Raw genomic sequence first — 144,179 nt, forward strand, 5'->3', positions numbered from 1 at the left:
CTGCCACAGCAGCAAGGGATGCCCCGGCCCTCCGCTGCGAGGCGGGGCTGGCTTCGGCCCGGGCCCCCTCCAGGGAGGAACGATGAGTGCCTCCCGCTTGGCAGCTTGGTGGCGGCCCTGTGGCCGTTTCTTGCTCGCACCCACGAAGCACACCTGTGTTGGATTTACCTGCTCCCTCCTGAGGCAGGAAGGCTGCCTTCTTCGGTTTTCAGCGGAGGACCTGCCGCAGGGCCAGTTGCTGCTGGGAGGGGCTGAGAAGGAATCGGGAGGCAGGGTCAAGGACAGTGCGGGCCGTCCCTGGGCCAGCACGCCCCGGGCATGGCCATGGCGGGGAGCAGTGCTTCCTCCTCCCAGGATGGCAAACAGGAGCAGACCAGGATGGGGCCCCGGCCCAAGAGGACACAGGGCCCCCACGGCCGCCAGAGTGGGGACCTCGCCAAATGGAGCAACGGGAAGGAGCTAGTTCAGCAGAGATCGCCTCAGAAGGGTTTACTGTTCGAGTCCCCTAAGCACCATGCTCCGTGTGAAAGCAGAAGGGCCGACAGGGCACCATCGGACGGAACTCCCGCCCTCAGAGACTCTCCGGGGGGGGTGGGAGGGCGGGCAGCCCTGGCGGAGGAGCCAGAGGAGCCCCGATTGGCAGCGTTTGCCCATTTCTGTGGTGTAAACACTTGAAAAGAGACACACAGAGTCCCGTCACGTTATTTCCAACGTACAGACTATATGTGTATATATATCGATAACCTCCAGAAGCACAATGATAAACTGTCATCAGGAAGTAACTGCCTTTGCTTCCAGGGCCAGTGGCAGTCGGATCTAGCACCCAGACCGTGCCCAGGCCAAGGACGATGGCACGACCGGCCCTTGCAAAGCAGACGATCCCACCTGCCCGCACCCGGCAGCTCCGAGGCTACTCGCACCGCCTCCTGAGCAAGGTGCGTCTTAGGCTTTTTTTTTTTTTGCTCTGGACTCAGCGGCAACAATGCGTTTGGCAGCAGACCCCGTCCTGCCCCGCCCTGCAGGGCAGCTCCTGAAGAACACTGCGCAGCTGAGGTCACTGCTGGGGGGCTGTCGCCGCCGGCCACCTGGGTAGGTGCACCTGCTGTGCGTGGGGCTCGGGTCGGCTCCGGCCCGGTGGGCTCCAGTCCCACGGGTGAGCGCTGCATGGACAGCGCAGGAGCAGCCCATCCGGGAGCTCCGAGGGACCGTCACCATCGCCGCGCCTCCCGGACCCAGGCCCCTTTTTGGCTTCTGTCATTTTAGTTTTATTGAAAACCAACTGCAAACAAGTACACACATTTTAAATGTACAGCTCCATGAACCTTTCACGTGGCACGTTCAGGTAAGCATCACTCAGCAGAAGAAACAGAACCCCCTTCCTGAGCCCCGGGGACGCCTCGACCCCCTTCCAGCTGCGGCATCGCCTCAGGGCAGCCGCGACCCTCCTCTCTTGAAAGGGAAACAGGAAGAGGAGAGTGACTGAGAACAGCTCTCACCTGGGATGGCGCTCCTGCCCCACGAGGACTGGCCTTGCCCAGGACCCTCCAGTGCGAACCCCCGAGTGAGCCAACCACAGAACCCTGGCCCTAAACCCAAATGGACTGGAAAGGCTCTTTCAAAACTACTCACCCCAGTCTCTGTGGAAGCCACAGATAAAATCCTCTGCTGTAGAATCAGGGTCTCCAGTCGACTCAGGGGGACTTCAGGAACAAACTGTTTTCACAGTGACAGATGATTTGATTTCTTCTTGCTTTTTTCCACTAATCACACTGCAGTCTAGGCCACACTGAAGAAATCTGCTTTCTCATAAGGCAGCGGTCCCCACCCTTTGTGGCACCAGGGACTGGTGCTCCTGTGAGAATCTAATGCCTGAGGAGCTGAGCCGGAGCTGAGGCAGTGACCCTGGGCTGCGCTGCTGCGATGGGGATGGGGAGCGGCCGCTGGGGATGGGGAGCGGCCGCAGATGCAGACAGAGGTTTGCTGGCCCGCCCCCTGCTCACCTCCTGCTGTGCCACCTGGTTCCTAACAGGCCACAGACTGGTACCAGTCCCCGCCCTGGGGTTGGGGACCCGTTATGCAGGACCACCGGGCTCTCTCCCATGCAATTTCTAGGCTCTAGTCTTGGTAACAACTACCAGCTGCCCTTTACCAAGGGTTTACATACTAGGTCCCATGCTAAACACTTTACAAGAATCTTAATCTTTATTCCTCCTTCACTGCTTCTCCAAAGCCCTTCTCACGACCCCAAATTACAACTCTATTGTCTGTTCAGTTGGAAGACAAGTTTCACGGGTACCTGTCTCTCTTTCACTGTCGTACCAAACCGCCTTGCCCCGTGCCCGCGGCGGGTCCTCTGCACACACTCGTCTTCTCTAGTTGCCAAGCCTGGCCCAGGACCCTCTGCGAAGCACCTAAGTAAGGTACATGGCTACGTACCAGTGGACCTCACTCCTGAAAGACGTGACGAAGAAAATAAAAACTAGACATGACTGACCGTTTGCATAATAATTCTTTTACTAAAGTTTGGTTACATTTTATTAAAGTTTAAAACGCCTAACTGTATTTCCCATTTTTTTCATGAGGGCCACGCTGGAGATGTTTTGGGTCCCGAATCTGACAGCTCATCTCATCCACCTTGCAGTGTTCTGCTCCCCACAGGCCTCATCAGCAAGCACCTCACGCGGACGGAAGTGATTTCCACCTGTTACTGTCTCTTCTGCTTCCTTTAATCCATCTCTCCAGAGAGGGTCATCTGATTGAAAAACTACCTACAACAGTTTTTCAATGCCTCAGTTTTGTGGTATGTTGATTGCTCTGCCCACCTTTGAAATTACCTTAAAAATGTGGTAACAGTTTGCACTGCTTGGGCACTGTTCCAATCTCGTATTGGATTTTCCGTAACTTATAGCACAGATAAAGCAGCTCAGCGGACACAATAACCTAAACCCAGAGGAACAGCCACTGCTGTAAGTTATACAGTATTTTGAATTAAATGCTATGAGATTAAAAACGTATAGTGTTAACGCTGGTTTTCCTTAATCATTCTTTAGTGCTCAGCACGCCCAGGCCTTCTGAGAGGGAAACCCTACTGCTCAGTCTGTCCTCGATCTGAGAGGTACCTCAAAAACAAAAACAATAATGAGGAATGTACTTTAACGTCACCATTCTTACATGTGTTCATATGAAAAGACCCTTTTGCCTAAAACGGTCAACTTTCTATCATCTCTATAAACTTGCCATTCATACACCCAAAGAGCCGATCTCGTGAGCCTGAGTTCAGCCACATTTAGGCACAAAGGAACGTTCTGAACCAGGCTCTAAATGTCCTCAGATCCTCAGACGTCAGGTGGCTCTTCTTTCCAAGCGAAGTCGCTTTTAAAACTATTGGCATAACCTTAGGTATCTTGAATTTTCCAGTACAACCCTTTATAGAAATTATTTGATAATGAATGGATAAGCATGACAGGAAGCCAATGTCATTTTATAATGCTCTTTATTTTGACACTCACAGGACATGTTCACAAGTATTTGAAGTTATGTGCAAAACACGTTCTCCCACTTTCCGGCTGCTGCGAACTGGCCCCTATGTATCTTAGTATCTACCGTTCTCAGTTATTATGAACGTGCTGACATTTTAGGGACCCGCATGGAGAATCTGCTTCAAAATATGGAGTAAGCTATGGACTACGTTACTAAGACATCAGAACTCACGGGAACCAAGGCGGAGGAAGGCGACAAAATCTGCTCGTGAACTTGGGACTGTGAGCTCTCAGGGGAACAAAGAACACACTGACAAACGTTTTGTAAACTTTCCTGTTTGAGAGAAATGGAATTTGTCCAGAATTCATGTTCCTATTTTTACCACTGCCCATAAGTCACTGAAGATACCTAAATTTTTTAAGTTTCTAGTGGAGTCACAGTCTTGTTCTCAAGGCCACAGTACAAGAATGCATGCATTACTTCACAGAAACGTCAAACACGAAACAACGTAACAGGGACACCTCGGGATCGTCTCTTTTTGGTGGTGGGATAGGAAGGGAATGATGACTTCCCCACAGTGCCTGCTGGGAGCTAAACAGAACTAGCCAAACGCTTGTTGTCTAACTCATGAAGCAGGACGAATGCCACTAAGGAGGACAGTAAGGGAGACAAAGAGTAATTTCCAAACGTGGGTTAGGGGTGATGAATATGGGGCCTTGATTTCAGGGGTAAAAAAGTCTTGGCTAATTCAAGGAAGTGGTTTGTAATCGATTTTCAAAAACCACATTTCTTCGGATGACGAAAACTGAGCACTTTACACATCTACTTTGGGGAAATAAAATGATAAAATGAAAAATCACAACCATATGGTGTTTTATGAAGAACAGATTTGAATCTTTTGGTCTAAATGAACCAAAATTTTAACATTAATGACAAATTGTTAAAATGTGGCTTGCTTAAGCCCATTCTTTAAATGCAGAATCTCTGAGGGAAAATGTAGGCTTATTTTCAGGAACACTGACTCTTACAGACATTTTAACCTGGGCACTTTGTCTGCTGAGGCCCTCGCTGTGTTTTCCAAAAGCCGCCTCTGCGGCCCCCACAATGGGATGTGGCCGCACGGATTTCAATCCCCACCACTTGGCCATTACTGAAGGGTTTGATCAGAGTGGGGAAATGACTTACTCGCAACGACATTAAAGATGTCCATGCGTTAGCACTGTGACTCGTGCGAAGACTCTTCAGATGTCTGCCCTTCACATCACAGGCGTACACTGGTACTCTCCCAATTCAGCAACCCAGTAAGTTACCCTTCCAGAGCTGTGACTGCCCAGAGGGCAGGCGGCCTCTCCCGAAAGGTGCAGGCTAGTCTCCCAGCAGGAGGTCATGGTCGAGGCAGGCCGGGCAGGCACTCTGTCCTTTCAGACACTGCTTAAAGCACTGAAAAGGAGAAAATGAATCGGTCAGCAGCTTGCGGGGTGCGTGGGGTCTTAGCTCTCCCGTGCTGTTCGCTCCTCCGCACACACGGCTGACTTCACCTTGGAGACTGGAGGGGTCTGGAGCCGCCCAGCAGTGAGGGACCCTGCGGCCAGCTCGGGCTAGGTAGGAGTGCGGACTAAGCTCCAGGACATGACCATCCAGCCTCACAACCTGACCTCAGTGGGACAGCCTCTCACTCTCTTTCTCTGACCCCCCGATTCCTGCTCGTCTTGGCACTTGGACTCACTCATCCAATTCTTCACGCATGCCCGGTCTTGGCGCCTGCACACCCCAGCAGCCCGCACACCGCGGCCTTGACTGGGGCCTGTGTGCCTATCATGGTCCCAAGTTGCTGGCCCGCTGCTGCCACAGCGCTGGGGTGAGTGTGGAGTCTTAGAGCCGGGGCAGGACACCCCTATGCCCAATGGAGGCAGGCCACGCAGGAGACGACAAGCTGTCTTGACTCCTTCTAGTGAATGTGTTTATCCCTCTTCTCAGGGATTAATAAATCGACATGGCAGAGACCTGATCTATTCTAACCTGGACTCGAGGTGCAGGAAATATGCTCACAGCACCCAAAACACCATGACAGTTACCACAAATCCTGGAAGGCTGCAAGTAGGAATCTCCTCGGGTTGGGCATAACAGACCCAGTTAGTTTTTCTTCTCTAAAATGTTAAACTTACCCCATACAACGCACTAAATTGACAAGCTACTGTACCTACTTAGCCATGTGTATGAGAAATCACCTTTCAAGGAACTCATACTCAATTCCAGCCCCAACGTGGCTGACGGGGCTGCCTGGGCGGAAAGGACAGTCCGCGGAGCTGTCACCCGGGGCCCTGGATCCCCTCCCGTCCCCGCAGCATCCACCCTGGGAAAGGGACACACTGAACACGGACGTGAAGAGGTTTATGGAGAAAACGTTCTGAAAACACAACAAGTACTGATTCCGAGGGAAACAAACAAGCAAATCTCTTGTTTACAAAATACTTCATAGTCGAAATGCACGAAATGAGGATGGCCAAAGAGAGCTCGTACCCCTCTGTGAAACTTGTGCCCGCATTTCAGCTCACGCATGTTCCTGGATTTGAACAGCTCGTGGCATAGTTCACAGGAATCTGCACCCAATGCCTGTGGAAACAAATGTGTCTGAATAACTCATGAAATTCCCCTTTACTGCATAAACTCTTCCTCATAGAGTTTATAAATCCCTAACAACAGCCCTCTGAATAAAAGCAGGTTACAAACCATCATGTATCATATGATCACATAATTCATTTTTTAAAAAAGAGGACATATTATAGATGCTTACAAGAGTCTAGAAAAATATAAAATGTTAACCGTGGTTGCTTTTGGTTAAGAAAGATTTAATTTTTTCTCCCTGCCGTTTCCTGAAGTTGCTATGAACGTGGATTACTTGTGCAAATCAAAACAAAACACACCGATGGCTCGCTCAGCAAACGTCCGGGGCAGGAGCCGTGCGGGCGCCGAGATGAGTGGGAGGGCGCCCGGCTCCAGCGGCTCACAGTCTGGTGAGCACAGACGGCACTTTCTGTGACAGCAGAGCCGTGTGCCAATGCAGGACACCAGGCACAAAGCCCTCCTTGAGGCTCATGGCGCTGACCCCATATGGCGACCTTAACTGAGTGGAAGCCCCCTCCCGACTCGGAGCACCCTGAAGGCAAGAGTGAGCCTTGCTCCTCTGTATCCTTAGCAGCCGGCAAGGGGCATGGCCCCACACCGACGCCCGTACTGTCCCTAGAGTGCGTGGCTCCAGCCCTGGCCATGGGACCGAGGCTGGGGCGGCGCCTGAGGTCTGAAGACCCAGGGCGGCTGATGGAGGTCTGCTGCCTGTCCCGGCCACAGGGGCAGGCATGGCAGGAGGAGGGGTCCTCCCTCCTCTGCGCCCAGAGGGGAGGGTCTGAGAAGAGATGGAGGCAGTGGCACTGGGAAGGGCAGGCGGGGCTTCTGCAAAGCTCGGAGGCAAGTTTGGCTTGAAAAATCCAGATTAACGCGACTGTTTCTCAACACGGAAACATGGCACCTCATACTGCTAAGTGAAAAAAAAAATAAAGGACACAAAAAATACATGCAGTTTGGCTAAACTGACATATATGCACATAGAAAAGGCTGGTTCAAACATTCTTTGTATTTGCTGCTATGAATACTGCTCTTCCAAAAAATCTAGGATTATCAAATTGAGTCCCAGTCTGAAAATGCGTTTTTCTTTTAAGCCAGTTTTTACACCTTCATTACTATCAGCACCAACCGTGCAGCAGCAAGAGCTCTCCCCACCCAAGTGACTGCTGCCTGCCTTGGGGTGGGGGTGGCCCACACACCTGTGCGCACGCGCTTTCTCACAGGGCGAGGGCGGGGATGAGACCCTCTGGGGCCCGAGTGCACGTGGTGTGGAAAGTGAAAATGCAGGAGAGGGATACAGACAGAAGTTCGCAACAGATCAGTGCTCAGCTCGAGTGGGCAAACTCGTCCTCTCCGCCCTGCGCTGCGACTCCACCCGCAACGTGGCGCCGCGGAGGGTGCCACGGGGCCTGCGGCCCTTCTCAGTTCCATTTAACCCACACGCTCCACCACAGCTGCACAAAGGGGAACATGTCCTCTACGTCAGCACTCTCCCTGGAGCCCACGGCCCTGGGCCACACAGGTGACAACCACACGTCTGTCCCTACAGCACGGTCCCTGGCATCGGCCGGCCTGGGCAGTGAGGGCTAGGGAATGACACGCTGCGCTCACAGCAAACGCATGAGCGCTGGCCTGCTGCGTGAGCCACGTGTGCCTCGGTGTCTGCATTTGGAAAATAAAGACGATCAAAATGGTTTACCAATTTAAATCAAAGATACAACAGTATTTTAAAAAAATTTCTATGTAAATGTGATATACTTTTCATCTATAAGGATGACAAACCACTTAAACCACTACCGTCAAATTAAAGGCAACTTTAGCCCATTCCAGGGTCCTCCAGGAAGGGAAGCGGCCAGCCTTGGCTGAGCAGAGTGCTTGGCCCTGGCAATCCAGGCTTCGTCTAGACAACAACCCAAACAGCCAACGTGATCAGAGCTCAGCTTCACTACGTGAGGGAACCAAGCCTGTGCGACTCTAAAGGCCGCAGTCACACAGAAGAAAATTATCCCAAAGTCACTTTTCCCAGCTACCCAACACACCACCCTTGATACAAAACACGAACGTACCCATCTGCAGGCCCAGCTTGCCCGTCACACATGGGGCTTCTCATCACAGGGTCCAGGCGCCCGTGAGACAATGACCTCACTGTTCGCTGCCTACTCTGATGGGAGCCTTGAGACCATCTCTTTTGGTTTCTAATTTTAAAGTCAAATAAATTAGGTCTAGAAATGAGAAAGATGGGGACTAAATCCTGGATTGACGGTTTTGTTTCCTTTTTGTTCTTTGAAAAAAGAAAACCAATGCACACAACTGACTGCACAGTTGCACGCGGGACACTCACGGGGACGTCTTCTGTCTTCTGCCCCTGGGTTTTGGGCGACAGTCTGCCAGTCACGGTGGCCCGGCCTGGGGAGGCCCTGCTCGGGGAGGCCTTGCTCACAGAAGCCGTGGAGCTGAGCCCGGATGGCCGCACGTCCTGGCCCGGACCCGGCTGTGGAGATAATGCGGGGTGGGGGGAGGAGGGGGAGGCTCAGGTTCCCACGAGCACAACCACCCTCTGTCTTAGTAAACCGCTCTCCACACTTTGGCTGGATCAGAATAAAGTGGAACATTCCATTGTATCTGGATGAAATACTAACCTTTTGCTTTTTCTGTTCATCTAGAATGTGTTCCGTCACTCTCTGGACGATTTCATCAATACTCAGTCCTGACAGCGAGTTCTTGTTTTTGTTTCGCACTTTTTTAATAAAACCAGCAAGCTCAGTGCTGAAAGGGGAAGGGGATAAATAACAGTGGAAAGTCAGTTTTCTACTGGTGAAAAGTATTATGTGCCAACAGTAACCCAACAGCTAAAAGAAACAAATACACACAAAATCTATAAACAATAGTAACTGTACATAAAAGTGGCAGAATCAGTTTCCAAGTAGTTATGAAAATTCCTATTTTCATTTCTAAACGTAGCCCCGCAGAATTTCACGGTAGCAGTGTGCATGCCAGATCCACTTGGGACAATGGCCCCTACTCAGACACCCAGCCTTGTCTAGCAGTTTATGCACTGGCACTCAGCGACCAGACACCACTGGCTCCGATTTGAAATCAAGAAAGCATCCTAGAGAAAACCATTTTCCTTCCTTGAAAATCTAACCCACAACAAGGGTTTCAGATTCTGGATGTTTCAGCGGGTGGGAATTATACCATGAATTGATGAGAACATGATCTTGTACCTCTAATACTCCAAATGTTTTAACTTGCAGAAAATTAAGATGCATTTTTAAGTGTAAGGGGTTTTTATGATGTGTAACATAGGCACAATTATTTAAAGTTAATACATTTTTAAAGAATTTCACATGTTGTGATTTCTTTCCACCACCCTACCTAGTTCTTCGAGTTTGAGTCTTATTCATTTTGAAAAACAATTTTGCTCAATCCACAGTTGTCAGGTCAATCAGTCCACAATTCTTTTTTAATCTTTGTGTATGTTTTTTCAATTATAGTTGACATACAATATTATATTAGTTTCAGGTGTAGCACACAGTGATCAGGCATTTATATAACTTATGGGGTGTTGGCCCTGATAAATCCAGTACCCATCTGACACCGTGCAAAGTTATTACAGTACTACCGATTATATTCACTCTCCAGTCCATAATTCTCTGAGCTGGGCTGTTTTGATCTCTACTTTAGTATGGACATAGAACCACTGGGATCAAATTTCTTCAAGCAGTTTACTTTAGGGCCCTAGCCCTAGAAGTTAAACTATAAGAAGTACATTGCTATTTTGGCAAATGATCTAATATATATGATTCCTTAACTGTTTCTAACACTGAAAAGTCTTATTACTTCCAGTTTTTATTGACTGAACTAAGCCAAAAATGTTACAGGTCTCACTGTCACCAATGCATTAAATTTACTGTAATGAAAACATAACCTGTGAAGATGCATTTCTATCTGGTTATTCAAATTGCCAAATTTAGTCAGAATTGCAAACAGTGCTATTAGTGAGGTACTTTTAGTAATTACAACTTGAATACTGTTACAGCTGGCACAGTCATTGGGATCAAGAGAATCTGTAATGTTTCTCAAACTGGGTGGAGCTAAAGACGCCCTCATGCAGACAAGACGCACTTTCAAATGGGCAGGGCTGTCCCCACAGATGAGAGATAGTAATTCTGGCCAATGATAATTTAATGACTACTTTGTTTTAAAAGCATCATTTCAGAGCCAGAAACTAATATCGTATCAAAGACAGACATGACACCAGCGGTGCAGAGGGCCATTCCTGGATGTGGATTCCTCCCTTCCTAGCTGTATTCCAGAGACAGCCCGTCCTCCTCGTCTGAGACCAGGAGCATCTCCGCCCCCTGCACCAACCTGGAGAGGGAGGCCAAAAGTGGAGGCAGAAACCCTACTGACATGCCCGGCTGACTTAGTGAAAAGCAGCTCTCCTGTCCTCACGAGGATCCCCCTGTAACACGCCCACACAGCTGATTCACTGTCGCATCAGAGCCGGGCTTTTCAACCTCACACCTCTGAACACCAGACATGTTGTCCAACAAGGTGTGAGTTGCCACTACCTTCTTTTATTTTCATTATGTTTTTACAAAATGACAGAAAACCGGTGTTTTGCATTTCATTTAGTGATTCCATAATTAGGGCTGGAGCATGTTACTGATCTCATCAAAACCACACCAAGTTGCCATGAGTTCTTATGAGTGTTTAAAGTTTTCAATCTAGATATGCACATTAAAAATCCTATTTGAAAATGCTCGCCTCTGTGTTTACAAAAAGAAACTGCAGCACTTTGTGAATAAAACAATTAGGTAATCCTTAACATTTCAGCCCCTAACGGGCCATAACTTTATTTGACCAAGAAACCTCAGTTCAATGAAAGTATTTAACAGTCAGACGTTCCAGTCGTACCTGCTGTAACAGGGGAATACCACTGACAGGTGCTCGATAATACTATTGAACGGCTTTTTGGGAGACTGGCTAGAACGTGTAGCACGTCCTGGAGGAACAGGTGGTTTCGGATCTGCCACGAGGCTTTGCTGTGACTGCGTGGCCTGGTCAGCATGCTTACACTCCGGCTGACCAGAGGGTGGTGCAGGCAGCGGAGGGGAGGGAGCCTCGACTGGGTAATCACTGGCACAGACCGGACTCGAATCCTTGGGGACTCTTGTTTGGTTTCCAGATCCGTGACTTCCAGAAGTCGGGGGACCCTGGTCATCATGGCCTGAAGGCTCAGGAAGTGACTCAGGACAAATCTGTGAGGAACACACGACAGCAGCACTTAGAGAAACAGCTACGCACGAAGACTGGGAAGCATGCAGGACTGTAACAAAACCCGGTGCTCAAGTGCACAGGAAACGCGAACACGAAAAATTAAATGTTTTAAAAAATTACTGATAGTGATAAAACCTGTTAGCTGTTAGAACAAGGGTTGGACTCTGACTCTTAAATAACGTTATAATTTATCATTTTCTCTGTAAAATTTGAAAACCTGCCTGAGAACATTTCACCTACCCTTTGGCCCCCAACCTTCAACTCTCATCTACTCACACTTCTCCCTTCCCAGCGACACTCTGTAACTGAAGCAAACAGCTGTCCCAACGCCCCCAAAACCGCCCTTGCCAAGGCCACCAATGGTTTCCACTCCACTGACCCCACAGAGGAGACATTCTTCACAAACAAGCTCTCTGTGGCTCCACGCTGCTGGGCCCCTCCCCAGCCCCGCGCAGGCCTGTGACCCTGTAAGTGTCCTTGCTCCGTGTGATGCTGTCTGAGGCCTGGACCTCAGCCTCAGCGGCGCCCTCTCCCGGGGGCGCTTCGCATCCTCTCAGGCCTCAGTGACTGTGCTTGCCCTCTGTAGGAGATTAACACCCTTTATGAGAGAGTCCAGTCTGGAGTGTTTTCCTGAGAACCGACCCCACAAACCCAAACTTCCTAATGGGCAAATCCACTTGGGTGACCGCTAGGGCACTCATGCTCCATGTCTTTGAAACCAGCCTCTTCTTGCTGCATCTACTGTGAGAATGAAGACCGTTCCCAGCAATCATATTACTGACAATCCAGAGAACGTGGACATCACTCTGAAGGGATGCACAGTCACTGTGAAGGGCCCCAGAGGCACCCTGCAGAGGGGCTCCAATCACATCATGTAGAACTCAGCCTCCTTGGAAAGAAAGAGGCTCTGGGTTGATAAGTGGCGGGGAAATGGGGAGGAGCCAGCAGCTGCTCACGCCGTCTGTAGTCACGTACGGAACACGACATGATCGAGGGTGTCACATGGGCTTCCGTTATGAGGTGAGGTCTGTGTACGCTCGCTCTCTTCCCCTGGTCAACATCGTTATTCAGGAGAATGGTTCTCTTGTTGAAACTGGAAATTCCTTGGGTAAAAAATACGTCCGCAGGGTTTGGATGAGGTCGGGTTGCTTGTTCAGGATCTTAAGCCCAGAAAGATGAGTTAATTCTTGAAGGAAATGATACTGAACTTTATCAAATTCAACAAGCCATAAAAGTTAAAAATGAGGACGTCGGGAAAGTTTTGGATGGTATCTTTCTGAAGAAGGAACAGTTTGGCAGGCTGATGGATAATATCTAGGTTGTCCAGCTGTAGAAATGACATGTCGGCTGATTCCTCATTTATTTGTGATATTTTCAAGATGCAATAAAAGTTTTGCATTGGAAAAAGAAAAAAGACCGGCCTCAGCGCAGAGTCCTCACTGCTTTTCCCCTAACGCCCATGTCATCGACAGAAACCTGGATTCGTCCTCGACTCCCCAACACACACGCACTGCGCCGCAATCTCCTCAGCAGCACAGTTCTTCCAGCTGAAACTCCTATACACCTCTCCGACCTGCCCTCCTGCCACTCCAATTCCACTCTGACCCAGGCCATGGCTGGTGGCAATGAGCTAACAACTGGTCAGCTGGGGACCCCTCAGGCCCTGCTCCCACCTCACCCGCTGCGGGCCAGCTGGTCCTCAGCATGCACAGCTGATGTCACCCCTTACTTGAAAGTTATGCCAGACCACTAGTGACTTGAGAAAAAGTCCCATCAGCTGGCCACACCTTACAGAATGAGGCTGAGTTCATTCTGGCCCCTGGGTACTATACTCTTTCTCACTATCTCACTGAGCTTCCATATCCACGAAAAGGCTGTGTTCTCCCTTTTTCTAGCCTCCGAATATGAGGTTTCTTGCATCTGGAACACTCTGGACGTCATACCATCCACCCGCCCCAAACACACACCCACTGACCCCCTCGCCTGGTTAACTCTGGGATCTCAGACTCACTGAGCCACCCACAGGGGCCTCGGGCTCAGGTTAGTCCCCCCCACCCCCAATCTATGCTGCTCTAGCATTCCATGCGCCCAGGAAAACCGCTGGAGGGCTCTGCTTATAACCTGCGTTCAAAGTCTCTCTCTCAAACCCGCATGCACTCGGAGAGTGCAGACCACATCCACCTTGCTCATCACTAATTGCCCAGCGAACGATGGGGGAGAAACGACACAAAGGAAATGATTTTCAAACCCCGAGCACGCAGCGAGTTCCCGGGACTTTGATATTAAAATGCTTTTGCATGTTTATACAATTACATAAACTAGAATTAAAAGTTAACAGTAAAATGTTCTACTGAGACTTCAGCTCCCCGCCACACCCCTGCTTTAAGAACTTGGAAAAACTGCAAATGAGAAGCAATCTTTAACTTACTTCTAAGTAAAACCATTTCACACTCAGTTCAATCGAGAGAAAACACTCTGGATTCAAAAGAATGTCCAAGTAGGCTAAACTTTTTAACGTTTTAAAAACCTTTTTTACAGATGAATCCACTATGACTGAATGCCTAATGTGCAAGGTCCTGATGGCGGGAAGCCTGTCGTCTCAGCTGGGGAGACCGAACACACATGACAGAAGGTCACGGGGTGAGGGGTAAACAAGGGCAGCCCCGCCGGCCATCGGGGAAAGGCAGAAAACAGCGTGAGGACGTCTCCGGGCTGGGGGACAGCCCAGCAAGGGTCTGGGGAAAGCAGAAAGGTGCGAAGCAAGTGCTGGGGGAAACAGGTTCCTTAGAGGAGACTGTTTCAGAACCAGAACATTCCAGTGTTGTGTCCGAACATCCCGGAGTCTATCTCTAATCGACGCCTGAATAAAATCCTTCTTTAAATTCTTATGGTCTGATCTCCTTTGGGTTCAATTAATTTCAATTTAGTATTTACTTAGCATCTGCTGTGTCCAAATAAGTATATACGCCAGAACAAAACAAAGTGATAGTGGGTTTAGCCATATTTTAAAGTCTACACAACAGAATTAATGCTTTTCTTTACGTGCTGCATATTTTAAATAAAAAGACAAGGTCTGACAAGCACTGTTATTCAGAAGATTCAGCATATACCTCAAACAATATGACAGATCAACAAAGCCCTCATATGTCTCAGACATAGCAGTTTTTATTTTGTATTTAATAAGAAAATAAATCTTAATTTCCAGATTGTGGTTTTATGACCCCAAGCAACAAGTAATAAGGCTATATCTGAATCACAGGAACCTGCTACACCTGGATATTCGTTCATATGGAGGAACGAACACACGTACACACACCACTCCCCCGACCAACATCCAGAAAAGGAGATGTACCAGCAGCGTGTTCATCTCCTTAGACACCTGTACAACGAATGCCTCCGTTTACGTAAGAATGGTTACTACCAAGTTTAAAAGGTTAACCAGCAGCACCAATGGTGAAAATAATAAGGCTGTTATTAATCCCTCCCATCCCCACTCCCAGACAATAGCAACTACTACCTTCTTCAGTCACTTAAGAAACTATGTTTTCTTTCCTTAAAAAAAAAAAAAAAATGTAACTGACTTACTGTGCTACACGCAGGGAACGACAGCTCAGAAATTCGCACTTCAGAAAGTTCACTGAGCCGAGAACCAGCTTTAATTTCCTTAATTTGTTCTTCAAACTGAGACTGTAGGTAAAAGAAAAGGTGTTAGGTTTTTAAAAAAATTCCAAGAGAAAACCACAATTGTCAATTAGTACTATTTTCCTTACTATACATTAATAATGGTCAACAATTTTCCAAGAAATATAACCAACGAGCAAAGCATTAAAATAACTTTTTCTCGTGAGGAAAAAGGTTCAAGATAAGACCTCATTAACGAGAATGCTCAACAGTCTTATCGAATATAACTGCTCTAGTTTTTTTTCTGGCTAGGGTTCTTTTTTTTTTTTTTTTTTTTTTAGTTTCAAGTATACAGGACGTTGGGGTTAGACATTTACATAGTTTATAAAACAATCTCCCTAATTGTTCTCTCTCTCCTCTGGCTCTCTACCCGAACCCATATATTAATGCTAACTGCATTCCCTATGCTGTGCTCCCCACCCCTGTGATTATCAACTACTAATTTGTGCTTCTTTAACCCTTCACCTCTTTCTTCTAGTCCCCCAATCTCCCTCCCCTCTGTCCATCACCAAATTGTCCTCTATATTTGTGAATCAGTTTTTGATTAGTTTGTTCTTTTGTATCACTGCTCTAATCTTAATCAAGGGCAGAATTTAAAATAGTTGAGAAAAAAAATCTCATTACTTTCATGAAAAAGTCTTCTTAAAATTTCAAATAAAAAAATATATTGCCTGTAACAGCTCAAAAAAGAAAGTTTCAATATGACTCCAGCCTCCTGAGAATTATAACTATCATACAGATTTTGACAGAATTATAAAACATTTTATGACTTACCTTTGCTTTCTCAATTTCTTCTCTAACATTAGAAAGAAATGATTCCCATGAACACAGGTCAGACTCCAGGTCAGGACATGCTGCAGAATCACTGCAAAAGGAGAAAAATAAGGAATTGCCTAACATCCACTTAAAAATATTTTTAAAAACTGAAAGCACTAAAGTACAAATGAAAATAAACATTTAACATATAAGAGACATTTCACATGATCACACACACAAAACTATTTTTAAGGAATTGTGTATTTTAAAACTTTACCATTAGAGATGGAATGGAAATTTTAATTATTGACCTAACCAAAACCCTAAGACTGATATGCAGAGAGCAAATATTCACCTGAATTTTAATTTCTTCCCTCAAATTTGAATATTTGGCCATTCTTCACCTGACATTCATGTTTAACACTAAAGGCTATCTTTACATTAAAAAAAGGGCAGCCTGAAATATTTCCAACATTTCCATCTCCTTGTAAATAAAGGGTGTGGCCTCAGAGACTGTTGTAAATTTATGATCTCGATACCGCATGAACCTGGTCTACTGGTGACACACAAACTTTCTACTCCTTAACTGAGAAATCGATAACACTGTCAACCTGCGATGGTCAGTTCTCATTATCCAACTTCAAGAATACAAAGAGCTTTCCTTTTGTCTTTTGCTGTCCTTTGGTGGAACAAGCAGTTAGCATGGAATCCCTAAGAGAGAAGCTACGTGTACCATGAGGTTTAAGAAGATAAACTGGGTCTGAGCTCTCTCAGTTTCTCAGATGCACCACGATGGGTGTGCAGCCTGTGGCGAGTGCTGGACGCTGCATGTGAACACCACGTGGTCCCAGCCTCAGCTGTAGGTCCTATCAGCTCAATCAGCACGTTACTTTACCTTTAATCAGAAGGTGTTCTTGTGTGAAAAAAAAAACAAGTCTTGGGAAAACTAAGAAATAAAGAATTAGACATTAAAACTTTTTTTCTGAGACCCACAGAAACTCTGGTTCAGCAGAGAGTTTTAAATTAAACCAAAAAAGCACCGGGAAGGATGAAAAACATAGGACAGAAAAGTCAAACCCTGTGTGTGGAACATAGTAAAAGGACCAGAGGGAAATGTGTGGGAACCCACACAGAGAAGTGTACATGCTGGACGGAAGACCCTCGAGGAGTCCCAGGCAAACCTTAGTCTAAAACCCAAAACAGGTAAAGATTACGAGAGCTGAAAAAATGAACGTCCATAAACCTCCTTAGAAATGACAGTCCCATACTCTGCCATTAGGATTGCTAAGTAACTTATGGAAGGCAATTTGGCAAAATGTTTGAAAACCCTGAAAATGTGATCTTTATTCCAGAAATTCATAGCATAGACACGATTAATAACGTGTATAAAAATTTAGCTACAATAATACTTGCTGTAGTGCAGCATTTACTAACAAAATGCACAAACCACACAGCCTCCCACCACAGTGGTGTCTGACACATCAGGACACGTCTGTATGCTGGAATATTATTCAGCCTTTCAAAATTAGGTATGATAAATCTAATTACTGATACGAAAGGAAATTTCCTATATACTACGTAGTGAAAAGAATTTATAAATTTTCCTTTTTTCCAATACTTAATAAATTTATTCTAAAATATTAACTAATTATACCTCAATTTAGAATTACAGGTGATTTGTATCATTTTTGTTTGTATGTTTTGATTTTCCTACAACTGAACATGTAGAAGTAATTGTATAACTATTAAAAAGAAAAAGGTCCTGACTAATATAAAACTTTTTCTCTCAAATCACCGGGAACTTTTATTTACTGACACACTGGGAAAGACAGTGAGGAGAGCACACAGTACCTGTTCAACTGCTTCAGCTTCTTCAGATACCCTTCTGCTTGTGACTCCATGATCTGGAGCTTAAACACTTCCATCTCCTTCCAGTTTTCAAGCACAGATACCTATCATTACATTAGAGAACATTTAAGTATTTTAAAACTGAAAAATGGGAAGTATTTTAAAAGTTAAAACATATATTTTAAACCACTTTGAAGTTTCTCCTTAAACGACATATAACAATCACCAGAACTTGGTAATAATTTCACTCAAGTAAACATGAATTAAAATTTTTAGATACTCTAAATGATACTTTTCTCAAATATGAAACTCTCCCCCAGGGCTTACTGTTTAAGCCATGTACAAGCACAGAGCTGTGTGTATATACCTGGTATGCATGACCCCTACCCTAGGCCTTCCACGTGAGGAGAGGGGTGGGGGTGGGTGGGCAGAGGGGCACTGCAGAATGACCCCAAGGCTGCACCCTCCCAGATTCTCAGCACGGGCATCAAAAACCCCTGGGACATGGTTTTAAAACTTCAGACTCTCTGGCTTCCCCAAGGGCCAACTGGCCACTTTTGCAAGAGTCACTAAGGAAACGCAGAACTGCCCTGTTTCAATCAGGTGTTGGTAAACCTTGGCGGGTCCCACTAGACAAAAGGCCAGTGGTGGTGGTAAGTGGGAACAGAGCAAGCTCGAGATCCACAAAGGATTGGTCCTCTGGCTTTTATTCTCCTCCCTTTCCTTAGAAGCAACTGCATAGCCGGTATTTACTTGACTCCTGTTTGTAGACCACATAAGCTAAGGCTCTTCTTATTTTCTCAGGATAATCATATAATATATACCAATAAATAACATTTAGTTCCCAATTACACAAATGAAGACAACCATGTTTCGGGAACAAAATAAAATAGAGCAAGGGGTCATTATTTGTATTTTTGTCTCACTAGTTTCTCAAAATAGTATACTAACATTAGTATATACCCTTCTGGGGGAGGAGAGTATATTTTTAGTGGATTATTTTCAAGTTCCTCTTCTACTACTGGCAAATATTTTATGGTTGATGTTATGGTACATCACTTGATTAAATATGATGAAGCCAATCAAAGTGGAAAGCATGAAAAATGACTGAATTATAATGTTCAATAAGGAAAGCAGGTTACAGATTTTGGTGTGCACTCTGAGCACAGCTGTGTAACACAACGTAGGTATAAGTGTAAAAAGTTAAAAAGCTATAGGCGAGCAAAGAGCGCTTGTCCGGGCAGCAGTAGCACTATGGGTAACCGGAGACCCCTCCGCCTCTGCATTTTCCAGTAATGTTGTCATGCCTGATATGTAATTAAACACAGAGCAAACCAACGACAACCTGCTGCATCGGTCAGTCACCAAGTGTCCTGGACTTACCTCTGCAGCCACAGCTCTCTGAAGAATCTCTTCATGATGTTCTTTCCCTTTCTTTACACACTCTTCTATTTTCACTTTCTCGTTTGTAAATGCATTACTGCAAATATCAAAGAAAAAACTTTTTGAAAAAATTTAACTAGTAAGATGACAAAGGCTAAAGCCACGTTAACTTTGAAATCATGCCACCAAAAGACATAACACCACCTAGGGTAACTTCTCGCCTAATACATTACTGTGTACTACAGACTCACATGTGCTCTTTGCGCTGTAGAAATGATCAAAGGGAGATATGAACTTACAACTGAGTATGTGGTCAGAATGCTGAGAAACCGGTTCACCATTTTTATGAGTGTAGGTGGAGTGTAATCTGGCTATTTTAATAAACATTACAGAACACTCCTCATCCTCTCAGTCAGAAATTCTATCTTGACACATATTATAAGGAAATAACCCAAAGGAAAAAAACATACAAAGTTGTTCATGGCATTATGTTTATAATGGACCATAATGTGAATGGAACTGCGTATACGAAATAATATTAAATGAGAAAAGCAGAATATAACAGCTTACTCCTGAATGCTTGTTACTAGCATATGAAAACACTGTTCCTATTAATAAAGATTAAAAGGAAACTTTTTATAGGTTCATAATAAAAATTCTTTACTATATCTATAATCATGGAGCAACAGATCTACCACAATATAGCTGAGACTGTTACTTCAAGTAACTCAAAAGTTCTGCAAATACATTCTTGGTAACAAGTTAATTCAAGGGAAAAAAAGGAGTAATCAACAATAAATTTAGAAATTTTAATATTGACAATGTGAAATTAAAGTAGGAACATCATAAAATAAAAATACTTAAAGAATAAACTTATTTGAATAAAGAATAAAAAAACAAAAACAAAAAAGAAACAACTACTTAAAAGAAATGGACGCAATTATATATTTAGAAGTCTAGTGTGTCTGTGTCTCCGGCATTAAAAGTATGAGATATAAAAAAAAAAAAATTTAAGCTTCATTGCCTGATTTCAGGGAACTGATCCAGAAGAAATTCGTGTTCTTTATCCTTCCCATCATTTTTCTGGGTGTACCTATAAAAGCATAATTACGGAATTTTAATTAATTTTCTCATATTTTTCAAAAACCTGATTCCACAGAGTAAATTCTCCTACATCCATGCACAAATTCTTGAATTCTTTATAAGTTTCTACACTTTGTTTCCTTTCTAATATCCATTAAATAGGTAAAAATTAGGGTTGTTTTTCCTTTTGCACCTGGAGAGCAGATCGCCTATTCAGCCATTTTATTTCCTTACTAAGTTGCACACTCGCAGTACAGCCCCCCTGCCTCAGTCCACTTCAAAGACCACCCGAGTGTTCCAAACAAGACGGAGGTACAGATGGCGTTGGATCGTCGTCAGTATGACCAGTGGTCCTCACGCAAATGAAAGTAGCCTTCTGTTCTTTAAAACAGAACTTAAAAGTTCAAGACACTCACACATACTCTCACATGCGTGCAACTGATAACCCTTCGAAACTGAGTGAGTCTTAAGCAATGCCCTGCACACAACACAGTAAGTTCTGCTGCTTCTGTCACGCTCTCCTACACACCCTTTCAGTCATCTCTACTTGCTAAAAACCCCAAGTGTCCTCTAAGAACCAGTTTAAATGCCATTTTACTTGTTTTGTAAAATAATCCTTCCAAGCACGCAATGCTGGAGACGCATGCCTTCTTTCACAGCTGCCTCTCCTCTGTAACACCGCCCCAGTCACGAGCTCTTTATGTCCCATGCACTTTTTAATGAACATTAAGTGTGATCTAAAATGTGGAAAATCAAATCATATCCTTTGTGCTTATCTAAGAGGTCCAAAAGGTTTTACGGTTTTACTTTAAAATCTAAATATAAAAATTTAGCTTTAATGCATTTATTTGGAAAGTACAAAAACCACAGAGAAAGCCTATGGCTTATCTTTAAACGGTGACGGAAAAAGGCAAAGAAATATATTAATAAAATAAAAAAAATTTAAAAGTTTATTTCTTGGCAGAAATATTGAATTTTATGTTAGTACAAAAAAAATTATCAATAGCTCCATTTACTTTGTCTAGTTTGACAGTATGTCTGAATTGAGCAAATCAAAACATATATTAAATATAAATTCCTGAATTTTTCAATAACCTAGTGATTAAGACTAGACTTGTTCAAATATTAAAAGGTAAAGAGCTTTACAAATGTTTTTCTGTAAATGTGTTCCACCTATTAAACTACTTAGAGCATAATCAAATTGACATAGGCAGTGTTGTACACATCATTGTTCTTTTAAGGACTGCCTAAAAACTGCCCAAATGTAACGCTATCAAGATGCATAATGAACGTCATCTGATCACATGGCATGGCAAGTGGATAAAACACAAATGCCCTGGAACATGGGCATGGTGATGCGCCCCAGTGAACCGTGCCTCCCGTTTTCATGCTCCTGCATCTGGACCAGGCCTGCAACTTGCTTGAAACAAGAGAATGTGGTGGAAGTGATGCTCTGACAGTCCTGGGCCTAACCCTTCAGAAGGCCTAGCAGCTTCCACTTCTGCAATCTTGGAAGCCCTTGGCCACTACCCAAGAAGCCTGGCTACCATGCTGGACACCAGATGGAGAAACCATATAGATAAGTCACATGAAGAGGCCACGTGGAGGAGATACTGTGAAACTGTATGGAGAGCCCAAGACATCCCAGCACCCTAGCTGGGCCCAGTCCCGACGAAACCCAGCTACATGCAGCCGGATGCCACGGGCGAGCCCAGCAGAAGAATGGCTGCACTGAGCTCGGCCCAGACTGCCAGATCAAGAGCAAACAAAATGGCTGCTCACTTAAGCCACTGAGTTGTGGGTGTTTCGTCACAGTGGTAGACTGTGGAATCATACGACATATCACTATGTAGGGAAGACGGGTTAGGAATCGATCACAGAGAATCTTAAAACCAGTTTGGCCCATCTGACAACTCTAATTAATACCCACACGCATTTCTAAATCCTTCATACCACAGTATCAAACTTAATAAATCAAGGATTCGGGGTGAAAGTAATAATAAAATCATCAAGGAATCTTAGTGCCTAAAAGAAGCTTAAGATCTAACTAGCCCCCTCATTTTCTAGATAAGAAAAAAGTGTCAGAGGTAAATATTCACAAGAGGTGGTACTCAGACCGGAAGGAACTTATTCTTTGCTGATCTGCAGCTCCACCTTATTTATCTGCAAACGCGGTAGGTTTAGAAAAAATTTTCAGTGAGATAATTCCTCCAACAGATGTGCTTTAAAATGAGAAAACAGTACCTAAAAATTTCACTTTACTTGACACAGTTCAAAAGTGAATATCAAAAACGTTAAAATACCTCCAAAGAACCCCACCCCACTTAAAAAAAAAAAACAACAGTAAAAATCACTGCCTTTCAATTGTTACTTACATTTCAATGGCATTTGAAATCCTCTTCGTTTTCTTCTTCAATGCTTTTAGTCTTTCTTGGATCTCTTTTTTTTCCTGTTGCCATTTTTTTATTTCCTTTTCCAAATCTTCAAGGAACCAATCTAATTCTGTCTTTGAAATCTAAAAACATTTTAGCAAGTATTTAAATATACTTTTAAAAAAAAGAACCCAAAAGATTACAGATGTGGTGGCGTACAAGCTTAATCAATGACTGCAGCTCAAAACACACACCCAGGGCTGGCTGGAGCAGCCTGTGCAACCCAGCTGATCCTGGGACACAAAGTCATGCAATCTTCGGCCTCAAGCCCTCATCTGTCCTCATGGAATCAGGCTAGGGGGAGGCTGGTGGGGAAACAAACCAAGGACAAAGGCATGCTAGGTATCCAGTACTTGCAAAGGGCTTCTCCCAATCAGCGGTATCTGACCTTGGTCTTCGACGATGAGCCTGCCACTCGAAGTGTGGATGCCAAGCAGCAGGAACCGCAAGGCAGAAGGGTGAGAGTGAGGCGCATCTGAACAAAGCCAGAGGCGCAACACGGCCATAGTACACAGTGGACGTGACGAAGGCAGGGCAGAGGGATGGCAGCCGAGGGCCCTTTAGGGCCCTGTAAGTCACGCTAAGGCGTGTGGAACTCACCCTGCTGACAACAGGGAACCAGAGAAGGTTCTGAAGCAGGCAGTGAGATGACAAGATTCTGGTTTGGAAAAAATAACTCTGAAGGACACAGAGACGGATGGATAAAGGGTGGGCAAAGGGGTACATGAAAGTGTTAGACCAGAACATATTTGCTTGACTGTGACCTACAATGAAATAAATTTTAATAATGATCTATAAGGTGCATAGACACTCATACACTGAAAAAAACTGCCCTTAATTTCTAAGATGATTTCTAACATTTCTATTCTATTAAAAACAATTCCAGTCATTATCATTAAACTGATTTCATAACCCATTATGAGTTATAACCCTTAATGTTAAAGACTCTAGATAAGAGAAAGGGGAAATTCCTTAAAAATCTCACTGCGACAGCCCAGGTGAGACAATGAGCATGATGGTGGTAACGGGATGACAAAAAGAAGTAAAGGACACTTTAGACGGTCAGAATGGATAAGACCACGAGTCCGGCTGGATATAAGATGTAAAGCAGAAGGTGACCTTGGGATGGATGGATGGATGGATGGATGGATAAATGAATGAATGAATGAATGAATGAAAATCCTATTAACAAAAAAGCAAAATATAGACGATGCAGAAAATAGGAGGCACAGGAAATGGGGAAATTAACCTAGATGTGGATATTTAAATAAAAATCTGTGAATCGACAATATATGTAAGAAATAATTTGACCCTGCAATTATTTTGATGGAACAGAGCTGAAGTTTACAAGTGTGGCCTCAGAAAAACACTGCACAGAAGTCCCAGGCAAAGAGCAGAGGATCTGGCACTCAAGAGCATCCAATAACTATTTGTCAAGTGAATGAATGGGTAGTATCCTCAACTACATACCAGCAATAAATAAACTGCAACAGATAAAGCCACTACCTTCACAGAATGCGTAGGGCTGATGCCCTCTGATACAGACTGACAGAGAATATGAAGACATGATTCACTAAGTGCAGCTCAGGGGCTCACGGCCACGTGATGTCATACCATTGGTGGGCTCTGAGTGTATACGCTAAGGTCCCAAGATGACTGAGAAACAGTCCTTACCCTCAACCTCCCTTACCATAAGGGAGATCACAGTTTGGTGGGGGAAATATGTATAAGAGAAAATTACTACACATTCACAAAAATCAACTCCAAATGGATCATAGATCTAAATGGAAGAGCTAAAACCACACAATTCTTAGAAGACAGGAGGAAATTCTGGTGACTCCAGATTGAACAATAGTTTCTTAGATATAATACCAAAAGTATAAGTGACAAAAAACAGAGAAACTGAACTACACTGAAATTAAGAACTTTAGTGCTATAAATGATATCACCAAGAAAGTGAACAGATAACTCACAAAATAAAGATGGGAGAAATATGTCTGCAAGTATGGAAGGTGGGAGAAAATATTTATAAATCAGATATCCAATAAGCAACTTGTATCCAGAATACATTTTAAAAACTCTTACAATCTAACAACAAAGACAAATAATCCAATTAATAAATGAGCAAAGGATAGTAAAGACTTTCTCCAAAGAAGATATACGAATAAATAAGTACATGAAAAGATGTTCAACACCATTAGCTTCAGGGAAATGCAAATCAAAACCACAATGAGATACCACTTCGCTCCCATCAGGACGGCAATATCAAAGCAGTGGATGGTAACAAATGTTAAGGAGAATGTGAACAAAGTGGAACCCCGCACACCGGTGGCGGGAATACAAGATGGTACAGCTGCTTTGTAATAGTCTGGCAGTTAAATATGGATCTAACCTATGACCCAGACATTCTACTCCTAGATACATACCCAAAAGAAATGAAAACACATATTCACAGAAAAACTTGTATCATATGTTCATAGCAGTCAGAAAGTGGTTAACTCAAACGCCCATCAACTGATAAATTAATAAAATGTGATACGGCCATAAAATGGAATATTATTCGGCAGTTAAAAGGAACGAAGTACTAACATATGTTACACACACACGGCCATACGTGAATTTTGAAAACACTGTGCTAAGTGAAAGAAGGTACTCACAAAAGACCATATACGGCATGATTCCATTTATACAAAATGCCCAGAAACCTATGGAGTAAACCAGTGGTTGCCTAGGGCTGGGTGGGAGGACAACGGGGAGTGACTAGCAGTAATCTGAGATTTTTTTGGGGGGTGATGAGGTGCTCTAAACTTAGAATGTGGTGATGTGTGCACAATTCTGTCCATATACTGAAAACAGGCAACTATATACTTTAAATAGATGAATTTGATGGTATGTAAACTGCATTTTGACAGACGAAAACAGAGTGGTCATTACTACATAGTAACAGCAGGTACCGTTATCACCACTGCTTCAGCCAGGGCCCTCGGCCAAGCCTGAGACTGCCAGCAGTGACCACTTCCTCCCCCAGACCCTGAGGAGGAGTGAGCCAGGCATAGGAACGAACTTGAGGCACGAGGGGCAATGCCCAGAAAAGGCTCAGGAGTGAGAAACCACAGGCCAGATGTCACCCACAAAGTGCAGAGGACAGTGTGGAGAACTGTTAGGGGAGGAGGCCGAGGCTGGAGGCGGGCACCAATAGTGGACAGGTTCTTAACAGTGAATGATCGCTGCTGGCCTGGCCCACTGTGGCGGAGGGACGGCACTCATCCTCGCCCCTCCCTCTACTATACCCTTGGTCATAGGACCTTGCAGTCCCCTTCACTGAACAGGCAGTCTCTTCCCCACCCTCTAAGCTGGGCTCTGTGACTGGGTTTGCCTACCGGGATATCAGCGGACCTGACGTCGGCCGAGGCCTGAAAGAGCTTATGAGACTGCCCTTGCTTGCTCTTGCGCCTTCTGGGAGGTGAAGGACACATGGAGCACAACTAGCTTCCCCAATCACCCTGGCCGAGGCCATTCTAGATCAATCCCCGGCCAGCTGGTCCCAGGTGGAGGAGCAAACACCCAAGAACAGCAGAGCCTGAACTGACCCAAAGGTGATACAGCCCAGCCAAGGCCGACAGAGCAGCTACCCCCAGCCACACACGCTAATGCTCACCGTTGCGGCAATGTCACTGATGCTGTGTGGATGGCAGTTAACTCAGTGTCACATGGCAGCGATTACCTGCTACACCTGCGCTGCTCACGCGGTGCTCAAGAATGCTTTTCAGGCTGTGGAACTGCTGTTCACTTAAGGGAGGACAAAAGTAAGGGATCTGGAGCCTGACACTAACTGTTCTGCCACGTGGTCCTGGCGTGACTCAGCAAGTTGCACTAGCTGCTTCGGGCTCCATTTCCTCATTGGAGGAAATAGGAGTAGTGCACCATGCTGTCACACGAGTGTACCAGCACCATTCTGAGATTTTAATACAGGTAAAAAGGTCAAAATTGAGAATGCCAGACACACGCAATACGACCTCCATAAATGTTAACAAAAGGCTGAATTTGGCAAGGACTGTGATCCTTACCTCTACACAGATGGGGGCTGAGGAAGTTTCGGTAGGCAGGGCTCAAGATTGTGCCCTAATGTAGACAAGAACAAGTTCAAAAATTCTCTTCCATAAATTATTCTGGGCCAAAGTTATTTTGCCTGTGTTTTAAAAGCCATGTCAACTAAATACACATCTCAGCTTTAGGATTAGGAGTGACTGCCTAATGGGTATGGGGTTTCTTTTTGGGGTGATGAAAATGGTTCTGAAATGAGAGAGTGGTAATGGTCACACAATATTCTGAGAATGAAAACCACCGAACTGTACACTTTTTAACAATGAATTGGTTAAAACAGTGAATTTTCCATTGTGTGATTTTTATCTCAATAAAACAACAAAGAACACACGCCCCTGAGCAATACCACAGCCAGGCATAACCCGCCAGCTGCAGGTTAGAGGTAGAATAAAAACAACAGGTGACTGGCTTCAGGATGGCCGTTTTTCTCTGGCGGACAGTAGATAACTGGACTAATTATCTATTCAGGCCATTCCTGGCTCAAGATAATAACCCCCCATCAACTATATACAATAGCTAGCTTGATTTTTTACTGATGCTTAATATGTTCTAAGCACTTTTCAAATGCCTTGTAAATAAGTGATTTTTCTCAACAGGGGTATGACTGGCATTTCAGGTGGGACAATTTTCCTTCTGCTGTACTTATCTCTGGCTGTCCCCCCATTCCCAACACCCATGAGTCCTCACAAACAGAGTATACGAAGCAGAGATTATGTTATGGTGAGGACCTGAGAGCGTAAACTGTCTGAGGCCGCAGAGCTGTGGAGTGGTGCTGGTTCGGCCCAGGCAGTCAGAACCCTGGAGCACTGAGACGTGATTTGTTAGAGCTGCTCACCTCTCTCGTCTCTATGAGGGGAAGACAGTGTGACATCTAACGCGTGCAAATATGGTATCAAATCGCTTTAAAGTAAAAGTTGGCTAGATCACATAACCTCGGTGACCTAGTCATAAGACCACACTTTTTTATGTTTGTAAAGGAATTCTCAAAGAGCTAATTATGAGCATAATCACGATTAATGAAGAAATGGCCATAGCTAAATCGTATCTGCTCTTGTGTGGACACCGCCTAAGGAATTCAGGTGAGCAATTTACCTTGACGGGACACAGTACACGTTTCACATGGGAAGTCTTAGAATAACCTGACATAGGCCTGTGGGGGGTACAAAACAATAGCTCTTCTAAAAAATGGACTGACCGCACTCTCGAGTGCAACCACATCAAACCACACCCAGCGTCTTCACAAAGTTCAAAAGCACACGAAACCCAGTTCACCACTCAGAGCTACACCCTAACGGCCCTGCTCCTGGCGCCTGACTTGCTCTGTTTCTTGGCAAAGTGTACAAAGAAGCCCTGAACTGCACAGATGTAGGACGCGGTCAGACCAGCAGTTTACAAAGCTAAACAAGACTCTGCCAGAAACCCTCAAACACCATTAGGTGGCCATGTCCCCCGATCTGCTCTCATCTATGTGGTGGCCGTAGGCATTCCTATACAGATTTATTAAACTGGAATATTCTGAGGCAATAAAGGTTTATAAAAATACCTTATTTTGGACATGGTTCCTTAGTCTAGCAGTTAGCATGTCTGCTATACATGCAGAAGGTCCTGGGTTCATGCCCCAGTGGAGCCACAGTCCATGGTCTACGGCCATGCCACCCTGAATAAGCCTGATGTCTGATCTTGGAGCTAAGCAGGGTCGGGCATGGTTAGTACTTGGATGGGAGATCACCTAGGAAGACCAGGTGCTGTAGGTGTAAATAATAATAATAATAATAATAATAAAAAAATACTTTATTTTGTTAAGTCCTCCATCCAACTCCAAGTAGCTTATTTAAACTTGTGTTCCACAAGTCACTGTGCTAGGCAGGGTTTTATTTTGTTTTTTTCCTCTGCCAATCAGGGAGACCTCATTCAGCCAGGTTCCTTCTAATGTTCTCATTCTTAGAATCCTCTCCAGTCCCATCCCAAGTATAAACAGATCCTAAGGAATGTGACAATGGCTATCTTTTCAAAGTGTCCCATTTCTTCTAGGTACACTTAAACTCCATAAATGAGTTTCTTAATTAAGGTCCCACTAAGCTAATCTTATTCTATTTAATATGTTACCCCAGCTATTGATCCAGACTTCTGGAACAAATTCTTTCTTAAATGGACTACCATCCCTTTATTACTGCTGTATGAAAGACCTTGGTTTCTAAAAAGAAACAAACTGAGCTTTCCTCACATCTATAATTCGTTCCATTTTCCTACTAATGCAGTCTGACTTTGCCACTAATTGGGATTACTCCAGTAGCAGTTACGTGTAACTGATGGTGTATCTTAGTTAACAAACTTCAACACCAAGAGACTCAAACAAGATGCTCTGGGTGACTTTATAGTGCTGGTATGCACAAGCTCTATGTGTTATTCTTACACTTCCTTAGAAGTAAGATGATGATGATGATGATGATGATGATGATAACAGTAGCAATAATAATAGCGGCAACCAAGATTTACAGAGCCCTTACTATGCACCAGGCAGTTTTAAGTACTTTATGATTAATCTAACCCCACAAACTGAGAGCTATTACCTCCCACATTTTCCATATAAGGAACTAAAAGCACCAAGAAGTTAGGTCACCTGCTCAAGATCACAACTTGTACAGAACCAAGCCTGGATCTAAACCCGGCCAGTGTGGCTCCAGACCTCACACTCTGAACCACTAATGTCACACTGCCCCGCCAACAGAAACAACTTAACTCGGAACTTAGCCACCAGAAAAAGAGTTTCAGTTAATAAAGCGAACAGAATTTCAGGTAAACAAAAACCCAGATTTACAGCCCTTTTCCTACTGGTGACTTGTAGAAATTCTAAAATACTGCAAAAAAACACTGTCATTTTAATATATCATGGACAGATTTGAAACAGGCAATACTGAGAAAGAATCCATTGTTTAGCCAACAATGCTCGGCTAATCAAGCTGCACAAAAATAATTCTCCTAATTATGCTACATGCTTCAAATAGAATTACCTTGTTTTCTTCTAAGTTCCTTTTCAATTTTTCTTCCAGGTCCCTGGTCTCTTCTGAGCCCTTGAGTTTTCTCTGCTCATAGTTTTCCCATGCTTCCTTAAGTTGCTCTTGTAAACCTTGGCACTCCTTTTCAATCTGTGAAATATCCCCCTAAAAGTAAATTACAAAATTATCTATTAAAACTGTAAAAATGCTTATCTTTGATCTTGTTTGGGACTGCCTCTTAAAATGAACAAAAGGAGAATAAAGCAAATGCATATTTTTAAGAGAAATGTTACAATAAATTAAGAATTTAAAACCCCAAACACTATTTAGCAAAGCCAGCTTTTTATTTATTTATTTATTTTTAAATTAAGTTTACTGGGATAATGTGGGTTAATACAATTATATAATTTTCAGGTGTACAGTATAATTTGATATCTGCATTTTCTATTGTGTTTACCACCCAAAGTCCGATTTATTTTTAAAATAAAAATTATTTGTATGATTGGAATTCATAATGAAACTTTCAATCTATGCTATAATTAGTTACAAATATTTCTTTCTTTTAGAAGGGTTCGGTATTAAATCGAGTTTGCTGTGAATGTCATTCTCCACAATGAACATCAAGAACTATTTTTTTAGGTTTAAAGTGTACATACTAACTTTGGCCCTATTTTTTAAGTGTTTCAAATGGATAGTTACTGATTATTTCAAAAAGATAAGTTAAAATATTATCAATGAATTGTTTTCAGTTTATAACTATCTCTTGGACCAGCTTTAAAAAACAAAACAGAAGCCATACAGTAATGTGAAATACTGGCAAACAATAAACGTCATTTACGTCAATATTTTTAAAACGTTTCATACTGCTAAGACTGTCAGCAATCACACATCTGTGTCTGAAGGGAACATCTACGTGATCCAGCAGCTCCTCCCCACTGCAGGTGACTGCTCGACCCAGACATGAGGGCTCTGGCAGCCAAGCTCTGGAAACCAATCCCCATGGCCAAACTTGCTCCATCTTCCCCATCTCCTGCACTTCTCCCAGCACCTAAGCATCTTCTAGTGCCAAAAGGCAGGAAACTGAGGTTTTGAAATTCTGTGAATTATAAGTTAGAGAACTGTGATGTATGGCCAGGGTGACCTTATATACCAGTTCGCTTGGAGCATCCCAGGTTTTGTCCATCCAGACTGAAGTTTTAGCATTATGAAGAGTCCATGTTTAAGTAATAAACTAAATGGTCAACCTTACTATGATCTATGAGCAATCTTAAACCCATAGTTTAAGATTGTATTTTCATTTTCAAGTCAACAAAAGTTTACAATGACTAGCAACATGCCATTCTAAATTAATTTATATGCCGCAAGTCCCCCACACTGACAGGCGGGATGTTACGTGCTATTTCTTCTATGTTATTATATCTAAACTTCACCACAATTCTGTAAGAAACATTTTCACCGTGCATGTGTCAGAAAATGAAAGTTCAGAAATATCAGGCAACTTCTCAAAGTCCCGGCAGAAAGCAGCAACACTAGGATTGACTGCTGGTTGAGGAGCCGGCGAGCAGCTATGCCGATGCCAAGGCCTGAAACTGAGGGCTAGTTTAACGAAGTGTGTGAATTTCCCCAACACCGAGGGTCACAATCAATGACTCATTAAACAACAGAGCGTACTTGGTTTAAAGGTAAGTATGGTGTAAGAATTCAACACCAGTCATTCTATGTGACATAAATTCACAGCGGCAAAAATGTTGACTACAGCACTGTTTGTACATGCGAAAAGCTGACGACCTAAATGTTTGATAACAAACATGTAATCAAATGAATTATCATACGGTCATACAATGAAAAATGATGGTAAAAATCTGTTTTTGCTGACATGGAAAAAAAGGGCACAATATGTTAAGACCAAAAATTTCAAATAAAACATATATTGTATGATCTTATCTTTTAAAAAGCACTATTACTTAAATGTAAATGTTCAAATAAGGCCTGGAAGGCTGCATATAAAAATATTAACATGGGTGATGGGAAGATAGACCATTTTCAATTCTCTTTCATAATTTTCATTATTGTTCATTCAAAAATTTAAGGACTCTATATTACTTTTAAAATTGCTATATTATTTTATAATTGGCTGAAACTATAAAGTTCTTTGAACCAATAATAGTAACAAAAAGTTCTAACTGCGTCATCCTGCTTAATTTCACATCTGATCTGGTAAATCATTACAAATCATTGTAAATCATTGCATATGAGTAATAATAAAATTGCTTCATTTTTAAACGACAGTGTAGTATTTCATTACATGATATACCGTAACTTAACTAGTCTGATACTGATGGATATTTAAGTCGTATTCAGTATTTTGCTGGCACAAATACAGAGGAAACAACTACGCAAATACCCTTGTTAACTAGTCTCTCCGCACCCACACACACACGAGTGCAGATAAACTCCAAGCTGCCCTCTGCAGAAATTTATATTTTACATTTTTTCAATAGTTTATAAATAACTTTTAAATTCAAGCAGAGTGGGCCATCTTTTCATATGTTTAAACATCATCTTCATTTCTTTTATAGTGAATTACCTATTCATATCCACTCCCATTTTTCTGTTAGGTTATTAATCTTTTCCTTATTGATTTCAGGAACTTTGTGTTAAACAAGAAAGTAAGCTCTATCTGTGCTATGCTGCAAATAACTTTCCTAGTTTATTTGTGTTTTTTTTTGCCACATGTGTACATCTGTTCACATATATAAATGCTACCTACATGCATAGACCCATTATGTGTGTGTACATATATATAAACACGCGCTTTTGTCATGCTGTTTATCGAATGAAAAAAATTTCCCTTTTTTTCTGGGTATTTTTACGGGTCCATTTTTAAATACTTAAAACTTTGATCCACCTGGAATTTATTTTGGTATATGAAAATGAGGTAGAGATCCAAATTATTTTTTCTAGATGGCAACATATTTCTAGCATCATGTATTTAAAAATCTACTTTTTCTCACCAATAGTTTCCATTTTTATTACACTCTATATTTCTATACTCTTCTGTTTTACTGGATTCTCATAGATTCATATTATGTTTGATATCTGGCTTTACAACTCCCTTTATAGTTTCATTTCCATGGGTGTTCTTGATTACTTTTTCATATGAAATTTAGAATCAATTTGTCCAAATTCAAATAAATCCTGTGCAGTAGCCAGCCACCAAGATCCTGACAACTTGGTATTCACGCCCTTGTATAATCCTCACCTACAATGTATCAGGGTTGGAGTGTTGGTGTGTGTGACTGAGAAAACACAGAAGTGACAAGAGTGTGACTTCCTAAAGCAGATCATGAAAACCACTGTGACTTCTGGCTGGATGGCCCACTCTAGGGAAAACCAAACCCCAAGACACTCAAGCAGTCCAACGTGGAGGTGCACAGGCAGGGAGCTGAAGCCTCCTGCCAACAGCCAGCACCAACTCGCCAGCTATGTGAGTGAGCTATCCTGGAAGTGGAACCTCCAGGCCCAGGGCGTCCTTGCAGACTACCGAGACCTGATTAGTACCTTGTCTGCAACTCAGAAGCAAGCTTCGGAACCACCCAGCTAAACTGCTCCTCTCTCTTACTCAGAGGCTGTGGGATAACATGTTTGTTGTTGTAAGCCATTATTTTTTAGGTAATTTGTTATGCAGCAACATATAAATAGTCCATGCTGTTCATGTTTGTACTGGGATTGCATTAAATTAAAATCTTTAAGGGAAACCACTCTCTTTTACAATAGTAGGTTTTCCTATTCAACACCTTTTCATTTAAGTCTTCTGTGTGATTTTCAATAGCATTTTAAATTTTTCTTTCATAAAGTATTTAATTTTTTTTTTTTTTGTTATTGAAAATGGAATTTTTTCTTCCAGTATACTTTGCAACAGGTTGTTGTCTGTCTGTGGAGAGGTACTATCTTCCATCATCTTTCCGAATTCTCTTACATTTTGATATTGGGTTTTTGGGTGACCATTATGGACTTTCCAGGAACACAATCTTAGCATTGATAAATAATAATAGTTATACCTCCTCTTTTACAATCTTATTTCTTTCTCTTGTCTAATTTTAGTAACTGTTATCTCCAGGATGATGGCTTAAGAGAGCATGACACTGGCATACTGGGACATATTTGATCTATTCACATTTTATTATGAGCTTTAGTCAAGAAAGTAATCTAAATTTTATCCAATAACCCTTTCAGCTGATCAAAGTATTAACAAAGTACACGATTTTAACAGATTTTCTAAATGAATCATTCTTAAAATAGTGAAGATCTTTATACTATGTTCTCTATTATTCATGTGAATAAGCTCTTATTTATAATTAATACAGGCTCATTAATCAGTTACAAAACAGCCATTATACTATGAAATAAGTAAGCTTGAAACAAACTCCTCTGCCTCCTGTCCTTCCCAAATTCCAGCAATAAAAACAAAATGGTAATGTTTTGGTTATGCTCTAAAGCTTATTCCATGGTAACATTTTATATGGAATTAGATGGCTCCAAAATAGTTCCAGTAATTTCTACTCAATTAAATAATGAAAATTAAACCTTTAAATAGTCTAATAAAATTTCAACTCACTTGTTGTGACTCAAAAGAATCATGTGGTTCAGTACTGGCTTCTTGATGTGTTGTATCCCAAGGCACCTTTCGGGTAAAATACATGAAATCAATCTATCGCAAATGCTCTAGTGAAATAAATCCACTATGTAATATTTTAAAACATGCTTATAATTTTTACAAGGTTTTTTGTTTTTTGACAATTTGGATAATGTTCTATGTTTTCTACAAATATCTGTACTAGGAAAGCACTATCATTTACAATTACTTAAAATGAAAATGATTCTTAACATGTTTTTTCAAAGCTTTACTCTTAACATGTTTTTTCAAAGCTTTCTGGAAAGCAGAAAAATTAGTGAGGGTTTACTGAATCCCCAATAAGGGTTTAATGAATTCCTGCCCTATAAAGTCAACTGCAGAGAAACCTAAATTTATTCTCATGCTTGTTAGGGAGGAAGTTTTATTCACCTCCCTCCATCCCTCTCCATCAGGCTGTCTCTTGACTCCCCTACTCCTCCCTGGTTTTGGTTGGAAAAATGGGCATTTGTAGCCCAGACGCTCTCTTCATTCTCTCGTGAGCTACCTGTGCAGAAAGCACATGCCCCTCCTACTCCATGCGGTAAGTCTTATGGGGCAGGCAAGCATCCCAGGCTGGGAGACCTCCTGGCCCTGCACTGCTGTAACTGGTGGGGACCCTGGTCTGTAACCAGTTCACCAACAGGACACTCTTTAGTGAAATGGCTACACCTTCCTCCTGTGCCTGTATTAATACTACGGTGATGTTCTGGCTCCATCTACTGATTCCTCTATCTTATTTCTCAGCTGATGCAAAATCTAGGTAGGGAAGGATATGAAAAAAATTTTTAACTTCAGTATTAAGGTGACTTTTCTCTATTTAAGTCTTACCTGCATGGCAACAGCTTGTGTATGTGGAATATCTGTTGCTTCATCAGTACTTTCTGCATTTCCTTCTGACTTGCTGGCAGAATTTCCACAATGACCATAGCTTCTGCTAGGCTCACTGTGGGCTGTATCAGCGCCACCCATGCTGCACTGTGACTTTACCGGTATTTCCACAGAGTCCTGAAAGGTCTGTGTTCCAGAGGCTACCTGGTGACCAAGGGCACGCTCAGCATTCGAACGATGACCCTCGAAATAGACAGCAGCATTTTTATTTGGTCTGTCACTGACTACAAAAGATGGCATCACTGGCAGTGACCTTTGCAGCTGATATTCAGAAGGGATGCTGGCCAGAGGAGCGTAAATGCTAGTGAACTGGGGCACAGTCGGTAACACGCTGATGTACGTTGGTGGTGTCTGGGTGATGTCGAATCCCGTGAAGGGAAGATACGTGCAGTATCCTGTGACCAAGTGTGCTTGAGTCCAGTAGGCTGGTTTCATGTCCTCGGGTTTGGGAGAATTTGAGGGGACTCGCAGGTGACAAGCACCATCACAGACGCGTTTGGGAGAATCAAGAAACACCTGTCTGGGCTTCTCATCTCTAAAAGCTGATCTGGGAGAATTTTCGGATACTGGTTTCAGCTTCTCGGCTTCACAGGCTGCTTTAGGAGAATCAGCAGATAGAGGTTTGGGTTTTACATCCTCAGAAGCTGGTGCTGAAGATAAACTGGACACTGGTTTGGACTTTATGTCTGGTTTAAATTCTCTAGCAGCTGGATTCAGTGGGAGCTTGACTCGCAAATACTCTCCTGTCCTGGACATTTCTTCCACTTTTGTCTTAATGTTTTTCTTCTTTCTCTTCTTCTTGAGCCGTGACGCGACTTTCTTCAATGCAATACAGTTGTCAATCACAACAAAACGAGGACATCCCAAGAGGAAGGATTTCAAACCTCCCGCTTTTTCTAGAATCTGTCGAGTTTCTTCTGGGAAGAATTCGTATTCTTCAGAGAACATCTTGTTACTCATATCCAAGGGACCATGCTCCTCCAACAACTGAGAGAAGTAACTTGGAAAAAATGTGCATTTACATAAGTTGTTATAAGTACTTGCTCATTTGGAAAAATTCATTTCCCCAAAAATTCTCCCAAAGCAGATACTATTTCACTTCCAGCTGATCTCAACACCTCTCCAAAAAACATTAATACTCATATTAAATTTGAGAAAGGATAACTGCAATCAATAACACTGTGAATAAAATTTTTTTTACCCTCAGAAAATCCTATAAACATTTCTTAGGAAAAAAGGGGATTAAAAAGTTATTTTATAAATTTCCATTATATAATCTATTTAAAGAGCAATGAAAAGTAAAATTTAATCAAGAAAAATAACAATACAATAACAAAACTGTCAAAGGAGAAAATAAAATTCCAAAAATATCCTATTGGAATGTACATATAGTACATCCATTAAAATTTTTGTTTAGGAATATGCAATGCTTCAGAGGTACTGAAATTAATCACATCTGACCAATAAACCAATAAAGTACAGGATCAAATCCACAGTAACAGGGCTGGGGTCCCTTTATCTGCCTCCAGCTTTGAACTGGGTTTGTTCACTCCAGCTCTGGGCAATTTTCCTTCCTCATTTGTTTCTCAGGCTCACAGAGGCCTCCTATTTCATTTAAATTTGGTGTTCAGTATAAACAGTGACGTAACTAGCAAGAAAGACACATACCACATACCACTTAGAAGGTTTTTCAAGAGCAAAAATCTCCAAAGAAACTTTCTCAGTGAAATTAACGCTAACTAGGAAGACAAGTTATTTAGGAGGAAGATAAAAACGAAACCTCATTGAAGCAAAAGAAAACCACTTTCTGTGCAGATGCTGCTACAGATAAACGCAGAGGATAATTACAAATGCTTAACCTCTATATTCAAAGCAACTGATACTCTGAAGCATAAAGACCAAAAGCCACTTCTGTCAGCATTGCTACTCAGAATACTTAAAAGTCACCAAGCCATCTATTTTTAAATGTTGTTTCATGAATATTTTCCCCTTAGAAGAACTTCTACAACTGAAACTCCCCTACAAATGTTTTGCAAGGTAACAGGTTAAACGTGTCTTTAAGATTCCCATCGAGCTTCATTTTTAATGAGAATACTCTAAAAGCAGAGAGGCTGGGAATTTTGGCTGACTGGTATAAATGACACCAACCCCCACTATCTATCTGAAGACAGACCTTTCCAGCTGGTGCGTTCGGCTGCCATTTAGTCACAGTGGCACAATTCCTGAATGATGTGTATGCATTTACTTTTTCTCTCCATGAGGAATACTCAAAAGAATCATTGAAAAATAAAGTCTCTCTACCTGGATAAAAATATTTAAATGTGAAACAGGAGAACTAAAGAACAGAGACCACGTGAAAGGAAGCTGGTCTCTACCTCGGCAGCGAGCTTCGCAACAGCTGGAAACGTGAGTGAGGATGCTGGCCCCGTGATGCCCACCAAGCGGCTAATAACTCGTGTTCCTGAAGACTAGTTGAGGATGTGGAAAAACGCTCACCATGCATTTTTAGGTGAAAAAGAAAACGACAAAGCTAAGTGTAGAATAAAACTACAGTTTGTAGGATTACAATAAAGGTTTAGTTAATAATTATTAGGCTTCAAAATTTAATAATTAAAAATCCTTAATTATTTACAATATTGGACAAAAGCTGGAAAAATACTTTTTCTCCCCAGAGTTTGGGAGCCAATGAACACTTCCTTTAATAAAGAAAACAAGTTAAATGATGTAAGATCTTTAACTGGCAGCTTTGGTATGAAATAGTTGCAGAAATGTTAAGCTACTCACTCATACAGACTCGAACACTTTTGTTTTGGGTTAATGTCCCATAGCTTCTTATTGCGGACGACGTACTCATGAGAATGCTGTTCGTAGAGAGCTTCGAATTCTTCCACATCTTGCCGAAGGTGGTCAGGCACCACAAATGGGCCTGTGGAACTAGAATTGCGTCTGCTGAAAAAAAAAAAAAAACAATTTTGTGAATAATAAGTTTTTGTGAATGACGAGCTGAAGTAAACATAAAGAGCGTAACATATTATTCAGCACCACGATACAAAAAAATACTACCAGAGAATTTAATGCAAAAAGTTATACGTCCACAATCAAAATCAAGAGACATGCACCTGGCTACTGAATGAGCACTTTTAATTAAGCAATTACTCTTGCCACCAAGTGCAAAATTTTTAAAACTCATGGTTTAAAAAAAATCGATGCTGTCTTCATTTTAACTTGTTAAAGAGAAAAAAAATATTTTATTATAATTGCTATTAAAGTGACATTGAGATTGGTAAAAAGTACATAATAAAAATTTTTTACAAAGAAGGTATAAGTTTATAGTACTCTAAAAAAATGTAGAAGTTTGAGTGTGAGCTTTCTACCAGATTCCTGGGTTTAAATTCTGGCTATGCTATGTACAAGCTTTGTGTTCTCGGACATGTCACTCGCTACACTGTGCCTGAGTTTCCTTACCTGTGAAATGAGCTTAATAATGACACTTATCTCTTAGGGCGAAAGAATGGATTAAATGAGTTTATATATGTAAAGCTCTCAGAATAGTGCCTGGTACGTAAGGTCTATCCAAGCATAGGCTATTGTTATTTTAACTTAAAACAATTCCTCCATTTAAAGAATGTGTGAAAATGACTGTGCAATAAATACAACTGTTATTACAACACCTTTAAGAAATATTGGAGAAAAAAATTAAACGTTTTTTTGGTTTTAGCTCATAAAGGAATATGACATAAAAGGTCACTGCTACTTACTAGTTTTATGTCTTCTACGTCTATTTGCTTCTTGAAAACAGCTTCGACAAACAGATGCTATTAAAAATCACTAATATCTAAGCTTAAACCACAACATCACATATAGCTTGCAAAACATATTCCTCTGTAGCAAATGTGCTAGTAATGATCAACGGGACATTCTCTTCATTGAATATTTAAAAACTATTTTCTAGGATTTTCCCACAGTATCTTGCATAGTAGGTTCTCAAGTCTATCAGATTAATGTCATTGGCCCTGTGATTGTAATGCAATTTGTATGAGTTCTTAATGTTGACAAGCCATGCTATAAATTCACATCATGTTGTCATTAATAGATGCATATCTTTAAATAGAAAATTAGGGAAATAAAACACAAGTTTAAAAGTACATTAAAATAATACCACTAAGTTAAAATACTTGAGTTAAAAGGAAGTAAAAATTTTTTAATTGTACTTACTTATACTCTTCTCCTGGAGTGACAGTCTCATTATTAGGTGTTACTGAGGTTGTTCCGGACCCAACTAACATAGGCTGGTTTAAAAGACGGAAGAATGAAAATGATTTTTTATCTTACTATCACCATTAAAACTGATGAACACATATAAATGCACACACAAACTGCCAATATATGACACTTAGTTAAAATTTCTTGGAACTAGAAACACATAATATAAGTTTCAACAGCCAAACATAGGCCCGAATTATCATTTAGGTAGCTTCCAACATCTGCCAACTTTTAAATGTCACATCATTTAAGTTCCCGTTTTAAATAAACTGAAAATATATAGTCAAAGATAAAATGAAAAGTTTTATTGGAACTTATAAGCTGCTCTCAACCTCCCCTATTATTTGTTCATTCTCTTCACCCTATTCCCTACTTGACCCCCTAAACACGAGAGTCATGAAGAACCCACTGCAGGACTTAAAAAGAATGCCCGTATGACCTCGGGGAGCAGAGCCTTGGGTGGGAGGGAGGAAGGGAGCCTATCAGTCCTGAGACACTCTTACGATGACCAATATTCACCTCCTTCAGTTTGAATATTTTAGACACAAACTCCATTACTTATTGATAATAGGTATCATGTCTTATACGGAAGATGCCACTAGGGCACCGAGAAGTCAAATAACTCGCCCGAGGTCATGCAGACAATAAAAATCCTAACAGAAATAATAAAAATTGGCAGAGAACTGAGATATAAATAAACTCAAGTCTATCCGCCCACAAGTAGCCTTGGTCACTCAGCTCTATGACCACCCGGAGTCCTACATCATAACATTCACTCGGAAATATTTAGAAAATAAAAGTGGCAAGATAGGTAAAAGTCTCTTATTTTAAGAGTTACTTACATATAACATGAACTTAAATTTCCTCAAAATGTAGAAGATTGCCAAATATCTTTACATTAACACTCGGAAAGTCTTCTCTACAAAATGTTTCAAAATACCCCAAGATTTAGTTAATTCTAACTTATGTTATCCAATTATTTTAGGTAAGAATTAATACAGAAAATACTCCTTACCTTTGAATCTTTTGGCTTCTTTTTCTTCCCTTTGTTTTTTATCTTGGTAGAATTAAACTAAAAAATGGGGGAGAAAATCATTGAATACTCAAACAACAGCATTATGGAAGCTACTGTACATTATAAAGAGACCATGATGATTTTCATAGATCAATCATGAATTGAAGTACATAAAATGCTTTACAAAAATAACACTATAGTGTTAGCCCACGTATTATGATTTGATAGAAATTAAGAAAAAGTTTAATGATGTCTAATGTTATAACTAAAATTAATTATTCCAACATTTTAAACTCATTTTTAATAGGGTTTATAACATTCCAAGTAATTAATCAGCCTTTTAAAGTAATTTGTTACGTGCTAGCAGTATTTCAATGATCTTCCTTTTACGAAGGCAAACCAGACATTCTGCACGTGGCCAGACACCGGGGCACAGATAGTGAATGTGGAAGCATTTAACTTCCACAGTTAGCCAGGCAGTATTTGATAGAATGGATTCAGACAAAATTCCAAGTATAGATGACTTTATCTTAAAAATCGGCAAACAGCGTCCTTCTGTTTGAAAACTGCCACAACCTACAAAGGAAGACGACTCTGGAATTATTTAACTTAAACTCAATTTGAAACCACTCAAAACAAAGTCCCTTTGTTTTCCCTATTGCACAAAACATTAACATTTTCATCATGACAATAACTTTTCATTTTTATGCCAGGAGATGACCTAAGAACTCCTTTCGAGTTTCACGACTTGCTGACTGCTGCTCCAGCTCCAGGAAGATGGGGATGGACTTCCTAACGGAACAGCACACTTCACCCGAGGTCCTCCAGATTTGGTTCTGGAGTGCCACCTAGATGTAACTGCACACTGGCCTGGGTCTTCCTCTCCCTTTGGCTAACACAATGAGAGCATAACACTGACAGCAACCAAATCACTCACCGGCACATCTCCACTGTCTTGTTTCCTTAATATAGTACAGCGGCTGTCTGTAAGAAGATACAGATGGTTTGGTGAGGAAACGAAATATTTATAATGTCATTCCATTCGATGCACTAAAGCCTTAAAGAAAACCACCTCGGGCACTACCAACCCAGACCATGTTCTATGCCTTATTTGCCTTTGATATAACTCTAGTTTAGAAACCAAGGGCGTCTATGGCCATGTCACCCTGAACATGCCTGATCCTGTCTGATCTCGGAAGCTAAGCACGGTCAGGCCTGGTTAGTACTTGGATGGAAGACCACTGAAGACCATGTGTTGCAGGCATTAAAAAAAAAAAAAGGAAAAAAGAAAAAGAAACTAAGAGCCAAACAGCTAACTAAATGGGGAACCTACTACAAAGAATCACAAAATTTCAATCCACTTCAGCATAATCTGAGTGCCTTCTAGGTACCAAACTCTAAGCTGGTGCTGGGAATACAGAGATGCGTGGAATAGCCCTTGCCATCCAACAAGCCCCACTCTGCACAGAAGACTGACAGGCCAACAGCTGTAACCCAGTGAGCTATGAGCTAAGGGCCACAACCGATGCAATGGAACCTGTGCTGGTGGAGCAATGGTTGGTCTTCAAGGGGAGAGGCCCAAGGAGGGATCAGGAAAGGCTTTGGGGAAGAGGGCACTTGAACAAGCAAAGCAAAGGAGCGGGACGTGACTGGCGGAACTGCACAAGCGAAGGAGGCAGGCAGGAAAGCACAGGCAAGTTTGGATGCAGGAAGAAGCAGGTGCTCATTCGGAGGTGGCAGGCAAAACCAAGCGTTCCCCAAACAGAATAGTTAGGGGATCAGACAGATGTTATAAGAGTCACTAGTGGCAATACAAGAGGAATATTTGGATGGGAGGGTCCAGAGGCCTGGAGACCAGTTTGCAGACTACTGTCACAGTCTAATCATGGGAGGATTACTGAGGTCCTGGCCTAGGGAAGTAGAGATGGATAAGAAAAAACGGGTCCAAGATAAAGCTTATTTGGACTGCTGACAAGTTAGATATGGGGTAACAGGGAAAAGTAAGAATTGAGGCTAATTCCAGGGTTTCCTGCTTAAAAACACGATATACAAAGTGTTATTAAATAAGATAAATTTAGAAAATAAGTGGGATGTAAGTGGATTCGGCCACATTGCTCTCGAGATGCCTCTTGGTTGTCCACAGAGGCACACCCAGAGTTCAGGAGGGGGGTTTGGGTTCCTTATTTACAAGATAGGAGACTTTCTAAAGTTTTAAAAAATACAATCATTTCTTTCAATGAAAAGAGATAAAATTGAAAGTGTCTAGGGTGAAGGTGAGAGGCAGAGCTATGGGACTTGAAAGTCTGTCGGTCAGTCATTTGGCTGGTGACTTCTAACTCTATGACTAAGAGCAGAGAAACAGTCACAACTGGATGGACTGTGTATTTTAGGTTTAGAACACAAGAATCAGGGAAAATGCACAGTGGGAGGGAAATGTGTCCTTTTTAGTTTTCTTGCTGTGTGACCCAAACATGGTTTTGTAAGCTCAGTCCCAGGACAGCCCAACAATATATAAAATAGCTTCTGATGCTGAGGAAAAGTGTGTATCGTTAAGATACACATGTAATACCAAAGATAAGAAATTCTAATTATAATTAGAATCTAAAATATTAGAATTTTGAAGTAAAATGGGACCACACAGATCACTGGCTCCAAATCCTCTCGTTTTCATGACGAAGAAACTACGATTGCAGAGAAGCTAAGGAATGAACTACTATCTACCTACTGTGCCACACTGGACTCTGTCCTCTTACCCAAACAGGTCCTCTGATTCCCTGCATCCTGCCTCTCTAAGCCCGATGCCACCCTGTCCAACCCCACCTCCATCACAGCCCAGCTCAGAGGCCACCCCGCACCAGGCTCTCCCCTTCCCTGGGGGGGACACAAGTGCTTGATCCTCCGTCTAAACCCCCGTTTCTGGTCCTCTCTTACTGAGCCTACTCCCCCACATTACAATCACATTTATCACATGCCCTTTTGTAGAGCAGAAAGTCCTTGAGAGCAGCAACTAGCAGAAGCATTTCTGAATTCCTTATTAACACCTAGCATGGGCCTTGAAGCAGGAGAAACAAGGTTTTCAATGAAACGACTCAGAAAAGAGTCTGGGCCACAGCATACTTTTCCTGACTCCCAGTTGTAGGTTCTTCTCACTACCACGGATGTGCTCTCTGTTCTAGATTCTACAAACATCGCCTATATCTGCAGGCCAATGTTTTGAGTGCTACAAAGCAAACCATTTCTTTAAAAAATTATCAATTTAATGTGCAATCTTTGCCATGACGGTGACAAAATATCTAACATGACAACGGTAATGGATACAGTCCGTGTAACATACCCCTCTGAGGATCTAACACTTAGCTCAATAGAGCAAAAAGGTTTAATGATGATGTGAAAAAAAAAAAATCACTATTCTTAAGCTGGTTGCACCATGGTAATTTTCACTATTTTCTTCATTTTTAAATAAACTAGGTCCTTCAGATATGTTCCCCCTAGAATTAGATAGAAACTGAAACTTGGCCCACATACCCATTATATCAAAGAACTCATCTAAAGCATTATGCAATGCTGGGAACTTGTCTCTGTGTTCTTCTAGCAGCCATATTAAACATCGCGCTTCCTTCAATGATGTTGGCTCGTAGAAATAATCAAGTTGCTTTCCTTCTATTGAGTTTAGTTTATGACCATATTTCTCATTCCAAAGAAAAGTCATGATGCTAAAATCAAGCTCTTTAAGAGATGCTCCATAACGTGAAAAAAAAGATTCCGTAGCATCTAAGCCTGTAATAAAAATAAAGCCCAAATCAGAAGGGAAAAATCATTTACTGGAAAGTCACATTTAGTTTCACATCTTTGAAAGCGGTTCACGCCCCCACCTAAGGCTCACATCAGAGCATGTGCAGGTGGGGGGAAGGCAGCAATCACGCCCAGCACTGAAAGGTTCATTTCCCCTTCCTCTCCCTCTTTCTGCGTATAAACTGACCTCTCATGTTAAATATGAACATGATATGACTCCACTGTACAGACCTTTTGTGAAAAATAGAATTCCAGGAACTGGAAATTACTTGCTTTTAATAAGTAAACATGAGCTTTACACCAGGGCTTGAACTCATTTTACAACTTTAAATAGAAACCACGACTTTATGTAATACGCACATGTACCTATAAAGCGAAACTGTTAATCTAGGATAAACGTGAGTTACGTCCAAAGCACAGGTCATGTTTCCCTGTCAATGGGCTTTAAGGCTCCACGGCTGCTGCTCCCCACCACGGACAGTGGCAGACATTCCTGCCCAAGCAAGCACAACCAGACGAGCTTATTCTCTGGAGTCTATCTTCTAAAGCAGATCGAAGTGAGAAATAACTCTATAATTTACACATCTGATGGTTAATAGACACAAATGGCAATCATCACTTAATAGAAATTTTCTGATACCGGAAACCATGGAGACCTAAGCTAAGGTTGCTGCCACCTACACCTCTATGGAGAAACCTACCAGCATCTTCTCTGAAACCCTGGAATCTTCACGTCTCTAACACCTCACATCTTTAACACTTCAGGCAGGCCAGGGCAGCTCAGAGGCCAGGCTCAGTCTAGAAGCCCTGCTCTGCCCCTAGCCTTTCATCTAACAGCTGCCACCAAATCACCTATTGTGTGAGGCCAGTCGCCATCAGTCATCAAGATACACAGGATCTTGGTAGATACCCAAAGAAATCAGTATCCAGTGTTAGATAGCAACTGTATCCATATCTGCCAGACTGCACCGTGACCTTGGCCAAAGAGCCTGCTGGGGTGGGATGAGGGCCAGGGTCTTCCTCAACCAAGTTAGAAAAATCAGAACAAAATTTTATAATTCTGTGACTCACACAGCTGAGATCAACCCCAGGGTATTCTCTTAATTCTTAGCTATACATTTGCCTTAGGATGAGCCTAGGCAGTTCTATCCACTCTTCTTTCCATCTTTCATTGAGGAATCTGAGCGCTGAGCTGCGCACAATCCCAGAAGGCATGGTCCCAAGGGTGCTTTGTGCCATGACTCCACCTAGTACTCACAGTTTACACGCTGACAACCAGCTCAACATAACACAGGGCTGGATTTCCTAACCAACTGAACTTTCTTTTCTAAAAGTATATTGTAACCTACCTATAAAATAACCTAAAAATTTTGAGTGGGGAGAAATAGTGATTTTAACCATACAAATCTATAGTCCTACATTTTAAAAAATCACAAACAATAGGAAAATGAAAAAGGACTCGGAGACCCACATTCACCCTTCCTACTAAACTGAGCCTCTGGAATTCAATGACATACCAAAGCTGTCAAGTTTCTGGATCCAAGTGGCCAACTTTGGCTCCATTTCTTTGAGCTCGCTCAACACAAGCAGAAAGATCCGTGTTTTTACTCTATTCTTTTCCTGAATTAAGTAACGAATGACATAGTCCACTGCTTCATTTAGAAAATTTCTGCTGGAAAAACAGGTTGTGTAGTCTTCTGTGCTTAAAACCTTCCAGGAAAGCAATTCTTTGAGAAGCTTGGAGGTATTCAGTACCCCAGACTTAATCTTGTCGGCATACTGCTTTATGCACTGCAGAATTCTGTCGTTCAGGAACTGGCAACTCTGAGCATTAGCTACAGTTTCTAAGGATAAATAACAGTGGTTGGTTAAAGTGAGAAACAGGACTAATTTGCAAACATAAACACAAAGAAATAATGTAACATTATATAACATAAAACAAGACTCATAGATTCTTTATGTTTTTATGTTCATTAAACTTGTTAAGTCATTAAGAATACGAAGGGTTCAGGAGGAAAGATCATTTTGACTGATTTGTGAACCATTCATGGAATACTAGATGAAAAATCAAGACAACAGGTGAAAATACTTCATTTTGGAGACAGCCACCCTAGTAGAAAATGAGAATAACTTACTTCAACTCGAAACTGAAAGTACACATAGGACAGACATGGCCACAGAAACAGCGAAATCACCAGCTAGATGGTCCCATGTGGATCAGGGAGTGATGACAAGCTGATCATAAAACAAAAGGCTGGACTGGGCAACCTTCCTGGTGCCTTTTATGAACCGCTTCTTTATCTGAACTGTGCATTATTTCATATAATTAACAGCTAATTTACAGTTCACTATTTTAGAACTTAAATCCTCTTAGTGGAGTTGACAGAGCACTGTCACACGTAATTTGCTGGATCTTACTCTCACCTTCTGTTAGAGGTGAGGCTGTGTTCAGAGTCGACCCCAGGTCTGCAGCTGGTGGTGTTCTGAATCCACCCCTCCTCTCCGCACTACTTCCTAAATCAGTGCTCTTTACACCACCCCTCCCCATCTCGGAGTAATAGAAGCCGGTGGTAGCATTAAAGTGTCAAGTGATATCTAAATTTCAATTCAGTTACAATTAACATACGGCGCAATGAGGTGAATATTAACGTTTACAGTATCAAGCGAGAGCACATCATTCTTATTGTGCCGTGGACTCTGGCATACCTTTCTGCTCTTCGATTTTGGGTGGATTACTTTCCCTTAAATCTTCCTCCATTCTTTCTTGTGCTAACTTCTTTGCTTCCTTCTTTTGGATCTTTCTCTTCAATTTTTTGTCTTCTTTCAGTCTCAGCTTCTCTAGACTGATAAACATTTATAGTTAGTGATAATTCACTTTTGTCATAAATTCAACTATTTTCCTTTGTTTGCTACAGAAACTATTCTCCAAACAATAAGTGAGAGGTATTCCTTTTCAGTTAGAACTTAGCCTGTATCTTCTGTTCAAAAAACTGTTGATACATGTGATCAATTTAGTCAAATGAAGGATATTTGTTTCATGAAAACACAAACCTCAACGACTGAATGACTTTTAAATATAAGGATGGCATGTACAGATTGTATACACGTTATTTCCATGTTTTTAAGTTACTGCTCAGGGAAAATATGAATAATAAAAATTACTCTTTAAGATAATACATGTAAAAGCTCATTTCAAATAAAAGATTCCACAGTAAAATATTATTTTCACATCCCAATGATGGCCCACAACACGGCAATTTGGTTGATGTGACTACAGTGAATTCTCTTCAACAAATAATTCTGTTCGTCTTTTCTTTTGCTTTTTCTTGGTCACCAATAATGAACAAAATCATTTCTTAGAAAACAAGTGGCAAGACCAAAGAGAAAATAGAATTTAAATCATTTGATCTAAACAAGAAGATAAAAAGAAGTAATAATTTTGACAGTACATTATTTCAGTGAGACATGTCACTGGTTCAAAATGTTTGCTGAAGAGAGATAAAAAGTAAATACGTTTTTTGAAATTAAACAGCTGAGAGGTAAGTATACAATTTTTTATCTAACTGACACTTATTAATCAAATGTCATTTCACAGCATCAAATTTCATAATTCTACATATAAGTTCAATCACTAAATAATGTTTCTGATTCACGTTTTCAGTACTTAACCACTCCAGGCTAGTTCTCCTTGTGTTTTATCTAGCAATAAAAATAATTTAAAAACCACCTATTTGGATAGATGTGCATAGCCCATTTAAAAACCAGTATAATTTAGAAATTTGCCTTTAATTATATTCTGAAACATCATTAAGCTACTGACTGTTAAAAATCTTACCTAGAACATTTCTGTTTCAGAATAGGTCTTGGAGGAAGAACCTTTTCTTTTGTGATCTTGTGTTCAAACTTTGAATAAAACAAAAACATCCAAAATTTGTCTCATACTCCAATGACATAAAGCACAAAACCACAAGCATCAAGCATTTCAGAAGCACAATGTTCAATTTAATACGGAAAAGTAATGTTCTGAGCCAGAAAAAAAGCCCAAAAACTTTAGCAAACAATTTACTGGAAAAAGGAACGAGTAGACACACTTTAGCAAGAAATTTTTTTAAAAACTAAGAGTAAGTTGAGATCAAAATAAACTATAAATATCATTACACCTTCCCCCTCTCCCTAAGAACCCCTACCTTCAGTACCCAAAAGTTTACCAGAGATTAAGAAAAGAAGTTATCAAAAAGAGTGACAACAGTAAAACTATAATGTAAAAAGCCTCCTATTCTCATTAAGAAATAAAATAATGTGAGACTCCTTCGTTGCAAAGAAATTTTCATATCCCAATATTTCCTCTATTTTCTTAAAAAATAACCATCTCCTGGAAAAAACCAGATCCAAATTGCACAACTTCCGTAAATTTTAATCGTGTTTTAAAAGGTGTAAGCATTCTGGTTATCAGTTTAGTAAGACTTCCCCTAAATTAGATACTTACTTCACATTTAACTTGACCACCACTGCTGAAGATGATAATCTTAGAAATGATACCTTCACAGTCCGGGGTAAGACAAATTCCTTGTAGAAAATCCTATTTAATTAAAAAAAAAAAGTGCTATATCTCAGAATAAATCTGTACATGTATACCAATTTAACCATCTGCAACAGTCAAAATATGGTCAAACACCTCCTTCAGGAGGTACTAAAAGTTCTGTCCTTTGCCATGTGACTCTCTGGGCCTCCCTGCAAGACTACACTGCTGACCACACAGCTTGCTCTGGTCAAAGCAAGGAGAGCCAATACGACATACATCGTGCCCAAGAAAAAGCGTTCAGAAACACTGATTGGACTGGCCACTAATCTTTGCCTTTTGCCACAAGAATACATCCCAGGCACTCTTGACTCAGACACAAGGAACACAGCCACATGGACCAGAGCTGCTAAAGCCCCACACTGGCCAGCAGGACCTCAGCACAAGCAATGTAAGCAAGATGAACGTTTGTTATTTTGAGTCATGAGATATTTGGGTTTTATGTTACTTCAGTATATCCCTGTAAAAGCTAATGTACAGAGGGTAAGTCAACCCAGGAAATGGCTAAGACCACTCAGGGAGTGTGTACAGCAGGAGACACATCATCATGGTACGACAAAGACACAGCGGAAGCAGCCCGACAGCAATAGTAATTTGGTCATATCGTGTATCTTTAGTTAACTATATAATGTCTAAAATGTGAGGATTTATTTCTACCAAACTTGAATAACTCCTATTGCTAACACACATGTAGCACAAGCATCTTCATTTTTCCCCCAATCATTAGGGGTTTACGTGACTTCATGCAGTGTAGAAAAAGGTTTTTGTTTTTTAAGTTCATAGCTTACACGAATCAGAAACAAATTCTATGAATACAAATAAGATTTTCAAACTGCGCTTTCTCTCAAAGTATACCTAGCTAATGATAATTAACATCATTACCCTGCTAATTAAGAGACACCCTAATGTGAAGTAGTAGCATAAAATTTAAGTTGATTCTCCTTAGTACAAATTATCTCATCAAATTTTGGTAGGAAATAAAAAATCTGAGACCCCAATTCTACATCATAACTTTAAATGTAAGATCCTTGAAGGACTAAAATTATCAGTGCATAATATAAGACCTATATTTTAAAATGAAACATTAAAATTTTTATGTTTGAGCCTAACATTCCCAATGTGAAGGCTGGGAAAACAAATGACTAAAGATATTCATGGTTATTTATATGTCTATTAAAAACAAAACTATTTTCTACTTTATCACTAAAGCTTTAATTAAAACTTTCTGATTACGTCTACAATGCAAAAAAAGGAATTTATATTCAAGACATTCTCTTAAGATTCTCAAGGGAAAAATTCAATGTAAAATAAACAAATTAAAAAATCCAGATAATCTTAGTCTTACCTTGTCAATTTTATCGTTAAAGGTTGTTGTTTTTAACTTCTTCCAACAATTCATGTGAAACTCTATCTTGCAGTACTGGCAACAGCTGATTCGTATAAAACCCTAGAGGTTTAAAATTTTCTTTAATTCACATTTTAAAGTTTTCTTCAGTCTCTGTCTCTCACTCAATCATTCACAATGCACACCAAGATACAAAGAGCCGTTTACATTCACCTGGCAGACATAACTAGCTAGACACCACATTCCTCATGGGGCCATCCGAACTTTCATACCCCAGAATGCCTAGTGCCAGAGATAGAGCTTGACTGACATGTTCAATCCCACAGTTTACAGCTACACTATCCTTTCCAATGAATCAAACATTTTATAAACACTATTTCATCTGTTTACTAACCAGGGATAGTGCCACAGCAGGCAGCTATCAGCTTCCTGAATAAACTAAGGCCCGGTAACTTATTCACTCAATTAAGTGCCAGACTTGGTCTCAAACTTAGGTCTCTGGGTGCTAATTCAGTGATCCTGTGGCCTTTAGATTCTTGGACTCAAATTTCATGAGATTAGAATCATAATAAATCTGAGGTAACAACCTCATCCTGTCTCCTGGGCTTCTAAGGAACAGGCAGTTAGGTAACATAGTGACTAGGAAGGGGAAATGGATTAGTCAGTCTCCCTTGCCGGGCCACCACCCTGCCCGCAGTGCTGATTTCGGTGGCTCTGGGTGCCCACGTGAGATGGTGCAGACCTAAAAAGAGGTCCAGGGTAAGGGGTGGACAACAGGACATAAACCTGCTAGCAAGCCAAAGAACTCGGGTGCCTCCAATTACAAAATTTTTTCTGAATTCATTTTAATGCACAATCAAGTAAGTTAACGTCTTACAGTATGTCTGTCATTTACCTTAAAGTCTGGATCCGTTATGTAGATCTGGATTTTGGAATATCCATGGCACTTCTGATAGCAACAAATGGCATCTGGCACTGGAGGGAACCGGCATTCTTCAATAAATTTCTCTAACAGCATCTAAAACAAAAATAAAAATGATACTGCTACCACACTAATTCATCAACAAAAATAACCTCTTGCCATCAAAATATTTTCAGCATAGGAATAACCTAAATTTTTTCAGCCAAGAACAAACTACATACCACTTTAAAATTTTTTACTTCTAGAAGGAGTCTGATATAGAGACATGTCAAGAGAGAATGATGGGGGAAAAAAAGGAGTGAAAAAAAATTAAGAATTTCAAAGTTAGAATCAAAATCTTATCTTAAATCGTCAAACCTCATACAACACATAGCTCTTAGAAATCTCCTTTTAGCATTCGGAGGGAGTCAAACACGGTAGAATGACGCTTAGGACTCTCTATTCCCCTTCCTGATGTCCCTTCACCTGGGATCCTACCCCTCTAGTTCATCCACCTCCCTGAATCCCCACCACCTGTGCTTGTTCATTCCCTGAAGAATTATCCCACTGCCACTGAAGCCAAGAGACTCAATCCATGCTTCCAGCGTGGCTTTCGTTATCAATAGTTCCTATGTCACCATCTCAATCTAGTATAAAGAGAGACAAATCCAATGATCCCTGTGTTTTGTGCTGAATTTTTTTATACCAGCTTTGAGTAAGATGTAATTCACATACCGTACAATTCATACATTTAAAGTGTATAGTTCGATAGTTTCACATTCACAAGGTTGTACAATGACTACAATCTAAATTTAGAATATTTTCATCACCCAACAAGAAAACACACCCATCAGCATCCCCTTCCCATTTTCCCCCTAAGCCCTAAAGACCACAAACCTACTATCTCTATACATAGATTTGCCTATTCTGAACATTTCCTATCAATGGAATCATAACAGTATGTTCTTTTTGTGTCTGGCTTTACTTAGCAAGATTTCAAGGTTCATCCACGTTGTAGCACCTATCAGTACTTCATTCCTTTTTATGGCTAATGATATTCAATTGTATAAATTGTCTTTAGCCATTCATCAGACAACAAACACTTTTTGTCTATTATGAATAATGCTGCTATGTACATTCATGTACAGGTTTTCCGAGAACATGTGTTTTCTCTCCCTGCCCACCCCCCCCCCCCACACACACACGAGTGGATATATTCTTTAACCTACTTGGCAACTGCCGGACTGTTTTCCAAAGCAGCTACACCATTTCGCATGACCACCACCGGTGTTCACGGGTTTGGATCTCCCCACAGCCTTGTCAACACCTCTTATAATTATATAACCACACTAACTGGTATAAAGTACTATCTTATTATGGTTTAACTTCCATTTCTCTGACACCTAATGGTGTTGAACACCTTTCACATGCTTGTTGGTTATCTGTGTAACTTCTTGGCAAATATGTTGATTTATAGCCTTTGGCTACTTTTTAATTAGATCAGCTGTTTTACTGAGTTGCAAGAGTTAACCCCTGTGCTTTCTAAAGCTTTGGTCAAAAAAGCAAGTTGAGCACATGTCAGGGTTCAGCACAAGTAAAGGCACCTCACACATAATTTAGTCTTTCCAACACTAGCAAAGCATCCTACGCTTCTGGATATAAGACTAAGTTTAAACTTTCTGAGTTTTCAAGAACCATTCCAATAACTACAGTAAGTCTGATGAAACAACAATGCTATCTAGACCCTTCTCTAAGCATGACCAACAGAGCATACTGCTTAATAATACACACTCTGACATTAGAATGTCTAGATTCAAGTCCTAGCTCCACTGTTTCTTAGCTGTTTACCCCTCAGCTCATCACTTATTCTCTCTAAACTTAATTTTCCTCATCTGTAAAATGAAATAATCACAGTACTCATCCTGCAGGGCTGCTGTAAGTATTAAAGGTAATGAAATATGGAAGGTGTGTGACTGGCACATAGAAAGCATTTAAGAGATGTTAGTGATTCTCACTAGCTTTTAAAGGGGAAGTGCATGTGGGGAGCTGAACACAGAGAAGGGCTTTTACAATTAGCAAGAAGCGCTCTGCAGAAATAAATGGGTACCTTTATTTTCCCTGGCTGAGTCTCGTCAATAACCACATTACTTGTGGGCCAAGTTAACACTCCAGGAAGACGACAGATCAAGGTTCTTGCTTTCTCAAAGTGATTAAGAGCTTCTAGAAATCTAGGTAAAATTATTAAGAAATAAGGTATTAAAGATGTGACATGAATTTTCATTCTCCACAACAGAAGTTAGAGATTTTAAACTTACTAGCGCAAACATATTTGAAAAATCACTGCATAGAAAGTCACTGTAACCTATAGTTTCTTTAAAAAAACCAAAACATTTTTGTTGTTTGCTTATTAAAATAACATATATTAAATACAAACCTGCTTGAACAGTGGCTATAGTCCTTTGAAAGTTGTAATTTATTTTTTAAAGTTTCCAACAATTAAAACAGAAAACTGAACAACTCAGTTGTTCGATTTTTATTTGTTTCATTTACTAAGCTAATTAGATTCTTATAGAGAAATAGCAACCCTCCACTTCCACTAATTAACCATAAATAGGGAAATTATTTTATTTTAAACTTGACTCTATTAGGATATCTATAGTAAATATCACCCTACTGAAAAAATTTTAAAGAGATTATGGAATCTGGATTATCTTTAACCATAAAGCAATGAATTATTTCAACAGAATGAATGTGTATGTAAATTGTTTTAACTATAAATATGAAATATTTTAACCTTATTTATGGGTTTTTTTCAATTTATAGTTGTAAAAAAATGTCAATACATTCCCACAGTTAATTCAACAAAAGAATACTGAAACACTAGATTATAAAGTTAACTATGTCCTTATTCTTCTCTTCGGACTAGAGAAAAAGGGTTTTCCTGCTTTCTCCAATCTTAAAACGATTTCCCAATTTAAGAACATATTTTTGCCTGTGGTGTTACACTAGCATCCCCCACATAGTTATAAGCAGGACTTTAAACTAGAAACTGCACATTATAATGGCAAAAAACAGAACATTGGACATTGAACCTCACACCCTATTATTCTGAAATTAAAATTTAAATGCCTTTCGATATGGTAAAAATTTTTTCATTTACCACAATCACAATGGTTTTACATATCTGTTATTTTTCTAGACCTTGTGCATAACTAACTGCATGTGACCACAGCATTAAACAGGTATGCTCTGGACAACTTATGCTAAACTTTGAAGTTAATTTCATTTGCTACTGCTATACAGATGATTGCTAAATCCTTACTTCTCCTTGCTCTACCTGATTCTTATTATAGTTTAGCCTGGCCGGACGGTAACTCCAGGAAGTAAAAGAACTTTTTTAATCTTTAAAATTCTATAAAGAAGGTTCCAGGCACACTCTGAGATTGGGATCCCAAGAGTACCAACCATTTGATAAAATTTCCCCTAAAAAGTCAGATGAAAACTTAAGGATAATTAAAAGTTATGAATGATATTCAACCATTTAAAAGTTATTTCTTTATAAAGTAATCAAACACACCTACCATCATACTGGGTACAAGTGACAAGAATAGAGAGATTTTTTCTTTTAGAAGCTCAAGGCATAATCCTGTCCCCTAAGAGTCATATAGCAATTCGAGGAGACAAGACATGAAATACCTAGAGAACAGCTACATAGTATAAACTTTGAATAATGATTCCGACTACAATTCAAATTCAGAGAAGAAATTTTTATTCCTAACTCATGATATCTTTGAACATATACATACCTTGTATTAAAACTATCTTTATACAGGTATTTTGGAGAAATAGGCATTTAACCAAAAAAATTATATAATCAGACTTGTAAAAGCATTAACATATCAATTCAGTCATTTATAAATGACACATATGAAAATATAAAACATAACATCTCATGTCAAATTACTCTATTACTGCATTTCTTATTAGATTCAAAATTAGAAATCAATAGGAACTGAAGTGATTGCCCTTACTTTAATATTATAAAGGCCAGTCCTCAAAGTAAACACAACTATAAGAGTGTGCCACAAGAAGGTATCAAAATAATTCCAGAAAACGGATCGCTATCACATTAGACTCTGGATGAGTGACTAGCCTGGAGCATAAAGTAGTGTGGTTTCTACCAACCTGTTTTTTTTCAAGTACACTTTTCCAATTCCGCAGTAGGCTAAGCAATCAAGCCCCTCATTGGGGTAGTGTTCAATCATCCTCTTAAACTGGTTTTCGGCTTCCGATAATTCCTTCAACAGCGATAAGAACAATGATCACTTACACGCAAAAGAAATGCTAGAAGAGATTTTACGTGAGGGTTCTTTTTGTGTCATATTAAAAACAACCATCTGTCCAAAATTTCTATGGCAAAATTACACTTACTGCATTTCATTTTCTTAGCAACTGTATAATGTTTTTTTTTTGTTTTTTTTTTTTTACCGTGTGGATACTCACCACCAAAGTGATCCAGCTCCAGAATGAAAAGCTGACACTGAACACATCACCCAACCAACCAAATGAGCACTTACTAACACACGCAGAGGGCCCAGGGTGCTGGCTAGCACTAAGCGGTGTGACTTCATGGTAGAAGGACTGACTTGGACGCAAACACGCCGTAACAGATATCCTAGTGAGGGCTGCCCCGCTGGGAGCACAGGCACTGCAGTAAAGTTGCCATATGTTCCTTGGCATAAGACAAATGCTCTATCTTAAAAACAGCTCATTAGTAATAGCTTCACAGAGCTTAGAGTACATTCTTTTGAATATTCTCAACTGTAGAAACTTCTGTGCTTTCAATGAATTTGGTTTTGGAAAAAATTACTAAGGACATCTAGTTCTCCACAACACTAGTAACCCCACTGTGGGTGAAAAAGGAGATATCAGTATAAAATGGAGTTTATGAGGAGCTCTGCAGCTGGCTCCAAAGACGGCCTTCCAAAAATGTTTTAAGCAAGCGCTGTACTGGAGTGAACATCGCTTCCCTCTGGGGAGGTACTCTGAATGACGAAATTCTCTCAAAGGCCCAAGTGCTATCATACCTGTTTGTTTTTTAATCGGTCTCACTACTTCAAAGTAGATCACAAATGTAATAAACTATTTCTTCAATTCCGATAAAACAAAAGATATTTATTATTACTCTGAGAATAAAAGAATTGAGATCATGAAGTCCTGTCTCCAACAATCTATTAGCAAACAGACAGGCCTTAATGGGAGACGTGCACGTGCCACATCACGAACAAGGAAAGCAGCATGTCACAAGGAAAATGAGTCTCAGGCACTGGGTAAGTGAGCAGGAAAAATGACTCCATCCATATTAGATAGCAATTAGGGTTAAGCCTTCTAGGCTAGAATGCTTGGAGCCCAAGTTGGAAAAAAGAATATATTATACCTGAGGTGATTCTAGTGCCATTTCAAACTCTATCGAAAACACAAACCCATGGGAAGCAGAGTATAACTATGTGGTTATAGGAAGCCTACACTCTAGGAAATAAAAAAATACCCAAGTCCTCACCACCCAGAACTAAGAAATACTAACGTTATCATTTTCACTTTTGTGTTTTAAAATTAAACAGGATAAAACAAAGCTGAACTCCTTTTCTCAACCACCAAGGCATATTCCTTCCTTCATTAAATGCAACCATGATTTTAAATTTGACATGAGCTAGTCCATGTTATTTTAACTTTTACGAGATGCACAAGATGCACTGATACCTAGAAACAATATATGTTCTGTATGTTTTCTAAATAGTACATAAGTGGTATCACAGTGTTTCCTATGTTCTCCAACTTGCCTTTTCTCCTCAACATGTTTCTGCAATCTATTATGATACCTTAGGTCCTTTATTTTTTATTCAAATAAAAAGTAGATTCCCACTGGTTTTTGGATGTAGCTTTTTTCCTAATGGAACTACAAAACTAAATTTTCTTTTAAAAAAAATACAAACTAAACTTTGGTATTTCAGAAAAATATTATCAAGAAACTATGTTAAAGGAAATCAGCCCAAATGGGAAAACTATTTTTATATACCTTCTAAAACCCATGGCCCATTTTAATTGTTTCATTACTTCGGTTACAAATCTTACCTCGGGCTGTCCTATTCCAAGGAGAGAAATGGCAAGTCCATAGACGACTAAGACATAGTTGATCATGGCCAGGTTTAATTGCTGCCAATGAAAACATTTGTTAAAAATACAAACATAATTCTGCCCAATTACATCAACATTACATCATTAGCACAATAGAAAAAGTGTAACAAAATCTCGCTAATCACTATGGCTGGGATAAAGGCCAAAAGAATTAGAAAATATATTTGGCAAAGACATGTTGCTATCAAGTATTTAAAACAGAATAACTGCCTCCTAGATTCCTTGAAGGCATGGATAATGGATAAGAGTAAATGAAGTCACGTCCCTTCACGCAGAAGTGGGTACTAATGACAGATGAAGGCATCTGCTCTCTTATACTCTTGCATGAAGTATCCACTCACTTAGTTAATTCTTTCTGGATGAAATGATGTGACTAAAGTGAGCTTAGATCCTTGACTGAGTACCTTAACAGAGAAAAAGCCAAGAGTCCTAACGAACACTGACTTGAAAGCAAGGAGAGTCTAAGCCTGGTCGTGTCCTGAGTCCCGAGTGCAGCCCAAGCGCAGAGTGGGAGCCCGGCCTGCCTCTCATGGCCCCGAGGACTCAGCCTACCTCGGTGTGTGTGCGGCGCAGTCACACGGTGCAACCGAAGCCCTGCGCACGCTGCTGGCATCTCACCTGTATCTTCTGGGGCTCCAGGCCATTGAGCAGCTCCGTGAAGGACTGTGCGGCACTGCGGCAGCGCTGCTCGCACAAGGCCATATAGCCGTCCTGGATTAAGCTCCTTAGCATCTTCATGATGTTGGCGAAGTCCTGCCAAAAGAGTTTGTCCTGTTAAAACTCTGGAGGCGAACGATTCCGCAGTGTTAACTGTTAGTTAAATCTCTGGTTAACATAATTAAAAAGTTGATATTTAAATTACTGATGGTTTGGTTTCTTAGCAATCATATTTAAGCTATATGTCCATAACTTAAATTGTAAAAAGAAAAATACGTCTTAAGAGATATACGTGATTAGAGTTAATTCACATGAAAAATGTTCTATTTGAAGAGTTTGCTTTTTCTATGCAAACAGCCTTTTCCTTTACCTGGTGTGCAGCTCTCGAAGATTTTGAAAACTGTTTCTCCAAGATGTTTTTCAAATCCACTGGTAAACTCCCTTGTGAACTAGCACTGAAAGAGAAAAACACCGTTTTGAATTATTTTAAAATAAAAGTCCTATTTATATAAAGAAAAAAACGTTTTTACTGAAGGTCATTTTACACATTGAGTAAATGGAGTCGCAGGTTCCTGAATAGAAATATTAACCATGATACCGATTCTCCCCAAATGAATCTCTAAATCCAATGAATGCTCAATAAAAATTCCTATAAATCAGAGGTCGAGGGGGACCAAATGATGAGTCCATTATAAAGATGATACGGAAAAACAGCTTTTCAAAAACTAGTAAATTAGGGAAGATTTTTGCTGATTATCAGAAGTTATTATCCATCTACAGTCATGAGTAACAATATGGTCCTGAAACAAGAAATGTGCCCAATAAACAACACAAAGATGCTCCATCCTATGGGAAAACCTAATAAAATGATACAGCTGTTTCAGAAAGTCTGACACTTGATGCTGGTAAAGGTAAGAAAGAGTCAGGCTCCCTAGGTGGTGTTTTCTGACACCATTTCTGTCACCAAATGTATGGGGTTTTCAACATTGTCATTTTTCCACACCAATTCTCCAATACCAACTGAGGATCTACTAATTCAATTTCATTTTGACACCAGCTCTGGAATCAATCAATGCAGGCCCCAGAGGTTAAAGGCTCAGTCCCACAAGGCTGCCCTCTCCTCAAACCAGCCACAATGGGTTACCTAGGCCAGCTACACTGCGTGTAACTGCCTACAAATTCAGGGGTTCCTGTGAACTTCCCTCAGGTTCAACAATTCCCTAGAAGTCACAGAATTCATGAAAGCATTTTACTCAGGATTACTGGTTTATTATAAATGATATAACTCAGGAAAAGCCCAATGGAAGAGATACATGGGAAAGTAAAGGGGCAGTGGGGTGGGGCACAGCTTTCATGCTGTCCCAGAAAGGGCCACCTTCCCAGCATCTCGATGTATTCACCCACCAGAAGCTCCCTAATATCTAAAGGTTTTTACTGAGGATTCATTACATAGGCATGAAAGATTAAACTACTGGCCACTGGTGACTGAGCTCAATTTCCAGCTCTCTTCCCAAACTCTTCTGAGATCAGGGTCTAAAAGTTCCAACCTCCATTCACATACTTGGTCTTCTGGCAACCGGCCCCAGTCCTGAAGGTAGGGCCCAGCCCTGAGTCACTTCTTTTAGTATAAACTCAGCTAGAGAGAAAAGGGAGTCATAAACAACAAAGACACTCTTGTCGCTCAGGAAATTCCATGGGTTTTAGGAGCTCTGTGCTGGGATCTGGAGACAACGACCAAATATGTATCTATGTATTTTATGATACCGTATCTTCTCAAAGCTTAGTAAGAGTGTAAACAGTGCTCATTCTCTGGGAGGATAACTTGGCAGTATCTATCAGAGTTAAAATTACACATCCCCTTTGACAGAGCAATTCCACTCTAGCAATTTCTTCAAATATACATCTATACTACGAAATATTCTACAACCGTGAAAATGAAGGATATAGATCCCCCATGGTCTGATATAGGAAGATAAAGCAAGATATTCTGAAAGATCAAAGCAAGCTGTAGGCTAGAATGTTCTAACAATGAAAATGATAGTGACAACAATAATGATTTTTACCATGTTGCAGGGCATTGTTTTAAGTGGCTGTCCCATTTAACATTAAATAATCCCTTGAGGTAGACATAATCAAATAAGACTTCAGTTTGAAAACAAACAAAATGTCAAGAAAAATAAATCTATCTTTAATAAAACAGGTAAAATTATAACTGTGCATTTAAAGAATGATCATATATTTGGTTTTGGTTTCTTGGCGGGGCGAGGGGGAGAAGAGGGATTCAGGATTTTTCTACCAAATAACAGAATAATATTCTATGTCCTTGCTTTGTATTTAATTTTTGTAGCAACATCAAAAAAAAAAAGTACTTTTTTTTTTTTTAAAAAAGGAGACTTTACTAATTTCTCTTAGTACTTTGACATTCAAATAGTTTTCCCTGAAGCATCTACGAAGAAATCAGCCTTAAGAAATGAAGAGAACACTGACACTGGAATAACTGGCAGGAAAGGCTTTGCAGTTTCTCCAGTATCACTTTCATTAACTTCATGAACTTCTGTATCTACTCTAAGACTTACAAGTTCACTGTGCAGTCAATCTAGGCCTTTGTAGGTAAGGGGGGTGGCCGAGGGGAAGTAACCATAAGGACAGGTGGCAAGAGTGTCTATCGTTAATTCTGGGGGGGGAGGTATGTTTGGGAGAACTAATTTTATTTGTGGTCAGTGTATTAGTAAATACTTTCCTCTAATGATAATTACTCAACAGGGCCTCTGGCTATCCTGACACCCAGGCCTGTGTCACAGAGGAAGTTTCCGGATGGCCGAAAGACCATTAACGATGAGTTATACCGGGAAACCATGAGAGAAACAGTGGCAGAGGTGAACTAAGGTGAACAGGGAAGGAGACCAATTTGTACTTTATAAATCTGAATACTTTCCCCACTTATGAACATGTATTCTGGAATTTTAAAAAATTAACACTAATATACCATGTCATATGACTTTTAAAATCACTATTAACATTCAGGATTCATAATCCTATAGCCAAACCCTCTCCTAAAGACGTCCCTTTGATATTTGAAAGGGATTTCAGTACTCATCACAATACACATATGTAAAAGGTGACTACTACTGGAAAGGTTTTTTGTTTTTTGTTTTTTTTCTTGGTAAGAAGATGAGGGAAAAAAACAAAAAAAAAAACCATAGATAAACGTACCTGAACTTCTCCAATTCATTGTTTCGGGATTTTTGTTTTCCTTTATATTTTGGAGGCTGACCTGTGAATACAAAAGTATTTGTTCCTGAAATCTGTACCAAAATATCTATAAGCTTGAAAGTTAAATTTTAAAAACTATGTAAACTAAATAAGGAAGCAATATTGTATGTGAGTATAACTATAACCAGGTTTAGCCAAGAAAGATACTGAATTTATTTTCCTATGTATGCTATAAAATTATTATAAAGATAAATTACAATGATTATTATCATATAGACATATAGCAGATACAGAGAGATACAAGCCATAGTTCCTACTGTCAGGTAGTCTATAATCAGATGGGAAGAAAGGACAGGGCCACAATAATTAAAGAACAATCACCTTTAAGAAGATCTCAGATTAGAAAAAGCTAAAGGCATTCATCACCACAAAATCAGTATTCTAAGAAATGTTAGAGTTCCTTAAGAAGAAAAAAAATCGAATATGAATGATGAAGTGGCAATAACTACATACCTACCAATAATTACTTTAAATATAAATGGACTATATGCTTCAATCAAAAGACACAGATAGCTGAATGGATGAGAAAACAAGACCCATGCACACGCTGCCTACAAGAGACCCACTTCAGATAGACACGCACAGACTGAAAGTGATGAAAAAAGATATTTCATGAAAATGGGGGGCAGGGGAAGCTGGGGTGGCAATATTCATACCAGAAAATATACACTTTAAACAAAGGCTATAACAAGAGACAAAGAAGAACTCAACAATTGCATTTTTGGGTATTTATCTGAAGAAACTCAAAACATTAATTTGAAAACACATACACATCCATATGTTCACTGCAGCATTATTTACAACAGCCAAGACATGGAAGCAACCTAAGTGTCCATCAATAGACAAATAGATGAAGAAGTGATGTGTGTGGAATATTACTTGGCTATAAGAAAGAATGAAACCTTACCATTTGTGACAACATGGATGGACCTAGAGGATATTATGCTACATGAAATAAATCACACAAAGACAAATACCGTATAATTCCACTTACATGTGAAATCTAAAAAATGAAACAAGCCAACAAACAAAAAAAAAGAAACAAATTTATAGAGACAGAAGACATTTTGATGGTTGCTAAGGGTTGGGGGAATGGGTGAAAAGGGGAAAGGATTAAAATATGCAAATTGCTAGTTATAAAACCAGTCATGTGGATCTAAAGTACACCGTAAGGAACATAGACAATAATACTGCAATGACTATGTTTGGTGTTAGATGGGTACCAGATTTATTGGGGTGATCACTTCCTAAGGTATATAAATGTCTGATCACTATGCTGTATACCTGAAACTAATATAACATTGTATGTCAACTGTAACTGAAAAATAAAAAAATAATTTTAAAAAGATGCTATGTTGTTTTCAACAAATGAATCCCATATTTACTGCTCTTAAAATTCACAGGAAGGAGAAATTGCTTGGGCTGGAGGGGCTGGGCAAAGCATTAGTGAGGATGCAGCATTTGTGTTTAGTTTTAAGGAATAAGTAGGATCAGAACTTTAAGAGTGAAGTTCATTTCAAGAAACATTAAGCAAACCTGGGTGCCTTGGCAAGTTTGGTAAGGACAGAGATTAGGAGGCTGCAAAGACAGGTTGGGGTGAGTGCGTATAGGGCCTGTGCTTCTGCTTGTCCGGCTGTGAACTCGGCCCTTATCGCACTGGAGGAACAGGGAGCCACCGCATACTTCTAGGGAAGTGACATGCACGAGGTTGTACAGAGCAGAGACCAACAAAAGGGACACGGCGAATTTGATGGAACCTCTGGGGAGAGATGGAAATAAAGGTCACAGGAGGGGAAAAGAGCCTGAGCTGGTTCTGGTGGCCTCAGAAAACAAGAGGCTTCAAATAAGCAGAAGAGCTCTACTTTGATTTCTGCTGTACAACCTTAGGCAAAGCTATTTAAACCTAACCCTAGGACCTCAATTTTTTCAACTGAATGTAGATGCTTACATGTGGACAGTATTTAAATTATTTAGTATTTAAATTATTGTTTCTTATTCATTTACTTACATGTACTGTCTGATAATTATGGCCTAAGAAATATCGATAAATTAAAAGCTGTTTTCCGAAAAAAAGTTTTATCCTCAGAAGGTTTTTTACATGCTACTAGAATTACATCAGGTAAGATAATCACCTGAGTTTCCCCTCTTTATGATTCTGCTAACACGCTAAACAAATGGAAATACCCAGAGTACTTAATTAAACACGCAGCATAGGAGCCTAAGAGAAGACAGACCTGCCAGAAGCAAAAGACAGAAATGGTTGCCAGAAATATAAATACTGGAAAGAAAACAAAATAACCAAAAATAACAGAAAGGAAAAGAAGGCAACAGGATTACTAACTAGAAGGCCAACAACCTCACTCATAACCCTGGAAGGAACACATGTAAGTCTGAGATAAATAACTGTCAACAACAACCTTGAGTCACCAAGAATATCTACATTTTCTTAGTGTCTGTTTAGAGGGCAGGGAAGCATGGAAGCCACGTTAGAACGGTTTCCCTCAAAGTCTGGTCGTATAAAGGGAGACCGAGAAATACAGGAAATATGAGGATCCGCTTCTCTGGGACCCTTCATTTCCCTAAGATGCCAAGTCAGTGAGGGCCTGCTGTCTGCATGTTTACCAGATGTAGAAACAAATATACGGACCATGCACGCGCAACTGAAAATAAACCAGTATCGGCCTAAAGTATCCAATCTCAACTGGGGGTGACATCACTCCCAATAGGAAGAAAATTGGTTATTGGGAGATGATTAAAAAAAATCTACCTTTTTATATACAAAGCAGAGGTATACATACAGTATATAAACAGATAAACAGTATCTGTGGTATTAAATTTCAGGAAGGAGGGCAATTAGGAAAAACATCTAAAAAGGCCTCCTGGCTGGGAGGAGATGACGACATAAAAGTTGATTAGCACTAGCCTAATGGAAATTCGGTAGCAGACCAAAGGGCTTCATCTTTCCTTTGCATTAGTTTTATTTAGAATTCCAAAAGTTTATCGAAGCATATGAAAAGAATGAGCACAGATTTCAAATAAACATTCAATGTTTTCTTAACACCAAAGTACTATAAAGTAAAGGGAGAACATGGAAATATGTACAAATTTGCAGACATAGATGTTCACGCAATACTACATTAACTCAGCAACAATTTACATAAGAAAGAAACTCACTTGACGGTGGCAAAAATTCAGGATGACAGTCACAGTCATCTACCTTCAAAGCTTCATCTAGCACCTAACCATGAAAATAAAATCAGTGAGATTTCAAAAAAATTACAGCCACAAAAAATTCAACAGCTAAATAGAATTTATCCAAGCACCTAAAATACCTAGTTGGTTATTAAGCCTAAATTAATAAACACAATGATAACAAATGATAAAGATTATATAATAACATTTTACTAACTATATAGATGTCTAACCAATGTACTGTATACTTGAAACTAATTAAAATTTGAAAAAAAATAATTTTAGAAAAGATTATAGTAAGATATGACAAATTCTCAAATGACACTTCTGCCACCTAGCATGACACTTGACAGGGCAGCTGTTCAGTAACTGTCTGTACTGAATCAGTACCACTACATCTTTCCTCATTCCCCTCTAACTGAACACAAAAGAACTATACAGTGCGTTGAAAAAGTTCCCTCCTACGCCTACAATCCATCTAACCTCAAAACACCATTTTCCTTTTCCCCTATGAATCCTGGAGAGAAATATAAATGTGGACTTGGTGACATCTCAGAGAAAACCTCCAACACAGACTACCTGACGTGTTGCCTAAGAAACCATCGGACCGAGGTTCATTGGGCACAGCAATGAATCGGGGTGGGGACCACTGTAAGAGCCACAGAGACTATGGATATAAATACCTCCGGGCAGAGATGGGGTGCACAGCACAAACTAGGTGGGTGGTCTGGTGCATTACTAGGAAGCTAAGTAGATTGCAAAGAAGGAAAAGCAGGAAAAGAAAAATCCAAAGCATTGTGAGGAGTGGGGTGACTAGCTACCATATCTCACATGACTGACTGAGAGATATGTAAAGGGGATGCACATAAAGAGAACTAAGCGTAAAATGAAATTTAGAAAAAAGTATTTTGAAAATACAAAAATGTGATTTCACAAGAAATTCTGTGATGAAATATTATCTTTATGTAGTTGTAGGAGGTAGTTGAATTATTTACTAAACAGGCAAAAATCATTCTCTCAATACTGATAAGCGAAAAAAGTTATCACCCAATTATTTAGTTTCCATTACCATCAAAGTATTATTGTAGAAATATCAGACTATCTATACTTGGAATAATTTTAATTTTAGTTTTTAATCAACTTACCTTCAAGTTCTGATTACCACCGTTTGCCATTTCGTGGTTAGTTTTCCTGGAATCTTTTTCCGTCTCCACAAAGTTAAGTGAAGTACTGAATGCAGGTGCTGGTAAACTAGGTGTGTAAGCTCTAAGTGGGGATAAAAGGAATGATCATTTTACTTCTATTAATCAGTCTATATTATTAAAAAGTCGACCTTCAAAGAAACAGGTTTCAGCAATTGTAGCCTTTTTTGAAAGCAAGATAAGATTGTTTTAAAAAGAATCTCTATCTCTGAGAGTGAGCTTTATATATAAATATTATTTTAAATTTGGCATCAAAAACCAAATATAGTTCTCAAGAAATGTATTCTAGTTTCTAATATTAAAATAAGTCTCCCTGTTTTAAATTTAACAGCTTCAATTTCTCAGGCATCCATAGTGTGCAGGGAAAAGCTTAATCTATTTGAATTGCCAACAAATGCAGAACCCCGGCTGCTATTTGTCTCACTGTGAGCACACGCACGTCTCTCTGCTGTCTATTTCTAACAGAAGTGTCTTAGCCTCTGAAACGACATCAGGAGGCAAGAGGCAGATGTTTCCAGGACAGAGGTGAAGAGTAAAGGTACAGATTGTGCCCCTGCTCTCTGCTGCTAGGACCCTGACAGCAAAAACCAGTCTCATTCAAACACAGTAACATGCTATTAACATTTCACCCCTCTTTTCCCATAGACTTAGGCTACCGATCTCGATCTCCAATAGGTACTCCAATAGGTACGTACGCAAATGCCTCAGTAAAACACCAAAACAAAGCTGGCAATTTACAGGTCCTCTGATCATACCCTAGAACACTTTAAAAGCCACCTTCCGTCCCCAACTCACTGAGGTTACTATTAGCTACTAACATATCAAACTCAAGGAAAAGCCATCCCAAGTAACAGCGCGTGATCAGATTGATATTAACTCACCTGCTTGAGTAAAGGGCTTTAATTGGATTCCTAGTCGGTGTCCGGCCTATAAAAATCAATCACACACACAGTAATCAGTGCACTGGCAATATATATTTTAAAATATTTTCAAATTTTCTTTAAGCTGACAGTGAAAATATCAAATTTAGAAAACTGAAAAACAAACCTAAGCAATTTTACACCTCTAAATGGTTTTAGTTTTATGACCATGTCAACATGTTATATAGACCTTATCTGACATTCCATTAAATGCAATCAGCGACTAGATGCAGTAATACATAAATGTGAATCAGAAATGGTACCTGCCCTCAAGGAGCTCACGACCTTTATGTCATACTGGGTGACACTACCTGCTAGTGAAACAGAACTGCTCAGCTCAGCTTCCTACAACACTAAACACCCAAAGAAGAAACAGGAAAGATCTATACACTGCAAGTGTGGAGCAGGGAATCACAGGTATTGGACAAAGCAAAAAGACTTAGAGAAAACAAGTGCAGAATATAAACCTAGAATCCCTAGCCTGCATAGCTAATTTCTGTTAATAGATAGGTAGATAGAAAAAATTAGCCACAAAAGGTGCAAAAACATCAAAAACTCTATTCAAGGGCCTTTTCTTTAGGAAATAACTATAATGAAGGAATAATTTTAAAACAATTTTTTTCAAAAAAACTTTATTCAAAATTTCAAGAAGGCATATTTTTCTACAGAAGAATTTGTTGCTATATCTTTCAAATAAAAATACAAATCATTTATAATTACCTAATGGAATATAACACTAATATTCACTCCATACAGAAAGAAATGAAAAACTTCAGTGACTTGACCAAGATAACTTAACAAAACAAGTATAAATCATCTGAGGATTGATTTATGGTCCTCCATTAGTCCAAGAAACCCACCTTCGAAAGTTTTAAAGGGAATTCAACTGTAACCAAAAGAATCTGAGGTGAAATACCTTGCAGGTCTTCTATATGTTTTTGTAACTTTACATGCTGCTGAATTAGATCCTTGATTCCCTCAGGGTCATTTTTACAGAGCTTTTGAGCTTTTATGTTTGCTTGCAGGGCCCAGTCATGTTCCCCCAGCATACAAAGAGCAGCACAATAACGATAGTGACCCTGTTCCAAAAAGATAAATTTAATTTTTCTCAAAAATAAGCTTAAGTTAAAGAAACTAGATACGGAAAAATATTTTGCTTGAAATTTGATTAGTTATTTAAAATGTTAGATTAGAATCCTATCAATGAAAAAGAAATAAAAATGTGAATACCTCTCAGGAAATAAAATTACCTAAATGAGTTAAGTGGAACATTATGAATAGTATTCATAATTTTTAACAACTGACTAGAGATCAGGATTTTTACCTGAGATTTCTGTACCCTTCAAAGAAAAAATTCGAACTTTATTATATTTTACCAGTAAAGAATGAAATACATTTTTATGCCAAATAAGGTATAAAAATCATTTATTATAAATAACTTAAATTTTTGCCACAATACTTTATGCAGTAATAATCTCTAAGTCATTAATTCCCTACACTTTGAACATCAGAAGAATTTTAGAGCTAGAAAAAACAGCTTTGTTGTGGTAGTTTTCCAACCCCTCCGAAGAGCATGGGTAAATCTGGACTAGATCGTCCATCCATCTCTCTTAACCAGCTTTTAATTATTTTATCTCTACCCTGTAGTTCTTGGTTTTAAGAAAAGGTCTGAAAACCACTTTTTCTTAATTCCAATAATCAGGGACTTTTTCTTTGTTCTGTTTTTGCAACCAAACCACAGTCGTGGCTGGCCCCATTTTTGTAAACTTTGGGAAATCTGCTATATCAAGCATGAACATATTAATCTAGAAAGCTAACACCACCAAGCCTGGGCTGACTCAAAAACTTCTCTTCTAGCTACCCACAAATCAAACTCCATTTTAAGCACGGCATCTCCACTTGAGAAGGGACTTGCAAGTGAAAGATGCTAGAAGCTGGCCTGTCACATTTACCGAGAGGCAAACCAAAGAACCATGATATGACTCTGGGTCCACAGCTCCTTCCTCTTTACTACACACTTCACAAAGAACATTCTGATTCTATGAGAAAATAGGAAATCAGAAATCAGTGACCCTTTAAAGAAAGATGAGCCGTTCAGTAACGGAAGACAGTAAGAAGCATGAGGACCTCTGTTGATACAAATGTGGTGCATGTACAACCATGCTCCAGTGCACCAAACAACCCAACCAGTGAGTTCCAGAGCATTTTTCAGCCAGACTACTTAGGCTCTGATCAAGCGATTCACTTCAGACTGCATCTGGTTAAACTCTGCTTTTCCTCAAAAGGCATAAGAAGGTAAAGCAATTTTTCAGATGTGCTACAAGACCCAGAAACATGTCAACTTCATAGTTCAGATAACTGTATTTAAAAAAAAAAAAAAATCACGGCATAGAAAATTACTATAAATCACTACAGATTAATTACTATAGATTATACCTGTTTAAATTTGTAAAAATTCTTTTTCTCTTTTCCATGTTTCTCACCTTTCACTGGGTCCTTCTCCCTAAACTCTATTAAAACCAGTACAATGTCTATTGATTGAGAAAAGTTTATTCAGATCTCTTTGCTGAAGTCATTTGAATGAAGCTTAAATTAAAGAAAGGTATTTCAGAGTTTCTTGAACCCAATCGCAATAGAAAGGTGTGGTCTTTTGACACTACCTCATTCTCTACCACACACATAAAAATTCCCTATTGTTCATCTACCCAGCATCCCCTCCTTTTGGGTGCCACCACGTCCCTTCTCCACTTACGTAGCTGCAGGACTGTCAACTCTAGCGCTCCACCTCAACAACACTAGGGCAGAAGCACAGCTGTGACCCAGGAGAATGGCCAATCTAAGTTCATCATTGCCCAAGCCACAATGATCAATCCAAAGGCGGGCACATGGCTCAATCGGAACAAGTCTGAGGCATCCCGCGGGCATACTATATAGGTACTAGAAGAGGTTATCTTTCCACTAGAATTAACAGCTATTAAGAATACTGGTTTGGGGCTCCCATTTAGATGGAAATTTTTTTTCAAAATGAAGCCAAGAGAGCCTGCACTCTAATTATACTTCTGGCCAAAGTAGAGTAATGGGGATTGGATTTACCCTCTTGCCTGAAACAATCAAACAAGAACAAAACATAGGAAACAAAGGCTGGCAAGACACTGGATATCAGGCAACATAAGAGAGTGATCCCTGACAGATGAGAAACATACAAAGTAAGCCTGCCATATGCTTGTTCCAGCTTACTGAATGGAGAATTCCTAAGCCATGGCACAGGGAGAAGAACCCAGGCAGAAGCCAAAGTCTCAAGCTCTCAGGGACAAGGACCAGAGAGGAGACAGCTGCACAGAGAACTCTAGAGATCTTCAGAGGGTTCCCCCCTGTGTCGTCAGCTAAGTACGAGTCAATACCTGCATGTGGGACACCTATCCAAGCCAGGGAAAGAGTACCTAAAAAGCTACAAGAGAACAGTACCCAGCACTCACACAGGGCCAGGAATAATTCTTGTTCCCACCGGCCCGAGTGGAAAACACCATCATTCATGGAGTATCAAGTAGAGTGCTCAGAAGAGTTTTGCATCATTTGGGGAGAAAAAATTACCCCTACACCAAACACTATGGTCTCACCTAACAAAGCTTAAAACAAGACTCCAAAGAATTAAACTGTTTCCAAGTGGTTTCACTGCATCTCAAGACAAAGCTCAAAAATATTTACAGAAATACGTAGATATCAGGTAAAATTAACATCTGGCATCCATTCAAAAATTATTAAGAATGCAAAAAAAGGAATATGTGATTTATAACAAAGAGAAAAATCAATCACCTGAAAATAACCCAGAAAAGATACAGATGACAGAATTAGTAGACATTAAAACACTTATTATAAATATATTCCATATGTTGAAGAAGCTAAAAAAAAAAAAGAGTGAACATGTTAAGACATAAAATCTATAAGTACTCAAATTGAAATTCTAGAGATGAAAGCTAGACCACTTAAGATGAAAAGTACATTGGATGGCAATAAAGGCACATTAGACGTTACAGAAAAAAATAGTGAACTTGAAGACACAGGAACTGAACTTAAGTAAAATGAAACCCAGAAAGAAAAGACTGATAATGAAGCTAAGAAGGAAGTACAACTGAGAAAAACATAGAAAAACATGGACATACCCAAACATTCCTGAAGCAAACGCCCAGAATTGTCAATTACATAAAACCAACGAATTCCTTTTTCTACTTGAGCCAAACCTGAGTTAAGTTTTTTCATTCATGAAGAGTCCGAATATAATCCTAAAAATTAAAAGGCTCTTGAGGACATTTGTGAGGCTACTGATTTGTATTCTATGTAACAACATCAAAAGTTAATACACACAGAAACGTCAAAAAATATGTTAACTCTATCATAAAAATTCTCACCCTTGTCTATGGCCATGGCACCCTGAACGAGCCCGATCCCGTCTGATTTTAGAAGCTAGGCAGGGTCAGCCCTGGTTAATACTTCGATGGGAGACCCACCTAGGAAGACCAGGTACTGAAGGTGTAAAAAATTTAAAAAATTTTTTAAAAAGGATTGTAAGCTGACAAGATCCTTGCAATCTGTAAGGTCAACCAAGGATTGCCTCACCTTAAAAAAAAAAAAAATAAAATAAAATAAAATTCTCACTCTTTACGATACAAAGACTCATCCTCTCTTACACCTGAAAGCATCTTTAGGACAAATGACATCGTACCAGTTCTTTGTCTAGAAGGAAGGAAGAAAAAATGGCCTGCCCTCCCACAAAAATCTATAGAACCTTCCTATATAGGCTTAAATCCTAGAGGCGAGACTCAGTAGACGCAGGTCATGATTAACTCCAAAATAAAAGGATTCTTATGAAAATAAAGAATGCACCTTGCACAGTATACTTTTGCTTTGGAAATTTAAACCGTCCTTCAATGAGCATTCCTTTCTGGTAAATTAAAACGAAAAAATAACTGGATATACAGTTACCAATTTTTTTAAATACTTACTAGGAGTTATGTTTTTCACATAAACGAATATTTTTGCAACCATCATAAAATATTCCAATAAAAAAAGAGTGAACCACATTAATACAGTAAACTGATCTTTGACAAAGGAACAAAGGCAAATACAATGGAGCAAAGAGTCTTTTCAACCAATGATGCTGGAACAAATGGACATCTACATGCAAAAAAAAAAAAAAATCTAGATTTTATACCTTCCATAAAAATTAACTCATATGAATAACAAACCTAAACGTAAAATGCAAAACTATAAAACTTGTAGAAGATGACACAGGGGAAAACCTAGAGGACCCTGGGTATGGTGATGACTTGTTAGATGCAACACTAAAGGCACGATCCATGAACGGAAGAACTGGTAAGCTGGACTTGATTACATTTAAGAACTTCTGCTCTGTGAAAGACAATGTCAAGAAAATGAGAAGACAAGCCACAGTCCAGGATAAAGCACTGTTACCCAAAATAGACAAAGAATTATTAACTTTAACAATAAGAAAACAAACAACTGATTAAAAAATAGGGCAAAGACCTGAACAGAGACCCCAGAGAAGACATATAGATGGTAAACGAGCATCTGAAGATGCACCACATCGCATGTCGTCAGGGAAGCAAAAATTAAAACGATGAGATACCATTACACGCCTCTTAGAATGGCCCAACCCAAGGACACTGATGACACCAAATGCTGGGGAGAATGCGGAGCAACAGGAACTCTCAGTCACCACAGGTGGGAACACAACACGGTGCAGCCACTCTGAAAGGCAACCTAAAAAACTAAACATATTCTTATAGTACCCAGCAATTGCACTCCTTGTTATTTACTAAAGGAGGTGAAGACACAGCCACACAAAAGCCTGCACATGAATATCTATAGCAGCTTTTCGGAAGCAACCAAGATGCCCTTCGGCAGGTGATGGGTGAATAAGCTGTTAGTACAGACTCACCAATACTCAGGGCTATTGGTCTCTTCTCATTTTTGCCAATCTGCAGGACTCAAACATCACGCTGCTTTATATACTCATGCACACGGGGGTCTGTTTGGAGGCTCTTTGCTCTCTGGGTTTCGTTTTCTACCTCTGTACAATTTTAATTACTAATGAAATGCAGCTTAGTTTATTTCTATTACCCATTCAGAATTCCTCTTCTGTAAAATGCTTGTTTACTTGTCCATTTCTACTGGGTTTCTTATTTTAGTTCTTTGCATATTCTGGATATAAATCCTATCAGTTACATGTGTTATATAAATGAGGGAGTACCTCCTCCCAGACTACAATTTCACTCATGGTTTATTCTGACATACAGAAGTTTTTTAAGCTTGATATAATGAAATTTATCAAGTATTTCCCCCCCCCCACTGATTTGTGCGTTTTGTTATTTTAAGACACCCTTTCCCACCTCGAAGTTATGAAGACAGTCTCCTATACTTCCTTCCGAGTTTTAAGTTTCATTTTCCAGAGTCAGGTTTTTGATTCATCCAGAATGCGCAGGTGGATGATGCTGTCTCAATCACTAACACCCTCAAGACCCTCTGCACTCCTCTGGGCTAGCTGGCCCCTCAGACACACCCCGCCTCTCACTGCTGTGCTACGTGTCCTTTTGATTACGGAACTGAAGACTCCCTGTCACATTCTTCAGCTCTGCGTAGTTTATCCTGCATTTTTACACACAAATGTACATCCTGTAAACAGATTTTTCCCAATTGTATGGCATAAATGTATAACACAAAACAAACCTACCTTTGTCCAATTGTTCTTCAGAATAACAGCTCTCTTTCCATCACCAAGTGCATTTCTAAAAAGAAAAACAATAAAATATCCAAATTTTATTTTAATAAGTGTTATATATTGCATTTCTATTTGTACTTTTTGAATTTTCCATATATAACCTAGTTAAAAATTTTTTTTTCAGTTTTAAAAATCCACAACAAAATATGTCCATTATAGGAAATTTGGAAAATACAGAAAATTAAAACAAAGGGGAAAACTCATCCAGGGTAACAATCACAACTACTCAAGAATAATTAATTACTTTTAATACTTCTGGAGTACTTTCTGCACACATCTAACCTACATCTTAATCTACACCTAACTTCCCATTATAATTCGTATGGAGTTTTTTTGGTACTATTCTTGCAGGTCAGCAAGACTTCTGGTCTTCAAAAATCTACCTCCCAGCTCTTTCACACAACACATCACTAAGCTACAGCAGACAGAGTATGGAAGTTGGGATAGGACACACGAGTTAGTCCAATTCAATCACTTACTCCACCTGGGGCTGCAAGGAAGTCATTAACCTCTCTGGGCCTGCTTCTCATTTGTAAAATGGGGATAAAAATTTTGTTCTGTTCTGAGGTAGATACGATGATAAAACAGTACTTTCTAAACAGCCAAGTGCTAACAGATCTGACACCTAATCTCTCGGTCTCCTGGCCTGCCTTCCGTGACAGCCTCTGCTACCCCAGCTCAGACACCTGCCGCTGCCCTCCTCCCACCCCAAAACTGACCACTCAAAACTGTTCCACTACAAAATCACTCATTCAGGCCTCCCACTCTCCCCTTAGGGCCTAGTTCCTTCCATCTTCCTTGTTTTTCTCAGTGGCCAAACTCACTGACTTGTCTGCTCATTTTTTACTTCCTCATTTATCTAGCTTGAGATTTGCTGGCTCATCATTTCATACTCGCATGTGTACTAATTCTTTATACTCCTCTGACCCTACCTTTACATCTGGCTCTATGGCAAAACCCCAACTCTGGACTGATCCTACTTTCTGCTTTCTCCATGCCTCTGTCTAAGGAGCCAAGTATATTGCTGGAGAAAATTACACAACAGAGGATACGGGTAGCACTGTTATTCATGATCACAACAACCCAGAGGAGCCTTTGGCATTGTTAAGCAACTCTACTAGATCAAATCATTCTCCAACTTTGTAAAATGATCATTTCAAATCTTGTGCCCTTTCCTTAAACGTCCAACTCCCTTCTCTTAGCAGATGACCTCTGCTCCTAGCTCTAACGAGTAAACAAACTGGAGACATCAAAGAAAACGCTCTCTATCTCCTACTACCAAACACAAGGACCAACCCGTGCCTGGCCCTACCTTTTCCCATCGCTGTTACAATAAAACCATTCCTCCTGCTCCTCGTGTGGCAATTTCTCCACCTGTGCCATAAAATTCCTCTGTTCTTATGGTGTCAATTATCCTTCCTCTCACCTGTACAATAACCATTCCCTCTCAAGAATCCATCCCATCAATTTTTTATTATGGTGAAATACACATAACGATTTTCCATTTGAACCATTTCAAATGTACAACTGAGTAGCATTAAGAACATTCACATTGTTGTACAACCTCCCATAAACTTTTAACATGCTCAGCTCTTTCTCACCTTTAAAAAAGCAAATAAATAAAAATGTCTTAAGCCCTAAGTAAACAGTACTGGTAGCCTGCCCAACAGCTACCCTCTACCTCTACCTGGTTACTGGACTTTTGTGGTGAGGGTATACCTGCTACTGCAAGATTAAGAGATAATTCCTAATTAGTTTAAGCCAATCCTGGCAACAGCCCCTCTGCTTCCCACTGATTGGCTTAGGGGTAGTCATGTGACCTAAGGGGACTCATCACTCTTAAAGAGATTACAAAGAACAAAACGAGATAAATTATACAAGAAAAAAACAATACCTAACTAAAAGACTATATATATATATTTTTTGAACGCTATCTAAGGATAGACAACCTGACCAACAGAATAGCAAACAGATTTTTTTTTAGTAAACAGAAACCAGAAACAGATCCTCATGCACAGTCACCTGATCTAGATGACACAGGTGACACTGCAGTGCACGGAGAAAGCATACGAGTAAGACATGTGCTGTGTCAACCGGACATTCATACGAATCTTAAAACCTGCCTCACACTGAATACAGAAACCAGTTCCAGATGGACTACAGATCTAAGTACCAAAGTTAAACAATCAAGCTTTCAGAAGAAACAGAACACTTTGGTGACATTTCAGCCAGCAGAGATTTTAAACAAAACACAAGTGCTTACCCTAAAGGAAACAATTAATAAACTGTATGATATTAAAATCAGTAACTTCTGTTTGTGAAAAGAAAACATCAAGAGTGAAAAGGCAAGCCAGACTGTAAGAAGATATCTGAAATTCATATATCTAACAAAGACTCATATCCAGAATTTAAAAAAAAAAAAAAAAATACTAATGAATTAAGACATTCGTCTCAAAAATTTTTTAAAAACTAACAGAAGATTCAAACAGGCACTCCACAAAGAGAAAACCCATTCAGTCAATAAGCATATGAAGATGTTCAACCTAAAAATCCTTAACCGACTTAATGCGAATTAAAATCACAGCACTGTGTCACTACACACCCACTGGAACGTCTAAATGAAATGACACGAAATAATAAGTGTTAGTGAAGATGTGGAACCGAAACTCTCATATGCTGCTGGTAGGAGTATACACTCATACAACCACACTGGAAATTATGTCCCAAAGCTAAATAGAAGCATGGCCTCCGTCCCAGCAACTCCACTCCTTGATTATACGCTCAACAAAAAAATGAATACATGTGATTGCAATGACACCATCTGAAAGCCAAATACTGGAAAATGCCCAAATGCCCATCAACAATAGAATAGATAAAATATGGTATATTCATGCAATAGATGAACACTTTACAACTACATGCAACACTATGGGTCTCAAAAATAATCCTGAAAGCCAAACATAAAAGAGCACATACTATATGATTGTTTAAATTGCACACAAACAGGCAAAACCAACCTACGGTGCTGGAAGTCAGGATAGTAGTTATCCTGGCAGAGGAGGTGGGCAGTGACTAGGAGGAAGGAACAAGGGGACTTCTGGGGTACTCGGGCTGTGGTCTGGGTGCTGGTTACAGTTGTTTGGCTTCTGAAAATCCAACCTATACACTCATGAATTGTACACGTTTCAGGATGTGCAGTTTGTTTTGTTCAGATGATTTTTTTTTTTTTTTTTTTTGATGATTACAAGAAAGTCATCCTTCTGCTGGAGATTGTAATATCCGGTCTGATGTCTGAATTATAGGAGCCATCCTGACATCCTGAGGCGGCAGCCAGAAGTCCAAGTCATACGGTGGGGCTGGAAAAAAATCTAGGTCTTCATAACAACCCTGGAGGCATCTTCCTCTGGAACTCCTGAAGGAGGTACATTTTCTTCACCATTAAAACCAGTTGAGCCAGTTTTGTTACTTGCAGCCGTAACATCCTAATATGATGGCGTACCTTTTGTTCCTATCCCCTCAAACTCCTTCACCTGCTGCCCACCAACAACTGTGCCCATTTCCTCACTCTCACTTCTCAAGCCACTCCAGCCTGGTTTCTGTGCCAAGCTTCCCACTAATACCTCCCCCTAGGGTAACTAACTGACGTCCGCACCACTAAATCTGAATTCCATCTGGCTTCTCGGCAGCAACAGGTACTGCTGGCCACTCTTTCACCCACATCCACAAACCACTTAGACTTTCCTCCCATCTCTGGCAACCTCTTAATAGTCTCCTGTGCAGGTCCACCCTTGCCTAATTGGCTACAACTTGTCTCCCTCAAGGCTCAGTCCTACGTGCTTATCTAATCTCAGCTCAGGCTCTCTAGACCAGTGGGTCTCAACCTCGGCTGCACATCAGTACTAAAAGCCCGATGCCCAATTAATTAAATCAGAATCTCGTGCCGGGGTGAAGGACGGGGGGAGTTCTTCAATGCTCAAGTGATGCCGACGTGTGGTAAAAGTTGAGAACCGCTTCCTGAAGCAATCACCCCCACATCTGCAACTCGGTCTGGGTTAACTATCCCAAATATTTGTCTCCTGCCTAAACCTCTCCTTTGAGTCCAGACCCATATAACTCACTGCCTACACAACAATCCAATTTCACCCCCCAAAGAGCACTTCAACTTAGCATGTCCAACGATCAAGTTCTACTCCCTTAAAATGTAGCTCTTCCAGGGATCCCAGTGTCAGGGAGTGGGCCAAGAACCCATGACGCTGCAAAAGGCAGAAACCTCAGAACCGTTCCAAACACCGCCTTCGCCCTCACTTCCCAACATCAAATCATAAGCGACTTGTCAATTTTACCTCCAAAGTATTTCAAAGCCTTCCATTTCTCCATGTCACTCCACTGCCACTGTCCCCGCTCCAAGCCACCATCATCTCTGGCCTAGAGTACACCTCCCAACCCACATTCGTGCTGCATCCCCTCCAAACCCACTCTCCTCACTGCGGCTAGGCTGTCTTTTTAAAGAACTAACCACGCTGTCTCCTCAGTTTAAAGCCTTTACCCTTCCTTATTCTAGCCTCTGACCACCTCGTCCCCCTTCTGTGTTCATGCCACTTGGCACAGTTAACTCCAGGAATGCAACATGTCCCGCCCACCATGGCTGGCCCTCTGTCTAGAATACAGGACGATGTCTGGTATTATTCATTTCTCACCTATCCATAAACAGAACCCAATAATACCTGTTAAATCAATGCTGAATGTTTATAATGTAATTTACATTTTTATATCTATAACCATAGTAGTGTCATAATAATTACATGTATTATAAATGTCACAGTACTTAATATATATGTACACTAACATTTTCACAACTAGCACATGACCCCATTCTGTGACTGAAGCAAAGTGGGCGTACTGAATTACACAGCGTTATTGCCACTACAGCCGGGATCAATAGTCCAGGTGTGACTTCAGTGACAGTGATACCTGGCATAATGTACCTATGAAAATGGGAAAACTCACAAGATGCAAGTAGTTGTTAACTCTTGAAGACTGGGTGTGACCTAGTGGTGACAGGATTGAGCGGAGGGTAAGAAACAGTTCTAGCCTAATTGCTCCAACATATCACATGTCACATGGGCAAGTGTTTTTACTCCTCCAACCCCGGCACCTATTTCTTCATACATGGTATGCTACAATCTGCCCTAAAATGTTAGGGAAGAACACTATTTTCCCCTCCTCTGACTTCCACGTGGATTTGCTAGATTAATCTCTCTTAAGCTCTCTCCTCGCCCCACCCTAACTTTTCCTGGGGATGGCAGGGGATGGGCATAATCGTATGTGGCCTGGCCTCTTCTTTTTCTCACTCTGAGACTTTTATCTTAAAGACCCACCTAACATGGCATTCCCTTTTCCTCCAAGCTTAAAAGTTCACATGGGTCCTTGTTGCCTGGTTCAGCCTGTGGCCACAGGGGAACCAATAACAAGTCACTTCGCTATCAGACTTAAGGCCCTGCTCTCCAACAACTGTACCAGTAATGGAGGTGAGACTGGACCACCGTGCGCCTGTCTTCAGCTTCCCTCTCTTAACTGATTCTGATCTTGGGAGGGGAAGGAAATGCTATTAATCGACTCTCTCAAACCACAATATACAAGTACATAAGAGCTTTGCCAGCCATAAAAGCGCTGTCATTGTCCGCCCATCTGTCAGTCATCACTTTCAGGGCCTGACAAGACCAACAAAGAAATAACAATATCACTCCCCAAGTTTCTAGATCTTACAACACAACAAAAGCAGGATTCAGAGGTGATGGCTGGTCACTCACTGCCAAGCACGCAGTGACTAATAAACATTGACTGAATAAACACGTACATTTAAAATCAAAAGTTAGTGTCAGAAATTTAAAATATATATGCTTTTTCAATCCAAGTAAAAAAAATTCATCAGGAATTTATACTACACATATACTTGCACCTGAGTATACAATATAAATAAAAGGATAATCATTACAGAGCTATACATAATTTTTTAATCTGGAAATTATCTACATCCTAATACAAACCAACTAAAGCACATGTAATCCATTGAGTAAAGCACATGCAGCCATAAGGGTAGATCTTCACTTACACTGATATGCGACATGCTCCAAGATTTAAACGTAAAAAAAGCAACATGTACAATGATGTGCATAATATGCTCCTACCCACATTAAAAAAAGATACATACATTACCTCGAACCAAACGAAATTCCCTAAATTGATTTATAAAAACGGCAACTGCATTTGGTTCGACACACTAAGTGCCGGCACAGGCATGGAATATTAGAGAAATATGCAAGCATCTGAAGACAGAATCAGGACAGAGGTCTCGGCTGGGCAAGTTTTCAGTTAATCCTTTTTCACTCAACTTTTTCCAGTGTGCATTTTTAAGGGGGTGCATGCCAAGGAAGACTGAAAAAAAACAAATGTTTTCTTCAAAAGCAAATTCAGTGAAAATGAAGACACCACAACAGTTAAGTGAGCAGACTGAAGAATAAACGACTCATCAAATCACCACACACTAATGCGTCCACACACACGAGGATTTTTAAATTCTCACAGAACATACAACTGAGTTGATTTATACCTCCGGCCTCAGAGAAACTCAGAAAAAATAGAGAGGGGTTTTAAACTCTATCTGCCCACTATTAATCACATGTTCGATCTAACAGAAGGGACTATCATATAATGGATAATTAAATACCAGAAGGTCAAAAGCAAATACGAAGTTTAAAAATTCCATAACTTTCCAAAGTAAATTCAAAAAACATCCAAGGCTAAGCTTTCCCTTTCTCCAATTACTCTCCCCACCACAGTTTATCACATCCCACCAAATAATTCGGTTTTTCCATGAGTCCCATAAGAATGAATTAAATAAGCAGGCAGAGCCTAATCATATACCTTTTTATAGCAATAGAAGCTAAAGATATGCCTAATTCCTTTTTCTAGACTTTCCTCTAAAATCAAAGTTTCAAATAACTTCTATTACAACTATCACTCAAAAATGCCCTTACCTACCAAACGGTATTTGAAAAGTGAGCTTCCAGAAGACGAGAATACGAGCACAGCTCATCCGGGCCAGGTTCCGGAACGCACTGGACGTTCCTCGGCGGCAGGACACGGCAGGGAGAAGCTGCGGCAGATGGTGGCACATTTCCACCCGCTCGCTCGCTCCGTACCCGCTCCCGTGTTTCCCATGATTTCCCAAATGCAAGGCTGGCAGACTGCTGGCGAGCGATAAAGGTTCTGATTGGCTCATGGACTCACCTATATTCACCCAAAAGTGGTTTGATTTACAAACTGTGTGACTTTGACATTTAAAACTTCCACCACTACTGTGACCGTGAATGAAGCATTTTCCGCACACATACATCATCTCAGGCATCCCACCGTTGGACTTAAGTACTTATGTTTCTCTCCTTTCAAGATTATTTTTCACTCGCTTTATCCCTGGTACTTAGTGATCACTGGTTTTTTTTTTCTTTTTTCCATCTTATCATATGTAGTTTTAATTATAGTGTTGCTTTTTATCAAATATTTTGAGTGTGATAAAAGTACAGAGAATAACATCAACATAATGAACATCCATGTACCAGGTTATCAAGAGGCTTAACATTTTGCCACATTTACTTCAGATCTTTTTGCAGAAGTTTGTTACAGCTGACATCCACTGGGTACCACTTTCCCATCTCCTTCCCTCCCCAGAGACAGCCACTCATCTGGTTTTAACACCCATGTATTTCATAATATTTTTAAACACATATTAATTATGGATATGCATATCATTTTGCATATTTTTAAACATTATATGAATGGCAACATACAAATTCCGCAACTTGCTTTTTCATTCGACATTGCATTCACTTTAACTGCTGCATAGAATTCCACTGTATGAATATACCATGATTTGTTTATCCATTCCCCTACTGATGGACATTTAGGTTGTTTCAGTTCTGTATGCTTACAAGCAACGCTACAGAGAAGCCTTGTATGCATCTTCTCGGGTACACATTTGAGTTGGGCGGGGGCTGTAGAGCGTGCATCTTCACCTCGCCAATTGCTCTCCAGAGTGATGGCACCAATTTACCCTTCTCCAGCTGAGTATGAAAGTTTCCTTTGTCCCACATCTTCTCAAACACTTGAATAATGAGTCTATTTAAATTTCTGCCAATCTGATAGGTATGAGACTTGTTTTTAACCTGCATGCCCCGTGAAGAAAATCATATTTATTGACTATTTAGACCATTAATTTTTTTTCCAGCTTTCACATTGCCCTTTGATTCTACCATCATCTCCTCACCTCACAGTGATTAACAGTAGAGACTGTACATCCGGGCCACCTGGATTTGAATTCTGGCTTTATCACACCCACCTACTGATTGATGACACTTTGCTTGACCTCCCCATTCCTAGTTCCTCAGCAATGGAGAGCAGCACGTACCTCACAGGGTTATGAGGTTTTTGTGAGTTAATACGCATGAAGAGCCAGGAAGTTGGGATGCTTTAGCCCCATCTGTCCCAGAGATGGTCAGCCAAAGTCCCATGACAGCTCTACCAACCCTCAAATGTGAGAGCACCAAAAGACCTCAACCCTGGTGACTCAGCTAAAGGACATGTGTCCTTCTGTGTCAGTGGCACTCCTGAATTACTGGCAACATGTTATTTTCTGAAGGCACACCATCTATTCTCTTGGTCAGGAGTTATATGTACTGTGGTCTCAGAAAACATTATCCCTATGGTACTGAGAAAGTCATATAAACCATGTGCGAGAAGATGGGAAACACCAGAAAAACCAAGGTGACATAAGGCTTCTGACAGTGATAGGCAGCCCATACATCCTGGTGACTGCCTACGAAGGAAATGCCGCTGACCTGCTTCTACTGAAAACCTCAATGGTGCTGAACCACAAGACAGATCATCAAGAAAGAAGTACAAGGACAGATGCACAACCCTGCCCTTGACCTTTATTTCGCCGAGCTACCTGGCTTCTGTATTTCTACTTGGATGCCCCTCCTTTGCAGTGGAGTTTTTAGAAGGATCCCCCTTCAGTGTCTAGCATTCAACACTCACGAGAGCGCAGAAACACCCTGGTTTGCCTCAGTTCCTGGAGGGCCCCTAAGCAGAATGAATGACCTTCCGCCCACTCGAGGTTTCAGATAGGCGCCTTGATTTTCACAAACAGCCAACCTACTCAGGTCGAAAGCATACAGATTCAACTTCAAACGGCATAGAATATATCTGCAATTCTGGGCCTAATGAGGCAATAACCTAAAGACATTGTAGCTCATTCCTTGTGAGAACGAGGCGAGGACAGTGGTTCTGGTGGGAGACTGTCAAGCCCGTCCATTCCTCTAGTCTAGACAGCCTCGGTTATCCACGGCTTAAGCATCTAAAAGCTGTATAACGTTAATACAGCGGTATTCTCTGAGGTGTTGGATTACTGCTGATTTTTATTTTCTTCTCTTTGTATTTTCCAAATTTTCTACCATGGGAATGTTTTCTGTTTATGATAAAAGAAAAACATAAGGTTATTTTTCAAAGCTACAAACTGGGAACATACTATTTTCCCCATCCCTACCCTCCCATATCCCCACACTGTTTTCAACGAAAAACAACTGACATTAGCCTGTCTACTATCATGACATGTTACAAAAAAAATTATTTGTGAAACCTGTCAGGGAGATTTTTCCTATGAACAGGAATGCTGCTGAAGTTCTCCTCTACTCCCTGCATCTCTCAAATCTTATGACTTGAAAGCCATTTAAGAAATTTCTTCCAGAACTAAACACCAGGAAAAGTTTTACCTGAGCAACTTGTGTCCTTTTTCTTCGTGGACAGAATTGTGTAATTTCTTAGGTTTTCTCTTTTTATTTTGAGCAACAGAAAGGTCAGACGCAAATATGGATTATAATTAATAACTAAGCAGGACCTCAGGACTCTGCCCCTTTCTTCTGAGGATCTCAAGCTCTAACCTGGTTCTTTTAGTTTGTTTTGTTTTGCCTATTCTATTATTGAGTGGATGTATGCTTGAAGCCACCCTAAACCCTTCTTACAGAAAGGTAGGACATAAATTAGGTATGATAGCCTATGCTGCTCAACATTACTGCTTATAATTTATGCCTAAGGATTTTAAACTGAGGGACAATAAAATCATGGTATGGTGGCAACAATCTTTCTCAACTAATAAATGAAAACTCAGTTTAACATAAGGAACTAAGAATTATGATTTCACTCATAATTAAACCATTAAATTTTTCTTTCATTTATGAAGGACATTCACTTAATTATTTCATACCATGATAAACAGATGTAACAAATACAGCAAAAATTCTTCTTCCAAAACTACAAAAATGAACAAAAGGAGGTAATATATTATAGATGTTAGAAACATAGACTATAACATCGTCAGATAAGATCTGTGTTCAAAATGCTGGTATCACACTACTCACTACTGGCACGAGTCTGTCCAAATATAAATGTGGAGAGTAACATGTACCTATTAAAGGTGCTGGGAGAATTACACAGCACATGTAAAATACTTAAAATAATGCTCCACTCAATCAGAATAGCTGCTTCTGTCAGTGTTGTTATCACATACATAGCTTAGAGCCCTCTTTTAACCATTTAACTATTTCTGCCAAAGAACTACTGAAGGATTTCCTTGCATACCTGCAAAACAGAAATATTTCTCAAAAATGGGTAGTTAGCATAAAAGTTCAGTGATGGGGAGACTCTACCCAACTGACCTGAACTGTCCAGTGCGAAGAAAACAAAGAGCTCGGTTACCATAAAGAAGATGATTTTCAGGACTTTAAAAGAAATAATGTTTAGTCAGTAAAGCACATTATTAGAAACTAACAAAAAGCATATAGAGAAGACATAAGACATAAAAATTGTTCAAAAACTTTACATTTGTGTGGCAGAGCAGGAAGAATGTAGGATTTGAAGTCCTAGCTGGCTAAGTCCTAGTTTCTTCACTTTTTACCTGAGTATTTTTTGTGTGTGTGAAATCATCCTCAACTTCCCTGTATTCAAAATGAACATGGTTCCACTTTTTCTGACTCGCTCATAGAGCTGTGGTGAGAATCAAATGAGACATACTAAAAAGCAAGCAAACTACAAGTTCGCTCTAATTGTAGAGAAAGGACTGCTCACGTAAGGCAGCACTGCGCCACCTACACAAAGAACCTGGAAGTCTGTAGACTGCAACAGTAATTTAACAGCTTCATTTCATATCCTGCTCTCGCTTTGTCTATGTGTGGCAGAACTTACTTCTCCTTTCTTCCACCTCCTCCTCAGAAAAACAGAGCTGCAGCCTTTCAAATGTGTCATGCTACCTTGATTCACTCATTCCCTGTGGAGAAGGCAAAGGAGTAGCTGTCTATAACACTCCCACCCCCAAGGCTGCTACCATATTGGAGGCCCAGCTAAGATGTCGCAGGAGCCAAGTGTGAGGCACATCTGCAGGAATGCTACCAAATTCTAGCAGTCGAGCAAAGAAAAGGTAGAGAGAACACCTGCATTCTCAATAATTCCAACTGTTACTCTCTTAGAAAGCAAAAACCCCTGAATGGATGACGTCTTAAGTATTAATAACTAACCTTTTCTGATCAGTTACTATTTAGAAGAAATTAGTTGAAGGCAAAATGAAAACAAGAATAGAGGAATCTGTACTAGAAAGCCTGAAAGAAAACGGAGAAGGGCAAAACTAAATTCACAATCTGGCCTGATTTGCTTCAGCTATACTATTTGATTGAGTTCCTATACTCAGACCATCTCTAATGCTTCTAATGCCTAACAGTAAGAAAATCTGTCTGCACAGCAAGTAAAGATGCTCTTCATCTTGCTTTTATTTCTCCTGACTACATTCTAACTTGATCTGCCACATAAAAAGGATCTCATTGTTCTGTTTAGCTCTTACCTATATTCAATGGCTCTGGTGTAATAGATAATAGCTACATCAAATCTTTCTTTGGAAAACTCTTCATTTCCTTTTATTTTCATTAGTTCTCCTTGCTAAGAAACCAAGGTGAAAGAAGACCCATCAATTAACTGCAAAGACAATCGAGAACCCCTATACCTAGGAAAAATGAATCTGGGTTTCTATCTTGGATATCAGAAATAACCCAGAGGATAATTTATGTAAAAAAATTAGAATATAATACTTAATATTTTGGTATATGTATTTAAAGTGTCTCTAATAACTCAATGTTAACTTTGTTAAAAGAGTATTAAAAAGTAAACAAAATCATCACATTATAAATAACTGCTAACAGCTGACCCCTGCCTATAGTTCTTGGCAGGCCCACTTTTGTATATGCCTTATTAGGTCTGCCATACGGCAGGGAGAAAAACAAATGCAAGGTAGAACTTTAATTTTAGTTTAAAAAATACTGTATAATTCAATATACCTGAACGCTTACAAAACTATATAAATCAATAACATGAATAGGCAGTGTTGATTAAACGCCAAAAAAAGAACAAGGCCAAGCAGTTACCAAGAAAATCAAAAGGAAATCAAAGATGCTCTAGATATAACTGAAACTTTTCACTTCAAACACTCAAATTTTCAAAATAAACAAATTAACTAAAATAAACTGGATCATCTGAATGGCTTTAGAGAACATTAAATAGAACATTAACTCTTTTCCTAAATCCTTTGTTAAAAATTTAGTTATAATCACATTTCTTATGAGTGAATTGTATGGCATGTGAATTGTATCTCAATAAAGCTGTTATCAAAGAAAATCATATTTACTCAATAAAAGCCTTTTAGTTTAAAAAAAACGAAGTTCAATTTTTACTAACTCTTTAAAACCTGTAACTTTAGAAAATTCTCATCAAGATGCTATTTCCTTTCCAAAAAACTATTGAATCAGAATTTATTAAACTTCTCCCTCGAACACGTTATTGAACTTTACAGTTGTTCCTTGCGCGTTGTCAGTTTTACTGAACTTTCTCTGAGTGTTAATAAAAGTTCTAACACATAAATCTTAAAATATATTTACAAGTAAATATTTATTCTCACCTCTATACACTCCGCACAACTTTGACTTTTAAATTCTTCAAGCATATTGCAGTTTTCTGTTACAACTTTAGTTATGTGATATTTGTCTAAATTTTATTTTTAGGAGAGAGTGAGAGAACATTTATTTAAAAAAAAAATTTGTGGTGTTAATGTTCTAATTCTTAGGTTAGGTGAGTCCATAAAATTCATTATAATATACTTTCTAAATAACATGTTTTTGTAATCTTTTACATGTATCGAATAATATATTTAAAAACAAACAACTGATAACTTTAGATTCACTGCTTGCTATGAATCTAATCAGTTTTATTTCTAGCATTAATAAACAAGTGTTTTTTAATATTAGTTCTAACTGTAGTTAAAACAAATGCTCTATCACAACACATTCCAAATGGACTTCATAATTACTCAAGTCAATTTGCCAAACATATCTGAGCACCTATGGTGTGTACCTGGCACAATGTTCATAAAATTGCCTGAAAAAAAATCCTATCCTGTAAAACTACTTTCTAAAATGTACTTAATATAACAAATGAAGAATTCAAAATGTCTTAATTCAACAATGGACTTTCATGATGAAATGTTAAAATGAGACTTTATTTGAAACACGATTCTTATGTAAATTTAATACACTAATTAAAATGCTGTAGATAATAATCAAAACTTATGTTATTTAGGCTCTACCGTATTTAGGCTATACTGTAATAAAGATTTTTCTAAAGTGGTAAATAATAACAATTTTATTGCAATAAAAATGTAGTTACGTCTCTAGACAGACAAACACGTTCATTTCAAGGGTGGAAAGGAGTGCCTAAAATTTATGATTCAAGGACAGACTTGGGAAAGTAACCAAATAAAGTTAATGCAAAAGGACAGAACAATGTTATAGGATGAAAATCTGGGCTTTGAGATCAAAGAAACCTGACTTCCTATCTAGGTTCTATTACTTGCTAGGCTGAAGAAATAACCCCTCAAAGCTTCAGCTTGCTCATTTCCAAAATAGAAAACAACGGCCACCTTGCAGGGCTATTATAAAGGAGAAAAGAAAGGGGCAAAAATGTGCCCACTTGGGTGCCCGATGCACGATATTGCTCCTCTACTTCTACCACAAAATCTCGCCTGTAATTAAAGGCCTCCAGAACAACAGAGAACCACCTTAATACAGCCCAGTGTCTAATACACCTATCGGAAGAACTTGTCTTCATATTTAAGCTTAATTTCTCTCTAATGCTGGGGTCAATATAGTACAAAATTTGCCCTCTTCTCACTGGAGGTAGCAAATTATCAGTCATCATCTACTAAAAAGCCAAATATTCCATTTCAAGATTCCTATAACACTATCTAAGAATATCACTGACATTCAAATACTTTACCAAAAAGTATTCCACAAAAAATACACATAAGGCAGTTTCAACATACATAAAAATAAGAATCATTTGTAAAATTATAATCTTAAGTCTACTACTTATGTCTTGAATGAATGAGAATACATGAGCCCCAGTCGAGGTTGCTTTCTTCGGTAAAATTATTAAAAGTATTATCACAGAAACCATTAAGACAGGAAATACAGAATATAAAACTAACTACAAGGTTAAAGTTGCCTTATGCGAGCTTTTCTCTTATGAGAAAAACATTTTTTTTAATCCTAAGATAAATAAAAAATCACATAATTACATATTCCATTTTCCCAAATAATATTGTTAAAAAATAAGTATTTAAAGCATTTATACTTACATTCAGTAAAAAAAATACTTAACATAGACCAACAATTGTCGACTCCTCCTAACTTAGGGAGAATTGTTACATCGCCTGTGTATTTCACCCAATTCAAAGCTTCTTCCATTGCCAAGATTTTCTGTTTCAAAAGAGGAATGCAGAGTATGATTTGGGCATTAATTAGAAAAGTACATGTGGCATTATCACTTTATACAGTATTTCGGATTCTTAATACAAATCTTATACAACCACCTATTTCCATTACTTTAGCACAGAATCTAGAATAGCTGGACCCCAACATACAAGTTCACAGATACCATGGACTCGTGTATGTTGCATCTTCAGGTCACCCTGTGCTACCCTCAGAGCTCGATATGCTTCTACATGTTATAGACCTGGAAGCTGAGGTCTACGACCTGGCCAGAGGCAGCCCTAGACAGCAGAAGAGTACAATAATACAAGGAGAACGTGGGGTCTCAGATCTCATCTAAACTAGGACTTCCCTCCTGATCCCAGATTAAACATATAGATTAAGGTTCACCAAAGGGACTACGTATTTTAAATGGTCTGTGGCACACAGAAAAATGAAGAGATAACAAGTGGAGGGCGTGGCTGGGCGGATAAGCGAGCGCTCAATGCGAAGATCTTCACAAAGGGTCGAGTTTATAGAAACTTTATCTGTACTTCTAGTGTCTGAAATGACTTCAGAAATTAATTAAACAGTGGTGTTAACAATGCTGGTGCCAGGCTTAAGGGAAACATGAAGAAGTTAATGTTACCAATAGCATTAAAAACTGGTTTATCATTGTATCTGGAGATTATCTAGTAATTATATATCAAAACATGTTCATACCAGGGACCTATAACTTCATTTGGGAGAACATACGCCAGGTAAGTAAATAATCAAAAACTGAAAAAAGAATCAACTTGTAAAAGAGGCTCAAACTACACTACACATATGGGGGGAAAATGAAAATGATGCAAACTCCCAAAACAAAGAGCAACATACAGAAAACAACACTACCAAAAACAGCACATAAGGCACTGACAACGTGGACCCAGCACGTGGGCAATGAGCAGTGAGATGCCCGCCATTCACTCACGGGGGCTGTGCAGGGCTCCTCGGTTTAATACTTACATTTTCTATTTTATAACCAATTCTCAGCAAGCCTCCGATAAAGAATGAATCATTCTGTAAAACAAAACAAGAACACATTTTTCTCCTTATTCAGTCAATTATACTTGAATTTTACAGTGCACTAGAAAATCCTACATTTGAGGAATACATATATACATAGCAGTCCACTTCCCACAGGCACTTTCATGCCAAATTTACCTCTTACTGACCCTAAAACAAGAATCCAGAAATATTTACATTGGATTCTAATGAAAAAATGACTTAGTGTAACTTGTAGATGTATGAATTTTAAACTTAATTATACATAGATTTTTAATAAGAATACATTGGCTGATATAAGTTATTGGCAAAGGATTACCACCAGGAAATAAACATCAGAATACCCTTTCTAAATTTAAGTTTGCAATGATAATAATACCAAGAAAAACACTTGGCTCCATAATCAACTGAAATAAGAAAAATTACCAAATGGCTCTCAAGAAAAAGAAATAAAAACCCTCCAGGAGTGAAGGGCATCTCCTCAAATACGACATGATAAAGACTACCCCACAGAAAAAATATTTGTTGTAGTGCTGGGGACAGCGGCATGATTTTCTGTTCCAAGATAGAACTCATCACTTTCAGAACCTGTGAGAAAGGCTTCTGCAAACCAGGAGCACACTTTCATTTGTAACGAATTCTAATTTCTATCTTTTTAATGATAATAAGCAGTGCTGGTTCTTATCATGTCATATGAGAACCACAAAAACAGCCATCTACCTGATCTCTCAAACACAGAGCACAAAATCATGGACAACGGAATAATTTTATGTTACCCCAAACTAAGACCATTACCCGTTAATTGTCACAACTTAGTAACACGGGCCTGACACCATGTACTTATTTATAATCTTTAAATAAGAGGGGGGTAGCCATTTTCTACCACTTACCACAACTTTCTTTGCCAAATCCACAATATCTTCCATTAGCTCAAGATGTTGTAACTTCTTCAAACTTATCTCACAAGAATGAGAATTGCTTAAAGACAAATTTATTTTTTAAAAGATCAGGTTCTCAATATGTAAAAATTCTTGAACTTCATACTTAACATGTTACATGTTACACCTCAATTTATAACTATTCGAAAAATAAGTTTCTGTTTCTGTACTCCACGTAACAGTTAAGTTGTTTAAGTGGACAAAAATACTATACCTTTTCCTTTCTTGTGTACTACAACATTGACATCATTGAACAAACATATTCATTTTTCCTTTCTCAGTTTCAAATTTACCATCTAATTCTCTTCAGAATTTCATTCGTTATATATAATATTACCATGATGATTCATTCTTACCTGAATCCCAAGTATCAACTTTTTCTGCTCATTCAACAATAGCCAAGTTGAACAAGCCTTTCGTTGTACCTGGGATCCCTCAGTATGGGCTTACTACTGTCCATACAAAATGAGAAACACGTAACAACTTACGTGGCTTCCACGCAGGGATGCAACCGTGATATCATCGAACTATGCTGATGTTGAAACAGAAGTGGCCAGAAGATGTATATTTTAATGGCATCACAGTAATCTCGCAGGACAGAAATTGGCTTACTACACCACATATTGCAAATGTCAAATTCTTAATTAAAAAAAAGTTTCAAATTAATATTTTGTGCCTCATTTTGGAACAAATCAATACCGTTAATAAGGAAAAAGCAAAAATGGATATGAAATGGTAAGAAATGCATGGATGAAATATTTTAACCTGTTAGATATTAAGAATATTTCAGAGTTAGCTAAAATGTTATTTTAACAAAGGTTTTGGTTTCTAGTGAAAAACAGTAAGAATAAACTTTTAAGAGGTATGTCAGTCATGTTGATATGAATAAATGAACTTCCCTTGATACAGTCTTTCAACAAATTAAAATTAAAATACCAATGTACTCACTCACCTAAATTCCTCTCACTTCGGGCATAATCTTTATATTGCCGACCCTAAAAGGAAAAAATATATATTTGATCTGTGTCTGGTAAGATGCAAAAATACATTCTTGATTCTTAATGTAAGGATTATTAGTGCCTCGGGCTCTCCCTGAGAGCTTTTCTAATCTCCCGCCATCGGTCACTCTGTGACACTGCACATTCTTGTGGTTGAGGGACTGCTCGCTTTCCCTCCTGAAATCACCTCTGCAGCAGCATGAATACCTCCCTACAAAACCTCACACAACACTCAACATCTTTACTCGGAGCGCTCTAAATTAAACACCTTTAAGAAATCCTAGGGTGAAAACATGAAGGGATTAAGAAGTACAAACTGGAAGTTACAAAGAGTCCCATGGATGTGAAATACAGCACAGAAATTACAGTCGATGATATTGCAATAACTACGTATGGTGTCAGGTAGGTGCTAGACTAATCCAGGGGCTCACTTCATAAGTTACATAAATGTGTCACTACTATGCTAGACACCTGAAACAACTATAAAAGTATATTGAATTTCAACTGTAACTGAAAATAATTTTTTTACAAAGTAAATCTTAAAAATTCTCATCACGAGAAAAAATTAGTAACTGTGTGGTAATGGATACTAATTAGTAATGGATGTTAACTAGATTTTATGGTGATTTCACAATATATACATATATTGAATCATGTTGTACACCTGAAACTATATAATGCTATAAGTCAGTTATACCTCAATTTAAAAAAACCTTTAAGAAGGCAGACACAAAATAAAAACCAAAAAGTTAACAAATCTACTTACCACTCCATCACAATAAAGTTGAGTCACACGAACATAATCATTAGACACAAATTCAGGAGCAAAAACACAATTGTCCACATCCGGGCAATCTTCTAACAAGGCATAATCGTCTACACTGAAATCTCCCAAGGCAAAGTCGTCCATGGTGCACCATGCTAAAGAAACAGCACAAACTCGAATCAGTAATCAAATCACCTAAGATTCTCTGAGAAGCAGTTCTCCTGGCTTCTAGAGCATTTTAGAAAAACACTTGGAATTTATGCCCCAAGGAAATAATTCCAAAAGGAACACTGAGCTCTGAAAGTATTCTCATTCTGTAATCCTTTCCCCCTGACTCTCTTCAAATATTAATTTATTTTATTTTTTCTTTCCTCAGGTCCAGAGTCCCCATATCTACTCTGAATTTATCAGTTTACACGTCTCCTTTAGATGGAGGATAATTAAAGGAATCTCATTCATCTCTGAATGTGCCGAGCACATGGTAAGCCCTCAAGTGTTTGCTGAATGATCAAAAGACATCTTTCCACAGCTGCCCTTTTACACATTTGCTTTTACTGTATCCCGTGAAATACTTTTCCCCTATACCTACACCCTGCTGCATTCTCAACCTCCTGGCAGGAACTAAAACCTGACTGCATAGAGGAAAATTTCCTATCAACCGCTCACATTCTCCTGTGCATCCCTCGGTGTGTGTCTGTCCTGAGCAAAGGGGCAGAGCTGAAGTGGTACAGCGTGAGTCTGTCAATCTCCTAATTCCCCACGGCCGCATCCAGGCCTTCCGTCTTCCTAACAGTCGCTGCTCCTAATGCAGTCAGCACTGCGAGACTGCAAAGCTGGCAAAAACCCCCACGTTACCACAGCGTTTGAAAAATAATTACTTCCATGGGGGAAAAGAGGAATTAGGGCTGGAGTTTCAGACTAAGGTTTTTTTTCCTGAAGAAAGTTAAATAAAGATTTATAGCTATCAGAGAAAAGCTACACAACCTAAATATCACTGAAAAATGCATTTTCTTCCTAATTCTTGCCCGAGGAACAGCTTTTCCTGTCATCACAGCGCCATCATTAACATCATTTTTTACAGCTTTTCACTTCACCAATGTTGTCCCACTATCGTTAGGACAAACCAACTTTTTTCCCTAAGCAAGACCACCACCAGTTCTTGAAACACAAATCTGTTTCTTTAATTAATCTTTCTCATTCTGTCCAATTTGTTGTATGAAAACTTCACAACATCAGAAGTGAAGAACAGTCTTCCTAGCCAACTATTTGCACTACTTATCACACGCTGTACCAAGTGTTGTACATGCATCTTATTTATCCTCACAGCAAATCTTCTCAGGCCCAATTACCATCATCAGCATACAAATGGGGAACATTTTTGGTAAAATTAAGTAATTTGCTCAAAGTCATCAAGTTAAGAAGGAGTCAAACCTAGGTCCTCTGATTCCAGTCTGTCCTCTAAAACACTACTATATCTACTTTTCCTTGACACTGCCACCTAGTTACCTCTTGGTTGTTGTTATGTTTAACAGCACTGGCAACTAGTTCAGAGTGTTCCCCTCACTTCTCTATATTCTAGCATCATCCCAGGAACACTAAAGCCCATGTAGACGATGCCCTCAAGACGCTAGCCTTGCAGTTTACCAACCTCCTTCACTGCCCACCTCACCTAGGCTCTTCCTTCCCAAGGACACACCTCAGATCACCGCCCAGGCCTAACTCAGTTTTCAAATCCTGAATTCTGAGTTCCTCAACCACAACCAAGAGTCCTACGGTTCCTGTCTCCCTATCTCCTGCCGTGGGCATCCCACAAAGTAAAAAGAATTTTTCTTCCCTTTTCTCCTATGCAAATCCTCGATTCCCATCCCTTTTACTTTCAGTTTCCTACAATTGGATTTCCACTTCGGTATGGTCATCAGTGACCTTCCGCAACAGACTGATTACAGGTAACGTCTGGAACCTAACCTGTCCTGATGAACAACATTTCCATAGTTTAGAATTTAACTCCAAAAGTGAACAATAACTGGAAAAAGACAAACACATTTTAGCACCCAAAGTATGGCATCTGATATGGAACATATGCTATCCTGGGTAATATATGCTTTTAAACTCACTTGTCTTACAAATATTTTTTTGAATAGAAATACAGAAGAGCCAAGAATTGCCTGTCACAGCCTACACATCACCATCATGGCATCGATTACAACATCACAATACAGTTACCGTGCTCACGACCGGCAGACTGGGCCATGGTGATGTAACAGCCTGGCAGATCTCACCAATGCCACACCTACACCAACTACAGTGTGATTACAACACTGGTGGAATTCTCATTTCCTATTTTGTTTTAAGCAGAGAGGTGCCATGGCACAGTGATTGAGAGCACGGACTCTGGAACCAGACTACCTGGGCCTGAGCCTGGGCTCCCCACTCCCTGAGCGTGTGATCTCAGTCAAATAACTTAACCTCTCTGTGCTTCAATTTCCTCACGTGTCAAATGAAGAGAGCAGTACTACCTACCTGATTAATCAGTTAACATATTTAAAGTGCTTAGAACAGTACATGGCGTATAGATAATGCTATAAACATCAGCTAACATTAACATTAAGATCAGATAAGTATTTTTTAAAATCCACTGCTTCGATGCTTCCAGCTAAATGGTCTACCTTTAATTGCTAAGTCCAAACAGCACTTTTCAGCTTACAACTTACTTGACGCTGTTGACCACTTCCTCCTCCTCAGAACTCTTCATCTGGACTCCAAAGACCATCTTCTCCTGGTCCTCCTATTCTTCTGGCTGCTCTTCCTCAGTCTCCATGGGCTCTTCATCTCCATTCCCCGCCACCCAAATGTCAACTCTTTTCTTTTCACACTTACTCTCTCCTTGGGTGACCTTATCCGCACACCCATGGCTTTTAAAAGAGCACTTTCTGACCCTCCATCATTTGCAGTGCTTCACCATGATTTTTGCCATTTCCACATATCACATGTATTTTTATTTACTTGATATTTTTCTTTTACTGGCTTCACTTGGCATAAGTGATAACATCCACAATATCATAGGTTTGATGTACAATTTATGTTTTTACACACATTAAATTCCTAACAATTCAAAAAATTGTAAGCGTTTACCTATGTACCTCTTCAGATTATCATACTGCACTATAGCACACAACAGCTAAAATGTCAAATGCTGAAGACTCCCAATTTCTCCAGGCTGAGTTCCATCTCATGACTTCTGGACCCTCCCAGTCAATGGCTACTGGATCTTGACCAAGATGTCCTACACGCCTCTCAAATTCAGTTAAGTTCAAAAACAAACATCTTTTTCCTCAAAACAAAGGAAATTAAGTTCTTTCCTCTTTCTGTATGTAATCGGTTAACTGCTCTGTAATGTCACCTGGTTACCCAAACTGGAAACTGGGGGTCAATCTAGATGCCCCAGTCTCTCTCAACATTTCTGTGCAACTCTCCACAAAATCCTGTCATGTCTACTCCCCTAAGAAATCTCAAATTAGCACACACACACCCTTTCACGCCCACTGCCACAACCTTAGTTGTAGCTTCATCTCTTCTCCTCTGAACTAAATGAACGAGCAGTCTCCTAACTAGTGACTTGCCTTCAATCTTGGCATCCTCTAAAACGTTCATCATAACATTTTAGTGCTTAAAATCATTCAATAGCTTCTCTTCATCTTCAGAATAAAGTCCAAACTCCATACTAGAGCATAGAAGACCTCTATGATCCTTTTCCTGTTTTTGTCTCCAGTCGCTCTGACACTCAACTTACAAGCCAGTCATTCAACTGCTTGCACTCTTAAACCTTATCCTGCAACGGCCTAATACCTACCAGTCCTTCATACTGGAGTCCAGGAAGAGTTTCCTGATCTTCCTGCCACCACCAAGTTTATTTCTGCATCCCTTCTCTGTAAGCCCAGAGCACCCTGCCCATATCTTTTGACAGCAGTGTTCACACGATTTGGTCTTCACAGGTTTATCTCTGTAGGTTCACTATGGGTCCAGAGGGTAGGCTGTGCCCTACTCATCCAGGTTTCCTAGCTCAGTGTTTCCCCAATTTTTTAATGACATTCCCCCAGGCAGAAAACTGCCAGATCCTCTTGTCACCTGTACTGTTATTTAACATTTTTCTTTAGAATAACTCAACTTTTAACTTTCATGTAAACTTGTTTGAATAAAAAATGTGATATCACCAAGAAATCCTATGTTTATTGAGACAGGACTTTTTTTCCTAATACAAACTAAAACATATTACTAAAATTAAATGTTAAAGTAAATGACTTTTAATCTCATAAATTATGATGAACTAATGGGGGACTCTTTGCAAAACAAAATGGATCCTAGACGTAAAAATTTTTTCATTTTGCTGAGTTCATAGAAATAGGGAACATTGAAAGCCATCCTTCCTTCCCCTCAAAAGTAACAAACCTCTAGCTAGAACTAAACGTGCAGTTAAGAGCTACAAGTAATATAATAATACCAAGAACAGTAGTGAGATCAGGACATTGAGCCCTGGACCAGAAGTAAAATGAAGGAACTGAAGAGCAGTCCCATGAAGCTCCTTGAGCCCAGCCAAAGCTGACACAAATCCTATGAGAAAGAAAGGGCCCCTAATTAGACTCTCGAGATTACCAAAGAGAAAAATCAATCAAACAGAAGTTCATAAGACATCACCAAGCACAAGAGGTGACAACTCACCATGACGGAGAGACAACAGAAAAAAACAAGCAATAGCTTTAGACCTCAAAGGACATCAGACATTGGGACGGCCAGACATAGTCTAAAGAATACCCATAGATTGAAAAAAATAAGCAACATTAGACTATGATGTTGACTGGGCATATCTAAAAAAGAACCAAGTGAAACTTTAGAAGTTTAAAATACAGTTGTTGAAAGTATAGAAAAAAAAGGTTTGAAGAGAAAATTGGTGAACCATAAGATGTGCCTGAAGAAATTAACCAACATCAAAAATTCTGATAAAGTCAAGGAAATGAAATATATGAAAAATAAAAAGTGATCTGGAAATAGTTTAAAACATATACATCCAGTTAAATGTCAGAAAAGATAAAATCAAAGAGATAATATTTTAAAAACATAGAATCTTCTAGATCTCATGAAAAACAAAATTCAAAATCAGGAAACACGTGTATTCGAAAGAGGATAAATAAAAAGTAATCTCCAGCTAGACTTAGAAGTGAAATGTCATAATATCAAAGACAGAAAATCCAGTGTAGCCAAAGGAAAAAGAATATTTTTTTCAAAAAAGTATAAATAAAACTAGCAGCAGGCTTTGCATGTAAAATATCTTCACTACGCAAACAGAAAATACACATCAACCTAGAACTGTATACCCCTCAAAATAATCTCTCAAGAAGGATAAAATAAAAATAATTTTAGATAAAAACTGTTAATCACTAAGAGACCAACTAACTTCTTAAAAATATCAAATAAAAAACATAAATTGTCTGACTGGATTAAAAGAAAAATCCAGCATCGCGTTCTTTACAAGACACCTAAAATGTAGATTTTTTTTAAAAAAAAGTAACACTAAAAGGGAGAAAAAGAATATTTCAAGTAAATTATCACCAAAAGAAAGGTATAGACAAAACAAATCCTAAGGGCAACAAGCGAAATTAGGCATGGAAAGGGTCACAACATAGTGAAAAAGAGAACATACTCTCTAACTAGGATAAGGCATGTGTAACCTTAATACTAAAATCAGACTAGATGATTAAGAAAGAAAAATGAGAGGTGATTTCGTTTATAAACAGATACAAAAATTCTAAGTAAAATATTAGCAAACTCAATCCAGTAACTCACAAAAAAGACAATTCACCAAGATCTATTTGGGTTTATCTCAGGAAAGAATGTAATTAAGAATTTTAAAATGTATTAATTGGAATCCATTACATTCAACAGACTAAAGGAGAAAAACCACAAGATATTCTCAATAAATAAAGAAAAGCATGTGACAAAATTACAAAAACTCCTCTAATTTAATAATCAACATAAATTCATAACAATCATTATTTTTAATGGAAACACTCCCTTTAAAATCATGAACGAGAAATGTATGCCCAATATAATCTCTTCTAATGAAAAACCATTATCACTTCCATTTAACATAGATCTAAAAGCATTCCAGCATATTAAGACAAAAAAAAAATTTAAGAGGAAATAATTGAGAACCAAATTATAAAAAAAAAGATATCAATGAACTAAAAAACAAAAATATAATAGAAAGAACTAGTTAGGCCAAAATTTAATCCAATTTTATCACTATTTGCAAATGATATAATTATCCACATAGAAATCCAGAAGAATTACAAAAAAGATATAGAAATAATAGAAGTTTATCAAATGGATCACTAAAGATCAATATAAAAAAATCCATTAAACTTCTATTTACTAACAATAAACAGAGAACAGAATCTTAAACAACCCTATTTACAATAGCGACAAAACTATTAGATACATCAGAATCAACATTTAAAAGTGTTAGATCTGTATGGAGAAAATTACAAAACTATATTAAAAGACATTAAAACCTAAATATATGGAAATACATACCACATTCTCAGACAGGAAGGTTAAAAAAATCTTAAAAGATTTCAACTCTCCCCCAAATCGATTCAATCGATTCCAATTAATTTTCAGAGATTTCATGTCACGTGACAAGTTGATTCTTAAAACAAGAACAAAGGTCCAGGAACAGCTGAGACTCAAGTCCTGATATCAAGATTTCTGGTAAAGCTATAGCATTAATAATTGTGATAGTGCGGCATCAACAGAGATGGACAAGTGGCACAGAAAGGTGAGCCAGGAACAAACCCATGCATACAGAAGCTACACACATAAAGAGGTGGTTCAGCAGATGACTGGGGAACAGAGGGTCTGGTCATTCAGCAGGTATGAGGACAACTGCAGCCTTGTTGGGGGCGGAGGAGTGAAGGTGCCTCATCACTGCCTCACACCATACACAAAATTCAATCCCAAATGAAGTATGAACTTAAATCTGAAAGGCATTTTAAAACTTAAAAAACAAACAAACAAACAAACAAAACAACCCAGAATGTCTTTATAAGCCAGGGGCTAGAAGAAATTTCCAGTTAGATTACATTAGAAATAAAAATTTATGTTCACCAGAACACACCATAAAAAGTGAAAGGCCATGAACTGGAAGAATATATTTACAGTGCATATAATAAAGAGTCCGTGTTACCAGTTTATTAGTTTTAAAAGACAATCCAAAAGAAAAATGGGTATAAGATATGACCAGGTATTTCAGAAAAGGAAAGCAGACGCTTCATAAATATATGAAAGATGCTCAAACTATTTAACAATCAAAGAAATGAAAATTAAAACCACGAGGAGGCATCATTTCAAACCCATTTCGCAAATATTAAGAAGTCTGCAGATAACAAGTGTTGGTGAGGATATAGGTCAATTGTACCTTCTACACACTGCTCATCACAGCATATAAATTGACAAAACTACTGACCTAAATATAAGCTGGTACGACCACTTCAGAAAACAATTTGGTATCATTTTATGAAGTTGAACGTTCATACTTCATACTCCAGCAACTCTACTTCTAGCAAATAGCTTACCACAGTGGTACTCCAAAGCTTTTTTTACTTACAAACCACCAAAATGCTTTTAAAAATTACATACTCTTTACACTTTAAATAAACACCTAAAAATTTCAGCCTAAGTTTAAATAATTGCAAAAGATGAATTTCTGGAGTATCATAGTGACATTTTAAAATAAAACTGACATATCATTTGTTTAAATTGTTATAATTATTATAGCACCAATATAATAAAAAATAACTATATATGCTGATAATTAAACATAAAAAGTAAAAATTTTTGGAAAAGCAACTCTTAAGATGGAAAGTGCTTAGATTAAAAGAGGCTTTCTATAACACTGTACGCTGTATTTTAAATTATCCCTTTGTTTTCTGTGGAGTTTTTCTACTTGGGGCAATGCCCTAGTAAGATTCCATGTGAGTGAGAGGTATGCCTTCCTTATCTAACGTAGGAGTGCCACTGTTAAAGGGATGGTGGGAAAGTAGAAACAGAAGGCCTCAGGCATTACCAATTTTAGAAGTACACTCAGAATTTAAGGTTCTATAAATTGATTTACTAATATCCCTTATGCTCAAGTACTCCCTAAAAAAATTCATTATTCTTCTGGAGATCATATATCCAGTGTTAAAATTAGAGAAATTCTTGCAACTGTGTACCAAGAATATGTACAAGACTCTTAATAGCAAAACCTAGAAAGAACCAAAATGTCCATCAACATAAGAATACATACGCTGTGTTATATTCACCTGTGGAATATTACACAGCAGAGAAAACTAATGACACATCTATACCCAATGATCAGTAACTCTTAGAAACATAACATTGAATGAAATGAGTCCCAGAAAACTGTATCCAGTACTTCCTTTTTAACTCAAAAACAAGAGAAATCATACAGTACATTGTTGAGGGATGTAAACAACTGATAAAATTATTCTTAAAAAGCAAGGGATGACACAAGTCAGGACAGTAATAACTGAAGGTGAGTACATTCACTACAGGTCATTTTTATCCTTGGATTGAGTGGTGGACTGACATGACAGGTGTTTAATTGCTTTGTTTCACAACTTGCATATATATTACATATATGTACATATATTACATATATATTGACTATTAAATATTACATTAAAGAGAAAAAAGATTTCAAAAAACCGTTCACATATGAAAAACATTTATTTAAATCACCTCACCTGCCACTAGAGGCATATATACTGTGAAAATTACTATCTTTATATCAATCACAGGATCTGACATACATTAAGTACAAAATAAATGGAATTAATCTTATGAGGACCGAACGAGATAAGGACTGAGCCCATTAGCTATGACAGATAAACCCACAGTCTGACACACCAGCTAGAGCAGAAGCCAAATTAAGCAGCAAGCTAAAGTTATAAGAAAGCTGGTCAGTAAAGAGAAGGCAAAAATGTAAAAGTCTAACATAAACTGTTAGCAAGGATGTGAAGAAATGGGCATCCTCAATACCAGTGAGAGTGAAAATTAGTACAACCACTGTGAGAGCTTCTGTGATATTTGGTTAAGTTGAACATGCACATATCCTACTACCAACCAATTCTACTACTAGGTATATTTCCTAGAGAAACTTCCAAATGTGTGCACAAGCAGACAAGTACAAAGATGTTTATTGCAGGATTGTTTTTAGAGTCAAAAACCAGAAACAACTTCAAAGTTCATCAATAGGGAGATGGATAAATTATGGTATATTCATACAATGGAATTCTATACCAGCAATTGAAATGAATGAACCAAAGATAACACAATTATCCAATTTATTTGTATATAAATCTCAAAATGTAATGCTGATCAAAAAAAGCAAGTTGCAAAAGGACACATCGTTTCATACCAATGAAGTTTAAGAAACAGCACTCTATTATTGTTTATGGATTCACCACGATCCAAGTATAAAATATGCACAAACCTGAACACCGTGGCTACCTCCAAGAAAGGAGGGGGAGGAATGGAGAACACCTCCCATTAACTGCAATTTTTATTTTATTTTTTAAAGGATCTGAAGTAAATTTGGCAAAATATTTACATCTGTAAATCTGAATCATGGGTTAGATGCCCCCCTCTTTACTGTACATATGAAACATTCCAGAAATTTAAAAATAAAGTAAAATTAAGCAAGAATAAGAAAATTGAGCAAATGAACAGAGAAACAGGCACCAAATCGCAGCTTGCGCGCAAAGCACGAACCTTTGAGCAAGAGGAGTAGTAGCTGCGTCCCTAATGGGTTAGCAGTTTCTTTCCCTATGTGTCCTTATAATAAATCCCCTTTCCCTTAGACTGCAGTGCTAATTTCTAGTAATAAAAAACGCCCTAACCAGAGCTGTAACTATGAGGAAACTGCTCCCAGGGGAGGAGTAAAACCTGGAAAAAGTCTGGTTTCCCTTGTCAGGATGTTGGGCAAATCAAAACATAATTCTGGTGAACGCCATAAAACACTACATGAACCGTTAGGTATGACCGAGAACGCCAGGGTCGGCTTGAACCTATCGCGCGGCCGGCGTGTGCGCGGATTTCGGAAGGCGTCTCTCGGTGGCTAGGGTGCCCCTAGGGTGCCGCACTGGTGCCAGCCCAAATTCACCTACGCCTCGGGGCTCGATATGTGGTTCTTGCCCCCCACCCCTTATGAGCAACCTGGCTCGACAGGCCGCACCTGGCGTAGTAAACGCTACGCAGCAGCTGGCCAGACGCGCCGCGGTCCCCCGTCCCCCGTCCCCATCAGCCTCAGGCGAGCGAGGATGCTCCGAAGGGGCGCGGGGGAGGGGCGGGCGCTGGCTGAATGTCGCCTCGCGCTTTCCTCCTCAGGGAGCCGAGGCGCCGCCTCTGGACTCGGCTACCATTCCCACGAAAACAGGTGGCGCACACGTAGGGCACAAAACACGAGAGGACGTTCGCGAGCGAAAACCCGCACACAGCAGATCACGTACTCGACAGGACTCAGACCGGGCGCGCGCGCGGCGACACCCGAGGACGCCCACCCGGGCGGGCGACGCTCCAGGCGAAGGTCACGACTGCGGGAGACGCGGCCACGCGCGCTGGGGACGCGCACACCTCGGAGAGGGGTAGTGACAAGAAGTGGGGGCCACCCACGTGGGCCGGGGACGCCCATACTGTCTCCAGGAAGAACCCGCACGGACACAAAGGGGCCAGGAGACGACACGCGGGCGCGTGCCCGTGCGCTCGGGCCGGGAGACCCCTCGCCTAGCAGGGCTGTCACCCACAAGACCAGAATGTGCGAGCGGCTAGGGAAGCCGCACACAAAGGGGCTACCCCCGACCCTCGCACAGACCCCCGAGGGGCCCACGCCTGCACGAGGGGGACACCGGACAAAGGGGACACACCCACTGAGGCCGACAAAGGCGGCCACACCCCCTAGCGCGAGGGCATCCCGACCCACGCTGACACACCGCGGGCACCACAGGAGACGCACACACATCCACACTCACCACACACCCACGGAGGGGGTGTGGAGGGCCTCTCTCCCCGGGCATCTCGGCTGCAGCGCGACAAGATGTCACATCCAGGAGCCCTGCCGCGCGCCAGGTGTGCACTCACCCGGGCCCGCCGCCCGCGAGCCTCGGACGCGGGCCGGCGCCGTCGCCTGGGGCCCTCCACGTCTGCCAGCGGGCGGGCGGGCGGGAGCGGGCGGCGGCGCGGGCGGCAGGGCGTCACGTGGGCCCCGGCGCACATGCGCAGTCGCGCCGCCCCGCCCCCCGCGCCGCGGCGGCTCGCGAACGATCCCGCCGGCCCCCGCGCTCGCGAGCCCCGGCCGGACGAGGGTCGCCGTGCGCCTGCGCCCGGGCGGGGGGCGTCGTCTCCACTCGGCGTTTCGCTCGGTTTTTTCCTCTCTCGCCCCCCTGCGGCTCCAGGGTCGGCGCTTGCGCAGGGGACTCAGCGCTGAGGTAGTCGAGCTGTTGGGAGGGGCCCAAGTGGACGCTAGAAGGACTCCGGGTGGAGGGCCGCCCCTTTCAGCCTCGAATGAGACACAGAAGCGCCCCCGCACCCCTGAGAAGGCAGAGGCTGGTCCTGGGCGACCGGCCCAGGCCTGAAGAGGCCGCCCGGGCCTAGTCCGCCGACCTGCCCTGCCCTTCCCGCAGGGAGGCGAAGCCTGCAGAGATGGAGGCGCCTCTGTCCCTTCGCAGCCATCCCCTCGCCGCCACTGCAGGGTGTGCGCGCGCTGGCGTGAGCGCTCGTGTGCGCGTGCACGCGAAGTTTGGGGGCTGGTGTGCGAGCGGGCGTGTTGTGTTTGGAAGTGTGTGCGCTGGATGGCAGTTCGCAGTGCTCTAGGCTCTGGGAAAAATACCGCAGAGTCTGTGCCCGTAGCCAAGCGATGAGGTTATCACAGGCCCGTGATGAGGGGGAGTACCTCGCTGACGGGTGATTGTGTTTCTTCCCCACAGATTGTCTAAAACCACAGGGAAAATGGTGGAAAATTCACCGTCGCCATTGCCAGAAAGAGCGATTTATGGCTTTGTTCTTTTCTTAAGCTCCCAATTTGGCTTCAGTAAGTACTTTCCTGATGTATGGCCACGGCCTTTTGCTGGTGTTCAAGAACAAGGAAATTATTGCATTCGTTCTTAGAATATGCCCACATGAACTGTGATTCCTTCTACCTATATTTCTTTTTAAAGAAAATCTAAAGGGAACCATGTTTGTTCAGGGTGTTCTATATGCCAGATACTAGCCTAAAAGAGTTCATCTTAAATATACAGCACCGGACGGGATTGCAAAGTGAATAAAAGCCAGTCTCTGTGGTCTTGGTCTTATGGACAAGACAGACAAGTAAATCTACAATTAGCAATATATTAAATGTCGTAGGAAGGAGCCCAGTGGAAAGACATGAAATCAAAGTGGGAGATTGGCTTTCTTCCCAGCTAGAAGAAGGAAGGCATGAATGAAGGCTTTGGAAGTGAGTGATTTGGCGTGACTCCAGTGCAGCATATGGGAGCTAGGGGGTGAAGGGAATCTGGCTAGAGTCAGGTGGCTTCACATTCTGGACCTCATTGGGTCTCCATAAGATCCCTTTGTACAGGTGAGGAAACCGATGCCCACTAGGACAAGAATACCCAGAGTTACACAGTAGGCCCGGGTCTCTCCCCAAAAGGATTTGAGAATTACAAGGAAAACAAGGGAGAAAATTGAGTGCCCACGATCCAATTTCTTGGAATTTTGCGGAAACTGGGGAGGTGGGGTTGTGGTAGTGCCTCTGAACTTTAACTACTTCAGTGTGGCCTGCCAAGCCATTGGGAGGGAAGTCTGTGAAGTCATAAATTGAGTTCAAATCCTGACTCTTCCATAGATTAGCTGTGTGGTCTGGGACTGTTAACCAATCTGAACCTTCACATTCTTCATCTGATAGTGTTTTTCAGTGCTTATTCACAAGACGATCTTGTGAGGTAGGTATTGTATTGTCCTCATTTTACAGATGAGAATACTGAGGCACATTGGTATTTAAGTAATGTGCCCAAGGTCACACAGCCATTAAATGATAGAGCCGGAATTTGAACCCAGGTACTGGATTGGCTTCATTTTGCTGCCTCTTATGGCTGTTGTGAGGATTAACTGCCATAATTTATGTAAAGCACTTAAAACAATGCATAGAAACACTAATACTTAATAAATGTTTGCAGTTATTTCCAGCAACGTCATCTTTTTTGTAAATGCCTGTTCCATAGTGTATTTGATGGATTGGAAACCACACAATTATATAAAAGCAGTGACTTTAAGACCTAAATCCAGTAATACTTGACAAAAATTAATTCAACAAATTTTTGAGTGCTTACTATGTGCCAAGCACTGCTATAGGCAAAAGAAGAGTGAACAGTCAAAAATCTGCTTTCATAGAGTGTTCATTCTAGTGGGTCAAGAAAGCCCTACTAGATAAATAAGTAAATCATATACAATGTCAGACGATAACACATACCAGGGGGAGAAATTCAGCAAGAAAGGAAGATGAGGAGGAGGCTGCTGTTTTAAATACAGCAGTCCTGAAGTGCCTCACTGAGATGATGATTAAGCACAGACGTGAAAAGAGAGAGCCATGTGGCAATCTGTGGCAAGGAGCCTTCCAGACAGGGACTAGCCAGTGTGGAAACCCTTCAGAAGAAGCATGCCTGTGGATTCGAGGAACAGCGGAGGTCAGTAAGGTTGAAGCCTGAGAAAGTGAGGCAGAAAGTAATGGGATAAAGGAGTTCAGAGGTCAGTCCCCTGCAGTTACAGTAAAGCTAGGTGGCGGGTACAGGAGGGTTACGTGGTTCTCTACATTGAGATAGTCGTCATTTAAAAATGAGGTGATTGTCTTAGTCTGCTCAGGCTGCTATAACGAAATACCATAGACTGGGTGACTTGAACAATAGACATGTTTTTCTCAGTTTGGAATCTGGGAGGTGCAAGATCAGGGTGCCTGCCTGGTTGGGTTCTTGGTGAAGTCTCTCTTCCTGGCTTGCAGACAGCCACCTTCTTACTGTGCCCTCACATAATACAGAGAGGGTGAGTGAGCTCTGGTCTCTTCCTTTTCTTAAAAGGGCACTAATCCCATCATGGGGCTCCACCTTCATGACCTAATAACCTCCCTTCCTCCCAAAGGCCCACCTTCAGATACCTGCTCAGTGGAAATTAGGGCCTCACCATATCAACTCCAGAAGGACACAAGCATTCCATCCATAACAGTAACTACAGAAAATGATAATAGCCTTGAAGGAAATAAGGGGAAATGATAAAAATGAGATGGTGGTGGGTGGGACAGAGCTGCAATAGCAAGTTATTGGGGAAAGCTTCTCTTAAAATAAGATTTGAGCTAAGACAGGAAGCAGGAGCAGGAACTATCCGTTTATAAAGAACCAAGGGAAGAGCATTCCAGGCAGACGGTACTCAATACTAACTGCAGCGGCCTTGAGATGCGGACTGGAGCACAGTGCGCCAGAATTATGCTGGAGAGGAGACAGGAACCAGGTCATTGGTGTCCTTGCAAACCCTGGTAAGGAGTTCAGATTTTATCCTAAGGGACTGAAAAGTGAGCAGCGAAGTGGTTCGGTCAGATTAATATTTTTGCAAGAGCACCCATCGCTGTGTGGAAAACGCTCAGGTATTCTCTTTCTTTAGGGCTGGAGTTGCTGGGCGCTCACTCTGGAAACCTGGGGTCGTTCTTACTTGTACTTCCCCTCCCCACAACTCATTCATCCCCACTCGCTGCTGAATCCCACGGGCCTGCACCGCCTCTGGCCTCTGGCCTCTGCCGAGGCAGACACATTCCACACGCCCCCATCACGGTGACTCACTTGAGATGCACGCCAGAACTCCCCTACTTAAAACCTCTGGTTGGAGTGTACATGGTTACTTCTCTTTGTAGTTTGCTTTATCTTTGAAGTTAAAAAAAAAAAAAAAAAAAAGTGGAATATCCAGTTGTCCCCATTGCCTAGAGCATAAAGTCCATGTTCTTTTACAAGATTTTTCATTATCTGGCATCTGTTTTTTCAAGCTTTATTTCTCAGCAGTCACAGCCTTGTGCTTCATGTCCCAGCCACTCTAAACTGCTGAGAGTTTCGCCCAAATGCATCACACTTCTCACCTCCGTGTTTCTGTTAATGCTCTTGCCTCTGCCGGAAAGCATGCTGTGAACACACTACATGGGTTCATGTTCCAGCACAGTCGCTTTTAGCCGTGAGGTCTTGGGCAAGTTAAATTCCCCGAGTCTCAACTTTTTCTTCTGTGGATTAGGAATAACAATAGCACATACCTCAAAAGGGTCAAAGGTGTACTAATTTGTGAGGATATGGACCATGTCTTATTTTTCTGTATACTCTTGACCTTCACATAGTGCCTGGCATATAGTAGATGTTTGATAAATGGTTATTCATTTAATTATTTCCATTTATGAATTTACATTTGTTTCCTCACAATTTGTATTTTATTAACCTTAAAAACTCAAGTTTTAAGCCAGTTGCTTGCAACCCTCTCCATCTGCCATCTAGCCACACCAGATCTCTCTTGTTCCCTTCATGGATCACGGCAGGGAATGCTATTTTCTCTTATTTCCTTCCTTCTTTCCTTCCTTCCTTTCTTCTACAGGCCCATCCATAAACATTTTTAATTCAGCTAACCCCATATTTGTCCTTTAGGCTCCAGTCTAGTCACTTCCTCTAGGAAATTTTTCCTGACCATCAACATTAACTTCATCACCACAGTGTGGGCTCAGGTCCTTCCTTGGTCCTCCTGTATCATGTTTTATTACTCGCACATTAGCATTTAGCACAGTGTAGCGAAAATATTATTCATCTCTATTCCCTGCTAGATTTTAAGCTCGTGCAGGGCAGAAGCCATCTCTTTTGGATTCACTTTTGTATCTCACACTTCTGACATACAGAATTTTGTAATACATGTTTACATCAGCAATGCTATAGGTAGTTTGAAATTTGTCTCTGCCACTTACTGTGGGCAAGTGATGTAACATTTCTAAGATTCCATTTTCTCCTGTGCGTAGGGTTGTCTTGAGGATTAAGTGAAATAATGTAGGTGAAGAGCTTAGAAGTGTGCTTACCCCTCAGTAAATGCTCAGAGGTGCACCGTCGTTCTTACACGGGGACAACAGTAAAGGGTGCCAGGGACTTGGACTGAGGAAATAAGATGTGTTTTGGGAGATAAGGCAGAAACCCAACGTGTAGTGGATCAGAGCAAGGCTAGATAAATTCATCTTTAAGCTGTTAAATGTCTATAATTATTTCAACCTTGCAGGATAAAGTGTTGAACACCTACTATGCATAAAGCAAATCGCTAAGTGCTGTAAGGATTACAAGAATTGCTAAGGCATGATTTCTGCCCTTAAATTACTTAAAATATAGTGTGAGAGTTAAAGACTTTTTTTAAAAATTGGCTAATGGAGAAAAAGAGGAGTTGTTTAATAGTTATTAGCTTTTAAATCTGCAGGATGGAAAAGTTCTAGAGATCTGTTTCACAGCGGTGTGAATATACTTAACACTACCAAACTAGACACTTAAAAATGGTTAAATTTTATGGTAAGTTTTGTTATTTTTGTTACCACTATAAAAAGATGTCTACTACAAGGTCATTGTGATAACTGTTATAAGAATGATACAAATAAGGAGCTAGAATAACTGGAAGGAAGGAGACATCATTTCTGAGTGGATCAGGGATGCTTCACAGAGCTTTTTGTCACATCCGAACCTCAGCAGGAGCTGTATGCCTTACTGACCTTTTTTTCTCCCTCTTGTATAGTGCTGTATCTCGTGTGGGCTTTTGTTCCTGAATCTTGGCTAAACTCCTTAGGCTTAACCTATTGGCCTCAAAAGTAAGTTTAATATATTGTTTAAATAAAATAAGAGTATGTTAATACTATCTTGAAGAATCAGATTTTTCTTTACGCTACCCAAATCTTAAATATTTATTCTTCTAAGATACATAAAGGCATAGCCATATAGAAATTTAAAGCTTTTTAATGCTCACTATTGATAAATCCCTAATTAAAGATGATGGGGTAAACACACATTTATCTCTGTTGACTCCCATCTTGCTAAAGTAACCTTATAGAAAAAAAATTTTAAGGTGTAAACCCACAGGAACAAATAATGGGATAGCAGGTAAGAAGTACCAGCGAAATTTGGGGAAGTAGATTACAAACAGCTAAGTGTTAACCGACTTGGTTTCCCTTTTCTCCATATTGCTGAAGTAGGGCCACCAGCAATAGTACTGGTGCCCTAGAATGCCAGAAAGGCTTGGCACTTGGAGGTACCAGATATCTCTTTAATATGGTAATTCTGGATTGGGCTGAAAACAATGTTTAAAGAGCATTAGACCCTCCAGTTGTCATCCTCAGTCCCCAAACCAGGGAGACCAACCCGACCCTCCCCTACAGAAGGCAGGAGTTTATTACAGGCCTTGTGGAATTATTCGACTGTCTTTTATGTACATGGGTTGCTTTAATTAAAATTAAATTTCAAAAGTTACGTTAACTTAGTGATGGACTCTTAGGAATTAGAACTTGTTGGGAAATCTGTTTTCTACTCTGATGTCCTCTTTCACAGGTACTGGGCAGTCGCATTGCCTGTCTACCTCCTCATTACTATAGTCATCGGGTATGTGCTTCTGTTTGGAATCAACATGATGAGTACCTCGCCACTCAACTCCATTCATACAATCACAGGTAAATTCACATCAAAGGAGAGTGCTGGGGGACAGCGAGTGGGCATTAGTGTGTTTATGAAGAAAAGCAACCAAGAGTAACCTGCAATAAGTGACACACATCAGCATGGTAAAAAGATCCTGGGAGAAATTAATGCAAAGGGAATGTTTATATGGGGAAAGTAAGTTCTGAGGAATATGCTGTTTATAGCTCTTAATAAACAGGTGTATGTCCATAAACACCATAGGTGTACAGTGTGTTCTTCAACAACTACCTGAGAGAAACTTCTTTTATCCTAAATAGGCAGCATTGATCAAGGGATGGCAGAGGTCCATGCGGGCCTTGTTGCAGGGGGTGGGGGGAGCAGGTATCCGCAGGATCACTGTACACCTGACGCCAAGTAAGTGGATAGACAAGCCACAGCATGTATTTGCAGTTCTTTTTTTATTTTTTAAGTTACTTTCAAGTCTAAAAATTAAAATAAAATTAGATTCTTAAGCTTGCTTAGATTCTAGGAAGTAAAGTATATTTTACATTCCCTGGAATGGTTTTTTAACTTTTCAAAAGCCTTTTTTCATGAGCCTGGAAAATGTATTTTGAAAATCAGTTATAGTCTTTTTATATTTCTTTTCTGATAACCTACTGGAATTCTTTGCATTCTTGAACTACAGCAGATAGACAATTTGTGCACAGAGGGGAAAGTTTCTCCTAAAAAAATAATTCAGGTCATCTTTTAATTATATTTAAATGTGGTATTTGTCATTATCCGAACATTAGCTTCATAAGTTATGTGGTGGGTCTTTATACACCACAGAGACTGTGGACAAAATTGGGTGAACAAAGCCTTTTGTCCCCTTTTTACAGATAACTATGCTAAAAATCAACAACAGAAGAAATACCAAGAAGAGGCCATCCCAGCATTAAGGGATATTTCTATCAGCGAAGTGAACCAAATGTTCTTTCTTGCAGCCAATGAACTTTACACCAAATGAATTGTATGTAGACTAACATCAAACATTACAAGTTTTTGACATAACAGTTTGACCATAATTATCTCTCTTATGAATACTCACTCTTGAAATACTTTAAAAAGTGTAAGTTGAACTTGTCTTATTAAGTTTTATTTATGTTATAAATGTTCTCAAATATTAGTTATTTATGGACAGAATAAATAAAGCAGTGCGTTAACATAAAGCAGACTTTGTAAAACATAAGTATCAGCAGAAGCAAGAAGTCCCTCCAGGGAGTCATTCACGTGGTCACTTTCAAAGGGCAATCATGTCCTTCCTGCTGTGTATTCTTAGAGGCTTAGAATTTGGACTCTTAAATTTAGGGGAGGGATACATCGACATATGTGTTTTTGCCATCAGTTCATGTCTAAGACACGAACGAATATATCAATTACTTGCCACGTTCCAGGTATTTTTCTAGGCACTGAGGATGAAGCAATGAGCCTACATCTTAGAGGCAGAGGGAGATAGACCAAGGCTGCTCAGTGAGAGGCAGTTGAGGCTGAGATTTAATCAGCAAAAACAGGAGCCAGTCATGTCAAGATTGGAGAGACAGTAAATTTCAAAATACAAAGCAGCTAGAGCACAGACCTTCAGGGAGCAAGAAGCTCTGTATGTCCTAAGGACCGAAGGCCAGCAGGGGTCCTCGAGCAAACTGCCAAGGGCTTGTGGCTGGGGTGAGCCTGGGGAGGCCCAGCCCTGACTGTGAAGGGCCTGGTAGGCCAATGTAGCAAACTGGATTTAAGTGTCAGTGTGATGAGTTTGCGGCATTTTGGATACTGAGCAGCTGGCAGGCTTTAAGGACAGGTGCTATGTCACCCATTTGTGATTTTAAAGAGCCACTGGCGCACCCATTGCACAGATGAAGAGCAAACATTCTAAAAAAAAAAAAAAAAAAAGCCCCTGGCTAGTAGATGGAAGACGGATTCGAGAGGGGGAGTTGGGATAGGACAAGAGTGTGGAAGTGACCCCGCCCCCCCCACACACACACACACACTCTGCCATTCCGCTCTCTTAGCCCTTCTCACTCTGCATCTGAGAGGAGACCACGCTCAGCCTTTGGAGTGTTGCCCCTTTTCTAATAAACTTTCATTTTGACTCTAAAAAAAAAGAAAAACCGCGTAGCAGTGAGCCAGTCAGGAGGCTGTCGCGTCAGCCCAGGCAGAACGCTTGCCGCTTACTGCAGAGCGGCAGCAGTGGGCAGGGGGTGGACGGCTTCGCAGCATTCCTTGGAGACACGGCTCACTGACTGGGTACATGGATCTGGGTTTGCAGGGCGGGCAGGCTACCGAAAGAAGTTGTGAGGAAGTGTCGTTCCTAGGTGTTTAGGATTAAGGAACTGAGTACATGGTTATGCTTTATGCTGAGTCAGAGAGTATTCAGGGAAGTACAATTGAAGGAGTTGGAAGGTTTGGTATAGGAGTTAGTTTGACACTGCCTTATTAATGTCTGGCTGTATCTGATGTGAAGTTAAGAAACTTAGATAGGAGTTTTTTAAAAACCATGTATAATTTGCAAGCAGACCAAATCTAAACTCACGTAGCATTCAAGGCCTTCTACCTTTTGACACCCTGTATCTCTACACGGGAGAGGCGTCACACGTTTTAACCTATGCAAATTTGACTATACCTTCTGTAACAAAAAGAAAAAAATTAATCATTTTAAATAGTTGGGGGAAATAGGACTTCCATTTCGATAACCATATCTCTGCCCAGTAAGCATGAGATAGGTAAATGACCGCTGCTTCTGTTTCCTAGTGTGTCCCAGTTCCTGTATTATTTTACGGTGGGAGCATGTCACAACTTAAGAGTAGTTCAAGGGGACCTGCCAACTCCATCAAGGATAGAATGGTGCATAAATTGTGGTCTGTTTATTGAGTGGAATACCACACAGACTTGCAAACGAGAATGAATTACTGCTCTAGCTAACAACATGAATGAATATCACAGATATAATGTTGGGGAAAGTTAGACACTATGATTCTATTTATATAAAGTTCAAAATAGGGGAAAACTACCCTGGGACAAATACCAGAATAGTAGTATTAACCAGGAGGCTGATGAGAAGCCTACCCTGCCCCTTCCCCCACCCCCTTTGCTAATCACTTTGGAGGGAAACACCCTATATCTCCATCTGTATCTGACATTTTTTAAAAAGTATGTTACCTGGGTGTAACATGTTTTTTAAAATCATGAAGTTACATCATTAAGATTTGTGCTCTTGATATAAGTTACATGTCAATAGAAAGGTATAGGACGTTGCCTGTGCCCCAGCCCAGAAATTTCAGTTCATTGGTCTGAAGTGGGGCCCAGGCAGGGGTAATTTGTAGCATCTCCCAGACACTTAAGACACGCAGCAGGGCCGAGAACTTCGGCCTTAAATTGATTGTTCTTAACAGAGGCTACTGTACACCCGGGGCAGGCGGGGGGGGGGGGGGGTCGGGGGAGAGAGATGGGAGGGTGGTTGACGTTCACTTCGGAGGAAGAGCAGCAGGTGTCAGAGCAGCCACCCCTACTGCTGAGTCTCCTGCCCAGGTCAGCGTTATTCCCTCATGTTCCCCTGGGCCAGCGATGGGCCTGTGAAGGTCTTGAAATGGGTCAGAAAAGGACCTTGGTCACTACACACCCGCAGCACACTTTGAACCTCGAGTGAACTTTCACTCTGCTTCCCAAATACATTGTCCGTGTATCTCAGAAGTGACGCCACTGTTTTTATCAAACCGGACTGCACTTCTTTGAAGGGTCGCAATCAGTTTACTGCAGTGATTCTCACTTTTTATTTTTTAATCTCAGGACCCCTTTATACTCTTTAAAGAGTGAGAGCCCCAAAGAGCTTTTGTGTATGTGGGTTATACTTAGAAGTTAAAGACAGAAGTTTTAAATATGTTTGTTACTAGATAATAAACTCATTACATTTTGAAATATTTAACATTTTATGAAAAATATATTTTACAGAACAAATTTAAATGAGTAGATTTTATGTTTTTACAAATCTCTTTAATGTCTGGCTTAATGGAAGACAGCTGGGTTCTCAGATCTGCTTCTGCACGCGGTCTGTTCCAATACCACCTGTCACAAAGCCTCACGAGAGAATGAAGTGAAAAAGACAAATAACATCTTAGTATGACTTTTTCAAATACTCAGTAGGACACACAGACCCCCTGAAACAAGGTCTCCAGACCATACTTTGAGAACCAGTGGGCCTGAGTTAGCATGCATGCGTGCGTGTGTGTGGACTAGAGCAGAACACTAAATGCTGGAGTGCCTTGCACTTGATAAGGGTACCTGTCTTGATTGAACACCTCCTGTGACCACTTCGGATTCTTCATTTCTCCTCTTATTCCAGACACTGATGCTGCTCTGACTAGGTCCCCGCAGGAGCCGGTCAACAGTGCACCCTGGAAGCATGGGGAGTTAACACCCTCAGGACACCCTGGAGCCCAATTCAGGGACAGTCATTAATCCCCCAAAGAGACAGTTCTGGGCTTCATTTTGTGAGCTCCTCAAGGAGGTCATGTGAGGTTGAGCTGTGGTTGCCATGGTAATGGTGAACCCATTAACACTTGCATTGGCTCATCTTCTGTTTTGCTTCCCTTGCTCCCACTCTCTAATGCCAGTTTCCAAATAGACTCTCCACGCACAAGCCTGCGCCCCAGGCTCTGCCTTCAGGGGATCCTTATGGAGATATAGTTCTCCCGTAAAAATGTTGCTTCAGTTATAGGGTCACAGTATGTAATGCATCTCCCTGATGCACGTCGTAATTTAAGGATAAAGTTTGAAAGACAGTGTTTAGCCCAAACAATAGCATAAAACACTCCAAATGAAAAGTGTCAGTAATATAAAAAAAGTTCTAATTTTAACAAAACCTCCTCCAGTAGATTCTCAGTGAGAATTAAACTAAAAGTCCAAATACGAACTCACCTAAATGAGAAGGCAGCAGAGTCCAAATTCCTCCCTCCCTAATTTCTTGACCTATGTTTTAGAAGGATCTCAATGCTGGCTTTCTTCAAGAAGCTGCTGCTTCCTGGTCTCTCATTGGAACAGATGTCACTCCTGAAGCAAACTGATCCAGCCCAACATTTCTTGGATGCCTCATTTTTTCAAAGACGCGGGACACACAGTATCACATTACCACAGAACTTAGAAAACCCAGCAAAATCGACTGCTACCACAGTTGTCCCGGTAACCAGTGCATTGGACAGACACCCCAACACACACACTAGCTGGTCACTGAAGTGCAGACTGGGTAAATGTGGGGGAAAGCGAGGCAGAAAAGGAAAGCTTCTTGATTTGTCTTCCCAGGATCCAGGTCAGGCTGGGGCAGATGCCAAGCATCTCGGTCACTCCATAAAACTCAGTTGGGTTAATTGTGACACTATTTACTACTGTGCAGTGGGCAGGAATTTTCTTATCCCACCTTTTCTAATCAGGATAGTCTAAGTCAAGACGAGACAAAAGTTTGTTGTTTTAAAGAATGGCACTTGGAGATAGCCACGAAATCTGGGGCACAAACAGCTGGTTTCTCAGTGGTCATCTGTATAGACTCATGACCAAGTGTTCTCTTTCCCTCCATGCTTCGTCATCACAGAAGTCTCACTGGGCCAGAGATGTGATGGAAACCGCAGGGGCCATAGGAGCCATGGAGTCAGATGGCGTGACAGAGAATTCAGTTGTAATTTTTGAACAAGTGCCTTTGTGGGCTAAGGTTTACATGTGTTTCACATGACACAGGAAAACCCTCTCCAGTAATAAAATACCTGTCTCAGGCTATTTCTGCAGATTTAGAGTGCCCGAGCTCTGCTGGTACGGGTCACAGTCACAGAGCGTCACATGGCCAGGCTTCACAGTGACTCAAATGTCACACTTTAATTGTGCCGTAGTCGGCCAAGATGGCCCACCTGAGTTACAAAGCCTGCTCACGTGGCACCCGACTGTCAGAAGCAGCTGGGAATGAGCCTGCATCAGCCACTGAGGCTGCTTCAAGAGGCCCCAGCCAGCCGCTGACTCTGGTCTCTAGCACCGCCTCTGTCCTCAGTTTGTGTGCCATGGGTCGGAGTGTGCTGGAAGCCTCAACCAGGGTTCTGTCCTAAACCCGATGAGAGGAAGCTGGGCCTGCAGACGCAGACTCCGCCCGACCAGCTGCACGCTCAGGAGATTGTGGTGGGCTGCATCCTGGCAGGTTCGGGCAGACAGCAGACAACTCGTGCAGTCAGTCACCTTTGCCTGTTTTCACCCATCTGATGAGTCACGTGTCTCCCCTGAACGTAAGGAGTATGGGGGAGAGAGAGCGGCAGAAGGGTCTTCCGCAGTGTTTCCCCGAAAAGGCAGGAGTGTTTCAATCGCTGAGGCAGATGCTGGTTCCCTCACACTGGCCACTTGCGTTGTCTCCTGCTTTCCTCTATTTTATTTTATTTTTATTTTATTTTTGTTTTCCCCTATTTTAATTAGTCCAACTAACATCTTTGTGGATAAAAACATCTTTGTGAGTTTGTGTCCCTGGGCTAGGTTCCTCACGTTGGAATTATGATGGAGTCAAAGGGCTTAAATATTTTTAAGACAGTATATGATTCCATACTGATCTCTAAAGAGCTTATATCAATTTACACATTCCCTGTAACTCATTAACTCCAGGTATTACCCTTACACCACGTGATGGTTAATTTAAGTGTCAATCTGGGCTTTGGGATGCACAGACTGCTGGTAAAACATTTCTGGGCATGTCTGACGGTGTTAGCATTTGAACCAGTGGAGTGAGGAAAGCAGATCCACCCTCCCCGTGCGGCTGGGGGTCATCTAAAATGCTGAGCCCCAGACAGAACTCAGAGGCAGATGAAGGGCATGTCGGTCCCTTCTTGAGCTGGGACAGCCACCTTCTCCTGCCTTGGACATCGAAGCTCCTGGGTCTCGGGCCTTTGGACTCGGATTGAATTATACCCCTGCTTTCCTAGTTCTCCAGCTTGCAAGCATATCTCGGCCTCCATAATCACGTGAGCCACAGTAAACCCATAGTGAATCTCATATCCGCATAGATCCCGTTGGCTCTTTCTCTGGAGAACCCTGACTAAATGCAGCTGGGTGTGAAGCGTTCCTCACATTTGGAGTGTGTAAGAAGTCAGTGTTTCAGTTTTCCAAATCTGACTAAGTATGTTTTGATTTCTCATTGTCCATTGTTGACAAGAATTTCGGAGTAATTTATTGAGAGACTTCCTTACCCTCTCTTGGGAAGTTTATGCTTATTCTCCCCCAGAAAGTGGGAGAGAATTCTGGTTTTCAATCCATGGTATTTGCTATTCCTGCCATCATATCAGACCCATATGGCTCATTACTGCACCCTCTCCTTAACCCCCAAAGACTACCACAGCTCGGACCACAGCTCACATGGCTTGTGCTCAGTGCCCACACACCCCCGGCTGACTCCCCCCTATTCAAGACCCCCAACGAGTGCCACACCAACTCTCATCCTCTGTTCCTCTCTCCCTGTCTCGGGACACCTAGACATCACTGCTGGGGTTGGCCGCCCACCCTGTGGCAGAAGTGTCTACATCCCCCAGGGTTCTGTCCCACCGGCTTCCTTCGAAATGGTTCCCATTTCTAATGAGGTACATGGCAACCTAGAGCAAAGCTCCCTCTACCTCGTGACAAGACAGCGTCGACCCCAGTTTCTTCTGGGCAGTGCACTGGGTGGAAAGGGAAGGTGTGTGTGTCGCTTTTGTTGAATGTCTTTCAAAGAAGCATGCCTTCTGCAGCCCTCCTCATTCCTACTGCCCGGAATGTGGATTCGATGACTGGAAATTGAGATGCCCCCTGGACCACGAAGTGACTTCAGGAATAGAAGCCCCATAGCAACAGAGCAAAAAGGAAAGAAAGAGCCTGAATCCCAACTTCTCACCTGCCCTGGATGGTCTACTTCCAGACTTGGATGTGACAGAATTTTCCTCTTCCTTGTTTCAGGCACTGTTATTTTGGGTCGTCCAATGACAGCCAAAGCCAAGCTTATCAGTGTCCAGATACAAAGACACCTCATTGGCCCTGCTGGGATAACGTGGCTAATTGCTGGACTGAGCTTGGATGTCTGTGCTCAACCTTTGAAGTGGCCGAGGTCACTGGAGGGACTGTTAAAATGCAGGTTCGCAGCTCTCATAAGTCTGGAAGGCCCTGGAATCTGCATTTTTAACAGACATCCCTGGAGACTGATGGAGGTCGGCCGTAGAGCACAGGTTGAGAGATGGTGAGCCTCCGACACCAAACGCCTGAGTAGGGAAGGCCTCCTGGCTATACCCTCTCCTCCATCTGCACCAAAAGTTCTGTTTACTGTCCTTCCTGCATGCCACGTCCCCCGACACACACTCACAGCCACCCACCACCTCGCCCCTGTGCTGGTCTGCTCTTCCGTGGGAGCATGGATTTTCTTAAGTTGATCTATAGCAGCAAAAAATGAGCAAGATGCCAGAGGTGGCTCAGTAATCACTGCTCGTCCCCCTTTGGCTAACATTGTAAGTAAAGGAAGAACATATAGCTTTATTTTGTAACTTTAAATACTGAGGTTCAATATTTTATACACATAGGGAATAAATATACAATAAGTCCTTGGTTAACATCATCAGTAAGTTCTTGGAACTGCAGTGAAACAACGGGTAATGAAACCAATTTACTACAGCCTAATCGATCTGAGTTAAGTTCCTATGGCATCTCATCCACGTTATGACAGAACGATGTTGAACAAGATGACATTGTCCGAGGACCTGCAGTACATTAAAATGGCCAGTTTCCAAGAAGCAAAGTAAAAAGACATGGGCTTTGGCATCAGCGAGACCTGAATTCCAATCCCTGCTCTACCCCTTTCAGCCGAAGTGACCTTGGACATGGTACTTGACCTCTCTGAGCCTCAGTTACCTGTGGCCGTCTTAACAAATCACCTCAAATTCACTGCGGTAAATCAACAGAAATTTATTCTCTCACAGCCCTAGAGGGCAGAAGTCTAAAATCCATTTTTTTTTTTTCCTGGCCCAAAATCATGTTGTCAGCAGGGCCTCACTCCCTTGCTCCCCTCCCCCAGGTCTCTGCAGGAGAAGCTGGCCCTCACCCCCTCCAGTGGCTGGTGGCTGCCAGCACTCCTTGGCTTGTGGCCACGCCTCTCCAGTCTCTGCCTCAGCGGTCACATGGTGCTATGGACTCTAGGTCTGTCCTCCCCCAAATTCATATGTTAAAGTCCTATCCGTCCCAATGTGATAGCATTAGGAGGTGGGGCCTTTGGGAGGTGATTAGGTCACAAGCGGGATTAGTGTCCTTGTAAAGATGACCCACCGTCAGGACATGCAAGACAGCTAGCTGTCTACGAACAAGCAAAGGGGGTCTCGCCAAGCGCCGAATGTGCCAGCACCTTTGATCTGGGGCTTTGTAGCCTCGAGAACTAAGAAATAAATGTTGTGGAAGCCGCCCAGTCTGGCATTCCGTTATTGCAGCCCTAATGGACTGACGCATGGCCTCCTCTCCTGCGTCTGTCACATGTCCTTCGACCTCCCTCTTATAAGGACACTTGTGATTGCATTTAGGCCCAAGCCAAGATCTTTAATTCGATCACATCCTCGAAGTCCATTTTCCCTTAGAGGGTGACATTTACAGGTTCCAGGGATGAGGATCTGATACCTTTGGGGGTCATTACTCACCCGATTCCAATCACTGTATATTAAAGTATGGTTTAATAGTCACTTCAGAAAACAAAAGTGTCCCCTAAGGCTGAAGATGAAAGCCAAAGTGCTAAGAAACCCTGGAGAAAGAAGGAAACCCTATGTCCTAGATAGCAAGGTCGTGCACTGAACGCCCCAAACCTGGGGTCCCCCAATGCCACAGTCGGACTGTGCTAGGTAATACATTTCTATTGTGAAACAGAAATAGAGAGAGACCAACATTCTTCTACACGACACGTTGCCCTCCCCTCTCTCCCCTGCCCCTCCCCCACATGCCCTTGCTCTCCCTGGTCTCACCCGCTCCTCTGTCACCCTGCTTGGCAGGACACCTCCCGACCTTGCCCCCTCCTCAGGAACGGCGCCTGCGTGGTTGAGCATTTGGGCCTTGGACCAGAGCAGAGGTGCACGGCAGCTCTTAGACCCTCACTTCACCTCCTACTCGGTGTGGGAGGCCTGGGGAGTCCCTCCCACCCAGCCTCAGTTTCCCCACCCGTTAGATGGATAGACCTACCTCAGGATAATCAGGTGGAGTGAGTGGAACCTCTAGAACTCACGGAGCCTGGCCCGCAGTTCTCGCTGCCTCTCCCCGCCCTCAGCCCAGATGGGCCTCCCCCTCTCCGAAGGTCCCCTGCACTGGCCCGCACACATACTTTGTCGTTTTCACTTTTCTTCAAGGGGACTTGTCTGATTCATCTTGAGTCCCCAGTTCCTAGCACAGAGGAGCTAAGCAGATATCTGTTGAATTAAAAAAAAAAAAAAAAATTCAAGGCTCTGATCTGGATCTGATATGCATTAAATTGTTTTGAAGATGAGATGAGAGAGAGAGAACTTTTTTCATAATTTAAGGACCCAGATCCTTGAAGGAAGACCTAAAAAAATCAGAACGATCACTTGTAACAACTTTAAATTGCTGAAAAGCCGTTATTACTTGTATTCTACTTTCAAATTTTGATGAGTCTTTTAAGTTTTTTCTTCTGAAGTTACTAAAGTTCGTGAAACTAGTCCAGACCAAATTTCCCATCATCTAATGTGAAGATTAAATGTAATATATGTGAACGACAGATGGACCGATGCAGAATGTAAAGGTGATTAGGAATAAGGGCCCTGGCCATGAAGGCACACAAATTAAAGAACTGTCAACTCAGGACAGAGATTCTATCAGTGATGAATCTGTCGTTTCACTTGACTGCTGATCTAGTACAATTATGGGAAAACTAACAGAAACGAACTGAGTGAACAGACAGACTGGGGCCATTTGTTTCTTAAGTGAAATTTCCCGGCACCCAACTTGGGCCTTTGCTTTTCCATCACCGCTGAGTGGCAGTTGGCAGAGAGAGGTGACCTTTACTTAACCTTGAGAATAACTCTACCCCTTCCTGGCCAAAATAAGGAATGTGTGTGAATGCCTATTGACCATCCATTTGCTCCAGGTATTGGATGTTTGGTCTAAGTCAATGATATCTTTGCCTTTTTGAACTTTATTTTACAAAATAAATATCATTCATAGGTGATCTTGAAACTTAGAGAGGGCCACACACCAGGTACAGATGCATGACAAATTTAAAAGGTAACTTTGATCTGTTTTTGGTTTGGTTTGGTTTGGTTTGGTTTTTTTTTAACTCAAACATTTACCTGAATGAAGGTAGGGAAGTAACCAGATTTCACCTGCCACGCTCTTACTGGAGGACAATCCACTTTCATTCCTTTAGGTATTTAAAAAATGTTTATTGCTGTCAGCAACCCAATAGATAAGTGATTCCAAAACAAATGCTGAGTCAAGCACTGCTCCTAGACTTAACTCCTTCCCTCCCAAACAGCTGTGTAACGATTTGTTCAAGGATCCCGAGGAAAGGACATCAGATCGGATATCCAGTCCCTCAGAGAAAATGGTCTCAGTGAAGTTAAATTCCCAAACTTGCCCTTTTTTTCACCTCTCCAACCCATTTTTATCAGGAGCTTCTTGTCACCAGTAAGATAGATCAGTGCATTGGGCTAAATTGGACTTTTATTGTTGGATTAATCATGAAAATGCCATGAGTCAAATCACTTGTATGTTTGAAAGGTACAGATGAGTCCATCAACCGTACATTTTGTGGATCAAAAATAGACTATTTCAGAAATACCCTTGATTAAAAGTCGATAAGGTTGTGGCCAAGTTTATTTAATGGTTATAGAATTTTAAATCTACATAAATAATGAATATGGAATAGTATCTAATGATTGATGTTTTAAATATTTCCATCGTTGTATTTAATAAGTATCACTTATTTTTTTAATTAAGTTTATTGGGGTAACATTGGTTAATACAATTAGATAATTTTCAGGTGTACATTATAATTTAACATCTGTAGATTCTACTGTGTGTTTACCACCCGAAGTACAGTTTCCTGTAGCTACCGTATATTTGATCCCCTTTAGCCACTTCGACCTCCCTCTACTCCCTCTATATCTGACCTCCTTTACCCCATCTACCTCCCCCCTTCTCCCCCACCCTCTCCCCTCTGGTAACCACACATCTGCGATGCAGAGAATTTTAAAACCATAAAAATAACAAAAAAATGAAATTACCTATAATTGTCACCCAAAGACAATTAATCCTAATAGTCTTGCATGTGTTTTAACAATGACCAAAAAAAGACACTGTAAATAATTTTGCCTCATTTTTCAAATAATATTATATTGTAAGCATTTAACAACTGCATAATATTGTGTCATATGGATGCACCATAATTTATTTCACAAATTCCCTATTATTGAACTTGTAGGATAATCCTGAATTTTCATTTTTATAAATTTTATTGTAACAAATATCCTTCTATAAAAATATTTGCCCTTATCTCTGACTATATCCTTAGAAAATATTTACAGAAGTGTAAGGGATATAAAATTTCTAAAAGCTGTTATTACTGATTGTAAAATCGCCTGAGAAGGTAGACTCGATTTTACACTCCCACCAGCAAAGCATGACTGTTCAGTTGTCAACATCATATATTGATAACCTATTTATTTAATATGCATATTAAGCTTTAACTATTCAAGAGAGTGATAGTAGGTCCATGATCATTTCCAGAATAATGATAAAAGTTCAAAGAAGTTAAAAAGTGGTTTGGATAGCTAATGGGAGTTTGCTGAGACTTAATTAACGTGCGCACTTGTATTAAGAGCTTCCTGGCAGCCCCAGAGGGCAGAAATCACTTACTTAGCTGGCATGACTTTAACTTTCAAACTCATGTAGAAACATCCCTTTATAGACAAAGTGATTCTTTTGCAAGAATAAAAATGATTATGGGGCTGGTTCAAAAAATTAAACGTGCTTAAGGCATCTTTTGTAAATGATTTACAGCAATATATAAAGACTTTCAGCCTCCATGAAAGTGGCCTAGAGAACTCTTCTTTTGAAAGTAACAGAATGCATAGAGAAGAAATACTGTGATCTGATTATAGACACGTGAAAGTTATTGAAGACTTATAGATCATCCAGTTAGATAGGTCTCAATTACAGCTTACCACATTGTTAAAAAGAGAATACAGAAAACACGATTCTAAAATTACGCTTAAATCATGTGATTTTCCTTTCAGAAATTTATGAGACACTTCAGATCCTTCTAGAGTCTTAGCATCATTGTCCAGGACACCTTCATCACTCAGCTTTTGAAGCACATAAACCTCAATCAATAGGTCAGATCAAGCAATGTCTTTACCCAGTCCCTACCCATTTCTCAGAAAAATTATGAATTCTCTTTCCCATTCTTTAGCTTTTTCCCCAGTTGCAAATACAGTATCTTTGAGGAAATCCTTCTTTAAGTCAAATTCCACCTCGGTAACATCTAGTCTCAAGCAGTAAGTGCCCAGTGCACAGAGGTTTCTCTAAAAGCATTTGCACGCTGCACCTTTACAAGAAAGCTGATCTGAAACTCCCTATCTTGGGAATGGGTTTTATTTGAGGTGCTGCTGTCACAATGTCCCTCGGACCAAGTCCAGGGTGAGGTTGCCCTTCGCTTTGCTTATGTCATCGGAAAGAGGCAGTTAGGAAGTGCCAATGCCACCCCTGTCTGTGTAAAGCACTGCGGTACCTTCCCCTTGCCCTCAGAATGCACCCGGTGATGGAGCTCCCGCCTGCCCTCACTCCCTCCCACCCTGTCCCCCTTGCTCCTGCTCCAGCGTCTCCAGCTTCCTTTCCCTTTCAGCCCCGCAGCTTCCTGTTCACCTCAGGGCCTTTGCACACACGGTCCCGGTGCCTGAAGGCTCCTTCCCCAGCCTTCCGCCTGCTCGGTTCCTCCCCACCCTTCGGGTTGTATCAAACGCCACCCTCCTTAGAGCGGGGTCCCCCTCTTATTCTCCGTCATGTTTTTCATGGCACAAATTGCCATTCGTGGTTCAGAACAATGCTTCCCAAAGTTTCTGGGGGTGCAGGATGGATTTTTCTAAATTCCCAGTCCATTAGAGATCTATACTTTTATAAAATGTGATGAAAATGGGTTAATAGAAAAAATGAGGTAAAAAACACAACAGCAACCTGATTCTTTTTTTTTTTTTTCTATACTCAACAAACATAAAATTATTTGGTCAGATTGCTCTAGAAGTTTAGAAACACTTCTCTCAACTTCTGCGCTAGCTTGTCTCAGCCCGATGACACACAAGTTAGGGCCCAGCCCTGGTCCACAGACCTCACTGTGATAGTCATTGGTTTGTTCCCCCGAGACTGTAAGCTCCACTGGGGGAGGGACCCCACCTGTCTTATTCCTCACATGTCCCCAAGGCCTAGAATGGTACCTGGAAGAGAGCAGGTGTTATATACATTTTTACTGAATGACTTGAGGGGTTAGATGAATAAACAGTCGCAAATAAAGGGGGGTGAGTAGCAAAGGGGGTCCACTGGGTGGTTTGGTTGGGCGGAGCGGAGTGACCCACTGTCAGCTGAGTGTCTGGGTGCAGGGGGACCACCAGGCGCTCTGGGGAGACAGTGTGGCACCCCCACTGCCCAAGCCCATGGAGCTCAGCTGTTTTACCCGGCAGCTTGGCTCGGCCAGCCCCCGCGCTCTGACCGGTGGCCTCTGACCAGATTCCCTATGAGGACCCTGGGTGGAAATTCCATTCGTGGTCCACTGATGTGGCTTGGGCGAGGGTGAGGAGAGATTCAGAGGGACTCTGGGAATCGGGTTTAGGTGGCATTGACTGGCAATCATCAGCTCTCTGCTAGTGAGCGGTACCTAAGGCTGAATACAGGGTGCCCAGGGGAGGCCAGTGGGGACTCAGGCCTGAGGAAGAGACAGAACCTGCAGGGCCTGGCGGGTCAGGGAAGAGACTGGGGGCAGCTGAGTCAAGCCTGGTGGGCCCCTGCTGTCTCGGGACTCATGACCTCGAGAGAGAGCGGGTTCAGATAGAAACCCACAGCGGAGATAAGGTAACTGAGCCTTTCCGGACTTATCAGTCCGACCTGGAGAATTGTTGTGGGCAAAACACACAGGACAGAGAGCAATGGGCCCAGGGAAGGGGGCCGGGCCCGGGGCCTTCAAGACAGAAGGAGGAGGTGAAGGCGAGGTCACACAGGAAGGCCAAGCAGTGAGGGCTCTTCACGCGGAGGGGTCAGTCCAGGGCAGGACCGAGAGGCAGCTGCAGAAGCCAAAACCCAGCAGGGGAGAGAGGGGGCGGGGGAAGAGGAGCTGTGAGGACGCAGGGTGGGGTGGCGCTGGGCGCTGGGAATTCCGCGAGGCCCGGCCTGGCTGCATCGTCGCCCAGCAGAGCCGCCTGGTCCTGCACCCATGTGAGACAGCGTGGGAACCTCGGGAGAGGTCTTCCAAACTCACTGCCCATAAAGTGCCCCGGGAAAGGCAGACCCGGCCAGGAAACCATACAGTACAATCTCTAGGGAGTCTCTTATGTGCCCAATCTTTTCATTTTTGTTTCTTTTTCTTTTTTTTCCTTTTCCTATCACAATTAGCTATAAGATGTTCGAAACAGAAAAGTCCTCCATTTCGGTTAACCCATGTAGAAGTGCCATTTTTGGTCAAATGGTCAAACGCCAGCCATTGCCCGCGGCTCCACCTCATGTATTTGGGGCCGACGGAAAGCCGTGGGAGCTCGGGCGGCGGGCTTCCTTCCTCCTCAGCCCCTTCTGGGTGTGGAACGAGACAGGCCCCAGAGCCCGGAAGGGTGACGGGGCCATGAAGAGGAGAAGTGGCTGCACCCCCTGGAGCAGAGGGAAAAGGGATGGTGACAAGGGGAGCTGGGGCGGAGCAGCAAAGGGACCAGGGCTTCTCTGGCCGAGGCTGGGCTCCGGGCGGTCTGCGCCTCCCCCCCCCCCCCCCGTGGGTGCGCCCAGGCTAAGCCTCAGGTTCCTTCCCAGGGGGGCGCTGGGCCAGGCTGGCCCGAGCAGCTGCACCGCAATCCCGGAGGCGTAAACTTAGCCACCAGCACTGCCTCTCAGGTGTGAAGCGTTAAGTCTGTGTCGGTTTTAATTGGATTAGTGAGTCATTTTTCTCTCCGCTCAATGTCCGGCCACCCCTGGTGAGACAAGGCCGCCTGCTCCCGCGCTGGGCAAAGTGGAATTATCCACACTGGAAGCCACTGGAAGAAGGAATGCCCCGTGTCATTGTCCCAGAACCGCCCGAGGCGATAGGATACCTGCCTGCCGTTCCACGGCTGAGGCCTGCCACCAGAAGTGCCAGGTGGGGAGGGGCCAGCCTTCCGAGGGACAGCACCCTCTCCCCACTCCCTATACCTGTGGTGGTACCGGTAGGCCCTGGCCACTGCCTGCCGTGGTGCCCCCCCTCCCCGCGTCCCCAAACCCGGAAGCTTGCAGGGGTGCCAGGAAGTTCACATCAGCCCCATTTCCCGAGGGCCGATAACCCAGGCAAACATCTTCAGAAGTCGTGTTTGTGAGACATCACACTCCAGCAGCTTTGTGACTGATATTCAATGTTTGCACAGGTCAACTCCGAAGAAGAATGAACATGTGTTTATATTTAGGAAATTTCTGCATTTAGGTATGTTTACTCCTAAATCACTTCGAGTGGCTTTCTAGATTTAGCAAAATAAAATGATTTATACTAAAGGCGACCATACCCATACCCTGTAACCTAGCAACCACCCCTCGTTATCACTCGAGGGAAATGTACACAGATGTGCACAAAAGGCACATTCAAAAGCATATTCAAAAATGTTCATAGCGGCATTGTTCATTACAGCCAAAAAACTGGAAGCGATCCAAATGTCCATCAACCATGGGATGGATAAATAAATAGTGATACAGTCCTACAATAGAACGCCAAAGATTAGTCGATGACTCTTATAGACACAGTGTTGAATAAAAGAAACCAGACACAAATGAGCACGGGCTGCATGATTCCACTTATATAAAGTTCCAAAATAGGCAAAATGAGTCTATTGGAAGTCAAAATAGTGGTAATCCTTGGAGAAGAGAGTGTGGTGGCTGGGAGGGAGCATACGGGGGGCTTCTGAAACGAAGCTAATCTTCTATTTCTTAACCCAGCTGCTATTTTAAATGACGTGTTATCTTTTTTTTTTTTTTTTTGCTATTCCCGTATATGTCTATTTAACTGAAGGATAGTTAACAACAGTCTTACATTTGTTTCAGATGTACAAGGATGTGTCACCATTTAAGATGCATCAAGCACTTAATGATTTGCTCACTTTTCTATTTCTCGCATGTCGATAAGAAATGTATTTTTAAATGCATTCTTTAAAATATCTTTTAATGACCTATATCATAGCTGTAACTGTTGTTAGGGACCAGTTTATTGTAGAAAACCATGTCAAACTTCCAAATTTGCAGTGTAGCATTTGATGTATCTGGAGAGACCCCAAATTACGACAGTTGGTGACCATTGTTGTTTGGTGTTGTTGATAATGGAAGCCCCAAGACTTACTTACACCTGACCTAAATCGGGGTATTGGCCCTGCACACACACTGTTTAACAACATAATCCTGGAATGCTAAGTAATTTAAGATGCTCACAGAAAGATCCAGTCTAATGATTACCTGGATCACAGTGATCAGTCTTTCCTTCATGTCTTACTTTGGAACTGCAGTCATCATCCTAAAAGTACACCTGGGACCTCTGTATGTGATGGATGGCTCAGAGGTCACTGCAAATGGCAGAAGTAAGAACCTTGATAGACCCAGGAGAGTTGAAATCTGAGCATCACGAAAGAGACAAAGGGATTTCTTTAGAACCTTTCCTTCGGGTTACTTCTAAAAATTAAATTTTGTCCTGCCAAAAAAAAGATTATATTATTCCTGTAATGGCTTGGTAACTAACGAAAAAGATACAAATATCGTTTTAATAGAAGTGCTCAAGCTTTTTAAAACAGCTTTATTGGGGCATAATTTATATGGTATCTATTCACCATTGGCCCTGTGCAATTCAATGACTTAGCGCATTTATAGAATTATGCAATAATCATCGTCACCCAGTTGTAAAACATGCCCATCACCCCAAAAAGTTTCTTTGTCCCCATTTACTGTTAATCCCCGCTCCTACTCCTAGCACGAAGTGACCACTGTTTTGTTTTCTGTGGCTATCAATCTGCCTTTTCGTGACATTCATGTAAATGGAATTATACAATGTAGCCTGTTGCTTCCGGCTTCTTTCACTTAGCATGTTTTCAAGGTCCAGTCAGGTCTTAGCATGTAATGATACTTCATTTTATCCCTCTCTATTATTGAATAATGTCCCATCACATGGCTATATGGCATTTTATTTATCCATTCACCAGTTGATGTACATTAGGATTGTTTCTGGTGTGGGGTTATTGTGAATAGAGCTGCTATGACCATTCGTGTACATGTCTTTTGGGGGACAAATGTTTTCATTCCTTGTGGGTGGATTCCTAGCAGTGGCATTGGTGTTGCTAAGTCATATGGGAAATATACGTTTAACTTTTTAATAAAACTGCCAAATTATTTTCCAAACTATTAACGATTTTATATTTGCACCAGAATGTTCCAATTTCTCCACGTCCCTACCCGCCCTGCTATGGTCTGTCTTTTTAAAATTGTAACCATTCTAGTAAGTAGAGGACAGTATCTCGCTGTGGTTTTAATTTGCGTATCTGTAAGGACTAATAATGTTGAGCATCTTTTTGAAATATCTGAAACTCTAAAATGAAAACGGCTTTTAAGGGTAACTATCTAACAATACAATGAAATATTGAAAATAATAATGGCTTTTGCATTTGCCCAGCAACCTCTAAGGCAGTCAAAATTATTTTTATAAACGTCCATCATTTTCACGATCATCATAAATGAGTACCTATTTATGCCTTTGTCTATCACCAACAATTCTATAAAAATGAATCGTGCAGACTTGATTCATGCCCTGCAGGAAGCAAGAAAATTCTTCTGGTATTTCTGAACTGGGCAGTTTTCCTCTTGCTTCAATATATCATCTTCCTATCACAGGAAAAAAAGTGATAAAAATAAATCGCTCAAACAAACAAACAAACAAACAACACCTCTGTGAGTTCAGTTGATTGTTCAAAGTCCAAAATAAAATCATGGAAAATTTTCAGTAGCATCTATGTAATTAGCATGGCTGGAAAGTGTACTTCCCAGTGTGAGGCTGTCCAATCACAGAGGCAAGGAGGCGGGGAAGGGGCTGGGCTTATTGCTGGAAAGGGGCGTTTTGTGGAATGTGGGTTCCGATCTTCTATGCGATTCTTTCTGTGATGGGGTTTTCTCCGGAGGAGAAGAGATGAGGCGGGTTCAAGAGCTCTTAGAAGAGTTCTTAGACTTTCTTCTCCCAGGTCTCCTTTGGCTTTTCCATTTCACACTCCGTTCCCTAATGGAGTAAGCTCCTAAAGCCCATTACAAAATCTCCACTCAGGGAGGAATGAAGTTTCACCGGCTGTGGCCCCTCGCTGGGTCCAGCAGCGCCTTTGAACTCCAGCCCATTTGATAACGTCTCAAAGGAAAGAAAGGCCTTTTCGAGAACCTTGTTTTTTCCTCTAGAATGCCTAGGTCTATGCTCCCTTCTCTCCAATCCAAAGTTATTTTCTGGCTAGAGGAGACCAGACATACACAGGGTGGACTCATAAAAACTGTGCTCTTGCTTCATGTCTAGAATACGCCAATGGAAACGGGCCCATATGTCCGCCGTAGCCATGTGCAGGAATGGTCAAAGCAGTGCTTTTCCTGAGAGCCCCAAACTGGAAACTAACCAAAGCCTCATCAAGAGGAGAAAGGATGAATGGATGGTGGTGTAGTCACACGTGGGGTCCCACTCAGCAGCGAGAAGGAGCCTCCTACAACTGCATACACAGTGGGAATGAGTCTCACGAACTAATGTTAAGGAAAGAAACTAGGCACAGAAGAGCGTATGCCCTGTGACTCCACTGATACCAAGTTCAAAACAAGGTCAATGGAATCTACAGTGTTGGAGGGGGTGGTGAATGGAGGGAGCACAGGGGATTATCCTGTTCTGTTTTTGATCTGGGTGCTGTTTTCATGAGCACATTAACTTTGTAAAAGGATATCAAGCTCAGTCATCTACAGCCACGCCACCCTGAACACGCCCGATCCTGTCTGATCTTGGAAGCTAAGCAGGGTCGGGCCTGGTTAGTACTTGGATGGGAGACCACCTAGGAAGAACAGGTGCTATAGGTATAAAAAATAAAAAATAAGGGATTGTAAGCTGACAAGGCCCTTGCAATCTGTGAGGTCAACCAAGGGTTGCCTCACCTAAAAATAAATATATATATATATAAATATATATATCTCAAGCTTGATATATGTAGTTTTTCTATGTAGATGTATTATTGTTCAATAAAAAGTTTACATTAAAAACAATTGATATTAGCTACCTTTGAACAGAGAAGGGGGAGGACAAGAGAGGGTGACTTTTCTTTGGCAACATGCCCTCCTATACTGTTTGGATTGTTAGAGTATTTGCACGCAGGACACAGGATAAATGGATGGCGGCATGCTCACACCTGGGGTCCTACTCAGCAGCGAGAAGGAGCCTCCCGCAACTGCGTACACCACCCACGGGGGTGCACTCCTCCTGTTTTTTAATACTGATGGATTATTTGAGCACCGAGGTCACAGTCCTTTTTGTTTTCCTTTTCATACTTTTCCTGCATTCTTAAAAACAGTAAATATCATTTAAAGAGTTAAATATAAACTGACAAACTTTAAAAAACCCACGAAATCTAACAATGTCTTGAAAAAGTTGATTATTACACATTTTTTCTTCCAAAATATTTATTTCAAGTAGAAACTTACGTAATGTACTGTAGATAGGAAGACAGCCACATGTGAGACAGTTAAGTAAAAAACCTTGAGGGGTACACATATTTGGTCATCCAAATATAAAAAAAGTGAAAATAATTTTACATTAGATGCTTTGATAGAAAACAGTGTTATTCAAGTAACAAGCCCAAAGCAGTCCCTAACTTAAGAGTTCGAGCTTTTCTCTCTATTCATATACATAGCCCTTAGAGAACAATCATATATACATTTTTATCCCCTAAAAATCCATCTTTTTTATTTCTATTATTCCTACAGGAATTATTGCATTTTGTTTGTTTTTCATAAATAATGTTTTTTTCAGAATGCCACTAAACAACCCCCATAGACCCTTGGACAATATCTAAATCATTTTTACAAAAGCAGACATAGCTAAATAATGAGTCTTGGATTAAGTGAGAGGCACGGGTGGGTTATTATTCTCTGTGGGAGTAATCTGTCATTTGACCAGCGGAGTGACAGTGCTGATATGTGCTTTGAAAGTTGGCCCTACCAGATAAGAGGCCATGTTGACACAAACCTTCTCTTGGCCCTAGAATCCTTTCTCAGCGCTAAATGTGAGAGCCCTGAACCAGGGTCACCAGAAGGAAAAGTGAAAGCTGAGGTCTTGCCATGCGTGAGTGGAGTGTTGGCCAGAGACAGTCACAGCAGTCCCTGGCCCCGGTCCACCCAGGGCAACGCAGAGTGTCCAGGCACAAGCTCTTCTGAAAGAGCACGTGAGGCAGGTCGGGCGTGGGAGGGAGACCCCATTTATTTGGATGAGGAGCACAGGGCACTCTCCGGAGAGTGACGGCCAGGGAGCAGACCCTCACCATCACGGCCACCCTGGCCTCCGGCTCCCTGCCCTGGGTGTGCCAGCTCGCCTCGGCCCGGTCCTCCTGCGCCACTGTCCTCCGGGCCTTCCACCTCGCGGCACTGAAGGTTGGAGGGCCGGGCCTCCTCCTCACACTCTCCATCCTCCGAGTCCGAGTCGTCGTTGTAGAAGTGAATCGTGGCTTGCACCGGGAAACTGGCCAGTACCTTCTCCCCAGAACTCTGCAGATATTCCTGACGCTTCGAAATGGGTAAATAAAGTCTGATGTTTGAAAAACAAACACAGCATTAGTCAACTTGAAAAGGTCCAAACTTCACCTAGAGGATCTGTTCTTCCTAGAAGCAGCTAACTCCCTACACTCTTCTCTGGCTTTGCCTTCGCTGCACACTGCGGTTTTTGATTGATTGATTGATTTTTAAGTCACCAGAACACAAAACTGTGTGCAGATGGACCTGGTAAGGGATCCCACACTAGTTCAGAAGTAAAGTATAACCTGAGTGGGCAAATCAATTTAGTGGAAAAGCTGTGCTTCCGTGAAAGTGAAAGGAAATGAAAACATCAAATTCCAAGATTGCAAGGCTCGCTCCGACCCCCTGCAGGACCCGACCCATCCTGGGGAACACGCGTCCTGTTTAGGTCACACCCCCACGCACGGGGGATGTTGTGGCCCTCTGGGCTCTAGAAAAAACCAGACTCTGAAATCCTGCTCTAGAAGAGAAGCGGCTAATCTTTCTGGATGCCATGGTGAGGAGGAGGATCCCTTGCTTTTCCAGAACAGAAAAAAGCAACCCTGGCCATTTGTCTAGTAGAAAGAGAAAGGGGGTTGGAGTGGGAGGGCAGGAAAGGGAGGAAAAAAAAAAAAAAAAAGGAAAAAATAGAAAGGAAGGAAGAAAATAACTTGAATATATAAATTCGAAACCTCTGAATCCAGGCTTTGTGGCTTTAGGATTCCAGTTATACATGGAAAGTATTAAAAATTCCCCCACCCTTCCTCATAATCTCTTATCCTTGCACTGCTCCCTAATTTGTTTGCATTTCACCCCATGGTCTTCGGAAGAACTCATGGCGATTATCCTATCCATTGGTTGCTGTTTATTTGCAAAGCCGATTTCGGTTTCCTCCTCTTTGGACAGAGGAGAAAAACGGGGAAGAGAAAACACCCCGCTGTAAATCATGCGTGACGATTTTGAACTCTCTAATACTTCCAAGGGATCAGTGATTTTCCTCCGCCAAGGGACACTGGGCAACATGTGGAGACCTTCTCGTTGCCACAACCTAGGGGAAGCCACTGCATGCAGTGGGTAGAGGCCAGGGATGCTGTCCTCGTCCCCACAAGGGCCAGGACAGCCCCCACCACAAAGCATCGTCTATTGCAAGGTATCGGTAGTGCTGAGGTTCAGAAACTCTGCAACAGACAGAAAAAATCATGTAGGACAGAAATATAAGCAGTTTAGTGTTTGCCCATGTTAAAAATTAGGTGTTATGCTAAGGTGCAACGGTCCCCCCACTTATCTGTGGGGGATAAGTTCCAGGACCCCCATGGGATGCCTGAAACTGGGTGGCACCAAATTCTGCATACACTATATATATACAAACCTATGACGAAGGTCAGTTTATGAATCAGGCACAGTAAGAGGTTGACAACAATAATAAAATAGAACAACATACTGTAACAAAAGGTTTGTGAGTGGCTTAGGGGCCATTATTAAGTAGAATCAGGGTGACTTGAACACAAGCACTATGATACCCCGGTTCGATCTAGTCACCGCATCTCAGCCCAGTGAATTTTCCATTTAATATTTTCGGACTGCCGTTGATCGCGGGTAATCGAAACATGGGAAACCCAAATCGAATATAGGGGAGACTACCGTAATTACAGGCAAATTTGAATGCATAGGATGTCTGGAGCTTGTTTTAAAATAGACTAACAACAATTTTCAAAAGAAATTGTGGGAGAGGGTGACAAACATGATTAGATCCAAAAACGCTGATAATCATTGAGGCTGGTGCCGGGCACGTGGGGTTCATGGTACTGCTCGCCATGCTTTCGTGTGTGCTTGAAATTTTCTGAAATCAAGACAAAACAGGGTCTCCAGTTTGCAGGACACGCCTCTAGTCACCGCACTTTCAACCAATCAAAAAGTGGGGAGCGGCAGCAGAGCGTCTGCGTGAGAGGGTGGTGGCTGTCGTCCCCGGCGGATCGCCCGGGGACTCTACAAAAATACAGACACCGAGGCCTTTCCCCAGAACCAGGGTGTCAGAAGCCGGGGGTGAGCAACCCTGTGTCTGCCCTGCTACGGCTTCCCCAGCGACTGGGGATTAGTGACCACTGGTAGAAGGGACACTGGGAAAGCTTTCCTTTTCCAGAAATCGCTCTTTCACCAGTCAGGGGTAGGGGGCTGTAAGTTTCACCTCTAACAATTAGCATCTTTGGGTTTTTATTAAAGCTTCCGGCCTTTCAGGACACACAAGGTAAAAATCGTCTGAGAGGTGGGAGCGTGGACTAAGTCCATCCGAGAGACAGACAGAGACAGACTGAGGGAAACAGGAGAGAGGTGGACACAGAGGAACAAATAAAAGTCCTGAGCACTGGCCCTTGCCCGGCCAAGACCATGAAAGGACCACTGAGAGAGGGTGGGGGGACCAATTGTGGGGGAGCACCCACCTGACCTAGGCAGCAGGCATCCTGAGAAGGTCCTGTCTACTCTAGACGCTGTGCTAACTTCCATCCTGGGAGAGAACTAGGAATGGACCTACATATCTAAGTCAATAAGCAGATGTGCTTATACAATTCATATTCAACTATATTTAACACAAGACGATGCGTAGCAAGAGGTGTGAAAAAAGGTAGAAAGGAAAGGGAAGCCAATTCCAACTTGTAACTGAAACACTGAATGAATAAGTAAATAAACGGATTCCAGAAATCCCACCAAATATCCTTGAAGTTCCTTGGATAATAGGAACTAAATAGTATTGGAGAACACAAAATTGTTTTCCACTTTATTGAAAATGCATACCGTTGAAGATGCTAAAGTGTATTAATGCTTATATTAAAAGGACATAATGTACTTCTTACGGTGAAGTTATGTTACCTTACAGGATGCTGAAACCCAAAGGCCCCCTTTGATCCAGGAGTTTGTTGGTCACCCCCAGGCTCAGGCTGTAAAGACAGACACATACAAACACACACACAGTCAAGGAGCCTCTGAAGTCACATCCTGAAATTTAAAGAAATAAAACCTAAGTAGCCTGCACTTGTCAGTATCAGCACCGATTTTAGAGATAGTTTGAATGCCTGGGCAGGATTTGAGAAGCCCCTCTTCCTCCTACTGTCCCCGATGTCCAGGGATTCTGCAAGGAATTCAGAGATGGAAAGCGGAGTCTCACAGCCCCTCAGTTCAGCGGTTTTAAATCCAATAGTGAGAGACACACATGGAGGCAAGTTCCTACACTACGAAGCATCGCCCAGGAAGATGCTCGTGATTCCGAGTGGGGAGGAGGAGCAGGAAATCTTCACGGAGGGCCAGCACTGAGATGTCAGTGGCACTGGGTGTACAATTCAGAGACCACTCCCGGTGGAGCAGAGTGTTTGTTACATTCCAAGGGGCGGGGAAACTGAGCTCAGGTGGGGAAGGGTGAGAAGCTCAGTGTGGGATGAATGACAGGCCCTGTTGATAAAAGGCTCCAACAGGAAGCTGAGTCCCAGTTATGGAAAGCCTTGAACCTACTATGGAGTCTAGGTCTCATTCTGGAAATAGGCACTAAAGACCGTTACTAATTTCTGAGCCGGGAGTTCAACAATTGGATCTGTCTTTTAAGGGTAATGGAGCGGCTGGGAGCAGTGCCGAGCCTAGATTGGAAAGGTGAGGGCGTGGAGGCACATGGAAAAAGGCGATGAAGATTTAAACTCAGGTAACACTCGCCAGAAGGGAAGGCGAAGATGGATTCCAAGGACACTTCGGTAGCATCCAAAAGGGCCACGACCTTGTGAATATCATGACTCTTGAATAGCAAGAGTGGGGGAGGAGACAAGCAGAGAGAGCCAGGTCTGTCCTGCCTACCGGTGACCAGCGAGAGTACAAGGGCGGCGAAAACAGCCTTGCTCTGCCAGTCCGGGGCTGATCGCATGAGGCACTGGGCCTCGGTGGATTTGGCCTGGAGTGTGACCAGATTATCTAAGGGACTGAGGAGCCAGACACTGTCATTTGATCTTGATTTCTGAGAGCTGTAGTTACTGTGGGAAAGTGGGGAGTGGGCGTCTTGGGCTGGACCATCTGAGGATGACGTGGAAATGAGCCGAAAGGCGTTGGAGCAGAATCCCCGAGCCTTTGGGTTGCATGGAGTTTAGTGGCACCAGACAGGAAATGGGGCAAGACCTTCTGGGGCATGACAGTGAAGGCTTCTGAGGCTTGTTTGTCACCAGTGGTCACCACGCCCTTCCATCTTTTAGGGGACCTTGGGTGTACACATGTGGCCTTTGTGAACAATTGTCATTACATTTAATCAGCCGTAATTTTACAGTGAACCGTGGTGAGCTAGGGAAAAGGGAATGAGGCTCTTTGGAGCAGATTCTTCTCCAGGATGAAGTTCACTCTTTGGGGGCTCCAGGAAATCTGTGTTAAACTCTGTTTTTGATTGCTTAGGCGTATTCCACCCCTCTAAGCAATCCTAGGCTGTCAGAGGCGCTTTTACACCTTGTGATGGGAGAGGATTTAATGTGACGACGCAGACTTCGGTGGACATAAAGGCAGTGTTAACTGGTACAGAGAACTAGCTTCTTTTAAGCAAATCATTCTAACTAGACTTTGTGAAACACACAGTACAACTTTACGAACTATAAAAACTTTACCTACAAACCTACACAGCTCTAAGAATTTACACCACAAATATCCTCTTATTAAAGATCCTTTTGTGATGATGGAAATGACTAAATAGTCACACTTTTCTAATTCAAGGGGAACAGAGTCGTATACACATTAAGAACGTTGTTTAAGATGTGTGTGTGTGTGTGAGTGTGTGTGTGTGTGTGTGTGTGTGTGTTTTCTTAGGGACGAGAGAACAGCCACAACAAGCAGAGGCGGTCAGGAGGGTCTGGCCTTCCGCCCACCCGCGTGCATGTCCGACTTGGCTAAAGCTAAGGAACGGAAGCCCGCGAGATGGGTGGGCGGGCCAGGGAGAATACAGTGCCTTGAACCTCCTTCCAGGAAATTGCGTCCCTTGCAGGGCCAGCAAGAAGCCAGGAGGGAAATGGAACAGAGGTCAGCAAAGGTTTAGGCTGTCGTTCATCTTTTCCCAGGCAAAGGAGGAGGGCGGCACTTCACGGGGCTGGAGGGGCACCCACTGAGTGAGGGCCACCCACTGAGTGAGGGCCGCTCGGCTGCTCAGGGCGCAGGGAATAGCAGCCTTTCCTCGAATTTCTCCAGAAATGCCTAACACGGTTCTGGAGCCGAGGAAGTCTCCAGCTTTGTCGAGAGAGGGCGCTGTTGAGAAAGAAGCGGCCTCTCCTTGCGCGGCGCGGCGCTCGCCCTGCCAGGGCTCCCGGAGGCCGTGCGCGGTACTCGGGGCTGGCGGCCTCCCGCCGCTGACCTCTCCTCCCGGCCAACCGGGCTCTGCCAAGAGCTGGCCCTGGGGGAGCGGGCCAGCGAGCGCTACATTCCCCTTGAACACTCATCCTCCATACCCACCCCCAAATCCATGGACACAACTGCTCCATCCAGTGCCATGAAGATCAACTGGAAAGTTGCTACAGCTTTAATATTTTCCTGAAATCTTCATTTTTCTCACAAATGGTCTGCTCATCACAATAGGGGAAAAAAACCACCTGCCTTACATTAGGAAGTATGTTATCGTATTTTTATTCTTTCAACCGATAGGTTCCATATACATTTCATTTAAAAGAAAATTGGATAATTGTAAGCTTCTATGTTCTCCCTCTCCCAAGCACCTTTTAAGTCTTATTGTTTAAGAACTTAGGTTTGAATGCAGAAGGAATTATTTTCCATTATTTAGATATTGCATGGATTTAGTAATAATTTGGGCTACAAACTCATATTCCTGTTAATTTGATATTTGCTTCATCCTTTAAATAATAGTAACAGAATTAAAACTCCCATTTTTCAGACTAATTTAACAGAGTAGTCTAAATATCAAAATACAGTGAAAGGTCAGCTCTTCTGCACCTGAGTTTCTTATCGTATTACAAATAACTGCACACTAAGCCATATACCATGAGTGTTATGTAAACTAAATGCATGGTCCATTCTAGCTTCACTAACTCTCCAGCATTTTAAAAGTCATCCATATATATTTGAATATATAACAAGGAAAGGTAAATGCCATGAAAGCAAGCCATTACTTCAATTAAGTACAAAGCGATTTAGTTACTAATGTGGGAAACAAAAGAACAGTGGTGGCGATTAATCTTTGCCAGCTAAGTCCTTCACTGGAGTGTATTTGCTCAGACAACATGAGTTACCCCGGGAGTCCTTGCATACAGAGCCGAATGTGCTTCAGAAGGGGCCAGACAGTGGGTGAGGGCTTTTAACCACACCTTCTGGGCATCCTAGACTGGTCTCTGCTCTTGTTTGCACTGTGGCTCCAGCCTGATGCTAATGGCACACTCACCTTTTCTCTAAAACAAGGGGACCGAGGCAGCCTTCTCTCCGCCTCTCTCTACCTGCGGGTGTGCAGAAAAAAAATCCAGCATGGAAGAAATCTCTCATGCTCATGAAACAGCTGTGCCAGAGTGACTTTGCTTTTTAAGAAAGGAGAAGTGAGCAGGAGCCCAAACTCCATGTGACTCAGGTCTGATTAGCACCTTGCTGGCCAGGCTCCTACTGGGACTCTTCTGCATTAAATGACCAAGGGAAGGACAGGCCCAAGGGGCCTTTCCTAGTCCCTTTATTTCAGAGATGGTGCCACTTTCTGGCTGAACTGGTGGATACCTACAGTGTCCACACTTCGCCTTACCCGGCTTCCGGTTCTGGTCCGCTCAGCATCTCCTGGCGTCAGGGTCCAAGGCCTCCATGGCATCGGGCTGGAATGGCAGGGACCAGGAGTGAACCTCAGGATTCAAGGCTGTCCTTTAAAATTATGTCCTAAGAGTTGCCATTCTTATCATTTCTAATGTCTGCCTGAAGAGTCACTGGACACCCCAGAATGTGGCTACATACTGCTTTTTTGCGTTTTTTCCTCCTGCCTCCTTCCTCCCGGTCCCTGGGCTTTGAGAAGTCCCAATCTGGTACAATTAACAGGGGACACAGTAGTTGAGGGATTTCTCTCTCCACCTGGCTGGACTCTTCAATTCAGATCCGCACCCCGCCACCGTGGCTGGCTACCTTGTCGCTCATTAATCTCAACCGCGCGACCTCGGTTATTGAAGGATCTTGACTCTACATACAGAGATGATTCTGCGATACGCGAAGGGTTTCGCCTCTCTGGCTGCCGGGCCCTTCCACACCTTCCCGGCTACCTGGATTTCCTTAAACCTTACTGGTGCACGGGGACAGCGAACGCTGAGCCCCCAGCACAAGGCAAACCAAAGACTGTGACCAAGACTGACAGTCGACGCGAGGGGTCCCCCTGCTAGCCTCGCCAAGGGGCCCCGAGACGTCAAAGTTCCCAGCCCGGTGAATTTCAGATCTAAACGCGCACCCTTTGGTCCTCTGCACTTCAAGCCGTGCGCCGGAGTCCTGAGGACTCCGCGTCCCCGTCTCTGGCCAGGAGCGTGCCCCGCGTCGCGGTGGGGTTCGGGGACTCAGCGCCGGCGGGGCACCCCGCTCTGCGTTCCCAGCACCGCCGCGCCGCGCGCCTCTCGACGCGCCCAGCAGGGCCGCGGGGGACACCCTCACCTCTCCGGCCCGCGCGGCGGCGGCGGCCTCCGGGGACCGTCCGCGGGGCAGTGACAGACACGACCCCGTGCCTCTCGGGCTCCGGCCGCAGCCTCGGGTCGCATGGTGCCCTCGGAGCCCGCGACCCTCCGGCCGCGCCAGCGACTCGGCCGCGCCCGTAACCGCTCGGGCGAGGGCGCTCACCTACCCGCGCGCTCCGCGCCAGGTTTAAAAACTGGAGGGGGAGGGGAGGGGACACGGGAAACCGGAGGGGGCGGGGAGGGCACTGGAGAAGCTCCGGGAGGGGACAGGGGAAGCCAGAGAGGGGGAGGGGACAAGGAAAGCTCCCGGAGGGAGCGCGGCGGCGGGACCCGGGGTTGGGGGGGCTATCAGGGAGGGGACTCGGGAAGCCCGAGACATGGGTGGGGAGGGGACAAAGGAAACCCAGGGAGGGTCGCCAAGGGCCGCGGCGAGGAAGCGCGGGGAGGGGACGGCGGGAAGTGGCACGGGAAGCCCGGGGAGGCGGACACGTGGGGGCGGGGCCACGGGCGTTTCCGTTGGGGGCCCTCCCTCCGGATAGCGGTGGTGGGGTGCACGCCGAGGAGCCTCCTCCGCCAGGTGTTGGGGCCAAGGCTTCTTCCCACCCTTTCGGGGTTCCCGGGAGCCATTGGGGTTCTGGTTCCTGCGCGAGCATCTAGGTCCCCAGATTTCGGAGCACCTCGCGCCACCACTTTAAAGCGGCCTCGGGGTTTTGGGGGCGGCTACAGCAGCCTCGGGACCGCGTGGACCCGCCCTGCCTTCGGCGTGGACTGCGGGCGCCGCGACGGCGACGTTTGACCCCAGTGGAGAGGAGAGCGAGAGGAAGAGAGGACCCTTCCCGCGGATGGGCCCCGAGGGCTGGGACGTGGCTTTTCATGGGGCTGGCTGGGATCGTCCTCTGGTGAGCCCCGGGCCCGGCTCAGACAGCACCTGTGCGGGGCCCGGGCACTCTTGCCGCGGCGGCAGGGCTCGCGGCGAGCGCAGCAGCGCGGCCCCCCGCGTCGCCAGCGCCGCGTCAGGGTGGGCGCGAGGCTGGTGTGTCTGGACCGCAGTGCCCAGCGGCAGAGCGCGGAAGGCCGCGGGCCCGGACTCCCGGCTGTCGCTCAGATAGGACGCCCAGTGCCCCACAGAGTCTGCGTTCCAGAACTGGAGCTCGCCTGATGTAATTTAAATTCATAGATTAAAAAAATAACAATCAAAGAACTTCAGAAATTAAAATGTTTCCACTTTTTTCTTTAAAAGCAACAGATTTCGACAGTTAACCCTAATTAAAGGCAAACAAGGGGGGGAATGAATAAGTAACCTTTCTATATAAAATTGTGTACAAGCGATTTAAAAAGACACCGAATATAATGGAGGGATGGGGAAAAGCAAGAAACGTTAAGGGGCAACATTGCGACGAGATACCATATTTAATCTACCGAGGCAGAAACGATTTTATAAGAGGAGAGTGTAACTGCATATGGGTGCCTGAAAATGAGTGTCTTCCAGGTAGCTGGTGATATCGTAATCCGTGTACCTTTCTGAGAAGGACTGACAACTTCAAACCACGTGCCTTAGAAATGGTCACCTCTAGGCCTAGTCACCCTACTTCCCTGTCTGTACTAAAGATGTATTTCGAAATGAGAATGAGATAGATTTAATCACAGAGAGGTGTTCCTCGAAGTCTTATTTATAACGTTGAAAAAGGTGTCTAACGTATAGCAGTGGTGAAATTAATGAGGGGGTCGCCACGCGGCTAATTAAAATGTTTACTGAGTTTTGAACAGCACGGGAAAATATACACGACATGTTAAAAAGAACAAAATCTTGACTAAGATCAAAACTGTGTACAAAACAGAAGTGGCCACTGAATACTAGGACTACTAAGGATTTAAAACAGTTAAAAATATTTTCTAAATTTTCAACAATAAGCATATGTTACTTTTTTATTGTGGTAAAATATACATAAGATTTACCATTTTAATCATTTTCGAATACAATTCAGTGACATTAAGTGTACTTACATTGTTTTGCAACCATCACCACCATCCATTTCCAGAAGTTCTGAAATTCTGTACCCATTAAACGCTAACTCCCCATTTCGCTCTTCCCTCGGCCCCTGGGGACCCCATCCTACCTTCTGTCTCTCTGGATTTGACTATTCCAGGCGCCTCATATACCGGGAATCATCTGTCCTTTTGTGAAGCATATAGTAATATTATAAATTATCCATTTAATCTTCACCCCAACTCTGCGAATAGGCATTATTTTCATTTTACAGAATAAGAAACTGGGGTTCAGAGAGCTTAAATAACTGGTGCGACGTCCTCATCTGTTGAGAAAGCCAGCCCTGATGTCGCTGTGGGAGACATGGGCTTTGGAAACTGGATGCCACCAAAAATAAATTTAAAGGGGGAAGGACCTGACACAGTATTTTTTTTTTCTCCTGCCAAGTACATGTAAGGCCACAATGACCAAATGCGGGACAAAATAAGCAACAAAATAAACTAGTATGGGATTATAACCAACACCAAAGTATATAATAAATATCGGTGAGCTCACACTGATATCAACGAATATCGAGAACTGAATAAATGGGGAGAAGACTTAAGTCTCCTTAACAGAAGAGTTCCAAATAATTTACATAGATACTGCACAAAGCATAAAGTCAATAATTATGCATGTTTTTGATGACAATGTATTTAATGAAAAGTAAATTCATCGATAATATAGAATAAAAGTAATGGGTTTGTTTTTTAAAAATTTCTTTCTGCAGTTAGAAGAATGCAAATACAGTAAAAGAAACTGCTGTTGAGATAGTTGGGAATTCAAAGGATTTTTGTGTTATCATAGGTTATAATTACTTATTAAACTTTTCAAGGTCCAGGGAAAATCTTTATGAGAGGAAGTAATTTGGCAAAGGGTAAAGAAATCTTATGAAACTTAATTAGGCCCACGGTTTATAAATTGGGAAAAACTGCATAACTTCAGGTGCGTGAATTCCTGCCTGAGGGGGCAAGCGATGTGGGAAATAGATAAAACTGAGATTCTACTTCTTGCTCTGCTCTCTTTAATTAAAAATTTTTTTTCATATGCTGACTTTCAGTCGTTGCCTAGAAACAAAGAGTAAAGATGTTAACTCTCCCGGTTTCCGGCTGGCCTAGGAGAAGGATTCCAAAAGTCAGAACATCTAAGAGGGCGGAATATTTTTACATAAACAGTGTTGAAGACAAGCAGGGGAGGACTATTTCCTTTCCTTCTGTTTAGGCAGCCCCTATTTCCTGTTATCCGCTCCACAGAGTGCTCTGCAGCCCTGAATGCTGATTTGGAAGTGACAAGATGTGTTTTTGCTGTTGATATTGTAATTTTCTAAAGGATTTTTTAGAGACCAAAAAATACATATATATATATTTGATCCATGGGAATAAGATAGGTTTGGCTTTCTGATTTTTAAAAATTAATTAATTTTTAGTTTTGAAAACGGTGGTAAGATACAAATAATATTAAATTTGCCGTTTTAACCATTTTAAAGCATTTTTAAGTACACGGTTCAATGACGTTAAGTACATTTATGTCGTTGAGCAGCCATCACCTCCATTCATCTCCAGGACTCTTCCTCATCCAAAACTGAAACTTTCTACCCATCAAACACTAACTCTCATTTCTCCCTCCTTCTGCCCCTGGTAACCTCCAGGGTTTTATTATTCTAGGGAACTCATATAATTAGAATCATACAATATTTTTCCTTTTCTGACTGGCTTATTTCTCTTAATGTCCTCAAGGTTCATTCATGTTGTAGCAAGTGTCAGAATCTCCTCTTGCAAGGCTGAATAATAGTCCATTCTATATAGAGACCACATTTTGTTTATATAGTCATCTGATGAAGGATGCTAAGATTGTGTCCTCTGTGAACAGCATTCATATGAGTTCCTGCTTTCAGTTCTCCTGGGTCTATAATCAGAAATTGAATTGCTAGATTGACGATATGTTTGATTTTGAATAATTGTTTTAAGGCTTGAAAAAGAAATGGTTTTGAAAAAAATTAACATAAAATTTGTATTCGAGGTGTGAAAAAGGGGGAGATTGTAGATATTTCATAACCAAGCTTCTCTTCGTGATTGAGGACCTCCACGGCTTAACCGTGTGATGACGGAAGTCCGGATGCTGGGACCATTTCCAGGTACTTCCCCTGTCAAGCGAGGGCTGTAAGAATGGCTACCAGACCATCCCTGATCTCCCCCTATCCCCTTTACCTCTCGATCTCACTTATGCTCCCTGCTTCCCTCCCCCTAGAGCCCCCTGGCTTCTGGGTGGGTTGTGGTCCAGAATACCCAGACACACTTGCCTCTCAGGGCCCCTACCTGAGACACAGTCCTTCTAGATATCCTCATGGCTTTCCCCTTCACCTCCTTCAGGTCTTTACTCAAGGGTTCCCTGAGGATGACGCTGTCCCTGGACACCTGTTTAAAGCCTCTCTCTCTCCTCCTTCCTTTACTGTTTTATTTTTCTCCACAGTACCTATTACATTAAACACACTAAATATTTTTATCCATTTATTTTATTTATTATCTGCCTTTCCCGCTAGGATGTCTGCTCCATGAAGGCAGGGCTTTTTTCTGTTTTTGTTCACTGCTGTGTCTCAGTGCCTAGAACGCCATCTGACACTTAGTTGGCACACGGTTAGCTTCAGAAGAAAATGGAGTATTTGGAGTTGTCCAATTTAATCCTGAGCTTTAACCTAACACTCCAAACGAGAGAATATGAAAAGCA

At 41.5% G+C, this 144,179-nt stretch overlaps 3 protein-coding genes and 1 pseudogene across 15 annotated transcripts; 2 read left to right on the forward strand and 2 right to left on the reverse strand.

The window, feature by feature from the left end:
• Positions 1-3,476: 3,476 nt before the first annotated feature.
• Positions 3,477-103,285, reverse strand: TTC3 (tetratricopeptide repeat domain 3). Of its 10 annotated transcripts, none has more exons than XM_016123333.2 (46): positions 103,092-103,285; positions 92,008-92,162; positions 91,196-91,238; positions 90,732-90,882; positions 90,196-90,283; positions 89,267-89,320; positions 88,147-88,267; positions 86,413-86,498; positions 85,306-85,400; positions 84,131-84,193; positions 73,314-73,368; positions 67,482-67,644; positions 66,527-66,572; positions 65,589-65,709; positions 64,426-64,489; positions 61,192-61,252; positions 58,349-58,433; positions 57,940-58,074; positions 57,259-57,339; positions 55,312-55,424; positions 53,234-53,354; positions 51,121-51,243; positions 50,226-50,327; positions 48,788-48,880; positions 48,137-48,204; positions 47,008-47,144; positions 45,819-46,145; positions 44,035-44,286; positions 41,447-41,493; positions 40,510-40,566; positions 39,447-39,520; positions 38,016-38,177; positions 35,172-36,231; positions 34,287-34,352; positions 29,684-29,833; positions 22,512-22,651; positions 20,078-20,146; positions 19,054-19,150; positions 17,674-17,774; positions 15,841-15,931; positions 14,971-15,072; positions 11,023-11,366; positions 8,742-8,868; positions 8,444-8,593; positions 6,001-6,093; positions 3,477-4,920 (listed from the first exon to the last, which is right to left on the reverse strand). In XM_016123333.2, exons 2-46 carry the CDS (start codon positions 92,149-92,151, stop codon positions 4,846-4,848), a joined length of 5,997 nt encoding a protein of 1,998 aa, XP_015978819.2. In that variant the 5' UTR covers positions 92,152-92,162; positions 103,092-103,285; the 3' UTR covers positions 3,477-4,845. The 10 variants fall into 10 exon arrangements, with proteins under 10 accessions (XP_015978819.2, XP_015978816.2, XP_015978818.2 ...); XM_016123330.2 differs by having other exon boundaries at positions 38,016-38,180; XM_016123332.2 differs by having other exon boundaries at positions 38,016-38,180; positions 103,201-103,247.
• Positions 103,286-103,391: 106 nt separating this feature from the next.
• On the forward strand, positions 103,392-110,974 carry LOC107499287 (phosphatidylinositol glycan anchor biosynthesis class P). 2 transcript variants are annotated; one of them, XM_016123339.2, is made up of 5 exons: positions 103,392-103,547; positions 104,046-104,149; positions 108,877-108,949; positions 109,683-109,801; positions 110,645-110,974. In XM_016123339.2, the coding sequence occupies exons 2-5, from the start codon at positions 104,068-104,070 to the stop codon at positions 110,770-110,772; spliced, it is 402 nt and encodes a 133-aa protein (XP_015978825.1). In that variant the 5' UTR covers positions 103,392-103,547; positions 104,046-104,067; the 3' UTR covers positions 110,773-110,974. The 2 variants fall into 2 exon arrangements, with proteins under 2 accessions (XP_015978825.1, XP_015978824.2); XM_016123338.2 differs by lacking the exon at positions 103,392-103,547 and adding an exon at positions 103,567-103,811.
• Positions 110,975-129,984: 19,010 nt separating this feature from the next.
• Positions 129,985-130,103, forward strand: LOC118602080 (annotated as a pseudogene).
• A 594-nt stretch (positions 130,104-130,697) lies between these two features.
• On the reverse strand, positions 130,698-139,864 carry RIPPLY3 (ripply transcriptional repressor 3). Of its 3 annotated transcripts, none has more exons than XM_016123345.2 (4): positions 139,410-139,864; positions 138,529-138,595; positions 134,652-134,719; positions 130,698-131,820 (listed from the first exon to the last, which is right to left on the reverse strand). In XM_016123345.2, the coding sequence occupies exons 1-4, from the start codon at positions 139,511-139,513 to the stop codon at positions 131,496-131,498; spliced, it is 564 nt and encodes a 187-aa protein (XP_015978831.2). In that variant the 5' UTR covers positions 139,514-139,864; the 3' UTR covers positions 130,698-131,495. The 3 variants fall into 3 exon arrangements, with proteins under 3 accessions (XP_015978831.2, XP_015978830.2, XP_015978832.2); XM_016123344.2 differs by having other exon boundaries at positions 138,508-138,595; XM_016123346.2 differs by lacking the exon at positions 139,410-139,864 and adding an exon at positions 139,213-139,386 and having other exon boundaries at positions 138,508-138,595.
• Positions 139,865-144,179: the final 4,315 nt, after the last annotated feature.

This window comes from Rousettus aegyptiacus, unplaced genomic scaffold (assembly GCF_014176215.1).
Source record: "Rousettus aegyptiacus isolate mRouAeg1 unplaced genomic scaffold, mRouAeg1.p scaffold_m13_p_4, whole genome shotgun sequence".
Classification (NCBI taxonomy): domain Eukaryota; kingdom Metazoa; phylum Chordata; class Mammalia; order Chiroptera; family Pteropodidae; genus Rousettus; species Rousettus aegyptiacus.

What these genes read in the sequence shown, in the direction of transcription:
- TTC3 (XM_016123330.2), bottom strand. Translation starts at nt 92,151, where the DNA reads ATGGACGACTTTGCCTTGGGAGATTTCAGTGTAGACGATTATGCCTTG. An exon ending in AAGTATTTTTTTTACTGAAT is followed by an intron (nt 86,499 to 88,146) that starts GTAAGTATAAAT and finishes AATAAAATTTAG; the next exon opens with ACAAATATCACATAACTAAA. An exon ending in CTTCGAGAGCTGCACACCAG is followed by an intron (nt 58,075 to 58,348) that starts GTAAAGGAAAAG and finishes CTCTTTTGGCAG; the next exon opens with GACTTCGCCAACATCATGAA.
- LOC107499287 (XM_016123338.2), top strand. Translation starts at nt 103,762, where the DNA reads ATGGAGGCGCCTCTGTCCCTTCGCAGCCATCCCCTCGCCGCCACTGCA. An exon ending in AAGCTCCCAATTTGGCTTCA is followed by an intron (nt 104,150 to 108,876) that starts GTAAGTACTTTC and finishes CCTCTTGTATAG; the next exon opens with TGCTGTATCTCGTGTGGGCT. An exon ending in TTAACCTATTGGCCTCAAAA is followed by an intron (nt 108,950 to 109,682) that starts GTAAGTTTAATA and finishes CCTCTTTCACAG; the next exon opens with GTACTGGGCAGTCGCATTGC.
- RIPPLY3 (XM_016123344.2), bottom strand. Translation starts at nt 139,513, where the DNA reads ATGCGACCCGAGGCTGCGGCCGGAGCCCGAGAGGCACGGGGTCGTGTC. An exon ending in CCGCCGCGCGGGCCGGAGAG is followed by an intron (nt 138,596 to 139,409) that starts GTGAGGGTGTCC and finishes CTGCCATTCCAG; the next exon opens with CCCGATGCCATGGAGGCCTT. An exon ending in TAAGGCGAAGTGTGGACACT is followed by an intron (nt 134,720 to 138,507) that starts GTAGGTATCCAC and finishes CTGTCTTTACAG; the next exon opens with CCTGAGCCTGGGGGTGACCA.